This window comes from Condylostylus longicornis, unplaced genomic scaffold (assembly GCF_029603195.1).
Source record: "Condylostylus longicornis isolate FDR11 unplaced genomic scaffold, ASM2960319v2 ptg000010l, whole genome shotgun sequence".
In the NCBI taxonomy this organism is placed as follows: Eukaryota; Metazoa; Arthropoda; class Insecta; order Diptera; family Dolichopodidae; genus Condylostylus; species Condylostylus longicornis.
In genome coordinates this window covers 18873374-19017552 of record NW_026577979.1, presented here as the reverse complement: position 1 = coordinate 19017552, position 144179 = coordinate 18873374, and the positions used below count along the sequence as shown (strand labels likewise).

The 144179-nt window shown below is 23.4% G+C and overlaps 4 protein-coding genes across 18 annotated transcripts; 3 read left to right on the top strand and 1 right to left on the bottom strand.

Annotated features, from left to right (window-relative positions):
* The first annotated feature begins 24673 nt into the window (after positions 1–24673).
* LOC129618637 (neuroglian) lies at positions 24674–34350 on the top strand. 10 transcript variants are annotated; one of them, XR_008697816.1, is made up of 8 exons: positions 24674–26901; positions 26972–27548; positions 27624–27785; positions 27859–28233; positions 28387–28490; positions 29899–30293; positions 33177–33221; positions 33430–33972. XR_008697816.1 is itself a non-coding variant. In XM_055533499.1 (8 exons), exons 1-7 carry the CDS (start codon positions 24723–24725, stop codon positions 33204–33206), a joined length of 3459 nt encoding a protein of 1152 aa, XP_055389474.1. In that variant the 5' UTR covers positions 24674–24722; the 3' UTR covers positions 33207–33221; positions 34016–34350. The 10 variants fall into 10 exon arrangements, 6 of the variants coding, with proteins under 6 accessions (XP_055389474.1, XP_055389471.1, XP_055389472.1 ...); XR_008697818.1 differs by lacking the exon at positions 33430–33972 and adding an exon at positions 28677–28708 and having other exon boundaries at positions 33177–33317; XM_055533499.1 differs by lacking the exons at positions 29899–30293; positions 33430–33972 and adding exons at positions 28677–28708; positions 34016–34350.
* A 7419-nt stretch (positions 34351–41769) lies between these two features.
* On the bottom strand, positions 41770–43812 carry LOC129618987 (estradiol 17-beta-dehydrogenase 8). Its single transcript, XM_055534031.1, has 3 exons — positions 43415–43812; positions 43237–43295; positions 41770–42585 (listed from the first exon to the last, which is right to left on the bottom strand). Exons 1-3 carry the CDS (start codon positions 43449–43451, stop codon positions 41944–41946), a joined length of 738 nt encoding a protein of 245 aa, XP_055390006.1. The 5' UTR covers positions 43452–43812; the 3' UTR covers positions 41770–41943.
* A 1364-nt stretch (positions 43813–45176) lies between these two features.
* LOC129618701 (glutathione synthetase-like) lies at positions 45177–55481 on the top strand. Of its 4 annotated transcripts, XM_055533633.1 has the most exons (11): positions 45186–45549; positions 45635–45691; positions 45751–45906; positions 48053–48101; positions 50779–50860; positions 53915–53957; positions 54027–54152; positions 54347–54459; positions 54523–54834; positions 54900–54972; positions 55032–55481. In XM_055533633.1, exons 1-11 carry the CDS (start codon positions 45352–45354, stop codon positions 55308–55310), a joined length of 1488 nt encoding a protein of 495 aa, XP_055389608.1. In that variant the 5' UTR covers positions 45186–45351; the 3' UTR covers positions 55311–55481. The 4 variants fall into 4 exon arrangements, 3 of the variants coding, with proteins under 3 accessions (XP_055389608.1, XP_055389607.1, XP_055389606.1); XM_055533632.1 differs by lacking the exon at positions 50779–50860 and having other exon boundaries at positions 48053–48222; XM_055533631.1 differs by lacking the exon at positions 48053–48101 and having other exon boundaries at positions 45190–45549; positions 50724–50860.
* Positions 55482–58450: 2969 nt separating this feature from the next.
* Positions 58451–143753, top strand: LOC129619137 (solute carrier family 41 member 1). Of its 3 annotated transcripts, XM_055534230.1 has the most exons (9): positions 58451–58515; positions 108824–109016; positions 134057–134349; positions 135669–135993; positions 136086–136232; positions 136302–136449; positions 136549–136754; positions 136848–136996; positions 141065–143753. In XM_055534230.1, the coding sequence occupies exons 1-9, from the start codon at positions 58456–58458 to the stop codon at positions 141275–141277; spliced, it is 1734 nt and encodes a 577-aa protein (XP_055390205.1). In that variant the 5' UTR covers positions 58451–58455; the 3' UTR covers positions 141278–143753. The 3 variants fall into 3 exon arrangements, with proteins under 3 accessions (XP_055390205.1, XP_055390206.1, XP_055390203.1); XM_055534231.1 differs by lacking the exons at positions 58451–58515; positions 108824–109016 and adding an exon at positions 78185–78301; XM_055534228.1 differs by lacking the exons at positions 58451–58515; positions 108824–109016 and adding an exon at positions 127183–127651.
* Positions 143754–144179: the final 426 nt, after the last annotated feature.

Here is a 144179-nt window from a genome sequence, read left to right as displayed (position 1 = left end):
TGTCAAAGTTGTTACAATTTTGTTATCGCAAACGGTTTTGTAATTGAACACAAACTCGTGCAATTAAAGTACTAGAAGTAAACTATTGGTTGTAATCATACCTTTGTTTTCAAGTTTTAGATTGATTAATTTTCGCAAAAACAATTTATTTAATTTTTAAAATTTTTGTATTTTTATAATTACGTGAAATAAATAGCATGCTTCTAAGATTTAATTAAATATATTCTTAATACTAAATTGCAACATGCAAGAGCAGCATAAAATAAGAAAAGTTACTGTAGTATTTTATTCAGAATGTCGTCAAAAAGTAATAAAAATTGTCATCCTCTTCACCATTCCATATTGCAAATATAATGTACAAGCTATATAATAGAAAGAATAATGTTAAATAATGGGAAGAAAATGCGGTCATAATGTAAATATTAAGCACATATATATTAATGTATATACATACACACATTTGTATATGGAATTTAAATGCTTATAAGAAAAGATAAGTCGCCATTTTTTGTTAAAATTCGTGGCGACAAATGTCAATTATTAATTTTAAAGAGAAATGGTTAAAAAAGCATTTATTTTATAAATAGAAAGAAAATTATTTTAGAACATTTAATATTTTTAGATAATATTCACATACATACATACAAACAAACACAAAATTACAATTATTTTTTGATATCCTTTCACATCAACTTTCTTAAATATGTTCTTAAAACGGAAAGGAAATTGATAATGATTATTGTTAAAGGTAATTGGCCGCTTTAGAATAGAAATAAAGACATAAGAAAAATGGTGTCCATTATTTATTGTTGAATAAACGCAAATGGCAGCTCATTTATTTCATTTTCCTTATTATTTTGTGTTGAAAACTTAATGCAAACACTATGATATGAACATACAAAAATGAGCATTAGTAATGATGTGTAGTATGAGATGATTTATTGATTTTTATTATATTTAACATATTTACAATATAGCAAAGGCATATATGGATACATACAAATATGAAATTTCATTTAGTTTGGGGAAATTGGTAGTTAATTTGGAATTGAGTCATAAAATTGCTGCACTTCTTATTTCTATATTAGAAATTTCTTAACAAAGCTAACAATGGCCCTATCTACTATAGAATATTATGAAAAATTCTTATGCAGTGTTGTATAACTTCGGTTTAAAAAGGATTTCAGATTTTTGATTGCTAAATTGTCATAATTGCAAAAATTGATTATCTTCAAAATCAAGAGTTATAAAAATCTGAGTCGGAGTTAAATTTACACTTTTTTCATTGCTAGAGTTGAAATTTCGATCAGAATTAGGTTTTTGATTTAAAAGAAAATCCAAAATTCGAAATGAAATCGTGAAATATTCAATGTGTGTTTGAAATTTGAAGCGAGTTTAATAACTAACTTTTGGTTTGAGTTTCTCTTTTAGTTTTAATTTGGATTCGGAAAAATTTATGTATTCCGCAAGACAAAAATAAAGAGTTATTGAACCGTTTTTATAATAACTTTCATTAGTTTTCAGTTGAATACATAAATAAAATTAATTCAAATTATTGATACGCAAGTACACATAGGACAAAATTAAGGCAACAATGAATTTCGTTTTTTTGTATTTTGTAAATAAAAATCTAAGTTTTCCTTTTCAAATTTGATAAATTCTTCATGATAATTTCAAATATCTACAATAGGACGATTTGAATTGTTGTCATAACCATTGATTTGAATATTTTTTTATTTATGAATAGTTTAATTATCCTTTATTTTGCTGGCATGACAAAATAATAAAATAAACATTTTCTTATATTTATTTAACAATAATTATTCTTACTCAAAAATTTTATGACATTAAAAATACATTCTTTTGTTTTATTAGCAATATTAATTACAAAACACAATTACATAAAAAGAATACACATATATATGTTATAATGTATAAGGTTGCCATTTAGTATAAAGAATACACTGAAATTAATGTTGTTGAACTTTCATTTTATATTAAGAATTCATTCAATGATGGTAGAATATTATTAAAAAAAAAATACTTCTCAGAAGACACTTTATATTCTGGGAATTGGTGGGTACTTTTTAGTTGTGAATTCATTAATTTTGTCTTTGTTTTATGCCCATCCTTCAATTTCAAACGGATATAATTAGATTTCTGACTTCACTATATTATATTTCATTTCAATAATTTATACATATATCAAGAGTATAACAAACAAAGAAACTGAAATACAAAGAAAAAAAATTAAGTTTTTACTTTATTTTTAATTCTGAATAATCTCAGTCCCTTAAAATTTTTTAGCCTTTTCATATTATTTTTATATTTTATAATGTTTCTTTGTAAAGAAAAGTGGAAAAAATTTTATTATTTTCGATTTATTTTCATTTCCAAAACATTGTTATCGAAAAATAAAAATTTTTTATTTGTTGACACAAGATATCGCGCCCGCCCAAGTCCACTTCATATACATAGAAAGTAAATTTTTATTAAATTGCTTGAGGACAGACTGAATAAAATACATTTTGTTTAAGAATTAAGCAGGGAGCTGAAAGGATATTTTTCTCTTATTTAAAGATTATCAAGATTATCGCTTATGCGGAATTGATTTTCTTTTTTTGGTGAAATTTCTTAAAGATTTTCATTATTATTTTGGGGTTAGTTTTCTCTTATTTATCATCCTTTTAAAGTGTAATATATATTAGAGATATTTGTATGCCATACTCCTCGAATCTGATTTCTATAAAATCAAATTTTATTTGAGTTTTCAAAGTAAAAATGAATAATATCGTCTGCTGAGAAATGAAACAGTGTATGATGCGTATACACTGTTTTTCGATTTTATCACCATTGGATTCCCCGTAGTCGATTTCATAAGTACAACTATATTAAGTAACTCTTCATATTGATTGCGATAGGGTTTTTGAAGGAAAACGAAAATAGTGTATAATTCATTTGGGAAAAAAAGTTTGTAAATAAATGTGTTCACTCTGTTTTATTTCCAGACCCTAATTTTTTAGTAAAAACTGAAACAGTGTAATAAACCTATACACTATTTTATTAGAAAATTGAGCTGACAATTTTCGATTTTGCTACTAAATGAAATAGTGCATATTGCTTTTACTTCATTTTATTCGAAAATTTTCTAAAATGTTTATATGTAATATAAAACAACGTAGGCCTTTGATACACTGTTTTAATTTTTTGCAAAAAAAAATTTTTTCGTTGAATTAAAATTTACAATAGTGTATGAATATTATAAACTGTTTCATATTGCTTCGTACACTGTTTTGATTTTTAATCAGCAATTACTTTATTTTACAAACCATGCAATAAAAACAGTGTATACAAAAGATTGACATGTTCTGTTTTGCTAATGCATAAATTTATATTTAATATAATTTAAATTTCTATTATATATTTATATTTAATAAAATTATAATTAACAAAAAAATTTAACACGTGAATTTTATGCGTATAAAAACTTATTGTGTAAAATTTGTTTGAGTTGACCGGAAGGTAGTGAAAATAAATAGTGAACACAAATCGTTAAAATATTAAAAATTTAAGAAAAACAAAGTTTTTAAATAAAGAAATTGTATAACGGATAAAAAATTACGGGATGAGGAAGTGCAAAAAATTATTGAAAAGTTTTCGACGACTACGAAACGTTAGGTGACGAGAACGATTCTTTATCGTCTAATGATGAAAATTATATCAGGAATCATAATACAAAATCCGTGGAAGGTCATAGTGCTTTTGTGTCAATAGAAACAGTTGAAGAATCAACAGGAATTGCGGAAGAAAATGTAGAAGTAGGAGAAAGCACGAAAAATGTTAGAAAGCGGCAAAAGAATGAAAAATTATGGATACAAAATCATAGGAAATTGATGCGAAATTCTGGACAACAATATCTGACTAAACATGGTAAATTAAAAAATCGGGAAATTCTAGAAGAAATTTTACTTACAGTTATGAACTAAATGGTAAAGAAGCTTGCAAAAAATTTTTAGTATACAATTTAACTTTGTATGACTTGGTGACTAAAGAAGGCTATTGTAACTTTTGGATGGAAATTAATGGTGAACGAAGTTCTGATGAAGTTGGTTCAATTTTACTAAAGCATCTTCAAACACTACCTATTACAGTCGAGCACGTCATCTTGTATTCAGATTGCTGTGGTGGACAAAATCGAATCAGGTAATTAATTAACCAATTAACAAAAAACTTAAAAATAGATGCAATAGTAATAATTGAAAATAGTTTTGCTAATTAACAAAAAACATTTATTTTTATTTTTAGATACATAGCAGCTCTTCCTGTTTATTGCGGCAGAATACTTCATTTCAAAACAATTGAAATAAAATATTTAGAGTCTGGACACACAAATGGAGGTGGACGGCATGCATTCGGCAATTGAAAAAGCCAAGAAAGGAATTTCTATATATTCACCAAAAGAATGGCCTACTATTTTACGAATTGCGAGACGTAAAAATCCTTATATAGTCAATGAACTAAACTTTTCAGAATTTTATGATTTAAAATTCTTATTTAATGGATTAAATCACGATTTGTACCACAATTCCAATGGAGAAAAAATCAGTTGGCTTAAAGTTAAATGTCTTAAAGTAGAAAAATCAAATGCAAATGTTATATTTTTTTAAAAGTGATTGGAAGCAAAAAAATTATTCGATAATTGATCTCACCAATACAAAGAAAAAAAGATCAATTACTTCGTCAGTACAAAACAATTTTGAATTAAAACAAAAAGTATTTCAAAAGTTTAGATATAAGTACGTCGAAAAAGCGAGATTTGATATCACTTTGTCGCAACGGCCTTCTCCCAGCAAACACTAAGGAATTTTATGAAAATCTGCCAAAGAAATTAGCACAAAAAAATTTATTAGATGAACCAAATTATTCCGAAGATGAAAAAACATATAATTTTTTTTGTAAAGTTAAGCATTATGAAATTTTTGGAAAGCTGATATTTTGATTTTTGAATATTATGTTCTACTTTTGTAAAATATATTGTATAAAAAAGGTTTTGTTTGTCGAAATAGATAATTGAATAAACTTTATGTTAAATATAAAACAGTGTATACATAAAAATGAAATGGTGTATACCATACAAAAAAAATAAAATGAAATAGTGTATAATTTATTTCATACAATTATCTTCAAAAGTAAAACAGTGTAAGAGGTACTCTAAACTTTCAAAATCACAATTTACTATGATCCATGTGAATCTATAATTTCTTAAAAGTGGAAATGTTTTGTTAAAAGCTTTAAAAATTTGGTGTTGTCTTTCAAAATTACTTATATAAAAAGCTTTATGTACTTTTTAGGCCATAAACGTAAGTTTAAATTTTCAAAAAACTTTAAATGCAATTTACTCGAAACTATATATTTTTTTATACACTGTTTCATTTCTCAGCAGACGATATCTGATCTTTTAGTCGAATTTTTGCGGAAATATATTTTATTTTATATAAAATTGAAAATAAAAGAGTACTTTTTTGTTATACAAGCATTGCTACTGCGACGCATGAGTGTTTACTACCCAAAAATGGCTAAATTTGAAACGTAAATTAATATAAAGAATGTCAAATTTTGGATGAGAATAATTAGATCTATAATGAGAAACCTTCTTTAATAGTACAATACATTTTAAGTTTAATATTCAATTAATATCACCTCCTTGTTCCAGTTTTTGTTGATTTCGGTAGCAAGTATTAACAGTCACAAATTTATTCGACTTTCAATTATTTAAAATTTATGACTTTTAATTGCTAATGTACAGGTGTTCAATAACCGAAGTACTTATAATAAAATTCTTTTATAAAATTTTTATAGGAGATAATTGGTTAGAAAATTCTCACACCCACCAGCCTTCATTTATTTTATTCATATACTTTTAATCAATTTAATCAAACTCGCATTTAAACTCAATTTTAAAAAATTAAGTTTAAATTCCCCCGAAAAATTGTACATTAAAAAATGTGATTAAAAATTTATAATTTTCTTCTCTTACTCTCTTTCTCCTAAACTCTTAATAATTTATTGAACAATACTTTCGTTTAACCTAATTTGTTCAAGTGTTAAACAAATGATCGAATAAAATAACGAATGAGATTTTTGACTTAAAAGAATTTTTTTTTAACTTTTTTAATTTTCTCGCTTCTTTTCCTTCTTGTCCTATTTGTAAATTTTGGAATTTCATACAAATTTGTTGAACAAAAGAAAAAAAAAGTCTCTTTATTTAAGGAAGAATACAATAAAATAATACGCACCTTTAAATTTTATAAAATTTTTCATACTCCCTCTACTTTTTTAATCTAAGAAAATTAAACACCATATAGTATCATAATAAAGCAATAAAAAGAAAGTCGAAAAAAAAAGAACAGACTGGCTGAAATTAAAGAAAATTAGTAAAAATAAATTGATGTTAAAATGAGGCCCCACATCATAAAAGCCGGAACAAGAATAAAAGCACAAGAATAAAATTTCAAGAAATAGGAAAGAGTATAAGGAAGTGTAGAACTCCAAACACTTCCCCTTCCACATAACAAAAGTGATGTTTTTGAAAAATTTACAAAAACGAAAGAAAAGTTGTTCATTTCTTTTTAAATTAAATTCTTAGTGTCATTACTTATGCAGCGATGAAGAGTAAAAATGAAAAAAAATTTTATCAGGGCCGGATTCAAATTGAATTATTTTATCAGGTTTTACTAAAGGTTTTACCATCACGGTAATGATAATTAATAGTTGTTTGATTGAATTTAATGAATTTTGTCGCTCAGCTAAAAATGTCAGCGACATTTAAATTGTATTTCAGCGAAACGAAAACATTTAATTTGTATTTAATTTTTTTAACCTCGATTGTAGTAGATTTTACAAATTTTTCAATAAATTTCTTTTCTTTTTTTACCAAAATCAAATTCCTCACTTGTGTAATTCAGTTACGTTCCTGTTTTCCTATAATAACAAATAATATTTAAAATAAAAAAAATTACATTGTACTTAATTTAGGCCATACAGTATAGAGAGGTCTAGGTATATTTCTTCGATTCTACATACATCATAACGTATATGATAGAGTCATTCCCAGTAAAATATTCGTTTTTAACACAATTTTTTTTCGCGAAACTTTAAAAGGGAATATAAGAAATGAAAAAAAAAAAATAAAATTTACCCTAACATTTTTTTATACAGTATTTTTATAGGATAAGTATATCCTTTTCATTTTTTTTTTTCATTTTCACTTACAATAAGTTGAAGACGACAAGGTGGAAAAATATGTATATAAAATTATTTTTACCTGTTCCGAAATTTCATGCACAAAATTTGTATAACTATATAACGTATACGTAATAAGTACATATGTATGTATGAATATTGTTTTTTTTTAATAAAAATTCATTTCTTAAATATTTTATTATACTAAAATTTATATATACAAGAATAAGTATATACAACTGTATAGAATGTGTGCATAATATACAAAAATAATTTTCTAAAAGGATATTTTCGTATATTCCTTTATGTTATTTACAATATGGATATATTAAAGCATTCATGGCTTACCACTGCGGTATTTACTTATGTTGATACAATAAGTATACAGTATTAAAGAAAATTATAGGTATATTTTATATACATACTAAAATACACATATTGTATTTGCACATACATACACAATATGTACGTAAAATTTGAGTTTTGTTGAAATATTTTTTGATTTTTTGTTTTTATTAATTTTTTTGTACGGTTTCTTTACTTAGTCTCATTTTTAAACTATTTTCTTATTGCATATACCATATAAATTTGTATATATGTAAATATAAATATTTGTATATATATTATATATGTATATCAGAATTTAATTAATATATAAATCCATACAAATAATTTATATGTATAATATTTGCATTTTGTGTATATTTGTATAAAAATATTTATATGTGTGTATGTATATGCAAATTTTATCGAATTCATGGCGCCAGCTTTATGTATTTTTTACATTCTTGTTTTTTATGTTTTTTTTTTCTTGAATTTTTTATTATATTCCAAATATTCTTCATTTATATTATATACTTATTTATGTATATTACATAGAATAAAAATAAATGATAAAATAATAACAGTATAACAAAGAAATAAAAAAAAAAAACTACCCTTAACATGAAACTTGAAATAAAATGAACAAATAAATTAACGTAAAAATAGTGAAATTTAATAAAAATGGGGTTGAGATCAATTGCCAATTTTCGATATCCGCAAATAATATACATAGATACATACATTATATTATATAAGTAAGCATATGTGTGTTCAATAAATGTACTTTGTGCTTCTTTGTGCAAAGGAAATTAATCATTAATTAATTTTTAATATTGTGTAGGGTATTTGTAATTTTAATATTATTTTTCATTTTAACATAAGTGATTACTCGGATAATTATTTATTCATGATAATAAATACATACATATGTACACGAGTATGTGTATATTAACACGTGTATGTGTTAAAATAATTAAGTAATTTGAGTACTTCAAATTTATTTCAATTATTTCGTGTAAAATAAATTAATTAAAATTGTTAAATATTGACAACTTTAGTTGCGAATTTGAATCAAATTACTTTATTATTGAACTGATATAAAAATAAGTACACACCCAGTATACTCTGCAAACTGTTTAATGGAATTCATAATTCAGTTCTAGTGTAAAACTAAATTTGCAGCTTATTTAAATGATTAAGTAGTACTAGTATTTTTCAGTTCTGTTTTTTTAAAGTTGAACCGCAGATTGAGATTTTTATGAAATAAAAAGATAGATATAACAATATTTTCAATTTTAAACATCTTTCTCTTACCTTCTCTCTTTTTCGATCGCCGCTCTCTCTTTTAATCAACTATCAATTATAGTTCAAAACTCAGGCAACAATGAGTCATATTAACATAAAGAAAAATTTGGCCATGCAACAATTGGATGTTTGTGTATAAGTTTATGTATAAACCTTTTAAAATAAAGGTACACAATAAATGCCGTCATATACAGAAGGACGAAATTATTATAACAAAAGTTTTATTAAAAGTCATATTTTACAAAATTTAAATGTTAAATACGGCATGTTATTCTTATTTCAATCTCATCAAAAGTTTAACAGGACAAATTGTTTATCCACCGGTACTTTATATAATTTTTAAGAATCGCAATGTTGGTATTTTTTAACTTTTTACTTTGTTCTTTTCTGAAATTTTTATTCTTTATGTGCAATTTCACTCAGTTATCTTTTCTCATTTTGTACACATTAATTACTTATTTATCATGCGTAAAAGGGTACACAAATATCCCTATAAGTATGCAAATAAATTATAGTTACATACATGAAGACTCGATTTCATTTTAATTTTTCTCATTTTTTATTTCACAAAAAAAAATAAACAAATTCCTCACCAATGTTAAAGTAACAGAATAATATACTTCAATAAAACAAAATTCACAAAAAAAAATTAAAAGCATATGTATTATTGGAGCTGGCGGGGGTTAAACAGAAAGGCAGAGTGTGTATAAAAGAAAATAATTGAAATTGTTAATAACCAAATTGTTATTATCAATTCAAATTCACTCAAGGCAAATTTTTAACCTAATAAATTTTAAATTAAGAAAATAAAAAAAAAGTGAAAAGAATGAAGCATAAAATGGCGTCATTTCATATTATGATTTGTGAACCCCCAAGAACCACCTGTAATTTTTTTATCGCTTTTGTATTGACTTGGAAAATTTTTTTTTTCTTTGTTTTTAATTCTGAATAAGCATTTTTTGTTATGGTTTTTTTCTCCTTTTATTAACCATGATTTTCTCTATATAGGTTGGTACTCATAAACCGTAAAAGATAAACAGTTATCTCGCAAAAGTACACAAATAAACGCACATATAAAAGTATTGTACATCACTCCCTTCATAAACGGATGAAGAAAACTTTTATTCCTTTTGTTTTGCTTTTCTTTTTATTTAGCAATATTAGAAATTTTAAACATAAAACATTTTCACATTCTACTGCACACACAACATATTATCGTTTATAACCTGTTTTAAGCATTTTTTACGCATTTAAAATATCTTTTGGTGGTAAAGAAGGAGAAGGTATTTGAATGCTTCAATTTTTGTATAAAAATTATTGAAGTGGGGTAGAAGAAAAAAAAAAGATATGCAATAGAATTAAAATATGCTAAGAATCTGTTATATGCGTATAACAAAATATAATAATCCTTTATAAGGATATTTTATTTTATTTATTTTAGTTTTTATTTCTCTTTCATATTTTTTATTATTTAGTTTATTAAAAAAAATACATTGTAAGTGATTCGCTTTAAATGTTTAATAATCCTTTTTATGTCTACTTATTTCATATTTTATTTTTGTCGTATAATATGTGCTTAGTATAACGAGAAATCACCTGTTTTTCATACCTGTTCTTAATGTAATCTTTGATAATATTTTTTTTTTATCTTTTATAATTGTTATTAAAATTATTCATGAGTACATATTTGATTATTGTTTTTTTTAAATGAACTTAAATGAAGAATGAAAGTGGGAATAAAATTTTAATCAAATGTTTATTGCAAATTATTTCTGTTTGTCTTCAATTTAATCTCCACTTCGAAAAAGTTTTTAAAATAAAAAATAATATGCAAATATTGATTATTCAACTTAAATATTACAATTAATTACTGTTCTCCATTAAAAATTTATAATCATAAATATTAATCAAATAATATGCCAGTACACAATAAATAGAAAAAAAATTCAAAATGTATGTGTGTGTATGATTTATAAATTTATGAAATAAAGCAATTTGTATGATTAAATGAAAATAATTTATTCAAAGTCAATGCACGAATTGTAGGGCTTCTAATAAAACATTAATTGTAGTTGAGTGTGTGTAAAAAAATTTTCATGTGTAGTATACAATAAATTTATTAACCTAGTTATACGGACACGTAAGAAATATCAACTTCAATCTATTACATAGTTATAATTTTACATGTAGTTATTGTGGTTAAGGCAGCATATATAGAACTTGTAATCAAGTAAATTTGTAATTTTTTAAGTTAAAGAAAAAAAAATTAAGAACGGGAAATTATAAAATGTATTGTGTCGAGGTCGGAGATGGTAATTTATATAAGGATAACATTATTCATGTTTACTATTTGATATTCATTCTGCTTAATGTCCACTTTATTTGGATTTAAGTGAAATTGAATTGAAGGCAGAGAACTAATACTCAAACTGCTGTTCAATAGCTTCACCGAAGAGCAAGTCGTAAAGATTAAGTTTTACTAAAAATCTTTAAATATCCCAATATATGTAGGTAAATTTTCGAAACTAATTCGATAAAAGTATCTTTGTTAAAGTGAATTAAAAATTTAGTTGCAATATGGGGGTGTTATTAATTTTCATTATGCAAGCTGATCTTATGAGCTAACGCATTCTGTTTCTTGCCATATTTTTTTTGTTTTATCCTACTTTGCTTCTGGGAAGAGCATAGGGCTAGTGCATTATATTGTAGTTCCTTGAACCAGTTTCTTAGGTTATTGAGTTGGTGACGAGCCTATCGCTGTGACGTTTTTTTTCTTTATTATAAATATTTAAGGCTGTTAATATTTGTTTTATTTTGCTGGTATTTTTCAAAATTGGATATTATTGAAATATGGCAATGAGCTATTTTAATATTAATTTTTTTATTTTTATAATATGTAAAGCTACGTAATATGGAATATAATTTTTATAGTCACCTGACTTGGCTTCGACCCTTTAGTTAAAGCACTAGTGCAATAACCACTACACAATTGGTCAGGTCAGAGATACCATATGAGAAAGATTTAATGTTTTCATTTTAAAAATGTATTTCTAAAATGTAATTCTAAACTTTCAAACACAAATAACAGTGACTGTAAATCAATAAATTATTGCTTAACTTTGAATAATCTGTAAATTTGCGCTCATATTTTTAGGTCTTTAAATAATATTAATATGAATTATTAAAAAGTCATGGTCAAGGAAAATTATTTTTTATATTTAATCATAAAAAAGACAAATACAAAAGAAAAATTCATTTAAAATTTTTTTTTTTCACAAAAACCTCTGAAAATATCGATTTTTCCCTGTCTATGTGTACACAAAAGTCTATTATCTCAGTGCAAAAAGAAAAAAAAAATTGATGCTAGTGCAAAGGAATGCATTTTAAATGTAATTAATGTGAGGTTATGCTTCGACATTCTGTATTCAATTCCCCTTGTGTGCTTTATTTTTTGCATTGCGATTTCAACATTTAAAGTACCTGACTCCGTTTTTTTTTCATTTTATTTGTTATTTTTCTTTGTAGTAAAATCCTTTTGAAATATTTACGTATACTGAAAAATAAATAAAAAAAAGAGAGGTAAATAATCTAGGCATACCTCAAGTTTCTGTGTGCCCCCTTATTCAAATATTGTAGACATTTACCTACGTTTTTATGTTAATGCTTTTTTCATTCTGGTTCTTCATTCATATTTTATTTTCTATTTTATTAAAACTCCCTTGAACCTTCATCCTCTTACCAAATAATCGTTCATATGTACAGCCAATGCCTGTACTTTAAATATTATACAAACATACATACATACATAAATAAATAATGTATGGCAAAATATGACTATACAAAAACTTGAAATTATCCTTGTAAATGAATCCTAGAATAATGTTATAAAAAGATTTGCAATTAAATTCAAAAATAAAAATAAGAAACTAAGAGAGAAAAAAATTATCCTGCAATAGAAAAATGCATAAAAAGGATCTTAATATTAAATGACAAAGATTTATAATATTTACATAAATTTTCACTTTTTTTTGTATTTTTCATTTTTTTTTTTTTTGGAAAAATGCAAAATAAAAAATCCTTCAGACTTGGATTATGATATGTTGACAAATTTAAAAGGGTAATAACAAAATATTATGAGTCATTCATGCCTGTAAAATTACGTATGTTTGCATGTAATCCAAAAAATAATCGATATATTTCACGTATTTAGCAACAACAGCAACAATAATTATGATGAATAAATATGCACATACTTCCATAGTATAAAAGTGCTCTTTATATGTATGTGTGTATAAGCAACTGATATGAATGTTAACTTTTCATTATTAATGTGTTGAGATTTAATTAATTCATTCATAAAATGTATTTTGTCGTTGAATACCTTTACATTTATATATTTAAATGCATTTTCTTATGTAGATAAGATTTCATAAATTTTTTTTGAATTCGCGTAAAACGAGTGGTGAATTTATGAAATTCAGAGAGTTGTACGAATTATATTTTCCATAACGTCAATTTTATTCCATAACGATTCGACACTGGTAATTTGAATATTCAAGTCATTCAATTTGATTTGGTATGAATTACCAAATATTCTGCTTTGAAAATTCATCAAAATCGCATTATGATTCCTTGAAAGTTCTGTATATAACTGCTAAATCCGATGAAATCATAAATTATAAATTTTTATTGCTACAAGCTTTCAATACTTTTTTAAATTTTTATCACGATCGCATATGAAAATTTTCTTTCTACATACTATGAATTCTTACATTCAATTCGAATATGGTCGGAAAATATGTATAAGAAAGCTAAATCTAATGTGTTAAATTTGTTCTGAAATGTAAAAGCAAAACGTAGTTGAAAAATGAGAGTATAAATTCAATGTTCCGTTATGTTCACTATACATTTTGATAATGGCGTGATTTGTGCATATTGTAAATGTCAAACACCTACATACATCCATAGACATACATACACCTATTTACATATTATAAAAATCATTATCTCATTTTGCCTCTTGTGTATTCCTTTCTCTTATTCTTGTCAAATTTTTCGATTAAAGGCAGTGAAAAAATTTCTTACATACATACATTCTTTTAACTCCTATACTCGTTTTTCCCCATTTCTCCTCCTCTCATAAATCATGTTTCTCTAGTTGTAAATATGATGATTTTGTTGCATTTTTTCTATGTATGGAAATTAAGAAAAAAACAATTTCCTATTTTTCCATTCTACCCCTGTGTGTTTATTTGTATGTGTGCACATTTATCTATTTTACATTATTTTTTGTTTATCATTCTTGCATTCTTTACAATTTTTAAAGACTTAAGAGAATAAAATATAAAAGAAAATTTATTTTTTTTTTTATATTTTTCGATATTTGAATATGACGGCTTCAACCGAAACAAATTAGGGTAGAAGGAATTTTTTATATTAAAGAAGAAAATATGATGAGGATGTGGGGGATTCTCTAAAGAGAGATTCATTGTTCTATAGTGAATTTTTTTTTATTTTATTGCAAAAATAATTGTGTGAAATTCACGAATGAATTAATAATTTTGTATTTTGCTTTTCCGTTTCTTCAATGGAGAAACAATGTTCAAGATGGGAGAAAATATTAAAAAAATAAAAGAAAAAAAGGAATTTTTGTTTGGGGTCAAAATTCTTATAATGGAAAAACAAACAGGGTTCATAACGATGTATGTGGAATTCTTCTCTATTCATTGCTAAACCTAAAGATAAAATTTTATAAAAATAAAAAAAGAAAATTTGCATGTTTTACAAATAATCCTAGTCTATTCTTTGATCTAAGAAAAGCATTTCTTCATAATGATGTTGTAAACCAGTTTTCTTGTAGTATTTCTCAATTTTTTTTTTCATTTCTTGTAAAAGAGTGATTTTTGCGGTTGTAAGAAATATTTTTGGAACAGAATTTTTTGGAATTTTCTTAAGGGACACGTCCGTATTACGATCGTACATCTTTCCTATACGCTTTCGTGTTTCTCTAAAATTTTCTTATTTTGTGTTTCCGCAGAATTACTTATTGAACAACAAATATTTGCGTTACTCTTGCGATTTCATAAGGAATATTTGCAAAATTGTGATATATTTCTGTTATACAAATTCATAATTATATACCCCCATATATATATTCTAAGACAAATCACATTTACGTAAAATGAAATAGAATAAGATTGATGTTAAAATTTAAGATTATGTATGTATATTAAAATAACAATATTATTGAATAATGTCCCATCGCATCTTATAATTTTCACTTGTTATTAAAAAAATAATATAGTTTTTGTTTGTATCCTTTAAGAGTGGACTGGAGAGCTCATTTGTATGAAAAAATTATGACATTCATTATATAATGTAAATTTCTTAAGTTTTCCTCTTATATCCACTACTTTATACTTTTTATTTAATGTAATAAAAACTTAATTACTGTCTGTTATAAATTTCTATACAAATATTTTACTGTATAACAAAAGATGTTTTCCATTATTCCAATGGGGATTTATAATTTTATAATATCATAATTATCTTTGATAAAATAGAGATAATTCTTATAAAATTATTATGTTAACATAATCGCATTAAAAATAGTAAAGAATACTTAAGAATTATGGTGCTTTGTTTTTATATGTATATTAAAATTCAATAAGTTAGTAAATAAAAAAGTTGTTATAAAATTTAGTTTCTGCATAGTTAATATGTATATAGATATACAAGAAATCGATTTCTAGATTTAATAAATTTGACTCGAAAACAACGAAAAAATTTTTAAACTACTTTTGAATGCTATTGTGATTTCATGCCTAAATTAATATTTCTTAGAATTTTGCTATTCCGGAATTAAATATTGACCTAATTTCCATCGATTCTCTTCTTAAAGTTATCTGTAAACATGAAAAAAAAAATTTAAATTTTGTATGAAAAGACAGAATTATAGCCGTGAATTCCTTTAATATTAAGAACTTGTATTATCTGACTTAATCGTTGCATTCAGTGATTATGTTAATGCTGCTCTTAATTAATTTTCTCATCCTAAAATTATATAATAAATGGACACGCCTGATACCGAACTAGGAGCGCAAAAAGATCAATTTCGATGCAAATTTTTAATTTTAAACTTTCTAGTTCTTATTAAACAATCTTTGTTACTTATCGAGTTTTACAAAAATAATTTTCTATTTCCTATACTAATTTACATTTATTCTTTATTTTATGTTTTACTAATAAAAATTTTTTAATTGAAACCTACTTTTTCCATTTATTAGTATAATAGATTTTGCATAATTTTTTACAACATTGTCTTGTAATAATCGAAACTATTTAAGAATATCTATGCTGCATAATATTAAAATTTTTCTAATAAATCATTCAACTTGCCATGATTAAAATAATTTTATTTACATAATTCAAATCTTTCGTTTTCCTCATAAAATTTAATCAAAAAAAAAAAAAACGAAATATAGAACAAAAACAATTTTTGTTTTTCATGCAACTAAGAAATCTTGTCTATATTGCACAAGAATAATACAAGAGTATGAAGCAGTCATCGTGTAAACAATGTGCCCCCAAAACTATACTTAAGCGTGAACTATGATTTCAATTAAGTATACAAAATATACTTTCTATTACGCATACAGTAGAGACGTTATTGCACACAATACACCCGCATTAATATTAAAAAATCTCTGACTTTTAAAATAAAATTTTGTATTCAAATATGCAAAACTAAAAGACATTTTTTTTGTTACCATTGCTGTTTAGCTTGTAAATGAATCTAGGAAGTATCAATTTACTTTCATTAAAAACCTTAATTGGAAACAAATCTTTTCTTCTGAACTTATTATTTTGTGTTTTCCATATTTCGTTATTTCTTAATATAGGAAGAATTCTATCAACAAATATTTATGTAAATAAAACTAGAATGGTAAATTTTCCAATATATGAAAAAATAATTAATTTCTAGTTTATAAAAAAAACAAAATTTTAGATGCAAGCATATCGAGACAACATTTGAATTTGAAAAGTTTATCAGTCAGGAGGAAGAAATCTTTGATTTGAATGTAATATTTTAATTAAGTTCATTTCGGAATGCAACTGTAGGTTGAATATGGCAGCAAATAGGCAAAAAAAATTTTTTAAAGTATTTGAGCTTCCTATACATTTTGACTGGAAAGCCGGACTGCTGTTCATATTAAAATAAATTACATGTACCACGAAATTATCTAGAGAGGCGCCAAATCGCATTATCTCGTAATTATCGCTAGAGTCAACAAGAAAGTGAATTTAGTTATCAAGCTTATTTTTAATTAATATTTATTTGTTAAAAATTAACAGTTGAGAATTGCTGTTCGCTCATAATTTTCTAGTATGAAATAGTATAACCGAGCAGCGGCTATTTGATATCAGCAACTGTTAAGGGTTACACCATTAAAGTGTTAGAATTAAAAAAAAACAAATAATAAAAAGTTTACCCTAATTTGTGGTGTTTTACATATAGAAGCATAATATTACAACTTTTAATTTTATAAAAGAAATGCCCATAAGAAATTCACATTTCAACTACTATAGTCGAGCTTTTACGAAAAGTTAAGTGAATCGCACGATTGTTTAAATGAAGCACTATTATAAAACAAGTTAATAAAAGTGTGCGCCTTAATATATACTATAATAATGGGTATAATACATTATCATCCCTATTATGAATTTCACTCGTAGAATTAATTCTACGAATTACGAAGTTAGCTGCCACGTAGACTTTTAAATTATGAAATTCAAATTGCAGCACCATTTGTATTTTATTTTATATTTTGTGTTATTGATTTTGTTTTTTACTATTTTTATAACTAAATTCAACTATTTTTAACTTCTATGATAATATTTTTATACGTGTATGTGTGTATATACGTATATGTCCTTAGCGATTAACCTATTTTTTTTTTCAGTACACTCATTTAATGTACATTTGTACTGCACTTGTTTTAAATATTTTTCTTTTACTCGTGTATGGTTTCAAAAATCGATTTTTACCCTACCGCATTTTTTTCCCCATCTTCATTAAAAAATTGTCCTCATTTCAAATGACCATTAATTTGTTTCCAACTTATTTTCTTGATTTTTAATATTATATTATCCTTATTTTTATATACTAAACTTTATGTACTCGTATGTATATACAAGAGAGTTATAAGTGTAAGCATACTCGTTTTATATAGGTAAAATTGTATAAGTAGTTAGTATTCCTGCATATGTATATATACACGAATAGTGTATGACACATTGACTTATTAAACGTAAATATTCGTAAAAATGAAGTAAAAATTCAAGTTGTCGTAATTTGATATTTTAATTAATAAAAAATAAAAGGGAAATAAAAAAAAAACCCTTTAGCTTTAAAAGTACTTTAAGACTAAAAAGTAAAGTTTTTAATTTTCTGTTTAGTTTAGTTTTAGTTTTCACTTTTATATTGAAATTTAGATTTTAAATCTAGATTAACAATATTCCATTACGTAATTCGTAGTTACTTCATTACTTTTACGTAAGATAAAAAAAGAGTGAGTGATTACCTCCGTAGCTATTATTTTTTTTCAATGGAAGTTCAAAACGAAAAAATTTTTCTTTTTTTGTAATGGTATTGTAAAAATTATTTTACATTAATAAAAGTAATCTAACAAGGAAGGGAAAAACTGAGAATTTTTGAACTAAAAGTGGTAAATTGAGCAAGAAAGAGTTATAGCAACACTGATTCGTTATGCATAGAAATTTCACTTATGTTCGTGTACAAATGAATGCCTAAGTTTCCGAAAAGAAAGTATCATGTATATTAAGCACATATATTTTTAAGTAAATTTTTGAATTTTCGATATTGCTAATTAAAGTATGAAAAATTATAAATTTGAAAGCAAATTAAGAGCTGCTATAGTCGATCTTAATTCATTTTTACTTGTAGTCACAGAATTTAGACATTTTAAAAATCTTAAAAGTTAGATAACGTGTAAAAAGCAGATTTCTGAAAAATCTTTGTAGCAAATAAGTATTGAGAAAAAAAAGAGCTTCGAAAATGTAGTTTTTGTAATCTGCTTTTAAGAGTTTCTGAGGTTTTATAAGTAAATGTAGGAAAACACTAAGAAACTCATGATTGCTAGAAATAATACTCGTATACAACAATAATACTAAATAAAATTTCTACTGACAACTACTAAAAATGAATGCATTTTATGAAAGTGTGGCGTAGGTTTCCATTTTTGAAACTTTCTTGTATCTTATAGTTTTCCCGATAAATCATTAATTTTTCTCTTTCTTATTATTTTTTTCTTTGAAATTAAAATGTTGACCCTTTCTGGTTTAATATTTCAACTGTTTGCAATTATATAACAAAAAAATAAAAAAAAATCAAGAAAAAGTAGAAACAATTTTAAACAAAAGAATTAGTTAAATTTTATGAAAGAACAAGAAACGATTTTTTTTTTATTTTACGGTCTGGATGTTTTTTTTTTATTTTTTAATCACACAAATAGCGTATGTTTGTATTTACTATGAATGCACTGTATATATACGGAAGAAAAAAGAGAAACTGTTCCCACCCTTATACCTAAAATCCTTTAGCATTTACTTCGGACAAGAAATTATTATTGTGAAATTTATATACGTACATTAAATGTTACATGAAACAAAGAGAATATGCACAATGACTAATTTTGAAGTATGTAAATAAAAATGAATCTAGATATCGTATATAATATACTTATTATATACATATTTGCATACATAATAATTATGTAAAAGTCTATTTGAATATACAATAAATAATATGACTGATTTTCTTTTTTTCCTTTTAATAGGAAATTGAATATCGCGTAGGAGTTGAAACAAAAAAGTTATATGAAATATGACATATAAAAAAAGAAATATGTACATACGTACATACAAAGAAATACATATATTGAATTTGTAAACAATGTAACAAAGATGAAGAAAAGGAGTAAAGAGTTCGGGAAAAAAAAAGAAGACAAATAAATGAAAAAAGGGCAGTAACTGACACGCGTCACTTTCCCTTTCAATTACTCTCTTGTATTTTATTTATTTTTTTTTCTTCTTGTTTCTATTTTATACGTTCTAAATTTAAAAAATAAACTATAAACTTTTGTGTAAACAAAATATCGTATGTATTTATAGAAATAGAAAGAGAGAGGACGTTTAAAAATAGACCTTATAGTCATCAAAGTTTGCAATGAATTCAAACATACCAACTTACACATTGTCTTCTTTATTGCATATTTATGAATATATGTATATAGATATGAGTATATTTGCAAAATTGAGTAATTTATATAAGCTTGAGACTGACCTAAATCCTTCAAACGGAAATAATAAAAAAATTTTATTTTAAATTTTAAATAATTAAGCAAGATAAAATTAATTATGATTTATTGTTTAGGAATTTTGCGGATAATTTTTGCAAATAAAATTAGCATATTCATTATGATAAATCAAATTAATTTATGTATTACAGTGACTAATACAAACCTACAAGTACTTAGTGTAATAAAAAAATCATAAAGATATATTCTAATGTAAAAATTATTGAAAGAGTTCGAATAGCTAAACAAGTATAGTGTCGATAGATCGATTTTTATAATTCTATAGAGAAAACAGAAAAACATTTAAATTAAATTCGTTTAGAGCAATGCAACAGCCTTCAGTGTTTGGTCAAAACCGTGCTTCACTGCATATTGTTAAATTTTTCTCATGCAAAATGCTTGATAAAATACTAAAAAAAATGAAATTTATGAACGTTAATTTTGTAATTAATTAATAGAGAAAAAGTGAAGTAATGGTTTACATTCATAATATAATATAAAAAAAAATTAATCTTACATCAAGAAGCTGTGTGACAATAGTTTAATAGTTTGAAAGTTATTTTAATAAATTGTTGACTAAACAGAAAATTTAGTGAAACTGTTGCCCAAAATTTCATACAACTGTTTCCCAAAATTTCTAAATAGAAAGCTAAAATTTTGCCTCCCTTAAAAATTTTCATCTCCTAAATTGAGTTCTAAAAATGTAATTATTTGATAATATATTTTGCATTAAAACACAACCACCAATTTAAATACCAGCAAATATAAAAAATGGCAGAAATTTCTTCTACTGCAAAACAGCATATAAGCAAACACATTCGATAATTTTTCTGCAGGTCCGTTGTCGTATCTCACAATTAACAAAATTTTAATTTTCGACTCTTTATTTTTTACGAAACTATTAACTTTTCCTAATTTCTATGAAAACAATCTAGTACTCGTAATTGAAAATATGATTATTTCTTTTGGCTTCTTATACCTAATTAATTCGAACATTACATTACTGTTTTTTTTTTTGTAACTTTTTTTCTCATCCGAAAAGTATGCAATCAAAGTTTGCAATCTATTGCATAATATAATTTTTCAAGTATTTTCACTCAATCGCCGAGAAGAACTTACACTGCTTAACAAAGCTATTAGTTTGATTGGAATTAATTTTTACCAGGAAATCTATTACAAAATGTAATTCTAAAATTGAAAAAAGAACTCATAAAATATTCACAATTTAGTAAAGCACAAGAAAATGCAAAAACACATGTATATGATTCTATTTTTGAAAAGATTCTCTAACTACTTACTAAATTTAATAGAAATTTGAATTGTAGAAAAATTATTTATTTAAATTCCAAAATGTAAACAAATTTTTATCAACTGCAGCTTGTAAAATATTTGTATACTGCAGCTACTACTATACTGTACGAGTCTTAATTTTTGTATTATAGATTTTAATATTTAATAATTTTGATTAAATATTTCCTTTCAGTACCGAAAATTTTTTAATAATTTAAAAACAAAAACTTATAACTTCCTTATTTTAATACTCACCTGCATTTTATATGATTATTCAGTTGAAAAAAAAGTAGAGTAAGGGTTTAGAAAGGACAAAGTTTTCCATTTTTTGAAAACCATGCAAATACAAAAAGAGTTTTTCATTTTTTTTTTTTGTTTTTATTTCTATATTTTTATTAATCCTGCAAAAGGATATAAGGTAAACATAAAGTAAATAAAAAAAGAAAAATAAATTGCAATGAATACGAAAAACCTTATGGTGAAATTTTTATTTTCATAAGGTTAAAAACTTCTTTTACATTTCTCCACTTCTTCTCTACATTTCATTCTTTTCTACATTGTAAGAACATTTTATATGCATACCTATATACATACATACATGCAACGTGTATAGTACTTGTATAGAATGAGACTTGTTTTCATAAAAAATTTATGAATTTACAACATAGGTACATAAAAAGTATTAAGAATACAAAAAAAAAGGAAAAAAAAAACCTCAAGTAAATCGTAAACGCCTAGACTTCTCTTTGTAAATCCATAAAATGAGGAAGATTAAATAAAATAAACATAAACCAGCACTTGTGTATCTAAAAATGTAAAAATATAAAAAAAAACATAAAGGTATAAAAGTTTATGAAATAACTTGCACATCCTTTCATTTCTCCTAAATTAAATTCATATTCGGAGTAATAGAAGAATATGGCATTTTTTTTTAATGTGTTCGAATATAAGAAAAGAAAATTCATTCATTGATAAAATAATGGTCAGCTAAGAGACTTTCAAATTCTATAAAGTACTTTTAGAAGGTATTCAAAAGAAAATTATTTTCAACTCTAATACAGGTATCCCTCGTATAACACGGCACTTGTATAACACGTTTTCGATATTACACGGTATAAAATTTGCGACTTTTTTAACACGATTTTCGATATTACACGGAAATTTTTTTTTAAATTTTGATATTCAACACAACAAAAATGGGATTTCCCCTAAAAATAATAACAAATACTTAAACATACAAAATACATTTCGTAATATGTACTTGAATAATTTATATTCTCTGTCAAGCCACTTGTGTTTTTCACTTTGATAAAGAAAGATCGTTCAAGTTTTTTGGGGATGGGTTTGTCGATATGAATATTCAAGACATAAGAGAGCTGTTCGAAGAAAAAACCTTGGATGAGGAAGAGCTCATTGCATTATTGAATATATCCAATTTTGATCAAAACGAAAACTTTAGCTTTATCGCTCCTAAATTAAGTTTAGCTGACGTGCAAAAAGGTATAGCGTTAGCTAATGACTTAGAGAATCATTTCGTTGACAAAGATTCTTCAGCAGTTCGTTGCGGAAAATTTAAAAGAGATCTCAGAAGTTGCTTGGGTCCTTATAGAGAAGTTTTGGCCCAGTTGCAATCTGATTTTGTAGCTGCTTCATCTGATGAAGAAATAACTAGTGACGAGGATTTTCAAGCAAATATGAAAAAAATTAATACTAAGTCACGGGTCATTTTTGATGACAGCGATGATTCAAATTAATCTAATGAAATTGTTTCATTACGATTTATACATTATGAATTTATATTTTTATTTTTGTTCGTTATTACTTATGATTGAATTTATTATTTATTTATATTAAAAAAATAAAGTTAATAAGTTTTTCATTAATTTTTTTATGAAATTTCAGATTTTCTAAAATTTACCTCTCGATATAACACGGAGCATGTTTTCGATATTACACGGAAAATACATTAGTTTTACAGTCTCGTTTAACACGGTTTCGATACAACACGGTTTTTATATAACACGGTCTCGATATTACACGGACAAAAAAATTTTCTTGAATTGATGTAATTACGTTATTTATTGTACCTAACAATATTATGTACATAATTTGTTATCTTTTTAAAAACCTCGTATACCACGGTTTCGATATAACACGGAACCAATTAACCGTGTTATAGGAGTGATACCTGTATTAACTTAAATGAATTTTTTTTTATTTAAGAATGCCTTTTATTTTTATAAAAGTACTCCGATTTAATAATTGTAGAATGATATTCTTATTATGTATAGCAAATTTTTCAAGAAATTTGGAGAACGTGAGATTTCGGTATTATGTACAGCGAATTCGTCAAATTTTTTATTGAATTCGTAAAGAAATTTTGGAAACGAAAATGGGAATGTGAATATCTGACAGCGGATTTTTCAAAAGCATAAAGTATATTATTTTTCGTTGCTGCCATTGCGTAAAAAATTTAACCAGCTCAAGAGAATTCGACATGCTGGCAAGCCTTTAAATATTTATTTTTGTGTTTTATTCTATTAACAAAGAAATAGAACTTCCAGACAACGTTTTGAAAATAGACTTATTTATAAGTTAATCTAAGATCACAAAAATTACAAAAGATATTAGGTTTCAATACAAATAACTTTATAATTATTTAATATTATAATTTAGTAATTATTCATAATAATTAATTCAAGGTTTAAATTCATTTACTCTCCTTATTAATTAATACTAAAAATTAAACATTACGAAATCAATATTCGATTTGATTTATTCTAAATTTCATGGAAAATCACAACACTTGTTCTTCAATCATTAAATTTTTATAAAAAACCAAACAAAAATTTGATAAATTACGAGGATTTGATTTATAAACTAGGTATTTTTTGTTTATCCAATAATTAAGTAAAATGCATTTTCATATTTCATGACAAAAGATATTTAAATTAAATGAGGATTAAGTGTGTAATATTCGTAACGTTTATATGTTCCCTCAATCATACTTATACTCAGGTATTATTAAACTCTTACAACTTATGTTTAATTACTTACATTGTTTAAAAATTGTCTATGACAAATTTATAATAAAAAATTAAATAATTTAATTCTGTTTTAATTTTTAGATACCGGTGGATTAAAAATGGAAAACCATTTAATTGGCAAGCTTATGATAATCGTATGTTACAGCAACCGGGACGCGGTACACTTGTTATAACATCACCAAAAGATGAAGATCTTGGTCAATATCAATGTTTTGCTGAAAATGAATTTGGTGTTGCCACATCGAATTCAGTATTTGTACGTAAAGCAGAATTAAATGCATTTAAAGATGATGCACCAAAAGAAGTTCAAGCTAACGAAGGTGCACCATTTCAATTACAATGTGAGCCACCAGATGGTTGGCCAAAACCAACAGTTAATTGGTTAATTCAGGGTCTTGATGGTGGTATAAAAAGTATAAATAATTCACGTATGACATTAGATCCAGAAGGTAATCTATGGTTCTCGAATGTAACACGTGAAGATGCATCCGATGATTTTTATTATGCTTGCTCAGCAACATCAGTTTTTCGTAATGAATATAAAATTGGTAACCGTATTTTGTTAAATGTTGTATCAACTGGTATATCACCTGGTTTAAATAAACATGAACCAAAACGTCAATATGTTACAAGAAAACAAGAAACTGCTTTAAGAGGGAAAAAAATTGAATTATATTGTATTTACGGTGGAACACCATTACCTCAAATAGTTTGGAAAAAAGATGGCCGTGATCTTCATTGGAATGATAGGGTAACACAAGGAAATTACGGTAAAAGTTTAGTAATAAGACGTGTTAATTCTGATGATGCTGGTTCATACACGTGTGAAGCATCGAATGGTATTGGTAACGCTCAATCTTATAATATAAATTTGCGTGTATTGTCAATTCCGTATTTTACTGTTGAGCCCGAAATTCAGAATGCAGCTGAAGAAGAAGAGGTAACATTTAGATGCGAAGCATCTGGTGTACCAGAGCCAACAATTAAATGGATTCATAATGGTAAACCTATCGAACAAGCTCCACAAAATCCTCGTAGAATAGTTCAAAATAATCAAATTACAATTAAGAATTTAGAAAAAAGTGATACTGGCAACTATGGTTGTAACGCAACAAATTCCTTAGGCTATGTATATAAAGATGTTTATTTAAATGTTTTGGCTTTACCTCCAGAAATCACTGAACCACCACAAAGTAAATTAACTGTTGATGGTCAAAATGTTACAATGAGATGTCGTGTATTTGGTGCTCCTAAACCAATTGTGAAATGGATCCGTAACAACTTGGCTTTAACTGGTGGACGCTATCATATAATGGATACTGGTGATTTATTGATTCAAAGTGTTAGTTTTGCTGATGCTGGAAACTATGAATGTTATGCCAAAAATAAGTTAGGTGATGCCAGAGCTCATGGTAATTTAGATGTCAAAGAACATACAAGAATTACAGAAGCACCATCTGATTACGAAGTTGCTGCTGGAAATTCAGCTACATTCCGTTGTAATGCGGCCTCAGATAATAATTTAGAATTGGAAATTTTATGGCAAAAGAATGGCGAAGACATTGACTTTGAACAGGAAGTACGTTTTGTTAAAACTAATGACCACTCATTGACAATAGCTAAAACAGTTGAATTAGATTCTGGTGTATATACTTGCGTAGCAAAAACCGCATTAGATTCAGCCAGTGAGCAAGCTACTTTAATTGTTCAAGATGTTCCTAACCCACCAGAATTAATTAGCACTGATTGTTATGCTGAAGAAGCATTAATTAGATGGCAACCGCAAGGAGATAATCGTTCACCAATTTTGCACTACACCATACAATATAATACCTCATTTACGCCAGAAACATGGGAAGTTGCATTTGAAAAAGTTCCATCAACTGATTTCTCTCACAGAGTACCCATGTCTCCATGGGCTAATTATACCTTCCGTGTTATAGCACATAATAAAATTGGTCCTTCAATCCCATCACCTAATGGTGAATCATGTTCAACACAGCCAGCTGTTCCTGGAAAAAATCCGTATAATGTCATAGGTAAAGGTACAAATCCAAATAACATGGTAATTTCATGGACTCCAATGCCCGAAATTGAACATAATGGACCAGATTTTCATTATCGAGTTTTTTGGAAGCGTGACAGTCCCGGATCACAATGGGAAAATGTGGATATTTATGATTGGAAACAAAGTCATTATGAAGTTGTTAATCAACCTACATTCGTTCGCTATATAATAAAGGTTATAGCTATTAATCGACAAGGAGAATCTAATATTGCGCCTGTTGAAACTTTTGGATATTCAGGAGAAGACAGTAAGCAAAAGAAAATTTTGTAATATATTTAATGTATAAAATTTACTTACATTTTTTATTTTAAATCAAGGACCAACGCAGGCACCAACTAATTTTTCAATGATACAAGTAACAAATAGCATTTCAGCATTATTAAGTTGGAACCCAGTAGCACCAGAAACCGTTCGAGGTCATTTTAGAGGTTATAAAATTCAAACATGGACAGAAGCTGAAGGAGAGGATAATTATAGAGAAATTCAAGTTAAACCGGATTCTAATCAGGCTTTAGTAACCAAATTCAAACCCGATTCCAAGAATTTTGCGCGTGTATTAGTTTACAATGATGCGTTTGATGGTCCACCAAGTGCCACAATCGATTTTGATACTCCAGAGGGAGTTCCATCATCTGTCCAATCATTTGAAGCTCACCCAATTGGTTCATCAGCATTCAACTTATTCTGGAAGCCTCCGTTACATCCAAATGGTAAAATTACCGGCTATAAAATTTATTATGAAGTTGTAGATGGAACTGGCTTGGGTCCTAAAATGGAACGTAATCCTCAAATAAGAAATCCAAATGCGCGAGAAGCTAAGTTAGGTGGACTATTTCCAAATACTAAATATCGAATTTCTATTGTCGCGACCACAAAAATGGGCGAAGGAGCCGAGTAAGTTCACATTATCTTAATACAAAAAATCACATTATCATGAAACAAAAAATCATTATTGATATTCAATTGCAGATATTTTGTTGAAAGAAGAAGCGGAATTACACCAGAAGTTCCGGATGTTCCTAAATTTAGTATTGAAGAATTACCCTCAGATGATGGTTATGGCATTGTTAAAGTTAAATATATTCCAAATATTGATGGCAAATCAGGATCTCATTTCTACACCAAATATAGGTACATATTAAGTTTTATTTTTTTGGGTTACTGAATGGATTAATTTTGACATTTCGTTGTATAAAAATTGTAGAGAAAAAGGAACAGAAAAATTCCATGAAGTGGAAGCTGAACCAAATGAAAATGAACAAATAATTAGAGGTTTAAATGCTGATAAGCATTATGAATTCCAAGTAGTGGCAGCTGATGGTAATCTTGTAAAAGAATCAGAAATTCAAGAAAAATTTGTCGTTGGAAATGGTGTTATAGCTATACCAACAGACGACGTTGCTAATGCTGGATGGTTTATTGGAATGATGTTGGCTTTAGCATTTATAATATTACTACTTATAATTGTTTGTATAATTAGAAGAAATCGTGGTGGAAAATATGATGTACATGATCGTGAAGTAGCGAACGGAAGACGAGATTATCCAGAAGAGGGAGGTTTCCATGAGTATTCACAGCCGTAAGTTGAATGAGCTTTTAATTTTATATATTTAAAAAAGTTCTTTCAATGTTGTTTTTTGAAATTCATCATATTTAAATTACTAATTTTTTTAGTAATTTAAATATGAAGTTATAACCATTACTAATTTTGTATATTCCATTTTACTTTTAGCTTGGATACAAAGAGTACTGGTAGGCAGTCAGTTAGTTCAACAAGTAAACGAGGCCCAGAAAGTGATACAGATTCAATGGCTGAATATGGTGATGGTGATACAGGTATGTGAAGCGTAACTTCTAAAAGAGATAAAAAACAATTGTCACAAATTGTATTGCTAATAAACATTTTATTTTATTTATAAATTTTAATTTTTTTTTATAATTTTATATGCAAATTTTTTTTTATAATTATAATTTTATAATTTTTTAAAAAAATAAACTTATTTTTATTTTGATGGAAATGAGGTCGCAAAACCAAACAACGATTACATCCTCAGGTAAAGTACGATAAAATCACAAATGAAGAATCTGCCGATTAGTGACTGTTTAAATTGCAAAAATAAAAAAAAAATAACCAAGCTCATAAAATATTGGAAACATAATTATTAATCGATTGCGATGATTGCAAGTTTTAACGCAAAAATTCATGAATAACTAATAAAACTTAACCACAATATGTAATATTAAATGACAAAGTAAATAATAATTATTTATTTATTTTAAGAGAGCATTACAAAAAATGCTGTTTTTAAGGGCTTATGTGTTGTTTAGGTAAAAAAAGTGCTTAAGAACTCTGCTACCGATATTATTGCAAATTTTTTTCGTCAAAATATGAAATAAATTTTATATCATTTCATTTCTTTTATTTTGTTCCCATGGCTTTTATCATTTTTAAACTATTTTTCTTATTTTTATCTCAAATTATTTTTATGATATTCACATTCCATAATAATTTGTATAAATAAATATTATAAATCGAAACTTGAGTAAAATACTTTTTACAATATGTAAAACTTTTACATTAAAATATTTTTTTTTTTCGAGATTTAATGTTGGTACAGATTTTAAAGTAATGTTTGAACAAACAAAATGATAGAGAACCTTATTATCTTAATTAGTTAATAATCTACGATTGTTTGCTGCTATATTAAAGTATCGTTTTTATTTAGAAATCAAGAATTGTTTTAATGAATTTAAAAATCAAATTTTTGTTGTTTCTAACCAATTTTTTTTCTACTAATCCTATTTAGGCTCGCTCTCATTTCCATCAATTTAACAAAAAAAAAGAAGAAACAAATATTTTAATTAAAAATCGATTGAATTCACATTTTGTTTTTGTTGTTTGAAAGTTCATTTCATAATTTTTAAAATTTTTTGAAATATTTTAAAAATTTTTTAACTTTACCTGATCAAAATTCGATCTTCTGCTGTTCAATCTCTCTATTTTCATTTGACACCAAAATCACAAAATGTGTTCTTTTTTGCCGTTTTTTTTTTACATCAAAAAATTTAAACGACATTTTTTTTATTTTACATTAATTTTATAAAATTATTTTAGTTTTTTTTATTTTTAATTTAATTTATTTTTGTTTTGTGTTTTTATAACGTTTTTGATTTGATTTTCGTTTTTTTTTTTCTCTTTTCTTTTTTCTTTTTGAAAAATGTTGATATTCCAACTTTTTTTTAGAAGGTATGAATGAGGATGGTTCATTTATTGGACAATATGGACGTACGTGATTGGGGTCTCTTTCTATCTCATCATATGAGTTTATACACCACCGTTGATGTTGTGTTTTTATTAATTATTTTAAAGCAAAAGAAAAAGAAAATAAATTCTTTTTTGAGTATTTTTTTAAATTTATCATTTAAATTTTTTACATTCGAAGTTCAAAATAGCTACAAAATTAATGTATAAAAATTGAAACAGTAATTATTAAAATAAATAAGATTTTTTATATCATCGATTATAAAGCGAATCAAAATACTACTACTACTTATTTACTCTATAACTACAAAATTTCGATTACAACGCTATTGCAATTATTATAAAACAAATTCAATAAAGTTGTTGTTACGGCTGAGGTAGAGTTGAAAATTACAAAAAAAAACAAAATCAAATATTTATTAGTTTTCATAAAATTTATATATATATATATATATATTTAAAAGTTCAAGTATTTATTCTAATTAATATCCCCTTGCTTGTTAATATATATAAAAATAAAATAAAATTCTATATTTTACTAGTTAATAGATCTGTCGTCCTTCTTGTGTTACATATTTATTATACTTAATACTTTTTTAATACAAAGAAGCTGTAAATTCTCAAAATCCCCTTTTACATTTCTCATAAAACTTTATTTTTATTTTTCAATTTCATGTACATAAATAATTATTCAATTTTTCTATTTTTATTTTTTCTTTTTTTGTTATATTTTGAAGTCGATTAATATATTAAAAACTATAATATAAATTTTTAAATGCAAAAGTTAAAAATATTAATTAAAAAAAAATTCCTCACGGTTAATAATTTTTCCGAAATATAAATTTGTTTTTTAGGTGTATGAAGAAAATCAGCTTTGATAAAGTGCGTATGTAGCTCACGAAATATATTAGAAAAGATAATTTATTCCGAATAAAAGGGAGTTTTCTTTTCATACACCAAAAAAAAGCAAATAAATATTAATATTAAAAGTGTAACTTTTTAAATTAAAACTTTAGGCGAAAGTCTTGTTGTCAATCCAAAATTTCACAAATTTACAATAAATTCAAAAAATAAAAAATAAATAATGCAATGTCAAATTTTTTAAAAATTTACGTCTAGAAAACATTGTATTCCGATAATTCTTAATACTTTCGATTTTTACTTCCGATCCGATTATTCTTAAATCATTGTATTTTATGTTCTTATGTTTAAAATTTCCGTATCGAGAAAATTTTGAGTACACAAAATGATAACATGCGAGTATGTTACAAAAACACATTGTCAAATAAATTACGATCATAACAAAATGTAATTTTTTTGACTTACATTTAAGTTTACACGACATTGCATTCGTCACATCTCAGGGAAAATGCTCTAATAAGTGTCAATCTTTGATTCTTAAAATTTCTTGTTATTTTAAATGACTTGAAAACATTTGTTTACAATTAAATTAAACGGCAAACAAACATTTGTTTGTCTTCATAAATGTTAAACTGTCTTTAATGTTTTTAGTCTTTGAAAATTTTAAATTAATCGACTTCTTTATATACAAAAAAAAAAATTATCATTATCATCAACTTCATTCATTTTAACATTCAACTCCATTTAATAATTTCATTTTATCATACTACAAATATTTAAAAATTGGCTCTACTTCTGTCCCTATAATAATTTAATTATTGTTTTTTCTTCCTCTCTTAAATGTTTAAAACTGGTGGTGGTTAATTTATGTTTTAAACGATCAGAGAATGTTCAAAATTTATACTAATATGAAAAGGTTTAATTTTTTTTTACGTATTACATGTTTTGGTTATGGATAAAAAAAACTTGTTTTTTTTTTTCAATTGGAACTCTAATTTCAAATAAAACAATAATTTAAGCATAGAATAAAATTGAGTACAAATTTTCCCTTTCTTTTGAAACCCAATAATTTTTTGTAAGATAATTTTGGTGAATAAATTTTTTCTATTAGTTTGTATGATTTAGATTAAAAGAGGATTTGTGGAAATGTGTTCAAATTAAATTCTTCAATAATTTTCTTTTAGTCTTCAATTACGTATGATAGTTATAAAATATATTATAATATTTTCAGTATATTTTTTAAATAAATAATTTAAATTACATAATAAAAATGAATGCAGTTTAATAAAAATATTTTAATTCTTAAAAAAAAACCCATTATTTGAAATTTTTTATTTACTTGTACACTAAACACATTATAGCAGTTTCTAATGAATAAAAATTAAGTGCTCTTAAAAATAGATAAAAATTGATTTCTTAATTTACTTTTGATTGATATTAGTTCATATAATTTCAAAAATTATTTCAGCAAGTTAACAGTATACTTTACAAATTATATGAAACATTTGATTATATTTATATGTAATGTTCGTCTCAATTCTTGTTATAATGAACTAAGTATATAACAACATTGTACTTTATGAATTATTATTTGCATTGCTAATATAATTTCACTACTTTCAGAATAAACTATTTAAAACATTTATCTGGATCAAAATTCGCAGCAATTTAAATTTTGTCGAAATTTGTTATGCTTAAAGCATAAAAACAAAATCTGCTCCCTATAAAGGTTATACTGTTACACTCTTGCTTAAATAACTACATATTTTGACTTTTGTATTACAGAATTTAATCTTATACATATATTTTGCCAAATTGGTTTTGTCAAATTTAAAATTTCTTATTAAGTAACATTTCTACTTATGCACAAATCCAATTCAAAATTTGTACAACCCTTCCAAAATTCTTTTTCTTTTATATTTATCTAAATAAGGCATTAAAAACTTTTTATAAATTTGTCAAAGAATTTTACTAATCTGTGCATGTGGTTTGTTTAATTTTTTTGTCTGTTTTATTTATAAGTCAGTCTTTTTTTTCATTCAAATTTATTTTACAATTTAAGTATGTTTTGTTACTAATTTTTTAATTATTAATTTAAATTTTTTCATTATATAAATACATGAATTAAAAATATGTGTGCATTTAATTAAAACCTTATTTATCTTCAACTTTTAGTTTGAATTATAAAAAGTTCGGTATGTAAATAAAATAATTATGTACTTCATGACTTGAATAATTCTTATATTTATATATTATATTGAAAGTGTTATATAAATAAGGTTTCAATATTAATTACATACAAACATTTTATGTATTACATATAAATATAAATTATATTAAAAGTTTATTTTGTATAATTGAAGTTCTCTAAAAAAAATATTTTCATACAATTTTTTTAGGTCAATTTACCGAGGACGGCTCCTTCATAGGCCAATATATACCAGGTAATTTAAATCCGCCTGTAAGTCCTGTACCATCAGCACCCCATAATCATCAACAACCATCATCGCAAGGTTCTAATGCAGTAGCTACTTATGTTTAAGCATTCTCTTATGTTTTTTAATTTTAATATATATATATATATTTTTTGTTTTTGAATAATTTATGATTTTTTTTTTTCTTTATTTAAATTCAATCAACAATTAACAATAGGTTCATATTTTAAATAAAAACCAATAAAACACAATGAATAATATAGAAAACGATACATGTGTGTGTGTATAAAATATTATATAAAAAAAAATCAGTGAAAATATTTAAAAATAAAATCAATTTTATTTTTATAATTTTTTATAATTTATATTTTAGAAAATCATAAAAAAAATTCCTTAAATTAAAAACAAAAATAAAAATGAACTAAAAATTCAATTCAAATTTAGTTGTTAAAAAATGTAATTTGAAAATATTAAGTATATAGTGTTTTAAAAATAAAAATAAAACTTGAATGAAAATGCTAAAAAAACGAAAAGAATTTAAAAAAAATTTAAATTTATATATATTATATACAAATATATAGTTACATAGAAATAATAATTTTAATCTGTAATCTAAATTTTTATTAAAATCATGTTGTCTTCATTTTCAGAAATATTATGACGAATGTAAATTTTTATGTTTTTTTTTTAATAATAAAAAACTTCATTTTATAATGCAAAAATAAAGTACATACCTAGATAATTTTAAAATATATAACGAATATTATTATTTTTTATAAAAGAAACGAATGTGTTTTTTTTAGGATCATTTCTTTATTAATTAAGCGGAAAGAATGAATGTATAAAGAATACAAAATTGAAATTTTTTGATAACAACTCTGATACAACTCAACTTTCCAACAATTCTTTAATACTACTTATACCGTGCAGAGTGTTATAATAAAAATTAAAAATAATTTTGTAATAAGAAGGAAAAAAAAACAAAATTTAGAATTAATCCTACATCATTTTAGTTAAGTATTTTTTTAATTGAATTTTGCTCTCCACATATTACTTCCACTAAGTAAAAAATCTAAATATATCAAAAACATTAAAGCCCTTCCATTTTACACTATCTTGTACTTAGAAATTAAATTTCTTTAAATTTTAAATAGTCAATTAAACATAAAACATTTAAGATTTTAATGTAGCAAAAATAATGTGGACAAAATTTTAAATAGTTATTATAAATACATAATATCTATTTATTATATTTTAGTACATTTAATAAAATATTCTCTATACTAAGCTATTAAGGAAATAAATAATTGTTTATTTAAGTTAAAAGGTTTTAAAGATTTTGTTTTATATTTTTGTTCTTTTTCTAAATTAGTAAAGAAATGTATCCTTATTTTATTTTTACAAAAGAAAAATTTGCTTTTTGTTTGGTTTTTAAAATTATATGTGAATGCAAAATTTTATTGTTCTATCAAATTAATTTTTAGTTATTATTTAATGTACATATATATAATTATGTGTTCAGAAAGCTTTTTACGTTTTAAAATTACAAAACAAAAGGGAATTTATATCATGTTTAACTAAACTTGAAAAAAAATATATATATTTAAATAAGTTAAAAATAAAAATTAAAAGTGTTCATTAATAAAGTTCATTTGAAATGAGATTTTCATTTATAACTCTAAATAATACAAATAAATGAAAAATGTCCATATTTGTATTAAATTTTAAGGAAAATTAATTAAATAAAAGAACAATTTTAAAAACATGTAAGCGAGAAATTAATTAATAACACTAAAAATTGTTAGAACAAAATGACGACTGTACCAATTTAATTAGTTCATATAACTGTCCAAAATTAAGTAATTTCATTATTATATGAAAGTACTATTAAATTTTTAAAATAAATAAACTTAAATTCAAAGATAATTAATAATTAAAACTTTATAAATATTTATATTTAACTTAATATAAATAATGTTATATATCAGTTTTATTAAAATGTAAACGAATAATATTCAAACAAAAAAGTTTTATGGAGACTGCTTTATTATAAAACTATAAGAATTTCAATTTTAGCTAAAAAAAAGAAAATAGAAAATAAATTTCATGGCCAAATTTCAAACGGGTCAGTTTTAAAAAAATTTAATTTTTTTCGTTCTTTTTTTTTTTTTTTTATAATCCCATTAGATTAAATATAAATACCCTTTTATAAAATTACTGCCTTATAACAACATTTAACAATCACCACAAAAATTTTTAGTATTTTAGCTAAATTAGATCAAAGATCCAAAACTTATATAATATATAAAAATAAGTGAATAATTTTAAAACGTAAACTGCTTTCAAAAATTTCAAAATGTAAAAAAATTTTCTAAAATTTTGAATTTAAAAAATATACACAATCATGTGTGTAGCTTTATGTATAAAATATAAAACAAAAAAAAAAAAAACAAAAAAAAAAAACAATTAAAAAATGTCATCATTAATTTTTTAAAATGATAAAAATGTTTTCATAAATGAAATATTTCAAAAAAGAAATACATATATAAAAATTCACATTTAGTTTAAATTCAAATTTAATATTATGCGGCAATCAATAATAACTTTCTTTTATAATATGGTAGAAACATCACTCTCCTTATTTTAATAATTTTAGCGAAAATTTAAGCTTTTTTTTAATGCTTATTTTAGTTAAATGTATATTAATATTTAATTTTATCAATAAATGTAATTAATAATTAAGAGAATGTAGAAATCACTTTTGAATTTTTTTTTTTATTATTATTATTTTTATTTTATTTTCGAATAATAATTAAAGTAAACGTCCATAGAATATTTAATTAAAATGAAATGTAGAAAAACAACAATATTTTGAAATGAAACACCTAAGTAATAATATTATAAAAACAATAATTTAAAGTAATAAATAAATGTATCAACATTTTTCAAATATAAATTCAATTTTTAAAAAAAAATATTAGGGTTTGATTTTCATTTGAAAAATTATTTTGTATTATCATTAAATAAGTTTCTGATTAAAAGTTTAATTACAAAATTAATAAATTGTTTAAAATATTTTTAATGATATTTTTGTCTGTAACATTTTCACAGGATAGATTACATTTTATTATTTACCAAAATTAATTTAATAATTTTGATAATCAATCCTTATGGTTTAAAATAAAAAATAAAACATTATTGCATTAATTTATCACTTTTTTGTGCAACAAAGTTGCAATATTTTTTTAATCATGTTATAAAAGTTTTGGTTTAAATTTTGTAAATTAACTTTTATGTTAATAATTTAATTTGCTATTAAGATGTGTTTTTTTTTTTTAATTACTCGTTTAATCAAGAAATGTGAAATATTATATTTTAATTATAAATGAAAAGTGAAAATAAAATTTAATTACAACCAAAATATTAGCATACAAATTTCCTCTTACAAAATCAACATTAATTGACATTAAAACATACAAAATAAAAAAGAAACAAAACTTAATAAAGCAAAATTAAAAATTCCAAATATATTTTATAAAAAATAAAAAATAAAAAAAAAAATAATATATAAGTTATGTAATGAAAAAAAAATTAAAAAATATAAAACAATAAAATATTCTAAACCAAAATCAAAATTTATTCTATTTACGTTTAAAAAAACAAAAAAAAATATTTATATTTTTATTTGCGATATGTGAAACACTTAAATATATACACAATTATATTACCTGTTCTATCCACGCTTAAAATATAATAAATAGCCTTCTCCAATAATTTAGATGTACCAAATAAAGTCTCTTTATTTTAATAAATTTCGAATTTATCCCAATTTTATGCTTAGACTCTTGCATACTTGTAAGATTGCATTTTATATTTCACTTTATAACGCTTATAAGCTTTAATGTATATAAATTATAAATAAAATTTTAACGAAATAAACTTTCTGTCATAACCACTTTAATTTTGTTTATTCAGATTTTTAAATATTGCAACAGAAAATTTTAATCAAATCCTAATCTTAAAAAATTTTTTAAATATTTTTTATTTACATTAAACCAATTAAGATCCAACTCAACAGTAAATTAGCCATTTTATTATGAGAAAGACCCTTTCCATTTCTGAACCTTTCTGAAATTATTGTGTTTTTTTTTTTATTATTTTTTTACATTTTTCACGAAATAGAATTTTATTTTGAAGAGTTAAGATTTTTTTGTTTAAAAGTAATTTTCTTTAAAAAACGAAAGTTTCTCGAATAAGTTTTTTTTTACTGTAAAAGTTTATTTTTAAAATATAACAAAAATAAGTTAAAAAAAAACCACAAAGAAAAAAAATTTAATTTTAAGATTTAATTTTTTTTTTTTTTAATAAACATATTTTTTAATAAATAACTTTAAAAGCTGTAAAATAGGATAAAATTTAGTTTTTCTTTTTATTATAATTCAAACGAATACGAACACAAATACAAAACTAAAAAAAAAAACAACAGTCTTTCTTTAAAATATACAGAAGAAAAAGAAAAAAGAATTTAAGAAATATTATTAAAAAATATTAATGAAACAAACAAATAAAATTTAAATAATAAAATATACTATTATATTTATATTAATAAACAATATAAATGTACATATATACCTTTTAAGAATAAAAAATATTTAATTATGATTATGGAGAAAAAAATGAATCCGTATTTGATTATGTGAAAATTTTTAAATATTATGAGAAAAGGAAAATTCGAAGGAATTATATAACAAAAAATCTCTTATGTTTCTACAAAAATAAAACAAACAAAAAAATTGTATTTATTTTGTTTTTATTTTAACTATTAAATTTGCTTTTATTTTTTACAATTAGGTCAAAACAAGCGATCCAACAGCTCTATTATGAAGTTTGGATGTATAGTAGTTAAAATATTTTTTAATATAAAATGAATCTTAGACATTTGTGATTGAAATTTGCAGATTTCACTGACCATATCTTATTATTTCTCGTAATTTTTGTAATTCCCATAGCTTATCAGATTAAATTTAGAACCGAATTGAAATTTTTAAGTTTGTCTTTGAATTTTTAAGTATGATTTGCTCACCATGATAAAAACTTCCCAATGTTTAAAAATAATTTCATTGGTGCTATATTTTTTAAATAACTTATTTTTTTTTATACCCATTATAATATTTATATTAAGTTTCTTAAAGGAACTTTTTTATTTTTAAATTAAAAAATGCAAAAAATTTATGCAACTTATCTTGAGTCAATCAGTAAAAAACGAACAAGCACTGAAAAGTTCTGTAAACGATTTTTTTGATTTTAACATAAAAATTTTGATGAAATTTTAAAATAATTTTGAAATTGGGCCAAATTCATCGAAAATTAAATTAGATTTGGAAAAAAGACAAAATCTCAAATATTTTCTAATAAGCGGAAATACAAAAGAGCAAAGCTCAAACTGCCATGGGCAAGTGGGAAAAAAAAACACAGTTATTTGTTGAGAACTCAATTTCCAGATATTTTATATGAAAATTGATTCGGAAAGAGCTCATTGAAAAGTATTCAATGTAAAATCCGTAATTAAATGAAACACGTATATTTCGGACTATTTTACTTTTGAAACTTTCCTATTCTATAAAATTTTATTAAGATACTCGTATTTTATTAAGATATTTATTTTGAAGAACCCGAAAAATATGACGCTAAGTGAAAATATTATTGCAAAATCACGTTTTTCCCCAAACAAAATCCTGTCAATGAGCATAAATTTTGTGATGTTCTATTAATTTTCTTATAAAAAAAACACGAAAGATTGGATCAGTATTGAGAATCATCAACGAATATCATTACATACATATATCAATAAACAACAGTGATATATTTATATGTCTAAAACATTATTTTTTCTCTTGTCCCGATATACGTAATATTTATATACATATATGAATTCGAAAACTGTATGTAGTTGATTGGTTTGTGGTATTTGTTACTAAATATAAACAAATAAATCTAATATTTTAATTCTCAAAAAAACAAATATTTCTTAACCATTAAATAGCAGCACTTGCTATTTCAATAAAAATGTAAAATTAAATTGGCTAACAAAAAACAAATAAAAATTGAATTTCTAAAATAAAAATTTAGTTAATAAAAAATAAAAATTTAATAAATATTAAATATGTTAACTATAAAAATGGAAATGTGAACCAGCAAACGAATTATTTAAAAATTAGAAAAAAAAGGAAGAAAATATTAAGATAATAAAATTAAAGAAAATTATAAATATTAGAAAGGATATTTTTGAAGTAGGGAGAAACAATTTTTTTTTTAATAAAAAATTCAAAAATTTATAAAAAATAAACTAAAAAAAAATATTTTTGTACGAAAATATAGTTATTTTTTATTGTATATGGACGCAAAGCAAAAATTATTGCATTAAGAATAAAGCAAAAAAAATATTATAATAATATAATTATCATACATAGTATTTACATAGTATATATTTAATTACATGAATGAATATAAGTTAAATATTCAGTCTGACTCTAAATTAAAATAAAATAACTAAGCCTACATTATATATTTACTCAATTTAACAAAAATATCACTGTTTCCCACTCAATGAAATTTCACTTACAAAATTCTATAGTACATGTAATATTATATTTTATATAATATTATTTCAAAATATATAATTATGCATATTTACAAAAGACAACATAACCAAATATATATGTAGATATATCAAAAATAAAAAAATCTATTGAACAAAAAATAAATATATTTATTAGCATAATATTTACTATCAATTTAATAAATATATTTAATATAAATACTTTCGTCATGAATTTATTATAAACAATTAGGGATGGAATCCCTGACATTCAAATTCTAGTAATATTACAGATTTCTAAATTTAACGATTTTATGTTAAATTTAGTGTAGTATAATAGGGTATTAATATTGTTTGGATGCTGGGATGTTTATAGGCATGTCAATTTTGATTTTGCATTCTCATGATAATACATTTTGCCTAAATATACATATGTATGTATGTAGTTGGAAAAATATCGTATATAATTTAAGTAAGAAAATAAGTCACAAAAGAATGAATTTATTACAATAAGTTTTGAAGTCTATTATAATTTTTTAAATAGTCGTATGCAAAGAAAAAGGTTAAATTATTACTTTTAAATTTTAATATTCGTAATTTTGGCAAAGAGAACGTAATTTTCTTAAAAATAAAGAACGATATTCAAACTTTAATATAAGTATGCTTTTAATATAATTATATTGCATACTTATAGGAAAAGCTAAAAACAGAAATAAATTAGCAGTTTTATTAAAATGCAGCTTTCATGAAGAAACTATCATTAATGGATGGAAGAGAAAAGAACGAAATATTATAAATATTTAAAGGCTATAGGTTTTATCTTTCAATTGCAAAATATAAAATTTTTCTTATGTTAAAGAGTTTCCAGCATAAGCCATTGATAGAGATAATTAATGAAAACATATTATTCTGAAATTATTATAAATTTCATTTGCTTCAGAGGCTGTTAAGAAAACGAACAACTTAGAAGTACGTACATATATTATTTAATTAGTTAACCGAATTCAATGCTGAGCTCACTAATATCCAGAAATATATGTATATATATTAAAAAAAATTATAAAAAAAATATAAAGTACACTCCTTGTTTAATTTCAATCCATACATTAAATAATCGGCTTCATATCCAGAGAAGTATTATGTTTGTACATTTGCTAAGAAAAGGAAATAAAAAAACTTGATGAAAAATATTGCATTTCAATACCCTATTAAAAGCTGATTATCGAAAATTTTATTGTAGTTTTAGGAAAACATTTAATAAATTTGAATATTATTATTATAATAAATCACTATGCTTTATTCAAATAAGTAAAGATAGCTTGTGTAATCTTAATGTTGCAATAAAGTAAAAAAAAAAGTACGTAGAAAAATGTAAAATTTATTAAATAGCGAAAATAAAATCAATTTTTTTTATAATTTTAAAAGTAATTAATAATTTATAAAATATTTTGGGATAATTTTGTAAAATTAACGTAAAAAATAGTATTGTAATTATGTATGTATTATTTTTATTATTAATAATATTGTAATTTATATATTTCTAGATTTTTTTCTGTTGCAAATAAAGATTAAAACATAATATTTAAATAAAAATAGAAATGATAAAATATTATTGGTTCTTAAAATAATGTAAGTGATTGAATTGATATAAAATAATATACTTGCTTCATTTTCGAAATCTTAATTTTACCATCTTAAGAACAGAGCTAATCAAATGATTAGAATGATGTAAACCTGTAAAAAAACTTAAGGTATTACAACCTGAGACAAACGGACTACTTTCGTTACTAGTAATAATGCGTTTATTAAAAATATTTGTTATAAAAAAATAAGCTTATAAAATTTTCAAAATTTTCTTTAAGAGCAATTTGAAAAAGTGCAAATATATTATATACATTTTTAATAATTAGTCAACATATAAGTATATAATTCATCAAAAGTAATATTTTCAAAAAAAATTAGAACGTCATTGTAGAATGTATTTTTTGTTCTCAGTCAGTTAGAAATAACACTCTTATTCCATAACATGTGAATATAATTATTGTACGTATACGCTTTAACAATTAATTTTCTTGTCGGTTTTCAATTGAAATGTGTCTTCGTTTTAAATTTTTTGAATTTTGCAATATCAATTTATGATAAACAACCTGAAACATCTATTAAGGCGCCATTAATGTATGACGATTTTTCTGACGCTAAGAATGCTACTACGTCAGCAACTTCTTCTGGTCGCCCAAACCGTTTCATTGCACAACGTTCCTTTACAATTTTCTTTACATCCTCAGGTAAATTTTCTGTCATTGGAGTTTCTATATACCCAGGCAATATGGCATTTACCCTTATATTAAATTTTCCAAATTCTTTTGCGGCAACTTGAGTTAAGGAAGCAACACCAGCCTTTGATGCAGCATAATTACATTGACCGACCGTATTTAATTTTGCCACAATACTAGATATATTTATAATTGTTCCAGAAATTTTATGTTCCACCATTGATTTTGCAAAATGTTGTGTTATTAAAAAAGTCCCCTTAAGATTTATTTTGTAAACATCATCGAATTCCGTTTCAGTCATTTTTAACAGATATGCATCACGTATTATTCCAGCAGAATTAACAACTATTTGTGGCGATCTTTTGTAATTTTTAATGGCATCATTTAAACATTTGTAAACGCTCTGATCTGAAGATACATCAACTTCTAAAGCTAAAGATTCTGGCCCTAATTCCGACGCTGTTAATTTTGCAGCTTCATAATTTTTATCAGCAACAATTACCTAGAATATATACATATATATTATTCAAATATGTAATATATTGTTTGATTTTAAATTCTGGTTGACTTAGCCGAACAACATTAATGTAAATTCAAAAAATAATTTTTTTTTAAATCTCAATTTGATGCACTCAAATTATAAGTAAGCAAATATAAGTATGTATGAATCCACCTAACTACTTATCTGTTAACATATAAGAAGGTAGGTATGTATTATCTATCTACCGCTATACTAGGTAGGTGGGTAGGATCTTATATTTTTTGTGAACCGTTTTTCAAATTAATACATACAGGCATTATTACAAAACCAAGAAAAAAGTGAACTTATTAAGATTTTGCATACCACAAAATAGTTTATAATTAATGTAAATATGTTTGTATGATTATGATTAACAAAATGTTCACATATAGCTAATAGTTTCTAAATATTTACATATCTAGATAGGTAGGTACCCACATACCTACTTATCTACAAATTTTCCTTTAGTAAACCGTAAACATGCATTAATACACGATAATGCTATGAATTAAGATTCTAAATATTAATTAGAACGATTATATCGTAATTATTCAAAAATAAACATTCATATTTAAAATTTGAATAATGAAAATATCACAACAAAAACTTTCTCTTTTAAATATTTAAACTAACCTTTGCACCTTCACGAGTTAGTGCCTGGCATACTGCTTTTCCAATCCCAGATCCTCCACCTAAATTAAACAAATATTTTTATTAATTATGTGCTAATTGAAAAATGTTATCAAAAATTTTTAATGTAAATATGATTATACAAAAGTATATTGGTACATTTACACATTCAATTTCATACCAGTTACTAAAGCTAAACGTCCGAAATGTCCTCTCATTTCTTAAATTTAAAAGCTTGTAATTAAAATTATCATACAAAATAAACTAACTTTAAGGTTGAAATAATTATTAATAAAATTAAAATTAGTAATATGAATTTAGAAAACGAGCAAAACAAAAAAAATAAAATTCTTAAAGTACAACATCCAAATCCAAAACAAGTAGATATGCACTTCGCTAAATGCTAACTGAAAAGCTATCGGAAGAGAACTTCAATTCTGATTCTGTTTTTGTATAGTAACCACATACTATTCTCCGTAAACTAATACGAAAACAGTAATTTAAAGCTAAATACAATATTATTTTATAGAAAAATTTTTTTGTTCCCTTATACTATCTATAGATAAATCAAAATAAATAAGTATGTACATAATATGTAAACTTTAATGTTTTATGTCAAAAATATTTGGGCCCGCAATGCAATTGTTTCGCATCATTACGTTTGTCATTTTCTCAATGTTGTCAATTCCAAAATGTGTTGCCATATGATTTGAAAAAATCTTCGTTAATCTTTTCAAATGTATAATAATTAAATATTAAAGCCCTGATTGTCTATTTAGCTATTTTACTCGGCAAGTGAGAGAAATTTCTTATGAGTATCATATACTTGTACAATGTAATTTTTGAGTGTGCAGAATTATTTCGTCTTGCGTATTTATACAAAATTTATTCACAATGTTTTTGGAAGTGAGACGTTCAGTCGATAATTTGAGAAATACAAAAATCCAACTGACAAAAAAAAAATTTTATTGGAAAAATGAAATATCTATTAGAAAAGTAAGTAAAAAAGCAAGATACACGATCAGGCTGTAAGTATGAAGTAAATCTAGGGTCATTTATTATTTTTGACAATTTTGGCAAAATTAATTTTTTTCTGTTTAGTTTAAAATGCTTTGCCATAGTAAACCTAAATAAAAAATATCATGTCGTTCTTGATTTAGAATTGTTTTTTTCGTACTTACGAAACCAGCAAGAGCAAACAGAGTGCGATAATAGAGGCCATTGAGAAAAGAGTTATGGGTTGGCTTTTTGCGTCTTTTTAACATAATGTCAGATTAATTTTTATTTGTTTTGAGTATAATTGTATGTATGTTGTTTTAAAAGCACTGCTATTTAAATCAAAATACTCAAATTTTCGAAAAACATATTGCATAAATGAAAAAATAATATCAGTTGCAAAAATAATACTATTTAGGGAAAAAGACAGATAATTTTATGTATAATCAAAAGGAAAAACTATTTTGTTGGGCAAGAATAATACACGAGTGCGTCGGTGAATTGATGTTTAAAAGCGTCTAACAATTTAGCAAAATTTGATAAATTCGTAATAGTACGTATTTTGTTTATAAATAAATTCAATAAATCAAAAAGAAAATGTCAAAAATTAAAACAACAAAAACTTACAGCAAAAATATCACTTATTATAATTTAATATTTTGATTTGCCTTGTTTTGTGTTAAGGTTAGTCAATTAATATTTCTGACATTGGACAACATGACTAAAATTTATATTTTACATGATTAAAATTTATATTCGACATGAGGAAACATCAGTTTCCAGTAGTCACAGTCATTGCAGAAGTAATAGCTGTCAAAAAAACTGTTTATAACTGTTTAAAAGTTTTTGACAATTTTTAACGCACTGCAGCATAAACTTGTTTTATGACATACACTTGTGTAAACTTTTAAAAGTTTTCATTTGAAATTTTTCAATTGTGTTGTGTTTACGCAAAGAGTTCAAAATTTTTATAAGGAAAATTTTAGTTGTTTTTCAATGTCTGTACCTACTCGTTTGAAATTGTAAAGTAATTAAATCTGTTATAAGATACGGCATTTTAAAAAAATTGAACAGTAATTAAACAAGTTTACCACAAAATTAAGCTAAACTTAAAATAAAATAATGGCACAAAAAGCAATGCAAATTAATTCTGTGGAAGATGTTACTAAATCTGTGAAAATTCCAATACTAGAATCATGCATAGAATTACCTATTGAAGAAGAAACCCTTATCGAACTTACGCAGAAGGCAAAAGATTGGGCAATTATGCACGGTGCAGGTATGCGTTCCAAGACTAATTTCAGTTCAGATTCGTTAAATGTAAGTATATAACTATATACATATATATAGAAGTTATGAAGAAATAAGAAAATAATAATTATATTAAATCTGCTTTGTTCAATAGTTTGCACCGTTTATCTTAACACCTTGTTCATTTCCAAGAAAACAATTTGAAAAGGCCGTAAGTTTAATTATTTTAAGTTTAGTTTTTAGTTTAGTTAAACAAGTGAATGATTTTAGCTTAAAATTCAAACTGTTTTAAATGAATTAACACATTCCATTGCACATGATGAGGAATTTTTAAAGAAAACTTTAGCAGAAACAATAAAGGTGGATGAATTTACAGGGAACTTATACAAAATATATGAAAAAATTCTAAGTGAAGGCATAAGTCAGGTAAGGTTGATCAAGAGGCAAAGCCATTTTGCTGGGCAAGTATAATATTCTCATGTAGATAAAACAAAATATAAGAATAGTGGTTAAAAAAAAACATTCAATCATTATTAAAACACGGTGAATGGTTCTTAAGGTGATAATGGTTTTCAAGATTTTAAAAAACAAAATACAATGTATATATGTATGTTCACAAGCTCACGTCATTATCATTATTGTAAAAAATGCTTAAATTATTTTGTTGATTATCTTAAAAAGTTAAATTTTAATATTTAAACACAAAAATGTTTCACATACTTATTCAGCAGAAATTTTAATGGTTATCATTTAAATCAGTTTCTAAAAGCTATACATAATAGTTACATTTATTTTCTTTGTATAAAGATCTGATTAAACAATTATGTATAAGTACTATATGTGCACATGTAGATAAATATTTGTAAATATATTTCGCACATCTCATGTAAATTAATCTTAACTAGTTGATAAGATAAAATTTTATTAAAAAGTTTTTATATTTTTTTCGAATGAAATTAATAGGAAATATACTTCCCTACGGTGTCGTAATTAGCTTTTTTCCATTTAAACATTCTATGTTGAGAAGTTTTTATTTAAATTTAAGATATTCTAAGATTGGTATAACATGAATTAGATTTCATATTGATGCCGTGTTATAAAAATTTTTTCGTTTAATTGTCATTAATTGCCTGCAAGATGAATTTCGTTCTTAAAGTGTGCATTTATACATCCACGTTAATGTGGTATATTCATAAAATATGGTTCTCTATACGGATGGTGTTTATTTAAAAGACGTTTATTGTCGACAATTTTTTTTCTTTGCAAATTAAGGAGTTCGATTGATGCTACAAATAAATGTGAAAATATAAAGAATTTAATTTTTTAAATTATTATCTAACATAAACATACACATACATAAATATTCACGTTTTTGAAAAAGAGTTCTTCTAAGCAAAGTTTAAATTTCTGTTAATCATCGGTCGTCAAGTTAACTATTATCTGGAAATATTTAAATAACACACAATTGCCTATTTTTTAAATAATGAGCTAAGGGTACATATATTAAAAATTTATAAATTTTACATGAAATTATATTATTATTTAGGTATATACCTATGTATATCTGTTCGAAATTTGAAAATGAATATTATTTTTGTTAGCCGACAAGATCAACATGCCATATTTTTATTAAATAACCTGCATTACTTAATATGAAAATCAAATAATATGTATTGTAAAAAAATCTAGTTCTCAATAGTTCCACATAAAAATAAACTAACGTTGAGTCCTGCTTTTATCATTCACCGTAAAAATATTTTTATTCTTACGTACATACATATATAATAAAAGGATTTTTCATAATGTTGCGAATTAAAATACTTTGAAAACTTCATTTTTGAATTATTAAATAATTAGTGTAGTAGATAATTAATGAAAATTTGCACATAAAGTTAACCAATAGCACAAATTGTCTTCATGTTTTATATTTTTACTTTTTAATTGATATTTTTTCGGTTTATGCGTTACTAAATCTTTCTTATTTTTTTAACATTTTGAAAATGAAAATGACGAAAGTATTTTGCCTTATATTTTCAAATAATTTGCTACTATAATGAATAACATTTCAAACTAAAATATGTAAGCAAATGTTACATTCTTATATACATGTACGCACATACATAATGTATATTAAGTGTTATATGTATATAATTATATAATATGAATATGCATTTATTCGTTTCGCAGAATTAATTTGTTCTTATTAAAATACTATAAAATAAGCTATTTGTGAAGTCAAAAATTATTGTCTGCATATTAAATTTTATACTTGCTACAGCATACAACATTCATTTTTATATATTTGTATGTAAATATCAGTTCAAGATCATAATACGGTTCAATGATTTCTTTAATTTTAATAATTATACTTTTAATTTACTATAATCATTATTCTCAAATTATTAATGTGCTTGTCAAATTTCATAAATAAAAATTTTATTTGCACAAAATGATAAAATTATTAAAATTATCAAATTTGAAATTTTATTTTAAATTTGATTCTGTGGTTAAACAAAGTACTAAAAAAAACCAAAACAGAAAAAAAAATTGTTTGTCTAAATTATTAATTTAGCCAATATCATTGGGATTACTCCGTTCCGATCTGATGCTGGAATCAAGATGTCATGGTAGCATTGAAAATGCAAATAAATCATTATGTGATTATGACTGGAAGCAAGTTGAATTAAATACAATAGCGTCTGGCTTTGGCCATTTAGGACCAATCAGTAAAAGTATACAGAGGTGCACATAACATTTTTATGATTATATATTTTTTATTAATAATTGTTAGTTCACTTTTTTTTATTTTAATTTTAAATTATATTATTTAATTAAATTTTATTTTAATTGTATTATTTTGAAAATTAATATTATTAGGCATACAAATTTGGAAATTACAAAATTAGCTACTGTTGAGTATTGGTAATATTTATCCTCTTATGTTTTTTATATCTTAATTTCCAGCGAATTAAAAAATCGCTTTTTTATAATCAATTTGGAATTTTTTTAATTTTCTGATTTCCATTACATGATTCTAATTTCATACATACTTCAAAGTAATATAAAAAAATTTGTTATAATTTAGAAAATTCAAGAAATACTAATGGGCTTTTTAACATCAAAATTTACTTTTGTTTTGCATTTTGATGAGCAAAAAATCACAATCCCTACAAATGTCAATATTTTTAAAAAATAAGGCAAGGTAACATAAATCTTCTTACTTTTTTTGTAAGAATAACGTAGTTTTACTCCTTCAAACTTAGCGCATAATAAAAATTTATTTTTTTAAATTTTATCGTGTTGTCTGTGATTTGATTTCACTTTGAAATTTTGATAAACACTACTAAAATCAATCATACTTTCTGCAAAATGCACTAACACTCAAAAAAAAAAACAAGTTGACTTCAAATCTTTAATTTGGTAGATGTTCTTATGATTTCATTGCATAATGCTATTTTATCGTCTTTCAGTTCCTTATTTTGCGAACCATGTCTCAAACAATTTGTTAAGATTTTATTATATTTTGTATTTTCCAAATTTCTTACAATATGAATTTATTTAATTTGAAATAACAACAAAATCATTATTGCATAATGTTCATGAAATTTGGTTTGAAAAATTCAGGCTAACATTAATTTATATTGAAGTACATATTATTTAAGCATGGATTTTTTCTTATTGCTTTAACAATTAAATTTTTACCATTTACATTTTTTTCATAGTCATTCTTAGTTTTATTTTAATTTCAGTTTTTTTATGTGTGTAATAATCATTAATTTTCATAAGCATCTCAATATGTTTTGTAATAAAAAATTGTTTTGTAAAAAATATTGTTTTTTTTTTATAATCTAGTGATTATGGTTGTTAAATGAATGTATAATTTTGAATGCTCTTAAATTTTCAAAATGTGATTTATTCAACAATTTACTATTGGTTAATAAAATATGCTAAAAGGCGTTATTAAAATAAAATAAAATAAAATATAAAGACAATGAGTTCGCAATTTTTCAATTTATTACTTGGTAATTTAATATTTATGAAATTTCATATAATACTTTTTTAATTTTTGTGACAAAAATTTCAAAATAATTATGTACTTTATTTTACAACTTTTAAAGTGGTTTAATCCTTGTTAAAAAGATTGTAATAGAATATAAATGTGAATTATATTTATGGGGAACAAATTCGAATTATTGAAATTGCATCAATTTTATGTTGAAAAATACTAAAATCCGCACTAACTTGCTATAATATAACTGACTATAGTTGAACAAAAAAATTTTTTAATGATTTTTGTTCAATTAGAGGACAAAATTATAAAGAGCATTATTAAAATTATTAATTTTGAAAAAATTGTTTAGTTTTTAGTTAGCAACGTAAATCACTAGAATTACATATGACATTCAATTGGTTTAACAAAAAATTCAAAATTAAATTAAATAATACAAAAAGAATTAGGAATAAAATCATAAAAATTAAATTGGAAAATAGAAAGCAAAAATCGCCAAGTCAAAAAATAAACATTATTTTTTTTTTGTTTTTTTTTTTAAACGAAGTTCATTGTAAATTTATCATCTTAAGAGCCATTTTATTTTCTTTATCATTGTTACTTTTTATTTTTCTAATATTTATAACATAATAATAATTAATTTAATATTTTATATTTTGATTTTTTTCATATATTATATAACAACATCCATAAAACTCGAATCGAATTCTCTATATATGTTTTATATTTAAATAAAATTTCATTGAATTAAAATAAAAGAATTGTATGTATATTCCGATCAGGAAAATTTTTTAAATTAACTTTAAAAAACAAATGTAATACGACGCGTATATATGTATATATATATATATGGATTATGTATAAATTTAAAATTATGCTAAATACGTTACCCAATGTATTCATAGATGCTTATTTGTAGTGATTGGGTATTTTCCGAATAAAATATAAATTTTAAACAAAATTGGAAATTTTATACTGAAAACCACAACACTTTCGAATAATATTCTATTACTTTCAAGTGTAGAGTCTAATAAAATATCGGCGTATTTCTAATACTTATACATATACATATATATATATATATACATATTACGCACTTATTTGTAGATTACTTTTGTTTTAAGTGACAAAATTATTTAAATAAAATTAAATTAATTAAAGTAGTGACAATCAACTCATTCATCAAGAAGAAAAAAAAACAAAAAAAAAACAAACCATCCTTATTGTTTTGCAGGATACTATTTCTGTTGGCATCTTAAGATCAGACTACTTGGCACAAAGTTTTGAAGATAATAATATTAAGCAGGTGGAAATTAATACTGTTGCATCTAGTTTTGGTGGGATATCCACCTATATGAAACCTCTACAGAGGTACAATAAAAGAATTTTTACGTGTTTTTTTTTCTTACAAAATATATTTAAGAATTTTTTTTTTTATTTTTTTTTTCCTTTACTCTAGATTTTACTTCCTTAGCAAAATTTATAATTAAATTATTTTATTTGATACATTTTTAAAAAAAAATATTATCTTTTTTTTAATAGTTTTAATTTGAAATCCTTTAAAAGAAGAGTTTTTTAACTTAAATTACATTACAAACAAATTTTAAAACTTACATTTGTGTACATAACTTACTTAATGAATTTGAATGTTAATTAGATTCATGATTGTTTTTTTAAGATATTTGTATGTATATATATATATCGCTTGTTTGCTGCAAGAATGGCATTCCTCGAAATGAAATTTTCAGATATTTGAGAGAAAAACTAGTTTTAAAGTTTTAGGCTTCAATTTATTTTCTCGCCCAAATATTATTTTATAATTTATTGAAAAACGACAATTTTTAAGCTATAGAAATGGCATATTTGTACAAAAGAGGCTTTGTTTTAAGGGCTTATTTCTGTATAAATAACGTACAAATTGTATTTTTTGAGTTATGTTTGTCAACATACAGGCAAACAAGCAATATATGTAAATTTTTATAAAACTATTACACGTTTTACTATTTTATATCTTTACCATGAAATTTACAATTATTTTAAAATAATATTAATGATTAATTTTTGTTAACGAGTTAAAAGAGAAATAGACATGAAAATCAACGTTCTTAGCTAATACTTGATTTATTTTAATAATTAATTTAATTCTAATATTATGTAAATTAATTAGTTTTATTTTAATAAATCATTCAAGATAACTCTGATTGCCTTCATTTATAACTTTCATATTACAATGCTAGTTTCATTCTATATAACTAGCTATACTTGAAAATATTTTTTTTTCTTTAAATAAATTAAAATAAATAAATTATCCAAAATGAATTATATAATTTAATAATATTATTAAAAATGTATCTAAAATTTTTTTTTATAAAATTTAAATAGGTATAGTTTTTTTTTATTTATTATTTACATAGTTTTTTCCTCAAAAAATATATAAATAAATCAAAATGAAAATATATTTAGAACTTACAGTAAAAAACAAAACGAGTTTTTTTAAATTGTTTTTAATAATCTGAGAAATTTAATTTATAATTTAATTTTGAATTTTATGTTTATACCTTTAAAATGTGTTTTTTGATCAGTGTGCAAAAAATTTTGAAATATTTTTAATTTTTCTTTTTTTATTTTATTTTGTTTTAGTAGAAAATAACAATTGTAAAATTGTGAAAACATTCATTTAATTAAATAAAATAACAAATATTCTTGTAATTTTTTTTGCTTTAATTTTTATTAAGAACATGAACAAAATATTAATAATTATTTGTATTTTAATTAGATAGATATTAAATTCTAACATATTGCGTGCTTATGCATTAAAAAATTAAAAGTTATTTGCTGAAACTGATTTTAATTTATTTTAATAAATAATCATTTTTGATTTTAAAATTATTTAAGAAAAGCGTTTCAGAATCATGCAAAATGTTAGTTTTATTTATGTTTATTAATGTAATATTATTATATTTAATAGTTAATATGGTATTCAATAATTTATATAGTTTCGAACTATATTTGCTTTATTAAACATACTTCTTTATTTTATCTAATAATTAACAAGTTGAACATTATAAAAATATTTAAAATGATTGAGTATATTAGAACTTTGGTGTATATGAGAAATAAATTACAATAGAATAAAATTAATTTTTAAATAATATAAAATTAAATAGAATGCGAAAAATTAAGTACATATTTGTTAATTATATTTAAAAAATTATTTTGAATTGCTCATTCATAATGAATATTAGAATTTCAAACGTGTCATGTAAAATTTGTATGTAAACAAAAAGATTTATTTTATAAACATACACGGCATAAATCAATGTTAAAGTAAAAAAAAAGTATAATTAGTAAGTGGAAGGGTCCTTTTTATTGTAAGATGTATATTAAAATACTTTTAGCTTCAATAAAATTATATTTAAATTTCATATTTTACAAAATAAATTATATTTTATATTTAAAATTCAATGTACATCGTAGGGGTAATAATTCTATATAAATGATATGTTTATTTTAAAACTTATTTCTTCCCCGCTCCTTTCTATTTGTATTCAGGAATAGGCGAGATCAAGTTAGATTTTTTTTATTTTTTGTATTAACGTTTTTCATATACACCAAAGCACTTTTTCAAGAATTATTTCAAGAAAGTCTATGTAAATATTTTTTGCAATCCGCCTTACCATACAATAAGTCTAAATTAATCTTATTGACTATATTTAGAAAAAGTTTTTTATAAACATAGAAATATTTTATAATATTTCTAAATCGAATTTTTACATTCGAGTGATTTTGGAAAATGTAAAAAATTTTTTTGCATAAATTTTAAGAAGTTAAGAATGCAACACTGGACAATTTTAAATTAAATTAAGCTTTTGTTGTAAATCTCTGTACAACGCGAAGCAAGATCAAATGTGAAAATATATTTTAATTGGATGTAATATTATTATTAATGTAAATAATGTGTAAAAATTAAAATTAGAATATAAATTTTGTATTCGACTTCAACTTTTTCTAATTTGATCGCTATCAAATAATATTTGATTGACTTTTTCTAGTCATAAATTATTTTTAAAGAAAAAATTCAAAAGTTTATTTTAACAAATAATTAAAATTTAGTAATTTATTAAAACAAAGGTTTTTATTTGTTGGTTCGGTACCTCAAATATAAAATAAGAATTAGTAGTTCCCTATTTTTTTGATGAAATATTCAAGAAATACTTTTTGAAGAAAATAATTATTTTTATTAAACTCATTTAGAAAACTGCTTTTAACTTTATTCTTTATTTTAAAATTTTTATAATTTTATTATTTAATTATATTTGAATATTTTTCTAATTATTCTAATCTGCTTTATATATGAATAGAATATTGTATTACATTCCAGATTGCGATAATTAAAAAATATTAATTAATTTTATAATATTTCAGTTATGTTCTGGCAGAGTTGGGCGCATATGACAAACTTGTTAATGTAAGAAATACATAATTCATTTGTTAAAAGCATTTTATGTAAATTTTTAAAAATTATTTTGTATTTTAGTTACCTGAAAATAATGCATTATTTGGAATATGTAATGCCATGATTAAAGCATGGGAAATATATGGAAATGATGAAGCCGTAATATTATTTATTATTGAAGACATTTCATACAACATTTGTGATCAAGTATGTAAAATCAATTTTATTTTATCTAGGAAATGCTATTCATGCTGTTATATTAGAAAATTATATTATTAGCATATTGGAAATAATTCGTTATAAAAATAAAGAATTCTCTTTAATAATTCTCTTTTCTCATTCTCTTCATTCTTCCAAAAAATAAATGGTCAATTATTTAATTTTCAATTTTATTCTTACAGCGTTTTCATGAATTCGAAATAAGACAAATGAATCCTAAAATTAAGGTTATACGCAAAACTTTAACGCAAATTTATAACCAGTCAAAACTTGGTCCAAATAAAGAATTAATAGTGTAAGTATAATTTTTTATGGATAAAAATTCCGAAAAGTAATAAAATGATTAAAAATTTTTTAGAGGAGGACATCATATAAGTGTAGTTTATTTTCGAGCTGGTTATGAACCAGGACATTATCCATCACAAAATGAATGGGATGCTCGCCTTTTAATAGAACGTTCAAAAGCAATAAAATGTCCCACAATTTACTACCATTTAGCTGGAACAAAAAAAGTACAACAGGCATTGTCAGAGCCAGGGATGGTTGAACGTTTTATTAAAGATCCAGCAACAGTAGCGGAAGTAAGAAATATTTTTACTGGTCTTTACCCATTGGATGATACAAATGAAGGCAATGCTGCTTATGTATTAGCAATGCAAGATCCTGAAAGGTAAATGTAAAGATAAATGTTGTTTAAAGTTTTATTATAATAAATTTTTAATTTTACATATTTAGATTCGTTTTGAAACCACAGAGAGAGGGAGGCGGTAACAATGTTTACGGTTTGGATATTCCTGACGCGCTTAAGGTATTTCGCTTATTATCTTTTGCAACTTTGATATATATATATATATATTTTGTTTCTAGAAAATGAGTAAAACGGAACGTAAAGCATGGATATTAATGGATCGCATTTTGCCACCAATTTCAAAAGGTTATATGATTAGGCCTGGTGGTCCAATACCTCCACCAATTGTTGACTTAGTTTCAGAATTAGGAATTTTCGGTGCTATTATTGGTGATGCAAAAAGTATCAAAATCAATTATATGGCAGGTCATATGTTCCGAACAAAAATTTCAACTGCTAATGAAGGTGGTGTCGCAGCTGGCTTGGGTGCTTTAGATAGTCCATATATGGTTGATTAAAAATAAAAAAAAAAAATTATTGTATATATTTGTATAAAGTGCTCTTAAAAATTTTCATTTTTACAATATTGTTGCTTTTATACTTTTTTTTATAATACTTTTGAATCTAGAAAAAAATCCATTTGGATATTACTTTCAAATAAAAATGCATTCAGTGTACATATTTCTAAATCAAGTGTATATAATAGAATAAATATGCAAAATTAATAGAAAGTGAATTTTTGTTTGAAGTAATACATTTTGATGTACGCAATTCGGTTTTTATTTTGATAAATTAAAAAATAGTCTTTTAACTAGAACTTTGAAATTTTAAAATATTTGTTTAAGTATTTCTAATGGAATAGATATTCTACATATTTAAAGTTGATTTCCCAGAATTGCATCAAATGTATCGCAGCAAGAATCTATGAACAGCAAATCAATTTATACAAAACTTTTTACTCTACCATTTTAATTGAATGAAAAACACATAAAAATAAAATTTTGTACCACAATCAATATATTTCAGGATGTGTTAAAAATCAAATGGAAACAGAGTGTATGACATTGGCCATATTCCGTAATACAAAAAAAAATACATATGTTAGGTCGTTTTAAAAACAAACTTTCATAAAAATTTTTAATTAGAATTGAAATATTCTATAATTTACGAAATTTAATTCTTTTGGTATTTTACAATTAATTTTTAAGTATCTTTTTCGTTATTTCAGATTCATTTCCAAATATGCTACAACAGAAGCTTCCCTATGCAAATAAAGGAATCGTTATTTTCTTGCAATAACACTACTGCTTAACTTAATAGAGACTTAGAATTTTTATATCTACTTTCAAAATTCTACAACGTACATCCTAAATATATGCAATTTAATTTAAACGCGTAAATTTAAAATAATTTCCTTTGTGGAACAAATCCACAAAGCAATTTACTTTGAAGATCAGTGATTAATAATAATAAAAGATCAGTGATTAATAATAATAAAAGATCAGTGATTAATAATAATTAACGAATAGTTCCATTATATTCTTTGTCATATCTACATTGTTTTATTTTGTTTGAAAAAATATGCACTCTGTTTGAAAAAATAAACTGCATTTGTTTGTAATTTTAATCAATTGCCAATGAAATCATTCTCTTTAGTTGTAATTGAAAATATCTTTTACGCAGGTGTGTTCAATATTATGGTACATAACGTCTGTTAATGGAAAATAAAATAAACACGTGGTTGAAATAATATGTCCATGATATTTGTATAGGTTGATAATTTTAATATTATACAAACAAACTAAGGTAGTTTAATCGTTTTACATTTTTGGTTTTCCATTGTCTAATGCGTTCTTGTATTTTTCTTATCACGTTAACAAGCATTTGTCAATGTAATGTTAATGAATTTTTATATATATGTATACATTCTGCTATAAAAACGTACTAAGACGGCGGCTTGTATGTATTTTTTTTTAATATTTTAAAAGGATAACAAATTTTTGAAGGAATGCATGCGCACAACCTTTTAAGAGATTTTTCGAATTTCGAATTTTTGCTGAATTTTGCACCCTGCCTACATACTTACTTACTAAAATAATTAGAGACAGCAATATTAAAATCACATGGTATGATTTAAAATTCATTGTTATTTGAAATGAGTACATTTTCATCACTTTGTCCATTTCTCATGCCGATTTCTAAGTATATGCATACATATATACATACAGATATTAGATAAATTTAAAACGGGAGCAGAACGCAAAATATGTACATAAGTAATTTTACACCCTAAATAAAAGTAGGTAGGTATACATACACATAATACTTTTTTCTGAAGGTTTTACTTTGAATATTGAAAGACTGTATTTGCTTAATTTCAAGGACATTGACTTATTGAAATTAAGTTTTAAAGCTCAATTTTCGTTTGTCATATTTTTTGTAACAAATTTGTGTGAAAATTCGTATTAATAAATAGATTAAGTTAAAATGTTCAATTAAAGAGTATGTGTACTAGCGTTTATATAACTTTGCTCTCAGAAAAATTTATCATAAAAGCAATTTTTTTGAGGATAACATTCGTCATGAAGGCAGGATGTTCAGGATTACATTGGTCTGTTCAGACAAAAGGGTATTACGGTAAGGTTCTCAAACATATTTGTTTCATTGTTCTTTTAAAGATAAAAACCAGATAAAGAAGTAAAAATTTTAAACTAAACAAAGGGTAACAAATATTAATAATAAAAGTCTGATGAAAACATAATGAGTAAGTTAAAAAAATTAAGATTGATGAATTAATTAAAACGGTTTCGGAAATTTTTAAAAATTTGAATCGTTCGAATTACATAAGTGATTATATTAACACATACCACACAGCATTTGTAAATAGCAAATTAAGACATATAATTTTAGTAAATCTTTTTGTCGTAATTTAAGCATTCGAAAAACACATTGAAGAAGCTTTATGCGAATAAACAGCTAATTGCGTAGTTTTTAAGTATTACTGAAATTTACAGGGATTTTACAGTAACAAAATAAAAAATTTATTGATAAGACTAAAAAATTTTTTAAAAAATAAATAAATTATTTTGGGAAAATTTTTAAAAATTCCATTTCAAATTTAAAAATTAAATTAAATTTTTCCACTAGCTCACTTACTTGAGCATAAAATGACCTCCTTGAAACGTTTGCATACTCTTTAGTTCTCCTTTTTCTTTATTAAATTCCATTTATAATTATAATAACCATGTGATGTTGAACTCTGAATTCAGACATTTATAATATTGTATAAATTTTATAACTAATATCAATAACAAAACATGATATGAGAGTGGTACGTATTATTTTCTATCTACACTACATAATATAAATAAATATAAAAACAGGTAATTTATATACATACATATAATAATCATTATGTGTAATGTTTCTCTTACTCTTCTTATACTCTATTGTGAAATGAATTTCGAAATTCTATTTAATATTTTGTTATAATCAAGGTAATGGTATGATATCAATGATGGTGTGATGAATTATTGTCTGAATATGTACCCCCTTATAGTATACGTTCGTTTGTATTATACAGGCATATTTCGAAGAAATTGTAATAGAGAATAATGTGAATAAGAACTGCAGTATTAATTTGCTGTGCAAAAAGTGAAGTCGATGAAGACCAGAAACGACAAAATCGCGCTGTTACCGCGGCTTAAGTTGTCTGGAAAAAATGTGAGTGAAAAATAATGAAAAAAAAAAAGAAAAAATAATAAAATAAATACATTTTATGTAATTTTTATTAATTAATTTTAAAACAAAAACAATTTTGTAAAATATTTACATACATACATAAATTTTTTAATTAAAATATCAGCGAAAATTTTTGAATAATAGTTGATTATGAAAAAAAAAATAGTTGAATTCAATTTTTGAAACTTTTGAAAAATAAGAGAAAAAAAGTTAAAAATCAATTTTTTTTTGTGTTTGTCTCGATTTTTTTGGTTTTAATAAAAATATTTTGATTTTTTAATGAAAATTTTTGCTAAGAGAAAAAAACTTTTATCTATTTTGCAAAAAAAAAAATATTTCTTACTCAATTGTTGTGTTGAATTTTTGTTTGACTTTTTGTTTTTGTTAAAATTTTTTTAATTAATTTTTTTTTTGGTTCAAAATTTACGATTTAAAATTGTTTTGCACAATATTTATTATTAAGAAAAGAAACTTAAATCATAAATACAGCGAATTAAAATATTATATTTAAAAATTTGTAATTAATTCATAATTTAGCAATTAAAATTCAAATAAAATGAAAAATGTCAAATGACAAAAAATGTTCTCTTGAAAGGAAAGCATAAATGTTAATATAGAAGACACTATTACTCAATAATTATTCTAAAGCATAGAATTTTTGTTATTTTTTTTGTATGATTGCTGTATAAAGTATAGTTTACACTTCATACTTTTCAAATTTCGCGAGAGTAAATGTAAAAATTAAGAAATTGCAAATTGATATTTAATTTAAAATAATAATTGAATTTTTTTGGACTCTCTTTAATTGAATTAATTACAAATTAAAAAAATTAATGATTTTATGAAAGAAAAGTTTATTAAAATTTTTCTCTGAAAATTCACAATATTTTATGTAACAATTTGTAAATTGAAATTTGTGTAAAATATCAATATATGTATATGGTTTTTATGATAATTATATTATGGACACTACATGTAAATGTGAATGAATAGACGAACAAGTAGAAAGTAAATAAAATTAAATGCTATTAACAATTTATTCACTTCACGCTTTTAATGATATTTTAAAAAAGTTTTTAATAATTTTACATAACAAATTTTATATAACAATAATAATTATTGTTGTTCCACGTATTACATTATTATAGGGCTAACACTGTAAGCTTTTGTAACACTTGATTTAAGAATCAATATGTTTCTCTCTGATTCGTTCTTAAAATTTTTATGTGAGTTAATTATAAAATGTCTAAATTTGGCTTAAATTTCAATTTTCTAGTTGGTATTTTGTGTTCATTATGTACATACATTATAAGAATGCACATACATACATTATTAAATAATGGTGTAGTTGATTTTAACAAAAGACAGATTCTTTTCAATTTATATATTAAACTATGAATGTCATCCATATTATGACATGAAAAAAAATTATGATTATGTAATTATGTATGTATTTTATGTGATAATTCTCGAATCGAAAATTCAACATTATATATTAATATCTAGGAAAATCAAAATCTTGAATTACAACATCATTCTTAGTTAAATAAAGAAGTTTATGTTATATATACATATATATATAAAATAATTTATATATAATATATTGTATGTATATATATATTCGAGAATTTTCATATACAATATAATTTTCATTTCACTTAAAATATGTAAACTGCACCTTAATAAAAGATAGTTTTCTATGAAATGTCAGAACAGCAACAGAAAATCTTTATATCTCTGTATACATATAAAAATTATAATATTGTACATATGTACACACATACTTAATATATTTTAGTACTATAAATGTATCTTTAAAAAAAAATCGATAAAACATTGAAATATAATAAAATTCTTCATTATTAAGAAATATTATGAAATATTAGTTAAATTCTCTTTAAATTTGGAAAATTTTGGAGGTTATGCAAGAAATTTATAAGAAAAAACTATTTAAAAAATCTTTTATGTGGGAAAATAGGGGAAAAATTGTGAGCAAAAACTAATACATTAAAATTTATTATGAAATATGCAATTTTGGCAGTACTTTTATCAGTACTTTGTAATTTTCAATGTAGCCAATAATATTAAATTTATTGACTGCTTTACGATGCATAGAATCTGGAAATTTTTTGTTTAAGAATTTAGAATTATTTTCTTGAACTAGCTATGCAAAGACGAAGATTTATATTAATAACTTTTTTCTATATACAAAGGTTAAAAAAATTATTTTTATAATCATATGCTTTCTTGTCTGCTAATTTCATAGTGTAGGTTCCATTTTTTTTTATCACAAGGCTTATGGTACTTTGTCTTCATTTTTATCATTTTAATAGTTTTATATTTGAATTAAATATATTTTTAACTTTTATACTAAGCCTCACACAATTATATATTAAAAATGGACATTCGTTTCTTTCTTTTTAAACTTGATACAAGGTGATTTTAAAGATTAAAATAAATCCCTTATATTTTAATATAACATTATAATATATATATATTGTGTATTTAAATGTGTGTGGTTAAATTCATTGAAATTCGTCCTTGAGACTGAAAACGATGTACATAATAATGTACCCGTACCTACAAGAAAAATTTGAAAAAAAAAAAACAAAAATTAAATGCAAAATTTCATATACATTATATACGTATGTATATAAGTATGTATGTTTGAATTTAGTTATGAATGTGTTGGTGTACGTGTGTATATAACATGAGGGTCTTAATAATTTCACAACTCATAATATACAATATTGTTATAATTCAGGAGTGTGCTTATATTTTGTAGTTCTCTTATACACATGTAAATAGAAAAAATACAGCAACAAAAAAAGCAAAAACAAAAAAAAAAAAATAGAATAGAAACAAAAAGGATAATAAAATTTTGCAATTATTTCTTCTTGTTTTCTTTTTGTTTTTGATTGGTTACGTAGAGAAAAAGTAAAATGTTTCAATTTTTTTATGCTAAGGGTGAATTTTTTTTTTCCTTTATTCCTTGGTTATCTAGAAACTTTCATATTATGTAGGTATAAGAGACAAAAGATTATTGTGTAATTTTATAAAAAAGAATTTTCAATAGAATTCAAATAAAATTATTCGAATTTTACATTTTATTTAACGCTATTGAAAACGAAAAGAACTTTTCTTTGTTTTTGATCCCTTATATTACATTTGGCGTGTCTGTAAAAATACTTGTTTAATTTCCAACCAGACAAATTGGGTTTTTTCTTTTAAGTGGTCTGTAAATTTGTATAATGTACGTAATATAATGTTTTCATCAAAAGACAAATAAATTTAATTATTTGGTCTTATAACAATTGAAATAAATTTGCAAAAGCAAATATTTTTCGATAATTTTTAAGATTTTAAATTCCTGATCAAAGTTATATATTTTCGGTTAGGACCACGTGGGAAATAATAGTCATTGTGTATGTATTCAAATACGTTTGTATGTGTGTAAGTTTAGGAATGACTTAGTTTTCTCATTTACATCACACATTAAGTAGACATAGCTATCGATAAGTTAATCACATTTTTTGGTTAAGCACCGATTTGAAATTTTCAATGGCTATGGTGAGTTTACGAAAGAATATTTGCGTCAATTTGCATTATGTCATAGAATTTAAAATCAGGAAACAAGAAACTAATAAAAATAGTTCTCTTCCTATTATATTCAAGTTTTATTTAATAAAAAAAAAGTTTTTGTATAATAATAAATTGTGTTTGACATTTTATTAAATGTTGAAACTTTCTTAAAAGTTCATAAGGCACAACAAGACTTGTTAAACAAATTTTCATCACACCTACTGTTCAATGCATACAGAGAACATAAAATAAATTGGAAAAGTGGAACAAAAACGTAAATTGTTGCACACACGAACTAATAGTTTAAAAAAAAATATATAATTTGATATACTGTATAAAACTTTGAAACTGGTATATTTTTCGAAATGCGAAAAACTCAAAAATTCTTTTAATCTATTCCATTTTTTTTCACATTCACATTTTTGCACTTAAAACAGAGTGAAAAAGAAAATTAAAAAAGGATAAAAAAAGTCAAACAAAAAAAGTGAAATTTGAGAGAGAGAAGTGAAATGGATAAGAGGATTGTAGGTGTAGGTTATTCAAAACATAATTATATATTCAAAAAATATAATATTATACAAAATCACATTTACATACTTACATAAATATTTTAACTTGACCTATATAACTATTTTCCAAATATGGTAAAAATTAAAAAAAATTTTGTATTGCACTTATATATGTGCTTTCATACGCCTTGGTTTTTTCCATCTAACAAATGTGTGCATAATAACGTACATATGTATATACATACACTTGAGAATTTTGAAGATATATTAATATTTGTGTATATAAATAGTTAATTTGTTGAATCCTCAACTTGATTTAAATTCGTTAAGTATAAAAGTACCGGCATTTAAAAAAATTAAACCTACGTGAAATGCCCTAGCGTTACGAACAGTAAACAGTTCAACTATTGTTTACAACTTTAGGAGTCTTATATATTGTAAGATTGCAGCATTTATTTCATTTACATCTAGTGTATCAAAGAAATAGTAGTGACTTGCCATTAATTTTAATTAAATTATTGGTGTTAAGACAACAAGCTGACTGTTCGATTTTACATTTTTTGGCTTGCATTGTACTATGTCTATTCAAACTATTAACATATGTCAAACGACATTATGTTAATAAAAAAGTGGCAGCGCGCACTGAAGAAAAATCTAATTAATTAGCAGGCGTGATTTTTTATAATTTTCAATTTTAAAATTTCAATGTTAAATAGTTCCGCCAGTTTCAATTTAAATCTTTTTTGCTTAAGTTGAGTTAGGAGCTATTCAAAGATCATTCTTGTTCTTGTGTTTCTTACAGTTGCTTATTTTTACAAAATTTTTAGAAAAAAGTTCTCTATACCTTAAAATATGAAAAAATTCTAGTTCTCATTTTAAAATATGACGTACACAATGTATGAAATCACAAAAACTTAAAAAAACTGAAAACTTATCGCTCGGATATTTGTTTTACAAAAACAAATAAAATACTTTCCTTCAGTTTTACGGAAAATTATTCTATACGTTCAGAAAAGAAGAATTTCGTCCTTGTACAACGAAAATAACAAAGAACGAAAGAATTTTTTTGTATTTCTTTTTTTTTTTTAACCCACGTTTTGCTAATCAAATTGATGACGTCTTCACTTACGAGTACATATATCCTTTTAAAAAAAAAAACCAAAAGGATGTGAAAATTTAATTGTATTTGTATAAAAAGGATATTAAATAAGCGAAATGCTTAAGTTTTAAAATGTGTTGTAAGGAGATTAAAGAAGGAGTATCTTCTACATATAGCAGGAATATCTTCTATAATGAAAATTCATACCATAGGGTTATAGAGAAAATTGAATTATTGATGACTAATTGATTTGTTTTTCATAATGAATTCAACAATTATATAGATTATAAAACAAAATATAGTACCAGAAATTTAAGGACGCATGTTACAAACTATAAAATTATAGAATATTGATTATTAATTGCATATACGAAGTTTATTTTGTATGATTTAATGTGGTTATCTTGAGATATTTTACAATATATTTAATTATAATTTGTAGCACAATTTTGTTGAACTCGAACAAATTGTGAACTCATTAGCCGTTCAACTATTTTGTTCACTCCATGTGATATTTTACAAAATCGTTTACTTTCTTTCATTTTCTATGTGTCTATCAGTTATTAATAAACGAAGAGTGTATGCTCTAATACACTCTAAGCTAATTATATTAAAAGATGTATGATATTTCCTCCGATTGTTTGTTAAATAGAATACATATTTCACCTTCAACAATTTAAGTTTAGAAGAACCGGCGTTTTGGCTAATGGAAAGGTTTTGTTCAAACAATTCTTTGGTTGTCATATAATTTTGCATAAATTTAGGAGCAATCTTACAAAAATATTTCAAAATAATTTTAGATTTACATAAGTTTGATCTGTTTTAATGATTATCAATTAAGTTAAAGCGCATACATAGGTATACTCAAGTCCAGAAAAATTGATATCTTGAAAGTTTTATGAGGTAATAATTTAGGATGAAGGAAAAGTTAAACGAAACTGTGTTCCACTAAAATAATACTTGTGAGGTATTAACATATAAGAATTCATACTTGAGACATACTGAAGTTACCGTTTGGAAGAAAAATGGTTTAGAAAACTAATGAAAAATGCAATTTAAGATAGCGCGGTTCATCTAAAGGCTCAATTAGGTAGCATGATATTTATTTATAGTTTTTATGATAGGAGAAGTTATTCGTGACATTTCTACATTTTTAGAAAATTAGCTTTTGATTTGAGCGCTGTAATTTTCCAATAAACCGAATCATCACCGCAAGGAATTTGAATAGAGCAAAATACGAAAGGATTTCATTCTGGCGAAATAATATGTTAACTTAAATCTATTTATGAACAAATTGTTATTTTTTAATTTGGAACCATGTAGAAGTTTTGTTAACAGAAATAAACAAGCATATAGAGCGAAATTAATAGGACGAAGCACCATGTCGTTTTGCATTACATTGTTTGCCTCAAATATATCAAACCAAGACAGTTGAGTATTCCGGAAATCTTTTTCGGGACTTACGAAAATGGAATGAAAACCGAAACAATGCTGGTCTCTTATAAATAGTTAGTAATTAATTTTAATAAAAATTTTATTCTTTATTTATACTTTAAATATGTAAGTACAATAACGGCATAATTTTATATTAATTTGTTGGTCGATTTTTAACATCAATCGTATTTCGTTGCTCTAATGGTCTATTATATAAGACACAATTTCAAAATTTCCGGCACATTCTAAAAATAGATCGAAATTAAAACATAGCGAAACAACAATTTTATTTTTTTGCGGATGAATTGCGATTTCGCGATTTCGCGATTGTTTGAATTAAAAAACAAAAATGAAAATTCATGTTCCAAAATTTTCATTCTCTTCTTTGCACGTTTTTCTTTTTAATATTAAAGAACTTTTTTTTCTTTTTTTATTTTTATTTTATAAATGAAATAAGTGAAATAAAGAAGGTAAAAATTTGTTATATAAGACACTCAAATGACCTTCAACAAAACAACAAAATCAACAAAGGTTTCTTTTAGGCTTTTTTGATTCTAACCTTAAGGCTTTCATGTCAGTATTAATTTAACATTCAATATTATTGTTACTAAATTAAATTTGATACAAATGACGCGGCTTATTTAAAAATTTTATAAAGTTTTTGTTTGTTACGTGATTTAAATTACAATTTAAAATTTTAAATTACAAATATTTAAAAAAAAAATGAATTATCAACTAATAAAACTTGTATAATATAAAAAATATGTTTGAATATTTGAAATTCAATTTGTAAAAAGACACTCATTCACTCTGTGTACAATCTGTGATTTTTTTTTATTTAAAATATTGTTAAAAACTTTTAATTCACAATTATCATAAAAATTAACAAGCGTGTCGTGATATTTGTTTTTTGTATTTTAATAAAATGTCGTGTTTAGCTTAGATTGAAACATAAAAACAAAAATATTGAAAAGGTGAAAGGTAAAATTTAAATAATTTTATATTTTAATAAAACTATAATATTTAATATTTAAGTTAGAAAGCAGTAGGTAGCTGTTGTGACAATTATTATGTGAACTTGCTGATTATTTTTCATTATAAAATATTAAAAAAATGCTAGAAATGTTATTAGCAATTTGTTGAGTAGAAATTAATATTGTGAATGAAAAATATTCATATTTTGTTTCTAAAATTTGTGTTTTACTTTCTGTTAAGAATTCTGGTTCAATATACTACCTATATCAGTTTTATTGAAACCTGTTGACTTGTTCTGTTTTATTAATGTAAAAATCATTTTAACAATTTTGTGAATAGAAATAAATTTTCTTCTTCTTAATTCAGTTGAACTAAATCTCAATTTATGGTTTTTAATTTTAGAAATTCAAAGTTTTTTTGCATCACATTTTAGTTTTTCTTTGAATTCCTGTTTGTTAAAAAAATTTAATTGATTAGATTTAAGAAAAAACCATCTTTTAAAAATTGCCTGACCTGGACAATTATAGGTACTATACCCCAAAAATATGAGTCTGAAACTACAGTAACTCTTAAAATAGTTCAATAATAAACTTATTAAAAAATTTGTTTTTTAGCTTCAATTATTAAAAATATTAATAATTTTGTATTTACTCTTAAGCAAAGTAATTTGTTGTGCAGTATGTTGCGAAAAGCGAATAATTATTATAAAAAAAAATGTGAATTTTTTACAAAACAAAATTACAACAATAAGAGCGTTCATATTGCACAGTCGACCACGCTTTAATTCACATGCTCTTGCTGCATGAAAGTTTATGTTTTATACATTTAAGGTAACCCTCACTAAGCGGTCAAAACAATTGAAAAACCTTTAAGGAAAAAAATTATTTAATTATTTGTAATGTTACGGAATAAAAAGCAATGGCAAATATTATTAATAATATGCAATTAGCAATTATGTTGGTCATATGTTGAGGTTTCATCATTGTGTTTTGTAGTATAAACAAAAAATCGGCATTTTCGATTTAAAATTTATAATTGTTTTTTAAAAATTATATTTTTTTGGAAAAATTTGTGCATAGTAGTAAAATTTATTTAAGCCTGAAAATTACAGAATATTATTAGGTCTAGAAATGAAGTTCCCGGTTTACCATTGTAAAAGAGAAAAATTTTTTAAATTTTTAATACAAATTCTTTGAGGGTTCGCACATGGTATATACGATCATTTAAATATTATTTTAAATCTTAGAATTTAAAAGTTAAATATATTTTACAGTCTGACCTGGATTACAGCCTCTGTAATAATCTGTGTGTCGCATATAATCTTTATGAAATTCTTGCAATAATGCAGTGAATCATTTACATTTTAACCTACAAAAAATTAAGTTTAAAATTAAAAATTGTTCTACAAATTTGAAATTTGTTATTTTAAATATAAGTTCCAATCATTGTTCTTTGGTCTTACTTTCTATTTTGTAATACAAGAGCAAGAAACCAAAGTCTTTTTCAAATCAATCAATATGAAAATCAATTTATTCTATTTTAAATTTCTACGTTAGTATGTAAAGACAAAAATCGGAAATACATTTTGATTTTAATGACGTGCATTTTACATGACAACACAATTAATATTTCGGGAAACTACAGAAAAATAATCAAGCAAAAATCTGAAATCTTTATACTTTTATATTTTATAGAAAACATTGAAATGTTCAAGTTGAAATGCAATTAATTTTAGCGCTTTCTGTGGAAATTGTGGTTAATTTGTAAATGCTTTTTGTAAATAAAATTTAATTTTCCATTTTTATAGTTTTAATTCCGCGGATTGCATTTGCTTTGTTATATTTTTTTTCTTTTATTTTTAAGTTTGACGCAATTTCACCTTGAATTTTTTATTTCTTACCTTCTTTTATTTTCAGTTTCTTTAAATTTCTGTTTACGATTTGAAGAATTTTCATTATTGATTGAATTTTTAAGTTTTGTTATTGTGATTGCTTTGGATTTTTATTAATTAATATTACATACTTACAAGCACATACATATATATGAATGTGTTCAAATATTAGATTAAATGTAAAATAAATATTTTGGATAAACAAAATATTTTGAGTAATGTAAGTACATTTTTCTAAATAGTATTGAATGTAGCCTCACTAAATCTATAAACTGTTCATAGTTAGTCTAAGTATATTTAATAAATAGTGATTTCGATTAAGATTTTATAAATTTAAATTTTAAAAGTTATTTTTTTTTTAAACGAAATTATATTAAGAGTAATTAAAATTGATTTAAAGAACTTATGTATATATATTACGTATAGTGGCATAACAAATTTATAGTATACGCTCATATTCTTGTTGTAAAATATATTTTATTTTTGCCCATATAGATACGTATGCATTTGATTCCTTGAAGATATAAATGTCCTGATAAAAAAAGTACCTAAATTATGTTTGGATCAACCCAATGGGCTGCAATGCGTTGAAAAATCTAAAACACTTTTAGAAAGCCGTCTTCTACTTGGATTTTCCTCTTTATATAATAAATCTAAAATTACTTTTAGGGTGGTAAGAAAAATTAAAAAAAAATCCTTGCCATAATAGATGGTAGCCCTTACTAAGTTAAATGGGTTAAAAGAAAAAATTATATTGTTAGAGGATAAGGTTTTTATCGTTAGTACTTTGTTTTTATAAGAATTTGGAAAATCTTGCAATTTTGGAAAAAAGAGAAACCATAAATTAAATATTTGTTTATTTTGAAAAGGCAGGAGATGGAATTTTGTTTTTCTCCGACATAATTTATTACTATTTTTTTTAACGTTTAAAATGTTAGTCTCTAAGGGACAATTGCTTAAAAAAATTCGCAAAAAATAATAGTTGCATTTGTGATGCGATGTATGGAAGGACTATAAACGTCAGGTCGGCAAAAATTTTCGACTAATAAAATACGTTTGAACTAAAAATTCACTTGTTTAGAAAGTTCCGGCTTTCCAACTTTCAGAATGTATGGAAGCTTTATAAATAACATAGGTGAACAAATTGACAGTGTTAAAATAACAAACCCATTTTTAAAGTTTTGCTCGAAATATGCTTAAAAACAAGTATATTGAACAATATTTACCGTCAATGCAGATAATTTGACAGCAGTTGTAATCATAAATCGTGTACGTTATATATGAATCCACATCTAATTTCAAGCTTTACTTTTTTTCAGACATAAAAGAGATTTTTTCATTAAATTTTCTTCCACTTTCAATAAAGGGACTGTTGAAAGAGCTATAATAATTTTTCCTTTTCCTCGTATTGTTGTATAAATATTGGATTCTCCACCTGCTATTAAAGTTCTAATGTGTTCAAAACTGTTATTGTATATTGAAATTTGAATTATACTATGACACAAATAATTTTAAATATAAAAGTACAGAATTAATATCGATGAAATATGATTTATTAATGATAATTAATATCGATTATTCATTTAAGCTCGATAATATAAAAAAAAATTTCTAGGTGAAATTGAAAACTAATTAAAATATTGTAAAGCAAATACAAATTATAAATGATTAATGTTTACACTAATTGAACTACATTAGTCTAGCATAAATAGCAATAGTATTAAAATAAAATTATCGTTACGTTAATGAAACGGTAATTGTGTCAATACTACCATTGTAATTAATATTTGATGGGCATTAGCTATAAATATTTTTTGTTATTTAATTAATTTATTAAACAAATTTTATTATAAAATGTTTAATGTTAAAAAACTAACGAAAATTTAGACAATCCCGACCATTCCAATCAGTGTCACAGTTCCAATCACATAATAATTAACTCTATTTTAAATCATTTATGTCCTTCTCTGCTGAAAAAATTAAATGTTTTCTGTTTTTGAGTAAAACTATTTTCTGTTATATAAATAGTTTATATAAATTATTTCTGGATTATTTTAAAGAAAATGGTAACAAAGTTTTAATACAATGAAAATTAATATTAAATATACGAAAAATAGTCTTTCGATTAAAGTTACTTTAATTTTATTTTAAAATTTCTGAACCATACATATAATCTGTATATTAATGTTAGTTTAGATGCATATGTTAACGATTCAATGGCATGAACAGCTGTGTACATATTTCGATTTCTTAATTTCTTACATTGGTTCTTTTAAGCAAGCACGTAGTGATGCCATAAGAGCTAATTTTGTATTTGTATCGAAATGAATACATTTTGCCTTAACTTGTAAAGGATACCTAACACAATTTTTAAAAATTTGTAAATCAAAACTTTCAATGCAGAAAGTATCAAAAGTTTTATTAAAAAATTTTAAAAATTACAGTATATCCAAAAGAGCATTGCTTATTATTTGATTTGATTATTTTGTAACTTCTTTTTATAAAATTTTAATTCTTGCAATTTAAATTAGTAGCCAATTGAAATGTGATTTAATTTTTAAAAAAATAATTTGAATGAAACATTAGTGAAAAAAAATAATAATTATTAATGAATATAGGCACTGAAAATAATATTAAATGTATAAAAAAAGTAATGCAAATAATAATTAACGTACTTTTATAAAAAGTACTGAAAATTGTGGTAAATTATATATGAATGAAATTAGTTTTTAAGAATAGAAACTTAATCTGCATTGAAACTTTTTAAATACTCATATTATTATATGCTATGAGTTTTGATACATTTTTTAATGAAAAATTCAATAAATATTTGTAGGCAAACGCGAACACTGCCCTTATTACATTTTAATCTGCGAGCTACTTAAGAACTGTTATGTTATTGAACTCTTATAAAAAAAAATTTGATTTTATAAAAAATAATTGATTTTTGTTTAGCAATCAACAATTCTAATCCACCAATTTGAAATATATACTTACCTCTCAAATTATTCATACGATAATTTTTATCTTAGCAATATTTAGATATAATATTAATCAATCTCGAATCTAGTTAAATGTGCTGAATGGGTTGCGTTTTGTCTGTTAATTTTGTTACTATTTTTACATATGTAAATACACAAAACACCCCCTCCCTGTTCCATATTAAAATGTGCACAAAATAAAAAAAAATAGAAATTTTCTATATTTCTGAAGGGTTTATTAAAAAAATTAAAAAAATTTAATTAAATCAAAATAAATCCTTCTAACATATTGATAAATTTTAATATTATCAAAATTTTGCTTATCTTTAAGAATAAATACAGAACTTATCTTTACAAAAAAAAAAAAATTGAAATTCTCGCGAACACTATTTTGATTTTCGTCTTAACACAATATTATGCATAGAATTGTATGTTGGTATATGTACAAAAACCTACGGTATTTGTATTCCTATGGCATATGTACAAAATTTTTTGGTATGTTTTTGTTTTTTTATTCGAATTAGCGTCGGAACATCAGTAATGGAAATACAATAAATTTTTGTGTACCGCATTAATACTATATTAGTTTAATGAATAGGAGCAATGGAGGAAATAAGTGTTTAATCACTCAAATTTCAAAATTAATTATAAAAGCTAAAACAAATTATTTTAACAGTGTTTAAAAATTACATTCCTATACTTTTACACAAGTACAGGTATTAACAGTACATTTCACATGTGAAGTTTTTAGTTTAATAGAAACGTACAATCATATTATTCTTAATACGTTTCACTTGGTTTAAATATAACCTTTATTGCTTTAAAAATAAAATCAACTTTAAAATTAAAGATTCTGTGCTGTAAAAGCTAAAACCATTGAATAGTGTCATATCGTTTTAGGATTCGTTTTGGCGAAGAAATGGATCAGAGGAAAAAGAAAATTGTACCATATAATACAATTGTACTGCAACATATTTTTTAATCGCTGGTTTAGTACAAATTCTCTCTTTTTCTTTATAGTATTACTTCTCTTCATTGCTCTCTCAAATTGTTGTAGTCATCAACAAAATATAAACACGTAATCATTAACTTTTTCTTAAAGAACTGTGAAATAAAAATATTAAGATTTTTTTCTTTCTTTTATCAATTATTTAATTATATATATAAATTATTATAGACTTACGTATAAATTTCAAATTAATTTTAATGAAAATAAAAGTAAAATAAAAGAAAAATTTGAAGAAGCTTTTGTACCCTGATTTTTTCTTAACATATTTTATGTACAATTGAATAAAGAGCATATTGTCATTGTGAACATTCTAAGATATTTTTAAACATATTGTGTTGTGTGTACTTTTATGATCAGTGATTTTACGGATGATAGTAAAAATATAATAAAGGCTTTCTTTGTGTCAGTAGAGTAAAAACAAAAAAATCGAAATTGCATCGGCGACAGTGCGGTTACTGTTATAGTTATTACACTAAAAACCTATTTTATTTTAATCAGAAAAAAAAAAGAAAAAAAAACAATAATAAAAATAAATAAAAAATTTGTATTTTATCGTTTCGTTTGGTGCGGTTTCTTGCGATTGTATTCGGTTTCTACGCAAACCACAAACATTTCAATTTTTATTTATAAAGTAAACAAAATATTGTACTTTAAATTAAATTTTTTTTTTCATAATTTTTTCGTATTTTTTAAATTTCATTTTTGCATTCTTTGTTTTTATTAGTTTTATTCACTTGTAATTTAATTAAAAAGAAAAATTTCATAATCGTTTAGAAATTTTTGGCGTGCTTCACATGAAGCACCTATACACGTAATTTTATTTATATAAAAAATTTGTAGATCACATACCTTAATTGTTGCATTAATTATTTTGGTAAAATAAGTGATTTTAGCAATATTTTAATTTAGAATTGTGATATTATTAAAATTAATTTTAATAAATTTGAATTGTAGTTTGTGTTTATAATTTGCAAAATTTTTTATTTTATTTAACGTGAATGCTCATTAGAAATGCATTTTAAATTATAATATATTTTTATAAATCCGATTACAAATTAAATATTTAAATTAAATTATAATACAAGAAATTTGAAATTAAGTGATTTGAGATTAAATTAGAAATTTTTTTATATTCTAATAACATTATAAACATATTGTAATTTCTAATTGAAAAAGTGTTACCGTTTTGAAAATTTTTTTATGCAAAATTCTTAAAATATTAAAAGTGTCTTTTTTTAATAATATTCATATTTTTATTTATTTAATATATCGACGCACCTTATATACACGTGTACATATATATAAAAACTGCTATTATTTTTAATTTTTTTTTTTAAATAAATTGTGCATAAATAAAAATTTGTTGCTATACTCAATAAAATTCATATAGTATATTGCTTAATTGTTATAAACTGTAATGCAATTAATAAGTCAGTTTTGTTTTACGATTTTAAGACTGCGTTTGATAAGAATTTCGATTTAAAAAAAAAAAAAAACAAAAAAAAAAACAAGTTTCTTGTTATCATTATATTGTATATATGATTTTTATTTAACTAATTTATGCTCTTTGTTTATATCTAATTTATTACAGTTAATGTATACATAATAATAATTCAAGTTATATACATGCATACATACATACATACATGTTTAATATTTTATTAGTAATCATAATTTTATCTACATACATACATATAGATATATAATTATATATTTATTTTAGTTATTCTAGTTTTAATTAGATAATTTTTTTTAATGATAAGAAAAATTATTCCATTTATAATCGCATTGATCAAGGAAATGAATTAATCCGATATTATATATAGGCATTTGATTTCTCTGTTAACACAATTTGATATTTAAAATAATTTAATTTCATAATTTAAAGTGTATAGTAACAAAATATGAAAGTTCATTATCATATTTGAGTATATTAATATTAATTATGTAAAATAATAAATAAAATTAAATGATTTTTAAATTGAATTCTTGTCATATTGGATATTAAATAATTTAGTCACATCAAGACATTTGAATGCGTTGAAGTTTCATGATTTTTCTTCTTTTTTGAAGTGTTTGAATTCTGGTAATACTTTCTAAGTACTCATATATTCTGTAAATACTGTAAATGCTAATAAAATTGTGTACATTAGGTACCAATAATTTTTTACTAAGAAATGCAGAAAATTTATTATATTGCCCTTAACTGTGACGGTGACTATAAAGTGATTTTAGGTATTTTCAATATAAGTTTTAAAATTCTCATTTCAACAATTCTTAAATATAAAATAGATAATAATATAAAATTTTCTAAAACGTATTTACCTACATAATAAAACACATTTTTTTATGTAATAAAATCTTATATTAATATCTAATTCAATTGTTATGTATTTTTAATTTTACACATATACATTAAATTTTAATGTATTTAGAAGTGATTACGAAGCCTTCCTAATATCTAATAAAATTTAATGCACATGACAATTCTATATACAGCTGAAAACGCACATTTTCAACATCAAGAAATTTTTTAAATTTCTGAAGTGTTATAAATAATTTTATAACACTTCATGAGATTGAATTAATTAAGTATACGATAAATCTAAAATAAAAGAAATTGTATTACAGATTTTTCATGTTATTAATTTGTAATTATCGATATAATTCAATTTCAATATAAATATCTAAAGGAAATCTTGCCTATGTATGTTAAGTGATGCGCAATGCAGCAAAAGTTTGATAAAGTTGGAATGTACTTCACTAAAATTTTCTATAATTTTTTTCAAATTTCGATTGGGTTGAGACAAAAATTATCATTTCAATTAAATGAGTACTTTTACTTTGTATTTATTTTAATAAAAATAAGGCTGTATATTTTTTATTTAGGTAAAAATTGTGCCGAAATAACAAAATAGCTAAAAATGTTTGTAACTAACAGAATAGTTGTATGCAACAATAGTCACCAAAAGATTTTCTTGTATTTGAAAAGATTTTTCTTGTATTTTCAATTCAGTGATCACTGTCCATACAATTACCACTAATTTTAAGAAAGGTTTGTGCTATTTTGCACATAAATTAATATAGTAAAATAGCCTTTAATATAGTAAAATGAATATATCGTAATCTATTAGTTTTTCTTACGAACAAAATCTCTTACAATATTCAAAAAATCTTGATATTTTAGTAGGTTATAGAATTTTCTTTAATGTTTTTTTCCTGAGAGTTTCTTTAATTTTTTTGATTTCAACCCCATTCTGGTGACACAAGAGAAAGCTTTTTTTTCTAGTTTATTTTTTTTCCTATATTTCTTTTTTAAATGCTTTTATTTTTGCATGAAATTTTGTGCAACTAAAAATAGACTTGATTTCTTTGCATATACATAAATATGTACACACTTTTATTCACATAACCTTGACATTGTCATGTCATAAAAAATTATACAGTGTTGGAGAATTATAATTAAGAGTCAAAAAAATTTTTTTTAAATCGTGTGTTATTACTTCGAGTTTCTGATAAAATAGAGGGAACATTAAAATTTTTTTTGTTGAGAAAAAAAGATTGAAGTTTTTATAAATAATAACGAGCTTAATATACAAAATTTTCAAAGTTGTTGGCTTGATAATATGCAAGATGGAATAGTAAGTTAATAGAATTGATATTCACAATTTATATCTTTTAATATCCCGTTTTTCAACAAAAATTTGAATTTGAAAGCTAGCTCAATTTAATTTTACATAAAACGATTTGTAAAACCACTAATAAAAAAAATCCGATTAAACCAATGGTTTACCAAATAGCACATTTTCTTTAGAAAAGTAATACTTTTATGTCAAAAATATTGCATACGTTTAGGACTAAATTTATTGGAATTACACGGTTAATTAGGCTAGTCAGTTAATATGTCTATGAAATTATATATTTTTATATGAAATCGCATTTTGAGAAACAACAACTCAAAAGAGGAAGCTGTAGCGGGTGATAGGTAAAAACTGTTTTCAGGAAAATATATTTCTGGTAAGGTTTGCATAATTAATGAAAACTTTCATTTTAAAACGGGTAAGACTGCTTCAAATAAAAAAACAAAGACGAACGGATTAAACGAAATCAAATAAATAAGCGCATTTTTAAAAGAATTTAGTCGAAAACGTCATAAAAATTATATTTCAGTTGGAGGAAAAAAAATTTTACCACCACTGATTTCATGCTGAGGTGCTAGAAATGAATTTTTTTTATTACAATTTAATTTCACAGTGCAGTGATTTTATTTTTATGTTCACATTTCAAAGCAGTCTCTGTTATCTAAACTAAAATATTATATGTATGTATGTATGTTCTTTGTGAATTTATATGCATTTTGTTTAAGTATATACAAACATACATTATATAAATAGTTGTATACTTGATTGTGTACTAATGAAATGATGCATTAGCATTATACGCAAAAGTATAATTTTTTTATTGACAGGGTTAGCGCAAACAACAATATAGTGATTCTTAAATTTAAAATATGATAACTAAATTAAATGAATTTTTAAGAAAATCCATTTGAAATTTCAAATATTTTTGATTTACTTTAGTGCATCATTGAAAGGGAACATTTGTAGTAGCATAAAATACCAATTCCATAGAAATAATTATAATTATAATATTGAACTAGAACTAGATCTGTTTCGATTTTTCGCTTGATCAATCTATTCCTTCAGCAATAAATATGAATGTAGTTTTTGTCAGAGGTTTTCAAAACTTCATAAAGCCAATTTCTGCTCACACTTTCATATTCTTTCATTGGCAGAGAAGGTAGACAATCAAAGTAAAGATCTAAAACTTCATATTATCTACCTATTTAAATGGATGAACAGAAGCAATTCAAGAAAAATGAAATACTTGAACTTATTGCGATTTTATTCTGCAGACTGCGTTATTTAAAATAAGAATAAAAAGATTACCAGAAAAATTCTTCACCATTTCTTTTGTTGTTTGCTTGCTATTTTTTTGCTTGCTTTAGAGCTCATTTTGAGAACATTGTGTTAATGCGCACAGCTTTACATGAAAATGTTTTTAAAAAGAATTTCTTTTTATTCATTTATGTGAATAATAGTTTGTACGTATATGAATATGTATTATATATTCTAATTTATAAATTTTTTTAATGCAGTTGTGACGACATTAGGGCTCATATTATTGACATGCATAGCTATGCACTACATATGTACATACGAATGCATACATACATATAATATGTGTCTCTAGATGAACATTTTTCTAGGTTAGTGTTATAAAAACCTATATATAGTAAGGAATTAGAGACAAATAAATCTTGATTTTTTTTTTAATTTTAGAAAAGAAAATTCTTGCAATTAAACCTATATGTACAATAACCTTTTACAAAGACGCTATGCAATTGTGAACTTATATTTTGTTTAAGCTTTAAGGCGTCGATAAAATATTCTGTATCAATTAAATTTTGTTTTACAGTTTTTGTGTATTATTTACGACGTTTAGTTTAAGTTAAGGAGAATAAGTTTTACATTTTAGTTTTCCTCTGCAACATATTTCTGCAATATCTTGAATTCACATTGAATTTTAATAAAATGTTAAAAATATGATCTTTGAATTATAGGTTAAAAATTTTAAAGAAAAGCTTTGATTAATTGTTGCTATTTTTAAAGAGTTTTATATTACGCGAATTGTGCTGCACTGTTGGTCGAAGTACCCCCAGGATTCTCGAATTTTTCAAATTTTTTAATTTACTCCTGACTGAATAAAGTTATGTGGGGCTTTCTTATAGCTTATTAGTTATGGCAGAAATTTATACTATTCCAATTTTATAATAAAAATTGCTGAACTGGACTTTGTTTTATTAAATTAACAGAGAAAAAGATGCTATTGACAAAAATGCTATTAAAAAAGTAAATTTTTAAAAAGTTTATTGTAAATTGCATTGATTTTAGCCTTTGCTAATGTAATTGTAGTTTAATATGAAAAAATCAAATTCTTATTAAAATTAAAAAATCAGAATAAGTAAAAGTAAAACAAAGCTGACGAAAACTCATCAAAATAAAAACAAAACTAGCGTAAATAAAATCTAGCAATTAAGAAAAAAATTTTATATGAAAATATTTATTTTCGTGCCCAACAGTTTCTAAAATTTTTAGATAATATTTGACTTTACAGGAATTTCTTGTTTATTGATTTAAATTTAGCTTTCAAAATTTTAAAATAAAAATATTTTAATTGAAACGATCATTGGATAAATTGGCAGAATGCGTCGCAGACAAGCATCGTGTAAGGAATTTTTTGTTCATTTTTCTTAATTATTTTAGTTTTAATTTTGCTTTTAAGTTACTTTTTTAGTTGTACAGCAGTTAAGTATTTTTTGCATGTTTATCAATTTATTTAAATTTCTTATATAAAATAATATAAATTTTTAATTTGCTATTTGCTTTGCTTTTGTAGCTTTTTATTTTTAATAGTTTTAAGAAGTTTAAAATTAACAAGAAAGGGGTTCGTTTTCGAACCACAAAATAATCATTCAGTCTTACTGTTGATAAACTTTATTAATAAAGCATTAATGCTTCGATGTGCTCATTTCAATCACTTTATATTTTGCTTTATTTAGTTTAAATTTAAAATAAGAATTTTATTTTTTATATTTATTTTTTACCTATATTTACATTTACTTACTATATTAGTTTGGTTCTTGGAGATTTTGAAAATCTGTTAAATAAGGTCCATGTTCCTAAAAAGGAATTAAAAAAAAATTGAAATTTTTTGTGAACTAAAAATCATTACAAGTTGTTGGGCTAGATTTGGAAAATCTTTGTCTCTCACATGGATAAATTGTATGTGACCATAGCTCGCATATAGTTTTTTTTAAAACTGAAATTTTTCAAATTTCAAGGAATCATAATTTGGAAGACAAAGCCTTCGATGAAGAAAAAATATTGTTATTGTTAATAATATTGAATAAATATTGAATATTGTTATAATAAAGGAGCTGCAGTATATATGTAGATATTTTAATCAAAAGAATTAGCTACAAAACTAAACATTGCAGTCAACAGATTCATCAAGATCTATTGGTGTGTAAAATTTTAGATTTTTATATTTACGGGGCCAAAAGTTTTGTGTACACAGACATCAGAATAGAGAGATCTAACAGTTATCAAATAGAGTAACATTAAAAAAAAAATTAAGTAATTTTTCGAATTATTAGAAATATGCAACTTCTTATCACATTCCTGCCTTCTAATCAGGTACTTATTCTAATAGAATATTGCAAAATGATATATTGCAATCTTAAATAAACGATTTTCCTATTGATTGAATTCATCTATTGTTGGTTCCGTGTTTTGGAACCAAACTTTTAAAGTGGAATGGTAATAAATTGATTTAGCTTCTAAAATCAACATAAGAAGGAATAAAATTGTTGAATTTATAAATACATATCTTTTGACAAATTATCGTAAAAAAATAGTGCTTTCAAAAATATTTTGAGATAGCTATTAATTAGCTATTAACTATAAAAGCAAAAAACTATTCTGACCTTCACATTATTTTTCTAATGAATTAAAAAAAAGTGAATTTCTTTTGACGTCATCATTAATTTTTGGGTGCATGTCATGACTAATTTGAATTTTAGATATTCTATAGTGCAGTTTTATTACACTGTCAGGATAAATTTTTAAAATAATTTGTGGTTTTTTCGAATAAATTTTATAATTTCTTAGAAATTTCAATTAAATATGCAATTGAAACTTTAATTGATGTATACACAATGTTCATAGTATCGGATTCCCCATATTAGCAGTTAATTATTATTCGTGAACAAAAAAGAAGAAAAGCTAAATTTTGAACGTGAATTGAATTTTTTATTGCTTCTCGTTTTTTCTGTTATACGTGATTGTGCTAGTGTGCCTATATATAAAATTGCTTTTTCTGATTACCTGGGAATACCAAACTAACGTTCTTATAAGTATAACTGTCATTCACATTCAAATAGTTTGAATTATTTTTCTTATATAAAACATTTTTTAGTATAAAAGTTTTTTCCCTTTTCATAAGTGATCTCGTCTCGTTTTGTATGTATTTTAAGAACAGTTTAATAAGAAATTTCGAAAAATGAATTAATCATTATGAAAGTATGAGTTTTCTTATTGATTTATTACAGATAATTTTCAAGTGAAATTGTATTTACTTTACGGAAATAGTTACAATAAAAATAAATGAAGAAAGAAAAAACATCAAAAATTGCACGAGCACATACGCTTGCTTAAGTAAAGATTGATTGTTTAGTTTTGGGAAATATTGAAATTTAAATGAGATTTCTGTTTTTCCCCCCTTAAAAGCAGAATTCTTTTGGTTTCATTTATTTAAACATTCATTGAATTCAAATTCTTTAGACAAAATTTGAAAATTTTTAATTCCCCTTGTTTTCGTTTAAATCCACTTTGTCTTAACATAATATTCAACAACATCCATTGTCATTGCTATTGTCATAAAATGTGTACAGTAGCTAAAACATTTGGAAATTTTTATTTTATACAAAAAAAAAAATCCCCAAAATAAGCTGAGTTCTTTTTATTAAAGCCTCGTAAAAAATATGTGTGTAGAATAATAATTTTTGTTAAAATAAAGTTTAAAAAAGCAATTTTTAAAAAACATTTGTACACATGCATACATTCTTATGTAAACCTGTGGCATATGTACATAAATATCAGAGATCAGAGGGTAGCTTTTGAATAAAATAAGAGATAACTAACTTTTATTTGCTATTATCCTGTTCAGTGCTAAATAATACAGTAAAATTTAACTTACTCAAGCAAGTCATTCACCAACCATACCAACTGAGTGAACATTTGGTACAATGTTTCGTTTATTAATCCTATACTTGTGTCTTCTACTGAGAGTAAATGTGTATACAATTTATGAAAGGTCTTTACATCTCGGCTTGTAATAAATTTAATTTTGAATGAATTTATCTTACCTTTTACCTGTTTTACCTGTGAAATTTCAGAATATTAGCTACTGTTACAAAATAAAAATATTTTTTTTTTAAATTTCAGTAAATTTCTTATACAGATACTAATATGTTTAAACAAATTGGTAAAATGCTAATAAACATATCTAAAAAGCTAAAAAGATTGATAAACATACATACTTGCATTATGTTCCACAATTTATTTTTCACTTTCATTGTAGTGTAAGCTTTTGCTCCTATCAACGCCTATTACTCTGTAATATATGTCATTATAAACTTGAGAAACTGCAACTGTATGTTGCATAAAAATTGTATAAATAGGCATTGAAATTTACTTACCCATATAATGTCATATTTTTAATGACATTAAAAACTCATTTATGGCAACTTTAAAATTTGTGTAAACTAATTCAATTTATTTCCACCTCTCAGATACTCAGACTCTCAGACAGTATTAATTTTTTAATCTTTTGTATGGTGTTGAGTAAATGTCAATGATGATTTTTTATAGAAAAATATTTTTATTTAATTATAACTGAAATTATTTATAGAGGGCGCATTTGAAAATTTAATTCTGTCAGAACTTTCTAAATATTCAATTAATTTATATTTAAAATTTTTATTTACATATGCTAAAATAGCATAAATTGAATGCATACAAAAATTAATTATATAATTGTTTTATGATGAATGTTGGAATTTTTTAATGGGATTATCAGAAAAGCTTGAAAAATTTATTCAAATCACTTCAATCACAGTTAAAGTTAAGATGGAAATATGCACATACAATGTAATGTTTCTGAATACTTATATCACGATTTTCCACAATTTAATATTATATTTAAAAATTAAGTTATTATGGCAATTATGCATGACAAATATTAAAGCAATGATTCGATTTGGAAAAACTTTGTCATTCCCTTTAATGAATAATTATTTTATTTAATAAAGTGAGATGACAATTGTCTTATTGTCTTATATTAAAATCCCTGGTTTTAAAATCACAATAATGCGGTGTAAATACCATAATCAATATTTGATTATATTATATACATGTACCTAGAACTATCGTTAGGTAACCAATATGATAATTAAAGACATATGAAAAAGTATACAAAATTTTTAGATGCAATATTCAAATACAAAAATGTATTTACTGTTTTAATTTGATAAAAAATATTTTTAAAAAATCATATAAATTTTAAGATATCTAACAAAACATAACCACTTAATTCCAAATTTATTGGTATATAGCAATGTTGGTATTTTTAGTCAAATTTCTTGAAATTTTAAGAATATTGCATAATTACTCATCGTCCTAACATTGCCCATAAATTTTATGTCATTTTCGAAACCGTAATGCCTTATATAACCGTATTTGTAATACATATATAATTAGTCAATCGAATTAAGGATTTAAGGAATCAAACCCGAATCTGTTTCCGAACCTATTCGACTGGCACTTAAATCCAGCATGGTCCAATTACACTTTTCAAATTGTCACACTATTTTATACATTTTGGAATTTTCCAAACTACAAACTCATTACATTAAAAAAATTTTAGGAGCTAAAGAATTATTATCATAATTAATGCATATTTTAATACCATTTTTATGTCAAACATACTGTGGCAGCCCAAAAAAATATTTTGTTAGCATTATTATTTTATTTTAGCATTATTCGGTTGTATTTTATGCTATGACAATATTTTACTGCGAATTTCAAAAAATAAAGGGAAATTTTAATATCAAAGACAACACTAAATTTTTTAAAATGAAGTTTTTCTATTGAAGTTTACAATACCATTTTGTTTCATCAATTCATTCATACAATGACTGGGAAACAAATTAATTAATTCAACTTTCGCTTTTCAAACTAATTTTATTGTAAATGAAAATTTTAATTACTCTCAACATTAAATTAAAGTTCAAACATAAAAATTAACTTTTGTTTCATAAGTAATTGTTTGAGTTCTACTTTTGTATACTAAAAGTAATGCGCACTTGATTATAATGCGATTAAAAATCAAATAATCATAAAAGATCCATAAAATATTAAACTTTTATCATAAATTTATTAATTCCTAAAACTAATCACCATAATAATATTGAAAAGATTAGAAATCATTGAGGAAAATTTAAAAAAAATCAATCAATTTTATTATAAGTAACATGTGCATAAATTTTTAATTAAATAAAAGTTCAAATTAGTATGTATACAGGGTATACGAGCTCCAAACGTCGAACAAAAATTAATTATAATGTCGCAACAAAATAATTATAATCCGAGTTGACCACTATGCCCTCATTTCTACAACTATTTTTTACGAAGTTGTCTTTAACTGCCTCTGGATTATCAATAAAAACGTAAAAATTAGACGGTTTTCAAAAATTCCAATTTTAAGACTTTATTACCAGAGAAGGAGAGCCCACAAAGCCAGTTCTTACTAGGTGTTTTTTGTTTGCTTCACGGCATTCTATCATCATGCTACTTAAGTACTCTGCCGAATCTCAGACACTGTGTAGACTTTATAGTACAGAAATATCAAAACCCAATTAAAAATATTTAATTTATTAACGTCTAGCTATATAATATTGTTGTTATTATTCTTTTTCGGAATGTCAATTTTTCATTACTCTAATTTGTTATTTATTTACAGACACAATTTCAATTTATTTATTTTGCCTCTTCATACAATACTAAAATAATAACTAAAATATCTAATTACTCTATTTACACTCATTCACCAATGTTATAAAATAATCAAAGATTAAAAAAAATTTTACAATTAACTATTTTGTAATAAATTAATAAAATAATTATGAAAATATTTTATGTATTGTTAAAAATTAAATGTAAATTTGAAAATTTTTTATTATTATTTTTTAATTGTTAATTTGTTAGGAGTGTGAATGAACTTCAATATTTTTAATAATTAAAATTAACTTAATTACCATTAAAGAATGTAAAATCAATAAAAATAGAATTTTAATTAACTTCAAGATTAGAAAAAATAAATTTATTTTTAGTCGCGTCATTCTTTCCCAGATTTAAGTACCGTTTTCTACTAAAATTGTACTTGACTTACATATTTTATATGCAATATATTCAAACAAATTAATATTTAATTATTAACAATTTGAATTAATTAATTAATATAACAATAGAATTGAAAATAATAGATTATATGAGAATAAAATGAATCACCGAATTAAAATCTGATAATATTGTTGAATTCTTAATAAAAATATTTGTACAATATCTGAATTCAATGTTGTGTTTACAAAGAAATTTCAATAGCAAAGTTAACATAGAGAAAAAGGTTTAAGTAAATTAATTTTTGAACTAAACTGCATAATTGTATTATGATTAAACCTTGCACAGTTTTCAAATTTTTAATACATTTCCAAAAGTATTGCAGTCAATATTTTTATATTCCCAAATTGTTGTTTACAAAATTCTTAAAATTTGAATTTTACTAAGCTCCATTATAAGTTTAGTATTTAAGCAAATGAAGAAGAAAATGGTTTAATTTAGCTAGACCTGTATTTCAACTGGCTTATAAATGATAAAGTATATTTTATGATACTTTTTTTATTACTCTCGTACTTCACCAAACGCAAAAGGGTTAAAATGTTCATGCATGCTTGTATGTATGTGCTTTAATATTTTCATATCAACTGTTTTCAAAATTGAATTATAGTATCATTTTATCGACGATAATATTATTTGTTTAAACCGTTAAGTATTTACGCACATGTCTTGATTTTTTTTTTTCAATTTTTACCTTGCATTTCCTTTTCCTTTATTGATTAAATTTTCTTGTTTGACGTATTTGCTTTCCTATGCACATTCAGCAATACTGAATGATTGTAAATTGTACTTGTGTATGAAGTATTTTGTAAAAATAAAAACAGATTTAATCTGGGAGATCGTATGGTATATATAGACTGTGTAGATAGATTCATAGAAAATAAATTTCAAATATCCAATGAAGCAAATCCATTTCAGACGTCATCGAATTTCCCATTTTATTTACATAATTACATAGGTACATAAAATTTTTTTTAATAAATTAAATATAAATTGACACTCGACAAATACTAACAGTTCATTCAATGAAGTAGTTTTATTCAATCAGTTTTCAATTTGGTTGGACAATAATGTGCTGCAACTATTTTGGTATAAAATTGCCATTCAATTGTTGGAACACATGTTTGATATTTTCACATTTTCTAATAGAAATTCTAATATTTAATTTAGAATATAATTATAAAATAGTGTATTATAATAACTCTGGGAGCTAAAGGGAGCGATCAGTTCAAATATTTTTAGAGTCATGAAGAAATTATTTCCAAAAGAAATTGATTACCAAATTAAACGATTTTGCATACTTTTATATTTTTTATCTGGAGTGTACACTTTCTAAAAAATTTTATCATAATCTAAAAATAAAATTAAATAAGAACCAATAAGCACTAAATAGATAATTGTTAATTTTTCTGACCTTAAGAAATATCTTTTAATCTCGTATTGTTTTCAAATGTCAGTTGAATTATTCCAGCTATCAAAAAATTCAATAGATTTTTTTTCAAATATTTTGTTATAAAATCAATTATGCATAAATAAAACATACAAACACACTTTATTGCAATTCGTTTTAATGAAAAAACATTTCAACTGTCGTTCAATGACCTTACAGAAAATAAGATTAAGAATTATAATTTTTAATAGCCGTATATAACAATAAAATAAAAAGGCCTATATGTTTTGGTTAATTAATTAAAATAAAAATTTTGCGGTACTTGAGTAGAAGAACGCTTTTATCAAAATAATCTGAAATCAATTTTTCATTATTATTTTTTATATAGGCAATTATTTCTTATGTTAATAAGTGAAGGACCGATAGCCATACTAATTGAAGTAACTTTATTTCATTCTACATATTCGAGAGCTCAACATACTCGAGAGCTCAACTAATCAAATTTTAAATGTGACTTTCTCCGATTGATTTGTGAGTTTGTTTTTTTTCAAGCAGAAGATAATTCGAAAAAAGGAAGAAATTTCGGCTAAATATTTGTGTATTCAGAAATAATTGTTGTATAAAAAATTAAATTTGATTTGAAATTAAATTTGATTTGATGAAAAATGAAACCACGGCTCTACGAAAAAAGGCTTTCCATTGTTAGTACTAGTTAACGCATTTCTCTTTATCAATTTAAATAATTTTATTTAGGCATATATTGCTTTGGGTCTAAACAATGAAAACGATGTTGAAATGAAATAATTCTCTTGTAATAAAATAAGACCCTAGAGATATGCAATGTATAATTAGAGTTAAAAGTTAATCTTAGTTTAAGTATTATAGCATGTTTTTCACCACCATATTTGTAATTCCAAACGAGTTCAATAAGTTTCCAGTTTCAAAGAAATATGTTGTCATCTTTAACTGGAGTTAAATATTTATGAGAGATATAGACGAAATCATCGGCACATTTTTTCAAAAATTTTTGGAGGTAAAGCAAAAAAACATTTAAAAATTTTGAACAAACTGCAACATTTTAAAATAAATGCAAATGTTTGTATAAAAGAAAATTTAGAATTAAAACACATTTTACTCGGATGTTAACAGTGACGTTTATTAAAGCGTCTAATAAGACAACATTTGCAATGCATTGAAATCAGTATAATAAAGATTACAGCAATTTGTACAGAAGCAGTGCTTTTTGCGATAAATAATGCGCATTAACTGATATAAAGAATGCCGTAACAGTTTTAAAGAATCAAAAAAAAATTTGCAACACAATTTCAAAATATTCCAAAAACAGATGGTTCCTGCCCCTTTTTTGGAAAATATAAAAATTTATTCGTTTTCTGCACTCCTTTTTGGCACAATTGTTTATCGCTCTCTTATAACTGTTGTCTTTTTTTTTGTATGTCAATGTAAAATTAAATTTGAACTGAAGAATCAATTTTCCTTCATTGCGACAATAGAGTTAATTTAAATTTATGGGAAATCTTATAGATTTAAAACTTGATTATCATCTAATTTGATAATTTCAACGAAAGTATCTACTTTATAGGTTTTTGCTCCTGGCTACAAAATAGTTAAATAAAGTTAAAATCGAATACGAAAGAAAACCGTTTTCAATTAAGCGGTTTCTTCAGTACTAAGTTCAAATTTTTCCTTTTTCAAGTTTACCGGCTTTTTAATATAATAAATTTCAAGTGTTTGCTTTATTATCTTGAGTGCGTCCAATATTTAACAGAAACATTCTAATTCCAATGAAATAAAAAATAGTTATTGTGTCAAGATATACAAAATTTAAAATTTATAATTGTAAAAAATATTTTGTATATTAAAATTAATATAAAATTGATGACTAACAATTCATTTACTATAGAGTACTACAAACCTTCTCTTAATTTTCAGTAGCTATTATCTCTATCGAAAATGTAATGATTTTGTACTAATTTTGATTACCCAAGTAGTAACCATATCAAAACAATATCGATTAATTATTTTGTTTCGTTAGGGAATCCGGAAGATTATAAAGAGTTTTTTTTTGTACGGATAAGTTTATTTACTTCAGAAATTCTTTAAATGTTACGATTAATTTATACCGTGACGTTAATTGGTTTTCATTCTAGTTGTAATTTCAAAAAGTGAGTAACACAATAAAAATTTGTTTTGCAGATAAAGTATATAATAAACTTACCTTAAACCCATAATTTACAAAGTAGCACATTTCCCTTCAGTAAGAGATAAATTTTTTTTTTCATATGTAATAAACTCGCTACATATTTTAAACAAAAAATTATTGGTGCATACTTTTCGGGTGAAAGTGAGATTTTCCTAACTTTGATCAATATAGCAAGGAGATAGCCAAAAAATTTTTTTCTATAAGATTAATTTCACGCCATAAGATTTGTTTGCATAGCAAATTTCAGTGTTATATCGTAAAAAATGTAGAAGTTTTGCAAACAGAACAGACGAACGAATGCAAAAATGAATGAAAAACAAATTACTAGAATAAAATCAATTAGCTAGCACACTTTTCTCTAACTTTTTCGGAAACGGGCTAGCAATTAAATATAAGCACTTTAAATAATTTGGATTTTTAGCAATAACAACAAATTCTTTGAGTTCAATGTAATAAATAATAAATTTTAATTTTCTCTTTAAAAACTATCGAAAATTAATAATAATTTTTCAAGTAGGTTTATTATGTATGTAAGAATAATATAGTATTGTACACAGTATTGTATATAAATGAATAATGAATTTGTAACTAAGTATCTATTCGTTAATTAAATGATAAATGACGGGACTTTTACCTTAATTAATATCTATATGAAAAACAATGAGAGTTATTGAAAATCACAGAATAAGAGAGTGAAGGGTTTTTTTTATTAGTTAAAGTTCAAGAATTATATTTAAAGAATTATTATTTAAATAATAAAATTGTAATTTTTGAATTGCAAAATTTTAATGTTGTCAAGTGATTTTCTTCCATTTAAAGACAAAATTTTATAGCATAGTTTTTAATAGAAATTTAAATTAAAAAAAATATAATACTTAAAAATTATACTTAAAATTCTTTATCAAATATAAAATATCAAAATAGACTATGGGCTATAACAAGTGATTAATTCAGATTTGCAAAATTCCAATTTTAGATTTTATATTAAAATATTTTTAAAGAACTGTACAGGAATGTCGCCTATAATAAACAATTGAAATAATTATTTTGATCGTGATTAAAAATATTTTTTTATGTCAATTTATGTGTTCACAATATCTATATAATAAAATGCGCAAATATTAATTAATCGCATTTAATAATCAACAATTATTTCACAAACACGTACATAAATCGCAATTGTTGCTCCTTTTATCATCAATTATTTATTTTGTGTCTCTGATTGGAATCTAAGTTATTAAAAACTTTCAAATTTAAGTAATTGTGTACTCAATTGTAGTTTATCTAATTTTTTTTTTAATTTTTTTACTTTTACAACAGTCTTAAGGGAATCTCCGGTCTATTATCAATTGTTTGTGTGGCTTTTTTGTTCTTTCCTTGTCTATAATTATTTTTTAGATATTTTGTTTGAACTTCTTGTTGTAGTTTTGCGATCATATTTTGTGTATTTCAATAAAAATTCCATAAATTTCTCTGGTGTTGTTGCATTCAAATCCTTTTGCGTTCTTGTTTATCGCTCCCGCAAAAAGCATGGTATATTAAAAGAAAAGTAGCAAAAATTCTTAAAAAATTCAATATTGCACTCAGTAAAAAAATTTCTTAATCTTTTGTAATTAATACTAAAATGCTAAAACGAAAATTTTAAACGTTTTTCATTCGAAACAGAATAATTTTCATGAGAAAACATATTTTAATGTTTAAATAACTTCAATGCGATAAACATTTTACTCAAAAATTAACTCATTTTAGAAATATTTCGCTTGTTTACTTTCCATAGACATTAATAATGTACATACATACACTATCACATTGCGCTGTTTACAAAAATCCTACTCAAATTCTCATAGTAGCAAAAACACTCAAAACATCTTTCTATTGTAATTATTATTCACTCTCACTTCTCAATTTTTTACTCATTCTTAATGTCACATATCTATAAACATACATAAATATACATACTTATATTAAATTATAAAAATTACAACGATCGTGTTGTGAAACAACAAGAATTTTAAAAAGAAAAAAGCTTTAACAAGTACCGTTATTTTTTCAATTTAGATTCGAAGTTAATATGTATGAATGTGTATATGTGTGAATTATAAAAATGGAATTTAAGCTTCTATATATCAATTGTTACAGAAATATTGTTATACTGTGTGTTATTATTAAGATAAACAATTTATTTAAAAAGTTGGTGAAGACAGAATGTAATAAAATGAAAGTAATAATATGAAAGCGAAATTTTTGAGCCAAGCAAAAATTTGGTACGGGATGGGAAAATTTGATACAACTTGACATCCTATTTTTTTTTTTTTAAATAACAAAAGAAAACTATCGTCTTTTTTTAAATTATTACCAAGCAACTTTTTCCCCCTATCAAAAACAAAAATATTAAAAAACCAATTGAGATTCAAGTAGGTAACAACAAAAGGAAAAAATATTAAAATTATTTGTTTTAGCACTTTTGGGTTCAAAATATGTAAATTAAAACGTTGAAGGAATAATTCTGGAAACTACTACGACATACATACATACTCGTAGTAGTTTATTTTGAAAATTTTAATTTTATTAATTTTCCTTACATGATACAAGGGATGAGTTGCGAGACAATGGAAATATTTAGGTTTAAAATACATTTTTTTAATTTCTTACATTCTTAGATTAATTATTTTTACAGGTCCTATATATACGAGTATATATACATACATATATAATATTAATGGATACTGTATGATAGCAATAGTAAGGATTTTAGCTCCCGCATGCTTAAATTCACAAACATAAATTTACATAAAAACTGTACAATATACTTACAATTCTTTTTTCTACAATATTATTAAATTGAAATTCATAATCGTTTCATACATATATGTATATGTAAGTACATACATATAATACGTAACAATGAACTGACATACTCTACAATAGCTTAATTAGTTTTGATCTGTTATCATGTTGATCGCGATATAGGTAATCCACCTTACAGTGAGCGCTTTTTATTTTATATTATATGTGAAACAGCAAAAATAAAAAAGTAAAACAAAAAGGAAAAAAAAAAATCAAAATAAAAAATATGAAAAAAGCTCAGCTAACCGATTAAGTTATCGCGTTTTTTTATTATTTTAGCGGCACACTGTATTTTTATTTAATAAAACATATACCTACATTCATACATTTATACATATATATGGAATATACAACTTATATTTTATAACATTTATTTTTTTTTTCAAAAATTAAAAAAAAGGGTATATTAGTTAAATATATAACTTTTGATCGTTTAGTTTTTTACAAATAGTCGAGCGGCTAACAGCATAAATTAATATTGAAAATTAAATATTGCATAAAAAAGCAAAAAAAAAATTTATACCGGGGAATTTTTTAATTAAAAATTTAAAAAATTTTTTAAAAGAAATGCTTTGTAAAAGTTCAATTAAAATAAGAATAATTTTTAAAGGAAAAATTACAAATTAAAAAGTAAATTATTATTATTAAATTGAAAATTGAAATTTTGCACAATTTTATGAAAATTTTAGTGTTTAAATTTACTTAAAGTTTTTTTTTCGCTAATAATTAACAAGTTTAAATATAAATAAATTAAATTTAATATTTGAAAGTGAAATAAAATAAATTTTTACAAATACTTAAGTGAAAATATTTTAAAAGTGTTGGAAAAAATCACTTTTCGACAATTCAGAACTGCATTTTTTGTAATGTTAAAAGTTTTTGTATGGTTAAGATTTTTTAAGGTTTTCATTGGACTGTTTGAAAAAATAATTCTAAAAAATTTCCAGCTATATTATAAAAATCAGGTTTCATGAAACTTTAAAATAAAAGAAAGGTTTCATAAACTCTAATTGAATCTCTCAATTATTACTGTTAAGATAATTGAACTGTCATCTCGAATACCATTTATGCTCAATTAATTTTGATATTCTTAATTAATTAAATATTCTTAATATTTAAATTTGCCAACATTTAGTTACACAATTAATATTTTTAATGTCAATAATTACATTGTTTATTCAATTTAACTGACTGAAATTCTATATACACATATATAAGCATATATTTCTTTTTTTGTAACTTTTTGGAAATATGATAATAAAAATGAAAGCTTCCTTAGAGAGAGATTATTGAACTGAATTAAAAAAAAAAATTAATTAATTTATAACCAGGTTATGAAAATAATAATTCATAAATATGATATTAAAGCTGATGCAGTTTTAATAAACAAATACTCGTACAAATTGCGAATATAGCACAATTCTTTAATTTTTGGAGCAATATTAAATATTAGGTTGATACAAGTTTAATCACAACACAAATATTTGTTATTTTAGGGTTTATATGAATACTAAATAAATTGAAAATCGATTCAATTTTGAATTTGTGTTTCGATTTTTATAGATCGTAGATCGATTTTTAAAGATTATAGAAAGATTTATGAAATATTACTAAACAGTTATTATAATAGTTTGTTATTATATGTGAAAAAAATTGCATTGAGGGTATTAGGCTTAAAGCAGTCTTCGCATGAAGATGTGCTTATAAATTTGCTTTGGTTGGAGCCTCGTAGTGTGGTTATTCGTGTATCATTTATTCATTAGCTAGTATCTCGAATGGGGAATCGGGATTTCTCCTTCGTTGCTTGATGAAACAACTGATGAGATGCTTGTAATCACGAATGTTAGCTCTTACTTTTACTTATTTATTTATCGATTTCAAAATGAACTACAATATTGTTTTCTAATTATAATCGGAGAAAAAATTTTTTTAAAACAAATCTTAAAAGAAAATAATTTACTTTAAATAAACACATAAAAATTAATTAAGTAGTTGTTCTAATTAATTTTATAATAAATAAAATTTTGAAACCTTAATTTATTCAAAAGTGCGCTTGATGTTAAACCTGACTAAAGAATAATTATATTATATTTTTAGGTACATTTTAAATACATACACACACTATTCATATTTACATATATACAAATTATATCGTGTTATGTTAATGAGAATTTTTCAATTTAATTCTAAACCAAATTTTTTTTTATTAAAATAATTAATTTTATAACAACGACCTTCAACATTTTTGTTTTTCTTCGAAAATATACAATATTATTTAGTTATTCTTGTTTTACATTTTTAATTGTATTCTAATATTAAAAATATCTATATTAAAATTTATAATTAAAAATATCCTAAATATAATCGCAGAAACATTGAAATTACCAACAGGTTCAAGTTCAATACATCAATGTGTATACTTATATATTAAAAAATATGTAGGTAACTTTACATCATAGCTATCACATTACTAGTTTTATTTTCTATTAATAAAACATTACATGCTTTTACGTTATGGTAGGTTATGATAAGCATTTCCATTTAAATTGCTATTTTTGTAAAATTGAATATTGTTAGTGTTATATACGAGCATATATAGAGAATATCCGTGTTAGAGAGAGTAACCGAGACTTCAAACTTGCAATAAAACGATTTATAAATCTGATTTGATTTACAAATATATTGTATTCAGCAATTATCAGTTTAATCATTAATTCCGAAATTCGGAATAAAATTATTCGGAAGGAAGAAATTATCATTAAATTAAGGACCCATCGTTGTTCAACTCAAATTTAGGATACTTTTTCTTAAAATTTTGCCGTAAAAATTTTATCCCGATTTTTGCAATATGGTGAAGATTGTACTATTAAAGTATATGGTTATGTATTTTTAAATTAAATAATATTTAAAAACTGTACAAGCTTTGTGTTTTGAAAAAAAAATACAAGCCGCAAATATAGATTTCCGAAACTAAGTTCAAAGGAGATCGTACTCAAATCATTTTCGTACTCAAATATTAATAGAATTAATTTCTAAAAAAGAATTCATAATAGCAATTTCCGAAACACGGATATATTAATTTTGATATCATTATTGTCAAAAATAGTACCAAAATTTCGTTGTCATTGCTATTAATATTATATACATCATTTTTTTATTTTAATACTAACTTTAAAATATGAGATTTATAAGGAAATATATGTATAAATAATATGAACAAATATATATAAAATGTTACGTATATATACATGAATAATTTTACGATAATTCGAAATTTTATTTTCTTAATTTTTAAACTATAACTTAAAAAATTTTAGTCGCGTGGATGAAGACGTAATATAGAAAAATCAAAAAACCCTGTCAACAATCACACAATATTCAAATATACGCGGTCATATTGCTAAGCAAGCGTCTTTAGAAATTTTGTCCAATTCACCGATAAAAACAATATTTAAAGAGAAAAAAAAAATAAACAATAAAATTTTAATTAACCACACAAAACAAGGGTTACCATTCATAATTAGTTGTAAAAAAAGTACAAGCTTTATATTAAGAATGCAACATCGATTTTGTAAAACAAAAAAAATAGTAAGTATAATTAAATAACTTGGAAAAATTAAAGTGAATTTTACGGTCAAAAAAATGCAATATAATGAAATATTTAAAATAATTACAAAATCAACAACAGTACAAACATAAGTAAATGCCGTAATATGTACAGTATTTAAGTATGTTTACATAAACAGTAATGAAGTACGTCACGAAATATTGTGTTTTAAGGAAAAATTTATTTGTTTTTAAGATTTTATCATTTTAATTTTCTTTAAAAATAGGAATAATTCGATTGTTTTTTAAAGATTAGAGAATATACTTTCAATTTGAAATTCCTATACATTTATAAGTTAATTTTCAAAGTTAAATTAATACAGTATACTTAATTAAACAACAATTTTTAACTTAGGGAATTTGTATAAATATAGCTACTATTAAATTAGATGATATGAAAAAATTTTGAAAATAAATTTTAAAAAGTTGGGAGTACTTAAAAGATGATCATTATGTTGATGCGGATAATTAACTGTTATGATTATTAACAAAATACAGTGATTATCATTGTATGATAGGACTGTATGTAGCAAAATACAAATTAAAAGGAACGGTTTTAGTGTTTTTCTACAATGACAGTACTGTTCTTTATAAAATTCCGTATTATAATATTATAAGATTTTCATTTAAAATCTTAATGAAATTATTGAAACGTTTCAATTTTTTTAATGAATTTCATATTTATTTCAATTAAACATAATTTTCATTTGATTTCAATTAAATATTGTGGAAATTTTCAGAATTTGAAAAACCCAAATTTTGCAGTTTAATGGAAATTTCCACTATATGTACATACAATTAAATAAATAAAATAATAAATTTTTAATGTGCAAAACCCGATGAATCTTATAGCTTGTAAATTTTTATATTGTTAAAGAAAAGTGAAAATGGTATGCTATTCGAAATCAAGACTTCTCTTCAAAACCAATGCAATTTTCAAGATTTTAGCTAGTTCTTGTAAATATTGTGAATTTTTGTAAAATTTGTTTTGATAAACATTATAATTTCTTATTATTTAAATGGCAACTCTATTATTCGTAAATAACAGACAAAACAAAAAAACAAACAAATAAGCTTGTTTAAATTAGAAAGGAAAAAAATATTTTATAACAGTTTTTTATATATATGTATATATATATATATATATACATACATTTACCAACCCAAAATTAAAGTGGTAAAATTCCAAACACTTAAAATATATTTATTTTATAATATGGTAACAAAAGTTAAAAATTCAAAATAGTCATCTTCTCTGCTCCAAAAAAAAAAATTTATTTATATTAAAATATTCTTAGACAAAATTTAATTAATTAATTAATTATTTAAATATTATTTAAAATATTATTTTGCATGAATTACATGAACCGGTATTTTCATTAACAAAAATGTCTAATTTTTTTGTTTTGTTTCGGAGTTTCGGCAAACAATATAAAACAATAGACTTACCGACGGCGGCGGTGAAATGCGCCATACCCTACCGTTTTTGTTTTTTTTTTATTCTTCTTTTTTAATTGTAAATATTTGAACGAGTTTTTAATATTATGCTACAGAATCTAAATGAATCATTCATTTTATTTAATAATGCTATTTAAATTTTTTTATTTTGATTTTTTAAATTTTTAAAATTTTGGACGCAAAACCAAAAGAAAATAATTTTAGATACTAACTTTGTTATATAGGAGGAAAAGAAAAAAATCTAAATTTACTTAAGTAGATGAACTTTTATTTTTAAATACAAATATTTTTTTAATATCAAACGAACATTTGTTATTTTTTAAAATAGTTGGGTCTGAGGTACCTGCATAAATTGTAGTCGCGTGACTTTAAATTTCTTAATTTTTATTTATAAACACATAAATGGTATGTAATGTATATACGTAAAAAGCGAAATATAAAATTTCAAAGCCTTTGTTTAATAAAAAAGAAATATTGTAAATATAAAAAAAATTATACATAAAAATTATCATGGAAATTTTATAATTTGGCCTTCAAGGAATGGAATAGCATTTAATTTTATTTTTTATAATAGGTGTAATATACCTATGAACACACACACATGTATATAGCTACATAATTTGTTATGGATTCGATTAAAATTCGATTAAAATTATAAAAATATGATTTTTAAAAATTTTCTTTGAAATCATTAAATAAAAAATATTTTTGTATTTAAATTTAAAAATTAAAGGTAAAACAATACGAAAATAATATTTTTGATTGTTAAGGTCTTAAAAATGTTGAAAATTTTAATTTATTTGTGGTCTTCATTTCATTGGTCTTTTGACATTATTGTCGTATGTTATTTAGGTTGGCAAGTATATATATTTATGTATATGTACTATTAGTTTTTCTTTATGATTCGAATATAAAATGTTTTGTATAATAACGACTGGATTTCTAATAATATAAAAATCATATACCACATAATGTTTTTAAAATTTTCTGTGTATTTGTTAATATTGTACATCTTACATCAAATTCTAATCCGACTTTTTTAAAAATTTTGAAAATTCGAAATGAAAAAACATAATATTGCAATATTACATGGTCTACAGTCGGCTTGAACTGCAAATACGGTCACTCCGAATTTATATAGTTGTGCATAAGGTGTATCTATTATACCTTATTTACAGCTAAATAATATACGTACGTATATATTTCAGTTGCTGCTCATATATATCTACATATTAGCTCTTATATTTTGAATATATACCATAAAGAATTGCAAGGAATTAAATATGCAATTCGAAAATTTATCATTCAGAAAATTCAGAAATTCATGTATATATATATGCTGAATTAAATTTAAAAATCCGTATTATTCCACTGTGAACACTAAATTTAATAAAATCAAATTTCTTTAATAACCAACAATTAAAAGTTATAAAAATAAAAGGTTAGTATTACACAACCTGACATTTTTTGATTCAATTCCAGCAAGTACTTGTAATTTTGAAACCAATTTATTACTAAAATTGTAAAATTTATCAAAATTTATCAAATTTTCCTTTGAACTCATCAATGACGTTCATTGAAATTTCATTTAAATTTTACTTTTATCGATTTAACCAATATTAAGAAATTTCACATAAAAAAGTCAAGGTTAGTTTTATTGTTTATTTTATATATATATATATATGTATATGTTTGTATGAATGTATAGGTTTACGTGTATTTCAAAATTATCTGCAAAAAATTAACTATGAAATTTATTAAATATTTTATAGTAAAATTTTTATTCAAGTCTGTAATACAATATTATCTTTGTAAGTATATTTGTATGTATATAAGATATTAATGAAAGATATTTAATATCTTTTACTGTTATATGAATGTACATACCTACCTACATACATATACTATGTCAGAAACATACTAAGCAATATTATCTAAAACTTTTTAAAGTACATGGTCGAATATTATTTGAAATAAAATTAAAAGTGTGTTATCTTTGAAAAATAAATTTTTTCTTTTATGTTATCCACTATTTATATTTATATTTTAAATGTCTTGAAAGAAGACTGAATTAGGAGCGATTATCTATAACAGCTTTGTTCAAATATGTCCCAAATTAAATTCTACATATACTGGCAAGGAAGGGTTATGCAAACATTGTAAAACTCCTCCCTTATTATTTTCTTAAGTGTTATTACTCAAAACTTTAAAATTTATAGCACTCCTTCGAACTTTTTTCAACTATTTCTTTGAAAATTATCCCAAAGGGAAGTAGAAATTACAACTTTTTTTCAATATATTTGTCACTTTTAAAAACCACTTCTTTCGTAAATTGAATTGTTTTTTATAATGTGTTTTTGACTGTAATTAGTAAGAACTTTTATATAATTTCCTCTAAATTATAGAATTTAATTTATAATACAAAGCAAGCGGAATTTTAATAAGCGTTTTATTATTTATCGAACTGCAGCTGTAAGGATTAATTGCGATTAGGTTTAAATTAAATGAGCATAGATCAGAAATAATTATTACTATCCATTCTTATAGAAGAATTTCATAAACTTTTTTCGTTTTAGATTTGAGTCTTAATTTCAATTTCGAATTTTCAATAATATAAAAAAAATTAATAATATAAACGCTAGAAGCGAAACGGACAAGTTTCATCACTTTTGTTATTTTTAAATTTTAAATTTCAAAAATGATTTTACACCCTCAAATTTGATTTACAACTAATTTTGACTTAAGCAGTTTTACTTGATTACCACTTCTGAGATACTTTGAGATTTATTTTTTGACTGTTAACATTTTGAATAATCAATTCATATTTTTATGTGGACACGGAAATTTCTTATGAAAATATTTATTTTTTAATATTTTCCGTCGTCTTCGTCTTCTGAGTAAAATACAAAGAACATATGAACTTTAGACTAATGGTATACAATATAATTTGGCTTTGTATCCAAAATAATTTAAGTTGTAGAACAAACATTAAATAATTATCATGCTTTGTAACATGCTGTTGAAGTTTTTATAGCGTACACTTAAATTTTTATAATATTCCTACTTTCTTAGTTTTTAACTGGCATTTAGAAAAGCGCGACATTATCTTATCAATTCGTGTTTTCCTTCTTTTTCTGTTTTTCTGTTTTTTTTTTCACATCATCCACATTTGTTTTAAGTAATTAAACAAATTGCAATTTTTCGTTTCTTATTTTTGTTTTTAATATTTTTGCTTATTAATATGACCGGCCACGTGAGTTTAAGACAAAAAAAAAAACATTTTATAATCATTCGTCTACATTCTGTTCATTTTTTATAAAGAATTTTATATTTAAATAAGATTATATTTATATTTATAAGTACATTCATAATATTTATATGTTTGTAGACGGAACTGATATATGTGAGTATAATGTAAAAGTAATATAAACAAAATTTAATATATCTGCATACATACAAACGTATACATTAAACGGGCGCGCTTCAAATAAATATCTAAATTATTTACTCGTAGAGAATTCATAAGAGAAAAAAAATTACGAAATATAGAAACATCTTGTTTATATATTTTTTTAGTCACACCATTTATAATAATAAGCACATATTTTCAAATCAGTTGAAATCTTATTCTGTATAGTGTAGACCAGATTTAGCTAGTCAACAAATCAACCCCATTTTAGTACTCGTACATATAACAAGCTTTGTAATAAAGTAAATTTGTCGTTAAAGAGAAGAAAGTGTTTACTTAATCTTTAATAATTATCTAGCATAGAAAAATTAATTGTAAATCTAAAATGAATGTATTTAAATTAATTTACATTGTACTACTTACCATACACATACTTGATATAAATATTTATGTATATTTGTATGGAAAGCAAAACAGAAAATATACTTGATATTTTGTTACAAAATAAAAAATATCTAAATTCGGACCAAAATAACTGTGTTTGTAAAGTAGCACATTTCCCTCAAATAATTGAAAAAAATGTTTTATTTCAGTTATGTTCGTTAACATACCAAAATATATCATAAAAATTGCATACCTGCGGGATGATTATTTTTGATTATAGAACATTTCCCGTAATTTTTTTGCCTTTTTAAAATTTTCAATGACAGTAACTTAGAAGGGGGAAGGGGCGACACGAGATATGCAAATTTAGTTTTTAGTAAATAAACAATGTTAAAAATTTTAAATGAAAACTGGTTTAAGATAAACTTTGCCAACGGTGCTTATCAGTAGAAAAGTCGACATTTTTGTACGTTTTCGAAATTTAATCAATGTTTGAGGTTTTAACGTAGTAAACTGCAAAAAAATAGTATGGCAGTTTAATGGTCTTGAACTTTAGGGAGTTAAGGAGTTAAGTAAAAATTTTCTTCAAAAGAAATAAATTCCTTTCGCAAAATTCATTTGTGTATGAAAGTGTCTACAAATATGTTGGCAAACGGAGAGACGAACGAAGTAAAATTAATAACCGCATTTTTACCAATTTTATTAAAAATGTGCTTAAAATATAAGGAATAGCAATGTTCTAAATGAAAAAAGAGTTTTTTTTTTTATTTTTCTCCATTTTTAGTTTATAAAAAGGTGAAAATTCTATTCTGTCATATTTATTTACTCTGAATATTATTACACTCTACATATTCTTCAAAAATTGCATACTCATATACATATATACGAGTATGTATAGATATGTATATATTCAGAAATATATACATTTCATTTGAAAGGTTGCACTTTGTAATTTTCAATTGACGTCACACGCTCTTGTTTTATATTTTGTTTTAATATTTAAAAATTATTAAATTACCAAAGTATGTAAGTTTCATTTTTTAGATTAAATACATAATTTTTAAAAATTCAAAGCATAAATATATTTTGAGTTTATTTGAGTTTGAGTTTATATTGAATTTGTAATAACAGGTGATTTAAAAAAAGCAAAAAATTTATAAATTTTAAAACTTAAATAACCTAATTAGTATGTAAAAAATTAACTATCGAATTATTTTTGATAGTATCTTATTGGGAATGATTAAACAAAATTAAAACAACGTGACTTTCGAATGTCATTTATTTAATTTTTATTCGCCTAACAAAAATAATTGATACTCAAAAGCTGGATGATTCATCTTATTTATTGTAATTGTTTTATCAGGGAAAAATTCCCCTTTAATTCTAAATTACTTTGTAGCTATTATTGAAAACGAATAAAATTGATATTGAAAATTATTAACATACCCTCGTATAAAATACTTATTTTATTTTTTAAATAAAATTCAGCAACTGCTAAAATGAGCTGACAGGTCAATCGCCATTTTTCAAAAGTTTTACCATCTCTGTACATAGAGTTTTGTACAATCGTACATGGTGCCAGGGAAATGTGATTATGTTTCATATTCATGAGTGAATTGATTGAATCGAGGAAGAGCACCGAGATTTATTCAATTTATTAATGATTTCGCAACACTACACTTATTAATTTGAATTTCACATTTCACAAGCATAATCTAGACACTTTCATTTTCTTTTACTTTCATAATTTACAATATATTTTTTTTATGAATAACGTTATGAATATTGTAATTGCATTTCGATATTAAAATATTTTGTGAATTATAAAGATTTTCACAAATTTTTCTCATTATTATGGGATTTTAAGGATTAACGAGAAAAAAAATAGAGTTGACCATGTCAACTCTGTGATACCCGTACGAATTTGTTATCCTATGTGCGAATAACTAATGTGCCATAACTAACTATGGGGCAGACTATGACTTTAAGTTGCCGTATTAACATATTAATTTATGCAAAATTTCAGTACTATGTGTTATTCAAAATACTGGTTGTGCCAAACTACTATTGATGTTGTATGGCAGCTACCAGAAAGAGCCAAGAAATTTTAGCGAATTTTATCAAGCACATCGGCCCTACTAATATACTCACTTGTGTGAAATCTCAATATCACAGCTTTTATAGTTTCTGAGATATAGTCAAATAACTTTTGAAGTTGTATGGCAGGTACCAGAAGGAGCCAAGTAATTTCAACGACTTTTACCAGACACATCGGCCCTACTAATATATTCGTTTGTGTGAAATTTCAATACCATAGCTTTAATAGTTTCTGAAATATAGTCAAATAACTTTTGAAGTTGTATGGCAGGTACCAGAAGGAGCCAAGTAATTTCAACGACTTTTATGAGACACATTGGCCCTACTAATATATTCGTTTGTGTGAAATTTCAATACCATAGCTTTAATAGTTTCTGAAATATAGTCAAATAACTTTTGAAGTTGTATGGCAGGTACCAGAAGGAGCCAAGTAATTTCAACGACTTTTATCAGACACATCGGCCCTACTTATATATTCACTTGTGTGAAATCTCAATACCATAACTTTTATAGCTTCTGAGATATAGCCAAATAAATTTTGAAGTTGTATGGCAGCTACCCGAACCGGTACCCCGATTATGTCCAATTTAAATAGGGTTCTGGCACTTACTACAATAAATCATTTGTGAAAATTTGGTGAACTTAGCTCAATTAGTTTTTGAGTTATCGTTCGGACGGACGGACGGACGGACGGACGGACGGACGGACGGACAGACAAAGCTAAATCAACTCAGAATTTGACGCTGATCAAAAACATACACTTGAGTCTATATCTAACACCGTTATTTCTTAGCGTTACAAACGGTAAGGCAAATTTAGTATACCCTTCGAACATACGTTCGTACGGGTATAAAAATTGTGCAAATATCAGTAGAAAATAAAAATATCTGACGAAAAAAGAGAAACGAAAGCATTCTTGAAAAAATTATTTGAATTGAAAACTTTCTTTTCAATTTTATAAATGAAAAATACCTAATTAATACTTTTGAAAGAAATAGTGATAATATGGTTATTGACGAGCTCGGATTAAATTTTTAAAAATATTGTCGAAAATTAGGTTTGTCAATTATTATGCATCCACCTTTAAAATTAAGCATGACTGAGCAATTCAAAATTTAGATTATATAAGAATTTAGAAATTAGCAATAATTATTCTAAACTATAATATAAAAGCTCTGGGCTCTTGCTTTCTTGCTGAAATAAAAGTTTATCTATAAAACATGAAAACATACAATTTATTTAACTGTTCAAAAAAAAAAACAATAAGAGTTCCAATGAACTTGAGAAATAAAATAAGAAAAAAACAAAATTCCCACATTTGTTGTAAAAAATTGCTGAAATAAACAAAAAAAAAACAGTTATTTTAATTTCGGTCAGAATATTTTATTAACTTTCATCTGCTCATAAATGCTAATTTTTTATTTTATTAAAAAATTTAATTTATTTAAAAAATTATGCCTATTTAATCGGTAAATATGTTTTTTGTATTAATTAATAAATGAAATTAATAAAGGTGTCAATTATATGCAAAACCTTAATTATATTTACATACTCTTGTTTTATATTTAGCTGGCAAAAGAAAAAAAACTTGAATATAAATGTGTTCATGTGTTTATGAGCTTATCGGCCGATTTTTATTTGTATATAAAATAAATTCATTACTTTATTTTTGCACAATGCATTTTTTTTTAATATATAAAGGGATGAGCAGAATAAAATTTTCTTCATATTTCATTATTGAAATTTTTATGAAATTAATTCCAATTGTTTAACTCTAACACTATTTGCAAAAATGATGTTTTTTTGCCGAATTATAGCTTAATGTGAAATTAATTTGAATTCTACCCTGTTTTTGAAGCTACAGATTGCGAATAACTGTCGTTTGTAAAGCAATACATCTGCAAATATTTAATATAAAAATAAATTCTCTTGAATATAAATTTAGAATTTCCATATAAAAAGAATATTGAATAATAATCTATAATAAATAATATGAAACTAATTTGGCCTCTTCACGATGAAAGTCTTAAACCAATAACAAATTATCCTTCAAGGTCTGTGAAATTAATATACGATATGTGTTAATGTTCTACAACCTACGCGATATCCTTACTTTTTCACAAATTTTATCCATTCCTCATAAAGCATTAACATTGAATTTGCTATATTGCTTCAAATTGAAAGTACCGAAGGCAGGGCTATTCGAAAAATATTATATTTTTCCAAAGTTTCACTAAAAGTAAAAGAAATTCTAAAATTTGTACTGTGATTAACGATATTTTAAAGTATAATCCTGATTTGTTTCTATACATTTCTGCTATACGAACAGTTTTCTAGATATATTGCACTTGCATAGAAATATTTTTATTGCACAAGTCATTTTGAGCCGAGTACCAATAAAATCTATAAGAATTTCGAGAAAAAATTACAAAAAATTTACCTATTTTCTTAATAAAAATTTTATCAAAATCACAAATTTTCTCTTAATTTAAATTTATTTGCAATATTAAGTACAATGTATACAATCTATCTTAAAAAATTTTAATAAAATTTGAATTACATCTAAATAAACTACCCAAATAGTAATTATAGCAGCTTACGTTGTTGATATAAGATGTACTTATACTAAGAATATTAATTATGCTCATTATTTTCGCGAAAAAATTGCAACCTTCTAAGAAGCTATAAAATACATAAACATACAAATAAAATTTTAATTTCTAAATTTAAATAAATATGATGAAAATTTTTTGATTGTAGTGATAAAGCAGAAGTTTTCATCTTTTTATTATTGACAACTACCTCAGGAAACCTTAATAAAGTATAACAAGTATATAATGTGATGATAAGGAAATATTTTATTTATTTTGTTTGTTTTAAGTAGTATAAAATAATTTCATTTCACCTGATCAGGGAGTTCACATGAACTTTTGTTATCGTTTACGATATTATGTTTAATATAGAAGGTGCTTGCATGGCATAATAAATATTAAGATATAAAAGAACTTTTACAGTATTTTAAGCAAAATATGTACTTGAATTTTAGGAAATGTTTGCTTAAACATTTTTATTTGAATAAAATTATTTAAAGTTCAAATCTTTTATTATTGTGAATTTTAATTTTTTGCTCGTACTTTTTTTTCTCAAAGACATTTTTTATTGAATGTTTTTATATTTAGTTTAATTACGTAATTATAGTAAAAATATTATAAAATTTTAATTAGTTTATTGTTATATTTTTTTGTTATTGTTATGCTTAATCCGAAAATTTTATAATCAACAAAATAAAAAAAAAAATTTATGATTTTCGATATTGCTCACTTATTTTTGTATAGTTGACTTTTTTTTTGACTATTGTTTGTTTTCATTTATCAAAAGGTTGTAAATAAAAAAATTTTGAAATATTTTATTATTTTATATTTGATTTTTTAAATTTTATAATTTTTTGATGAGATTGAAAACATTTGTGATGACTTGAATTTTTAATTTACTCTTATAATTTGTTTTAATTTTACTTTATTTAAAAAAGACTTATATGAATAAATTTACAAATGATATTTTGTTCTGGCAATTTTTAGTAGTCATAAACGAAAAACACTTCAACGTTTGCATGTCAATGATTTATAAGTTTACTAAATATATTGATAATAGAGATGGCGTCTACAATGTGTTCCATATTAAAAAAATAACATAACACTTCAAATTAATCCACGATTAATTTTGTGGTCTCTATCTTAATTTCAATTATCAAAATACAGAAACGCTATTTTGTATTACTGCAATATTAAAAATGAAAATAAATTTTAATAGCGTTTCAAATAAAATGAAATCAAATGAATTAGTGCTGGAATACATGAGTTTTTGTTATAAATAGAACGCTATTTGTACTTATATGCATTAGGGCTTATTCTGAGAGTCGAAAAGTTTCAAAAACTTTATTGTAGACACGAATCTTTTATATATGAATTGGCTTGTCTTTATTTATATATTTCCTGCTATAACTTAGTGATTTGTTACTCAGAATGATATTATACACATAAGCATTTACATATATCAAGTTATATACAAGTCAAAATTATCGTATAAATTTAAATTTCGTAGAAAAGTCTACTATCAGAATATGTAAAAGTGCACAACTTTTAGTGCTGCTCTTACGCACTGACATATATTTAAAAGTGCTATACGCTTGAAATCCTATACATTTGAAGAGCAGTAGCTAGTTAAATCTTCTTAATGAAAACAGAAGCAATGAATGTTAATTAACCACGGAATTTTTATTTATAAAAAAAGTCTATTTAATTTAATAAACTAAAATAATTGCAAGGTTTAATGTTACCTAAAATATTAACAATGTTATGAAGAACATTTTTTCATAAATTAAGAATTCAAAATTGGATTTTTTTTCTCTGAAATTTTTCTTTTATCGTTAATTGTTAATTCACACTATACTCGTATATTTTTAATTTCTTTGGAAAATTTCAATAAAATTATAATGAAATCAAATGACTTCGATTTAAACAAAATTAGAACAACATTTATTTTGAGATTATTTTCTATTCGGTATTGTTATCATTATCAGAAAATTTCGACGTTCAGACTATTTAGTTAGATTGTAACAAGATAACATGTGGAGTAGATATGTATATACTTATATATATATATTTGTTAGTTAACTTTATTGATAATATTATTCATACATTTTTTTTGCGATGAATTTAAGCTTCTTCTTCTAAAATTGAAAATATTGTACAATTTTTTTATATCCAACTGAAATTCATATTGAGAATGTTGAATTGTTTACTTTAATAAAATTTATTCAATTACATTTCATCTTTATAAAGAGTTATAAATTTTGACATATTTTTAATATTCTTACATACACAGATGCTCTTTGCAAGAATTTACTTACACACATACTCATCAACATACATATATAAAATTGATCAAATGTGTTAATTGGAATTGGACAAAAAATTTCCTAAATTCTTAAAATAATTTCAATCTGCAAAATTGAATATTCGTTACTCACTTAAAATAAATATGATTGTTTGCACAATAAATCATTATTAATCAGTTGCTAATTTAATATTATTAATTTGTCATTTTCTATTTATTTTTTGTTGTAAAATAATTTAAACTGTTTACGTCAATCTTTTACAAATTTTTTCAGAACAAAAAAAAAATAGAAAGAAACTAAATGTAAACTAAATAAACGGGTTCGTTATTACGGTACATTGAACACAAACCGCCAATTTATTTATATTTCAACGCATGTATGTACACATGTATACGGAATAATAATTATGTGTTTTGTAGGCGTTTGATATAGCGTTAAGCTATTTAACACAAAATTGAGTGTGACCTGAAATGTATAATACAAAAAATTTATCACTTTAAAATTTGAAGACTTTATACTATAAAAGTCATACAAAATTGAAAATAAAATTTATATGCTATTTGTGCATACATACACTTATTTTCTATTTGAATTTTTTGACATGAAATATTCTATGATTTAAATCTTTTTACCAAATTTAAAAATATTTTCCCAATATTCCAAAACAAAATAAAAGAAATTATAAAAATAAAATTTTACAAGAGCAAACTGCTACTGCATTTGTTGTAATAGTATTGCGGCAATTCTAATTAATTTGCCTGACATTTCATGTAATGCATGTGTGAAATGCATGTTTTGTCATTATTTTTGTGGCATGAAATTTATGACATTGTGACTCGACTGGCGTTATCCGTTTTAGTTTTGTTTTACCAATTTTTGTCAATATATTGTTTGTTTAAAATTTTGATCATATGCTTGTATACTGTCATTTTACATATGCATACATACATAAATATAATGTATAAAATGGAACAAAAATTAAATCTCTATAAATTAAAAGTTAAATGTTAGATACATATTTGATGAAAAGAAGTGGTACAGTTTATTAATCGAAATAATTACCTTATTTTCACAACGAAATAAATTCGCAAACAGTCTGAAAATTTTTATTTAATTTCGGAACTTGAGCTTCATATGTACATACTTGCACTATTCTCAAATAAGACGCTTTAATTTCTTGTATCAAACTTCATTCTCAAATTTTACGTGATTTATTTTAAGAGACTAATATTTTTCCAACAAAATAATCAATTTCCATAATTACTTTGCAAATATAATATATGTATATATATATATATATATATATATATATATATATATATATGTTTTTTATTTATTTTATATTGTAATTGCAAATTGCAACATTGACATAACGCAATTAATAACTTGTAATTATACAACTTACCGTTGCCGATTATTTTATTGGCTTCCTTATTATTCTTAATTGAAACTTATTTGTAATATTACTTTGAAGTTTGAAAAAACGTGAACTAAAATTTAAAAATATTGAATATAGTTATTTTTTTAATTTTTATAAATTAATTTACTATTATTGTATACTTATTTGTAATATTTTGTTTATAAAATATTGTTGCTTCGATTATTTCAAATAAAGCTCAATTATTTTCAAACATACAGTATTGAACTTCAATTTGTTAGTTATTTTATTTTGAATTTATATGTGTGTAAGGAGGGTGTACAAAATGCGCAAATTTATAATTATGATGTTACAAGTTATAATATATAAAAAAAAGTAATTTGTGACAAACGAAAGGATAAGAATTATGAAAATTGTAAATATTTGCATATATAAAAATTAAAATTATAATATTAAATATCATTGAAGGTACTCTTCTTTAGAACATAAGATTTAATTGTTCTCTACATACTTTTCTGATTTGGGGAATTTTCAACTTTAGAAATTAAATAATTATTTTTGCATAATACAAATTAAACCCTTACGATTATATTGGTACTGTGCATACTTTGTTCAAACAATTTTCTTTACACAAAGTTCAAACCATCTTGTACTCATTATTCTAAAAGAAATCATTTTTACTGTTAACAGTCTTGCGATATTAGATAACAATTGACGACCTTAAAAATGAAGGCTTTTGTTATCAAAAATTCTCAAAAGCTAACAATATTTTCAAGTGTATAATCAGTTTTAAAATATGCGGCTTACTTTAGACTACAACTGAATTTACTTTCTTTGTCTCATATAAGTTTGAAGTTTATTTCATGTTAATTTAAGTAATCTGATCACTAATTTGCAGTCGAGAGTGAATAATTAATATGAGTTCTTTAATAATATGATTTAATATTTATATTTATATTTTATATTTGTAAATTAGATTATTATTTTTTTTTTGATAAATAATTAAAATAAATTGTTATTACAATATTATTTTTATTATGTTTAAGAATAAACTAAATGTTTATTATCATGCATCATCGTCATCATTATCATCATCTTCTTCTTCTTGTTCGTCTTCATCATCACATCTTCATGAATTTGAGTCTAGTTTCTGTAATTGTTATGGAACATTTTCTGAAATACCGTCACATATAAAATCATCAAAATTCAAAAAATTAAAATTATCACAGCAGGATAAAAGTGAGTAAAAGAAAAATTTAAAAAAAGTTACAAAAAAAAAAATTTAATGATTTTTTTGGTCAATGTTTTTTTTTTTTTTTGAAAAATTTAAAGAATATTTAAATTAATTTTTTAACACTTTTTACAAAGTAGATAATTATAATAAAGCTAGAAAATATTTTAATTAATAAAAGAATTTAATAAAATCCAAAAAATGCAAACTACCGTTATTGCTAACTTTCGGGTTGTAAATCTTGTCAGGGTATTTTTCAGATTAATGATTACTTTATTATTATTGAATAGAACATGTACACTTAATGTATCTAATGTAATCAATTGCAAATTATTTAATTTATTATATACGTTATAAGTTAGTGGAAGTGTAAAGATGGTTTCCAAATCATGTAAACTGACCACACTAATTCATTATACAAAAATTATAATAGGATTAAGTAGTAAAAAATAATTTATAATTATAACACTGATCTATTCACAGTATATGACGAGAAACTAATTTAAGATTTCTAACTTTTAAATGAATCTTTCACATTTATGAATAAGTACTGCATTTTTATGTTAATATTTTGGTTAATCAAAAAAAAAACAAATTAAGTATAGCACTGTGTATAATTATTGACCAAATAATTACAATTTTACTTTGTATTCATCAATATTTTATTTATAGTTAGAAAACTACTTATTCATTGTCATCGCTTTCAATTGTTTTACAAATTAATATTTAATAATTTTTCAATTAATTGTTAAATAAATACTAAAAAAACAATAAATAATATACCCTTCATAATTATGTCAATAAAATTCATTCCTACCTATTGTTCTGGCACTTCATATTTCTCAGTCCCTTTTGAACAGTGCATTAACTGGAAACTATGAAGAAATTCGAAAAAAATGCATTATTAAAAAAAACAAGGTTATTGAGTTTTTTTCTTTATTTGATTTACAGTAATTGAAATGTTATTGTTTTCTTACATATTTTTTGGTTTTTTACAATAATTAAAAAATTATTTGAGTTTTTTTCAGAAATGAGTTTTTATCATTTAATTTATTAGAATTGTTTAGGTTGAATTATTATCTTTGATTACTTTAATGGAAAGTTAAAGGGAGTGCGTCACCATGAAGAATTTTTTCATGTTATATTTTTGTTTTTCATTTGTTAAGACTTTTTTTAATTAAACTTGAACATTTTTAAGTAAATTTATTAAAAAAAAAAAATAAAAATCTGCTTATGACAGAATCTACATATTCTACTTGTATTTGATCTACATATTCTGATTGATTATTCAAATTTATAATTGCATATATTTGGGATGAGAAAAAAATTCAAAGAGTCAACATAACGGTCGAATTCGCGGGTAATTGGGTGGAGTTAAGATAAAGTATCTTAAGTTAAGAAAAATATCTTTTATAATTAAGAAAATATTAATCGCCTGTACTTTCTCTGCTTTTTTGCAAAACAATATGACCTGTTGGTATTAAATTGAATTGATTTGAACAATGATTTTAGCTTTCTATTATTTCCCTAAAAGTATGCAATAAGAGAATATTTTATATAAGAGATTATTTTCATCGTATTATTGTTTTTACAATATTTTTACCCCTCTTTAAAAAAATATTTCTATAAAATTTTTGAAACAAAAAATTAGATAACACGATAAAAAATGTAACAGTTTATCGATACTCAAGTATCGAGTGTATTTTTTTTAACCTTTAGCGTATCGATCATGTACTTTAAACCTTTAATTGCGATAGGCTTTTTAAAAAGATGAGGAGAATTTGTGTATTTAAGAAAGGCTTTTCAAGACGACGCAAAGGACTTTTCTTCCGCTTCCCAATACCTTATTACCTACGTCAATATTATTGAATTCCCTATTCTGTATATTTACTTTCTGTCCAAATTCTGTTATTACTTTTATTACTAAAAACGGTTATTAATCAAACCATGCTTATTAGTGACTTTTTTAAAATAAATATTTTTAACAACGCATATTTCATTCACAATTACTCAATAATTATTATATTATATTGACTATAAGTAAAATATGTACAAATATTTGTTAACGATTAAAAAGTAAAAAAAAAACGTAAAAAAAAATTATAAAAAATAATTTTATTTTATTGTTGAAAACTTCTCAGTGTCATTCAATTATCACGTTTTTTAATAATACAGGATTGACAGGCGTCAAGTACTGAGTATCACATTACAGCATGTAAACAAAAAGTTCAAAAGAACTGTACACACTTATTTATTTATTGCAATAAATGCAATTTTCTTTTTAACTCTTATTAAATGATATTTAAACACTTAACACATTCATCCATTAACCAACACACTCAAATATGAATATTATATTTGTATTTTGTATATGGGTACGTACGAGTATTTGATTTGTTACCTTTTTACTTTTTCGATTTTCGTATACAATAATCTAATTGAACTTGACCTTTTCGGTTTTTCATGTTTCGCGTTCACACCCAAATGTTTAAAGCCGTATACTATAGAATAAGAAAAGAAAAAAATAATTATAAATTTCAACAGGTAAAAATATTGCGTAAAAAATTTTCTCAAACCAATTCACGTATTAACATGCATACTAAATATGTGTGTGTTCATGTATGCATTTATGTAAAATTTTTTTCCTACTTTATTTTATTTGTATAAGTTCAATTACAATCTTTATGTGAATTAGGCTATTAAAATAAATATGAGAGTAATAGCACACTGCAGTACTGGCACACATTCAAATACAAAATATTTAACTGCGGTCAATGTTAGTCTTGTTTTATTTTAAGACTTTTTAATCACGGTATATTACATTATATGGTCAATTTGTATATGGTATTTTTAATTATATTAAAAAAGTGCATGTATCGATTAAATTAAGTAGCTTATAAATTGTTAATTTTCAATTCCTACATAACACCTTCATAAAATGTTTTTGTAATTAAAAGTAAGTCTTAAATTTAAAAATTGATGGTAATCAAATTTTTTTTAAACTAGTCACAATATTTTTTTTACACATAAGAAAAAACACGTGCGTTATTTAATTCCATCTAAGGTTCTTTCCGATAAAAGCTTATCCAACATATTCAATTTAAAATTGATTTAGGGATTTTTCAGGTGATGAAAGCAAATAGTTTTTGAAATCCATTTAAATATGTTGATCTATTAATCGCCTCAAATCACTTCAATTTGTTGTATTAGATGACTTTAATTCTCCATTATTTTGTACCTGACTCATAAATTATCCTTATATAGATGCTTACATAATGTTTAATTGACGAAATTTTTAACTCGACAATTTATGAAAAAATTAAAGAAAATTTTTGTATTTCTTTTATACATTAAAATTTCTTGAATATCATACTGATTACAAAATTTCTTATTTATTTTTGAAATATTCTTGAAAATTTTCTTGAAAATCATAATTATTCAAATTGTTTTAAAATAATATTTCAACGCTTGATAGATTTGTTAACTCGACCGATTATTAAATTGTTTAAGTACATGGCAATCATGTTAAAAGAACATTAAAAATTACCTTTAACCACAAGGAAATAAATATTCTATCAATAAAATTTTGTTAATTTAAATTTTAGAACGGAATTATAATTGAAATGGCAACATTTCAAATACTTTATTAGAATATGCAATTGCACATGCAATTCAATTATACAGGGTGCGGGTGTTTAAAATTTTAACATAGTGTCGTTCTTGTGCATTATTGACCTTTATCAGAGTTTTAAACATTGAGTTCATATAATAGGGTAAAATATAACAGGCTGTTCTATGTAAAAAGGTCGAATTCAGCTCTGGTCTCCAGACATATTATAAACATGTTAACATAACACAATATATTAATTGTTATATGTTGTACACCTTATAGTAGCGTAATAATTACTGACGTGTATATAAATGAATATAAGCCTTAAATACTAAATTTTCCATAACGTATTTTTAAACATTAAAAAAATTTAAAGTTGATTTTAATTTTTATTTACTAAATTTATTATTAATAATTAATTCACACATAAAAATTAATATTTGCTCACAAAGAAGAAAATATTGCAAATATTTTGTTTTTTCTTTGTTTCAAAAATGAAGTTTGAATTTATGACATTGTATTTTCTTCGCTGGAATGAGTTACATAAGTTTTGTTTTATAGTTTACAAAGCGTTAAATGACATTTTCACGGTAAATAAGCAATCCTTAATTATTTATTTTTTTATTTTGTTAAAAATTTTAAATTTCTTTAATAATTTATTTGGGAATGTGAATTTTATTATGGAAAATTATAAAAATTTTTATGATCTGACCCAATTTTTTAATTTTCTTTATTAAAATTTATTAATTGTACTATAAAGTAAAGTGGCACAATCAGATTCAAATAAAATAATTAAAAGAAATCTTTTTTTATGAGAGACAAGTCGTCAATTATTAATTTAATGAGTTTGCAATGACTGCTTGCTTCTAATAAAAAACAATTAATCAAAAGTATTTTGCATAATTTTCTGTAAAACATACTTAAATTTTCAAGGAAATCTTTAATAAATTATTCCTGGGTTCTTTTTTTTAAATCTATTAACGGCAATCTTTTAATTTTTTAACTGTTTATTCCAACTTAGCAACGTATTTGAATGGCTATATCAATTGAAGATTTTGCTGTAAAAGTTGGATAGTATAATTGGGTATCGTACGTTTTTCTAAGAACTTGTTTTATAACTCTTAAGAGTAATAAAAATAATTATTTTTATTGTCAAAGATGAAAACTGTAAACTTCACATTGAATATTTGACAATCAAAGTTCTTTGGTGATAAAAAAGTTCTCTACTCTATTCAAAAATAATTTGAATCCGTAAATTACTTTAATAAATTGAAATTTCTTGAGAATTCATGGATAGACACGAGTTTGCAAGTGGTATATCAATATGTGTAATTGCAAATTGCTAATATGTTCACATATTGTACAAATATTTCCAGCCAATTGAAATATTTCAATAACAACGTGATAAATAAAAATTAACTTGATTTTTCTTCGAATACAACATATTCATTTCTCCTTATCCTCTCAATGATTCATTAAATTTTCTTCTGTGAAAAATCTTGACATTGAAATTTTTATTTTTAGTTTAATAAAATTTATTTTCTCAAAAACAAGAACACACAAAAATTATTTTGAAAATTTTTTTATTTGTACTGTGACTTTGTAAAGTAACCTGCTATTTCAAGGGAAATATATTTTACGTAAATAGTAAACAATTTTTCATATGTCAATCTCAAGCATAATTAATTATTAAAAATGTTGAATTAAGGATCTTATTTAATTGGTTTTTACGATTTTAATATTTGTTAAACTATAAATTAGCCCCAGAAAAATTAAATGAAGTAATATTCAATTTTTTTATGGAACTAAAAACAAGCCAATGGAAAAGTTCATAAATTCATATATGTGTGTGTGTTGTCCTACTCAAGATTTCTCCTCTTCTACCGTTTAAATATTGGATTTAAGCAATTAAATATTATTACACATTTTTTTTTATTCAAAATTAAAAAGGTATAGCATTATGCTTATCTTAGTATGCTATTAAATTTTGGCCATAAAATAATAAAACCAATAAAAATGACAAAATAAGGTAAAATATAAAGTTATACTTGTTTAAATATTTATGATAAAAAGTGTCATACTGAATAGTTTATTGACATGTTTTTTTAATGGAATTGTTTCCAAGGATATTTTAAGAATTTTTTTTTTCGTAAAAATATTTGATTTATAGGTACAAAAGTTTAAAAATTAAAATGAAATAGAAAATTCAATACTCATTTGTCATATACAGCTATTGGAAAATAGACCTTAAAATGCCGAAAATTTTCAATATTTGAGGTTACGGTGTTATTCTATATGGACATTTTGTAAAAACCTTAATAAATCATTTTTCAAATTAGAACTTTTACCTTTGGAATGACATGCTTCAAATTAACTTTCTCATTTTCTTCAAACTAACTTGTCAGAGTGTTTAAATTTTTCGTATTATATGTACATTACCTCAAATTTTTCGAAAAAATTATGCAGTATACATTCATACATAAAAAATAAAAATTAATTTGCATGAGCGTCTAATTTTAGCAAAAATACATGATCTTCCCTGACGTTTTTCACTTTCTTTGAACTTGAAATTGTCCAAAAGTTATGCCCTACGTACTATGCTATTTACAACAAAGGTTATTTAAAATTCTTTCATTCAAGACTGCATACATACATACGTATGCATAAACATTCCAAAATAATTTTAATTGTAAAAAAAATCTTATTGAAAGTTCTTTTCCCATTCTTAACACATTTTAATTTAAATTAAAGCGATTAGTGAAAGATAGACTAATTTACGTCATTTACTTTCTTATTTAAAATTTAATACATTTACATATACAATTATACATGTTTGCATATATACATATATACATACGTTAGTCTGAAAACCTGAATTAATGTTCATTTAAAAAAAAAGAAGTAAAATAAAAAAGTTCCAAACAATCAATCTACTCAGTATTCTGAGTATGCACGTGTGTGTATGACTGCTATCTATATATGAGAGTATATAAAATAATTCTATAACAGTAAATTTAAAATGGTCAATTTGTCTATTATCGAATCGCGCAATTCAATTATTTATTTACTTTTATTGATGTCAATTTTATTATACTATTGTCCATTTTAAATACTTGTATAATATCATTAAGTTAGGAATAATAATGTATAAAAAATTATAATACATTCGCATACATACACATATGCATATGTATGTACAAGTTTTTTTCTCTAAATTAGAGCAGAACATTTAATCGATAATACAAAATATTAAAAAATTAAAAAAAATTAAATTGCGCCTAGACTTTAAATCTCAAATATTTATGTAATTTTAAAATGAACCGAGCGATGGCTATTAATTTTTTAATAAAAAAATTGGTTTGTTGACTAAATTTGCCGAATTTTCGTTAAAATTTCCAATATAAAATTTGTATTGTTTTCTGCCAACTTTGCCAAAAATTGCATAATAATTATTTTTACAATTCGAACGTTTGCTTTCTGTGTTCTCATATAAAAAGTTTTCATTATGGGAAGGCTGTTATCAAATCGTTAAAAGCGATAAGGTGGCTATTAATTTGCTCACTTTAACAAATTTTTTTTAAAAACAAAGTATTAATTCGATAATAACAATATTGTCGGTAAATTACAAAATTTCCTGCAACGAAATTTCTTGAAACTTGATTTCTTTACTTATAGTAGTACTCAAATTGTTATACGAACAATATTGTGTAACAGTTCACAATAGTATTCATAAAATTTAATTTAAATAAATATAATTATGTGGAAATATAATTTAGCGGTAAAATTGTACATACAAATTATTTAATACATACAAATTATTTAATTTTAAATTAAAAACGTCGTTACTTATTTGTAAAAATAAATAGAAAATTACAAAAACGTAATATTTTTGTAAGAATTTCAAAATGTTTTCTTACTATCACGTGTAGATTATAATTGATAAATAGATTGCAATCGAGTGAATTTTTTAAAATTAATTTATTCTTTACAAATTTATTCGGTTCCGATTCCTTTCGTATTGGCAATTTAATCGATTCCCGCTTTTTAAAAAACGAAATTTTTTCTATTATCTGCATGTTGCGTAAACATCAAACATAAAATATTTTTCGTCATTTCGACCTGAATTGCTTTGTAACAATAAGAAATGCATTTTATTTGTAAAATTTAAAATTACTTTTAGCCATACAATCAAAGAAATTTTTTGTTTTTCCTTATTTTTCAATTATTTCCGATTTTGGATTTTTTTATTTATTCAACAAAGCATTTTCATTTCTCTATTTCTGTCAATAAATATAGGAAGATCGCTATATAATGTAAACTTTTCATATTTTGCATATAAAAAATAAAAAATAAATAATAAAATAAAATAAAATTGTAATTCATAATAAAGATTAGTAATTAGAAAAAAAATTTATTACAAAATAAATGTTTAAATTGATTTTATTACAATGCTCATTCTAAATACAAAAACATATTATGTGTACATATGTATGTATCTAGGTAGGGGTATAAGTGCACATAAGTAGAGATATTGACATAGTAATAGAAAAAAAACCAGAAATACTTACAATTACAGTGTTGATCTCATGTGCCGTGTTTTTGTTATTTGTTATTCACATGCGATTCACGGTCAAGGTTTTCAAACGCATAATTTTTTAATTTCATATAATTAAGAACTTAAAGAAGTTAAATTTTCAATATTTCATAAAAATTCTTATTGGCTGAATCATTCATTTAATAACAGACATAATTACATATGTACATATGTTTTAAATCCGCTATTATAAATATAATGAAAAATATTTCCGCATTAAAACAAAAAAGCACAAATGTGATTTTTTTGTTGAAGTCCATTTGCGATTCGTATATTGACTATTGGTATAATAATGTTAAAATCCACCTGTGAACTTATGGAAAAATTTTAAAACTTTTGACAAGAAAAATAATTGTATACGTGTATGTAAAGTGTATAAAATTGATTCAAAATATTGCAATACACAGCAATAAACATGGCAATGTACAAGAAAACATATTATGTAAGTATAAATAACGGAAAATATGTACGTACTCCACGGGCACTCTTCTCATTACTTAATTAATTACATTGTCGGTATAGTTGAAATTAACCTTGAAATTCAAATATTAGAGGATTAGACTTTTGTTTTTCATTTGAAAATTTCAAGTCGTCTGCCGGAATAAATGTACGCAACTATATTCCACTCAATTACTCGTTTTAATAATTACTCGTCGCATATTTGGGAGTATACTCACGAGCATTTAGAATGTTATATGCCTTGCAATTGAACTCTATAAATATTTCATACAAAATATCGTTACAAACTACCCGAAACTTCTACGGTCATAGAAAATATCGTTTTAAAAAGTATTCAAAACTTCCACAGTTAGACCAGTTTAGAGTGTAAAATGTTCCCTTACATTAAATTTAAGACTGGCAGGTATTTACTTTATACTAGGCCGTAAAAAATTATTGTTACATAAATGTTTGCTTAACTTGATAGCAAATATTATTGAAAAGTAGATGTACTAACTTTTAAAGTAGGTGCAAAATAATAAAATTAAATAAATTAAAATTTTTTTCAAATTCTTGTTTAGTTATACAATAAATAATTTTCTTATAACAATTGTTCTACCATTAAAATAAACATACATATGTATATGATACACGTAACATAAAATGTCTTATAATTTTCACTTAATAATCAAAAATTTTAGAAATTACTAGAAAGCTTTTTTAAATTGTATGTAACAAAATATGCATTAAAAATTCATGTTAAAAATAACCTTGCAAAATTAGTTATCTTCAACTGTAGTATACTTCGTCCATACAGCAGGCATTAAGGAAAAACTTAAATGCATGTTGTTTATTTTATCATTTAATAAATCGTTTCAATCATCTGAATACATCTATTTAATAAAAAGTGCACGTACATCTTTTTATAACAATCTATAAATCTATTATACAAAATCTATATTTGTATAGGATTTTATTAGAATCTAATTATGTATGCCTAGTAGCTTCCACATATTTCTTTTTTCTTTTGAATTAATTACAAATGAATAAATCATAATAATTTATGCTTATAAAACAGTTCATTAGTTGTACATTTGAAATTTTTAACATGTGTATATTAACTTTGACATATGGAAACAGTTGGATATCTGTATAATCGAAAATTGAATTATCAAACACGTGTACACGGGCACACATTTACATAATACATATTATTTTCATTTTATATTTATGTATACTCATATGTACACACAAATATTATAATTCAAATTAATTATATAAATATTGTGAACTGTGTATTGACAAATAAAAAGAAATTTATAAAACATATTGTGAATTCAAATCAATACATAATTTATAAATAAATTAGATTCATCAGAAATTATTACAATTATTCTAAAAAAAAATTACATTCTATTCCAGATAACTGTTTAAATATTTCATTTTTAATTTATTGCATACATACGTACATTAGCACGTTTAGTTTTATATGCGCAAATTGAATTTATTCAATCAAAACTCAGAAAACGAAAAATTAATATTTTTAAGTATTTTCACTTTTCCGTTATCAATAATCAAATATGCAGCAACAAAGCTGTATGCATATATACATTTGCGGTAGCACCATTTAATTCTAACAAAATAAATATTCTAACAGAATGACGTTTTTAGACTTTTGTCATACTATTTATATGATTTGAGCATTAAAGACAACGTCAGTTTGACCTGGAAAATATTGAGCATATTTGTCTGTATACCAACTACGGCGCATGTACACTAACGAAAATTTAAAAAAATTAAATCGAAATTGACAATTGTTACGTTTTATATTGAAATTGGCATTCTTTAATATTTTGCTTCTCGAAAAATTAATTCAATTTTATTTCTGAAACTTTTCAATAATACGTAATAATGTGTACATAAAACCCAAAAGTTAAGCTTCGTATAAAAAGATTTTCGGCGAAGCGTTAGGCCGGTCCTAAAAAATCAGTTCGCTAAAACAACTCAAATACGCAAGATGCGAACACTTACGAAGTATATACTGACATACATATATGTGTATGTATCCTATTATGTGTATGTAAATTTCAATCAAAAAACTAAAATCAAAATTTTGAATTTTATACTCGTATCTTTATTTTAACTGATCCTAATTTTTGACACCGTTAGATCCATTATTCATAGTATATTTTCGATGTCATGGACACTTTCAAACAAATTAAAAATTAATGAAAATATATAAAAAAATCTATACTTGAGCAAAATGTGTTAAAAGTTAAAATACCAGAGGATATGAAAAGTATAATACTTAATTTTGCTTCATAACACTCACCTAGTTATAGTCATTATTTCATTAATCATTATTGGATTAAAAAAAATATATGTCAACAGTTTTGAATAAGACAAAAATTTATTTTTAGTGACAAAAGCTATTGTGAATGAATTTGTTTTTTACTTTCTTTTACATAAAAATTCATTATGGGTCATTGATTTGTGCCGATCAGTTGATTTAATCTCTGATTTATTATTTTTTGATTTGAAAATCAAATATAAATTGTCAGATTTTCTAACAATGAATTCAAACAAATTGATGTGATCTATGGAGTATAGAAATCACTAGACAAAAGCGAAAAAAATGGCGATTTTTACAAATTATAATAAATTCCGTTTTTTGAATATTTTCAATAAAATAAAATAAGTAATAAAATTGCATCAAACCAATGATTTCTAATGTAGCACTTTTCACTTCAGCAAGTAAAAAAAAATTCTTGTAAAAACAATCTAGCTATGTACTAAATGTAGTTATTAAAAATACAAATTTTTTTCAATGATTGCATACATTTAAGGTGGGGAAATGTATGAAATCTTTGATATACAAAAAAATTTCAAGAGGAGCACATAACGAAAAATTCAAGAATAACATAACCAAAAACTTAATAATATAAACAAAAACTCAATAACATAAACAAAAACTCAAATTCAACAAATTTCGTGAGACGATAACTTGAGACGACGTGAAAGTGAACGATAATAAATAGTTAATAATTTAATGATAATAAATAGTTAATTCTAACGAAATAAACTATTTATTAATTTCCAAAGGTGCTAAAGTTTCAGACTCCCAGAGAAAAATTTCTGCAGATATGCAGAAAAATTTCTTCTACGTATATAAGTTTCTAGTAAAGATCTATGTACATATACCATTTCAGCTTTCTATCTTCAAGGATATAGAAGTTTTTTAAACATATGCACGGACAGACGGGCAGAGTGAAACTAATAAGCACATTTTTTCAAAAAATCTTTTGAAAAATGCTGAAAACGAAGTATTGCTTAAACTGTAACATTTTTAATAAAAAATAACAACAAACAGATGAACTTGAACTTAAAACTACATTTTTTTTTTCGTTCTATTTTTTCTTCTTTTTTTTCGAATAGATGCAGATACACTTTTATATTTTTAATGAAGAAAAAAAGTAAAAGTATAAAAATTATAAATTGCATGTCAACAAAAGCAAAAACAGAAAATATTAAACCACTCATTTTCATATTTTATTTTTGTAAAGTCAAAATGTATAAAAATAGATTTCAGTCCAGTTCAACACCATGTACTCAGTTATATAATATTATGCATCCGTCATAATAAAAATGCATTACATCACAGAATTTGAGTGCTGCAAATGTATCCATAATAAAATTGTAGATTGAATTAATTTTTGCGGAAGATATGACACAATTTAATAATTAAATTCTTCGGGAACTTTAATAATATTTACATGTAAGCATGCCACACTACTACTAGGGGAATACATGCGATATCTTAATGAGCAAAAACAACTTAGTATTCCTATATAACTCGTTTATATACATACATACGCTTTTATTTGTTGTAAAGTAAATTGTAGTGCTCTTATTTAACAGTTTGTTCATATTAATAGAAATACAGTGTACCCTTTTAGGAATATATAAAACTCGTAAAATTGAAAACTTTTTACTATATAGATCACTATGTAGATTGCAGTTAGACTTTACACTACTTAAATTATTATTGATGCAAACCTCCACTGAGCCGTACACTGAAATAAACTATTGGATGAACAATTATCTTGTCTAAATTTTGAAGCGTTTTAGAAAGAAAACTTTTTTATGATAAATCTTTTAAAGCAATTCAGTAAATTTAAGCGCCTTATTAACGTCTAAAATAAATTTAAAAAGCCTTATTTAACCGAAATCAATTTGTTTATATTCAAAGTCTGTTTATATTTCGCGTAGGGAAAAAAACGTATGGCGATAATAAACCCTTAGGCCCTTAGGCCTTCTAATTGACCCGTAGAATTTTTTATGATACATATCCCCATTTATATTAGCACTTTATCTAACAGCCTTATTATTAAGATTAACTTTTGCATAATTGTTTCGTTCATTGTTTGTGCAAAAACTCTTTTGAAATCGATTTTAGAAATCTCGTTCATAATTTATTTTTATTTAAAAGCACTTATATGTATCAGCTTACTTATTCACATGATTATATGCAGTTAGACTAGAAGGGATTACCCTATTATTGTTTATAAAATTTGTTCTGTCCAATCAATCACCTGCTGAGTGAAATTATACTTTTAATATCAACGCTTATTAATGTAAAAAGAAAAACTACACAAAATGAGTTCGTGATGTAAAATTACTTTTTTTTATATTTTCACCATAAAATTATAAATAATAAAAATATATAGAGCAATTTAAGTTGCCGGCAATATGCGCAATCAGATATTGTAAAAGCTATTTTTTTGAAAAACAAATGTTCTTTTTGAATTTTATGCATCTCAGATTTAAAATAATATTTTATTAAATAATATTTTCAGTTCAAAAGCAGATTTGAATTTTTTTTAACATATTGGTATAGATTAGTTTTATTTATTTACAAAGGGGTTAACCAACATTTTGACGAAAATCGAGCTTTTCGGATAGAACATCATTAAATTTCATATATTTTCAACTGTGATTACTCTTATAACTAGAAACTTAATAAAAGACGAAATTGACAGTGCACATAGTAGATAAGTAACAAAAAATTAATAGTTTTACAATTTGTTAAAGAAAAAATATGTCACAATGCAAATGTAAGTTGACCCCTCTGACCACTTACCGCTTCAATTGTTACGTTGAAATTCAAAAAATTTAACAAAAAATATGTCCAAAAATTAAAGTCAATAGTATAAAGTATATAGCAAACACACTATAGAAATAGTAAAACTGGGCATACTAATTTTTTACAATACAAACACATTATTTTTCAAAAATCTTCACCAATTTTAGAATATAAGTAGTCTTTGTTAAAAGTAAGATGATAATAAGTTAATATGAGAATTTAACTTTAATATTGCGACAACATAAGCATTCTTATGTGTGGACGTTATGTAAGGCATCTAAACAACATTAATTTTTTATAATGTTGAGTAAATTTAACACGTTTAACTACATTTTTTAAAACCAAAAGGAATTAAATTTTACTACAAATTTTTTGAAATAATTGCTAATACATACACAACTTTTATATTTAAATTAATTTAAAACTTCTGTTTTTGTCACGTTCTGTGATATTTAAACAGGTCCTTAATATTATCACACATTTTATGATAAAATTCTATTCAAAATACTTTGTTTCTATACACTAATCAGACAAACAACGAAATGTATACTTAGTTTTTGTAGAATAGAACTTAATAAATAGAAGAAATCATTTATTTATACATTAATTTGTAACTTAATCTCAAAAACTTAGAATTTATGTAATCTCGTACACATAAATATATATTAAGATAATATTTTATTATTTTTTATTAAAGTATCATTTCATTTAATAATAATATATTTTCTTTATATGAAAAAATTTTTTGGTTGAATAAATACTAAATAAAAATTAATTTATCAAATATTTGTAATAGAAATTTTAATGGAATTTCAGCATAATTAACTCTTTTAATCTTATATGATTTTTAAAATAAACAAAATACATAATTATAAATCTTATACTTACATTGTATAATTTGATCCATACACAAAAACAAAGTGTAAATTTTATATATGATTCTGACGGACAGAACTGAAACGAAATTGAAATTTTATCTAATAGAAATATAGATAAAATATTTTACAATAATTTTGCTATATGGGCTGAAACTTTATTTGAATAATGTAAGAGCTTAACACTACAAAGCAGAAGAAAACTAAGATAAGACAATAACAGAAGAGAGATAAATAAATAAATAAATAAAATACGATCATAAAACTAACAAAGAAGTTAGACACGCGCCTTTATATACTTATTGACATAGGTTTGTTATACGAGTATATGTTGTTGCTTTATACGTACGTTTTTATGCAACTTAGCATAATTTTTTGTTTTTTCAAAATTGAAGCATATTTTATAACGTAGACGTCTACTTACTATTTTCAGTCTAGCAAAAATTAAATAATCAACAAAATATAATTATGAATCGTATACATACGTATGATAATACGTATGTATAATACATATGATAAATTGTAATTACAACTCTTATACTACTACTCGAATTTCATAAGCTTAGCGTCTACACATTAAATTACAAAGCAAATTAAATGAAAACAAAAATATTAAATGTTTGGGCTATTTTTTTTTTTTTTGTACTTATAAAAATTTTTAGGCAAGTAAAATAAATTTTGAATTAAAATTAAGAAAAAAGCTAAGTCAACTTTTTTTTAAAAACGTGCTCGTTTGACATCAAATAGCACCTGGTAAGTTTCGTTTTTAAGTGAAGTAGCAGGCTTTTTTGTTTGTGCGAAATTAAATTAAAAAAAAAAAACACTTATAATTTATGGATTTAGATACAAGATTAGCTTTATTATTCATTATAGCGTTTTTTTATTATATAAAATAACATGCCCCTGTAATTTACTTTCACATTTGAATTCTTAAAGAAAATTAAACACGTTCTAAACTTGCATTGTTTTTGAAAATTAGTTGCAGAAATTTGTTATCTAAACTAAACTCATAAGTTGAATTGTGTATTGATACCATGCGGCAGTTTTAAAGTCAGACAATTATAATTTGTTTGAAATATATTTATTGCAGCTTTAGAATCGTTTAAGAAATATTTAATTTTGCAATAATAAATGGTGAATTGTTTCGAAGTCACATATAATTTTGTGCAAAATTATATTCGTGAATAAGATGAATAAAAATACCATATTTTTCTTTGATCTATTCAATATTGTTTGGCTCTTCTTCATTCAAATACTTCATTAAGTAAAATATTACAAATTAGTTATAAATATATGGAATAAAAATGCATCTTCATATAATTAATCCCTTTTCGAAATACCAAAAATAATCGAAAATAAAACAGAATCTAATCAAATGCAAATGAAGCGTCAACTGCAGTTATTTAGCAATTCGAAACTACTTAATTGTTGAATTCTCAAATTGACGTTAAGACCTGCATATAGATACTGTTTAACAGTACTAATGTGACAACACTTTTGACTGTAAAAATCTACTTAGTTACTTTTAATTATTTAGGTACTGGCAATATTTCAAATAAGTCTGAATAACATGTGAAAAATTTAAATTTATTTTATATTATCGCAAATATTTTTAAGAAATTGTCATATAAAAATTTATAAAACCATACAAAACTTTTAATGTTTAAAAAAATATTACATAACAAAAATGTATCAACCCTTTTAGGGTTAATTAGATACTGAAAATATTTTGTTCTTGTAAAAATTAAAATCGAAAAATTGAAAAAATAAAATTGTGCAAAATGAATTAAAAAAAATGAATTTTTTTTTTTGTTCCAACTAAAATTTGTTTTTTTTTTTTTTAAACTGAAATAAAATAAAAAAGGAAAATAATTTTTTTTTCGTTTGCAGCCATATCAACGGTCGGGTGACTGAATCACAAATAGATAAAATTAATATAAGTAAAAATACAAAAAGAATTTATAAATCTGTTATATTGCAAATTTTATGACAGATTTTTGTACATGCAAAGCAAAAATATCTTTATTAAATTATATATTTATGTTTATATATATAATATAGAGGTATAAAAGAGCTTTATATCTATATTTTCAAAAGAAAAAAAGTATAAAAAAACAAAAGAAATTAACAAGGGATCGCCAAATTTTTCGTTTAATCAACAAAGCAAAGATGTGAACTACTCGCTTGAAAGTCACTCTATATATATAAATCCTTCCCAAAAAAATATCAAAAACAAAAGAAAAACAATATAAAACATTTAAAGCTTTTTATATAGGGATAAAAAAAATCCAATTTTACTTCTATACACACACAATTAGTGCATAACAGCGCATAAATACATACGTAATTTAATTGTACAAAAATTACGGGATATCAACAATAAGAGCGGAACGCCCCGTTATTAAACTTAAAAAGATAAACAGCCCATGCAACGGCAATTATATTTACATATAAATAAAAATATTGAAATATTTTTTTTTTTATTTTTTTAATTGAAAAGTAATTTACGGTAACGTTAAATTTACGTTATATAAATTTTCGTACAAATACTCGGTATTTAGTTTTTTTTTTTATAAAAACTATAAAAATTAAATTATCGTTTAATTATCGTATTGTATAACAGTAATAGTATAATAATAAAAACGTTATATAAAAGTAATTTTTTACATTTTTTTTACTTCGGCAAGATACTTTAATATTATATACATTCGTAAATATATTTATATATTGTGTATATAACAGATTATTTTAAATATTTATTTTTTTCTTTCTATGTTCGATAAATCATTATCAATTTTTTTATTAATAAAAATATATAGAAGCATATATATATATATATATCTTATTAATTTAATTATAGTTATAATAAATTAATGTGTGAATAATCAACACATTATACATATGTATATATATTTATATAATTAATTTTGACAATATAACACAAAAAAAATATTCATTGTAAATAAATTAAATTCAATTCCAATAAAAAAATAAAACAAGTACCAAAAATTTGTATTTAATATTAATTTAAGTGCATATATATACAAAAACAAAAATTAGAAATAAAACATTTATGTACATATAATAATTAAAAATATAAAAAAAATTTATAAGAATTAATTTTAATTATTGTTATTATTTAAATAAAATAATAATTAAATTAAATAAAATTATATGTACATAAAAAATACATGTATATATAAATATATACATAGAACCAACAGTATTCCAAATATTCAATATTAAAATACAATAAATATTCATAATTAGTATACATTTATTTATTAATTTTCAATTATAATTAAATTAAATGTAAAAAGGCTTTAAGATATTCCAAAAAATATATTATATAGCAGTATATATATATATATATATATATATATATATATTATTTACATATTTCAATTGATAGGATTAAACGACATTTTGATTGTTCTTTAAATCCACACTAATAATACAAATAAATAAATAAACGTACATTATACATTTATTTTTTTTCAATCTGATAATTTACAAACTTATTTTTGTAAATAATTAAACGCGCACTTTATTTTATATAACAATTTTATGATATTATTATACTCTAATTAAAAAAGAGATTAAAAATTAAATTTGTACATTTTTTTTTTTTAAATTATTACTGAAAAAAAAACTTTTTCGTTTTTTTGAAATTTCGTTAAAATTATAAAATAAAAATTAAATAAAATAAAAAATGCCTCTAATTCCAAACGGTAGTAAAGACGGTAGTAAGAATGGTGGGGAAAGTGGTAGAAGTGGTGGGGAAATTGACGGTGGTGGCGGTGGCGGAGGTAGTACCGAAAGAAATAATAATATATTTAAAAATAATTATGATAATAACAGTAGCGAAATTCCAACAATAATAACGGGTGATAAAAATTTCAAAAACAGCAGTAATAATGGAATACCGGGATATTATACACCAACAGATGATAAATATAAATTATTTACAATATATGGAAATGGTGAGTTTAATTTGTTCTCTCTCTTTCTATTAATCACTATATACAACTTTTACACTTTTCTTTTTTTTTTCTCTCTTTTTTTTAAGTATAAAATTTTTATCAATTCTGAACTTTTTATATTTTATTTATTATTTTTTATATTAGTACATACAAAAATAATGTTATATTTTTATTTTAAATCAAAAATACTCTTTTTTTTTCTTTTTTTATTTATTATTATCTTTATTATTCAGATATTTAATTTGTTATAATAAAATTATTCAGTGTTATTAGAATTGATTTTACTGCTTCAGTATAAGTCGGCTACTGCTTCAATCTAAATTAAAGATTTTCGGAAAAAACCAAAAATTTATGCCGAAATTTATATTCTATCCGGCTCAAGAAACTGGAATTTAGGGAAAAAAGGAAGAAATAAATATTTTAAAGCAAGATTGTGAATTATGTAATAAAATTCTCTTTACTCATCATTGAAAGTGAAAGGAGTTCCATATGCCTCGACAGTGTACGAGGTTTCCTTGTTTCTTTTTCAATTGTAATTCTCTTTAAGTTTTGACTTTTAACTTTTAAATATCTACTAACATTTATAAATAACCATATAAAAACATGTATTTTTGAAAAATTTCTGCCTAGCTTTCAATTATTCAAAAGTCAAACTTTTAAAACTAAACATCTGTTAATTAAAATCAAATATTGATTAATACTTTTTTTCAACATCTTGTTTAGGCAAACTTATGTAAATTTGGCTACAGCCAAACGCAGTTAAACACGCCAAATTTTTTGGAATCTTCGATTTCGAATAAAACATTTATTACAAACGAAATATTTGAGGATCTTCGAAATAACTAAGATTAACTACTTTATGTAATCTGCTTCAAACACAATCAATATATGATTACATAAGACTTGAAACTGCTCATAAGTATATATATTTTAAAATTTGTTTATAAATTCAAGATTTTGTCAAACTCAATTATCATTTCTGAATCAATTGTAAGGGTTTATACTTCTATGTCGAAAATATCAAAAGTAAAAAGAGTTACATATAGATGATTGTAATTGTGTTAAACTAGTAACACTGATAATAGTCATATTTTTAAACTTTTTAATATTATTATTTTTTTTACTTGAATTTAATTGGAAAAACAAATTATATTATATAAAACCATAATTACACTAAGCATCACACTTTATTACACAAAACTGTTATACTACAATATAAGGCTTTTATATTTTGATAGAAACACACTATAAAACTAGATTGTAAATATTATTTAAAAATACATTTAAAAAACTTATAAACTTACATACATTCACATATATTGTACATAAATAATGCATGCTTACATTAATTTTGTTCTTTTTAAGGGTGTTTAACACTCCTATTCAATTTAATAATAAATTTATTAAACGTAAAAGTGAAATTTCTAATAAATTTATTCAGAAATTTCACATTTACGTTCCGAGCTACATATATGCTATGCTACATAACATTTGAAACTTTTTAGAAATACACTTTTCGGGTAAATTAGAACGCAAACGTAGTACCAAAACTCTTTTAAATTTCAAATGGTTTTTAAACTAACTTAATTATTTAATTCGATAAATAAATATTAACTTGTAAATTAAATATTCAAGTAATAGAAAAAAGACCAAAAAATTTGCGTTTTTAGACAGATTAAGAAGCTAATTTTGCCTTTTCATGCAAGGAATGACTATAACCAGTGACAAAATGGGTAGCAAAACACGTTAAAAGAATTCTATTCAAATATAAATTATGCTGACGTTTATATTGTTATACCAAAAATCAGTAAAAGAAAATAACAAAATACTTTTGAAAATTCAAAAATAAATTTACATAATGTTATTAATTTTAAATAATTTATTTTGGATTGTATAAAAAAATTTGCTTTTTAATAATTTCTTCGACAAAATGCAATGTTTATTGTTTTGTACATATTATGTAATTATGTAAATAATTTTGCATTGCGTACTGAAGTATGTACACCTACATAATGTATAGACGACTCTTTACTTACATTACTTATGTTGTTAAAGCATAAAAATTTCGATATTTTATTTAATAAAATTTACACCCATGCCCATACACACAGTAATGAAATATCCACACAAATACACATATATACAATACTGGTACAAACAACATTTTACTACTTTAAGATTTTTATATAAAATTGCACCTTTATTTAAATTCTAAAGAGCACATGAATCTTTTTCTTTTTTATTAATTTTACATAATTAATTTTTACAATACTCAAAATAATTTATTTATTTGTAAACTATTTTTTATTCTATTAATTTTACTGTACTTTGTTTGTCCGTTCTTCCTCTTATGAATAAATGAGAATATTATAATTTTTTTTTTCGTAAGAAACCATTGAATCGTCTTGATGCATATCCCCTTCATCCCTCATGTTGTTTCCCATAATTTTAATTAATCTATCAATTATTACTTTAAATAATTCATAATTTACAGAATTTACTGTTTACACATATTGTACAAATTTTTTAAGGAGGTTTAAAAAGATATGAGGACTTAAAAACTTTTATTTAATGGTTCTAAATTAATATGATGTACGTGTTTTTAATTTTGAGAACGAAATCTACACCTATTAAGTAATTACAATGTAAAGAAATTTCGGATTAAATCATTATTGGTAAAGAAGCGTGTTGCACTTAAACAAATGAACACTTTTTTAAAAAAAAAAACAATCTTTTGTACACACACACATAAATTATTGTGATTACATAATATACCAAAATTTAGCCAAATTGCCATAAATAATTATTGCCTGATTTTAGGATGAGCACATATAAAAAACCGCTAAGGTAATGATCCAATCCGGCTAATAACTGCGCAATTTAAAATAGTATATAATGTTTTTTTATTTATTAAATAAGTAACGCCATGGATCGAATGGAAATTTGAAAAAGATTAATTACAAAAGCTTGGAATTTGTCGGAAATTGTCAAAAAATCTGACATTTTTAGAAAAGGACTTTGATGTCAACTTTATACGAGTATCTTAAACGATGTACAAGCTTTGTAAACACATGTAGGAATTGGCGAACTTGCGGTTCTTAGTGTCATTAGTTTTAGAATCAAGCTTCAGTTTCACAAAGCAATGAAATAACTACGTGGTGACCAATCGACCGTAGTTTTTTTCCCTTATACTCGTATTAAATGTTAAAGGTTTTTGTTTAAAAGAATGTTATAAATTTATGGAAAGTAATTTTGACACTAATTTTTTATTTTATAATATTGTACGTTGAGCTATATTAAGTATAATTTTAAAAGTACCTTAACCAGGGATTGAACCTGAGACTCTTCAGTTAAAAAAACGATGCCATAAGCAATGCATCATTGCTCAGATTAGAGATCATATCATCTTAATAATCAATTTATTGAAAATTGAATATTAAATGTTTTTTTCGGGAACATTTTTGTGCAAGGGTTTCACATTTGTTAACACATATTTAAAAATAAAATCATGTTGGATATTTTTTAAATAATTTACTGAAAATGTACCTAATAAAAAACTGTAATATACTTTTTATAATAAAATAAAAATTTAATTTATTTCGGTAACCGTGTTTTAAAAGCAATCATTTACGTAATTAGTTACACCCGGTCACATCTTATTAACAGTATGGTTTTTAAATTTAAGTTTATTAATAACATAAACTTAAATTTAAAAACCATACCAAAAACAGAAAATCTACAATTACCCAAAAACATTATCCAATATTTTTAAATTTTGTCAAAGAGCAAAAACTGAACAAATTGTATAATAATTGTCATTCTGAAAATAGACAATTAATTATTTGAAATTTTGTTTTGAAAATAATTTAATTTTAATTCATGTACATTCTAACAATGTGTGAAAGTATAAAATTGCTAAATAAAAAAAAATAATTATTTCAAATGATAACTTGAAATACATGCTAAATTTTTTGTTCTATTACAAAAAACTATTAAAAATAATTATGTAATTTAAAAATTATAAATTAATATTTTTAGGCTCTTGTCAAAACAGTTGTGCTTCAACTATTGTGATGTGTTGTATAACTACTTAATTATTGTTCAATTTCTCAATAACATTTAAATTGAACTTGTACATTTACTTAAAAGTATTTTAAAAATTAATTCATGACAAATAAGACAAATTTTTCTTATTAGTAAAAAAATAATTAAAAATATTAATTTCGATTTTAAAAAATTTTAGACATAATTTAATAAATTGTAAATTAAAAGGTTCCGCTACAAGTACCATTTGGATTATTAAATTGTAAACAAAAATTGAAATTTATTTTTAATTTAAAGTTCGGCAAATGTAGTGCATTTTAGTAATTATATAGTGTTTAGTGGTAATTATACAGTACTGCAATTTATATTTTACATTTAGCTTCTAAGCAGTTATCGTATACTGAGTTCATTTCTCAGTATGTCAAATTCTTTTAATTGTCATTAATAATGAATTTTCAAGGCACCATTAATCCTATTACACGTTGCTAACGCAATCGGCGATAAATTTTGGTTTTATTTTAAATTTTTTTAAAAGTTAAATCACAAGTGACAAAAAAATGCTTTATACAATATCAACTGTGAAAAATGGTTTTACTGTTTGCTATTGATTGCGTCTATGACATTATGGCAAAATTAAGCGAATATTGACATATACATATGTATGATTTTATGATCTATAGTATTCCTATACTATAGAGAACTATTTAATTCTAAATAATTAAGTACCTATAAAATAAATAAGTTACAAATAAAATTTGTTAGATTTAATATCATGTGAAAATTTAGTTTGTTTATTCAAAAAGTAGATGAAATAGACACGATTTTTTTTTAATTTTTCAAATCCCCCGAAATCTTTTTGTTGTTTTATAATAATCACAATAGGTAAGCAACCACAATATTAATTTTGCACATCAAGTATTACAAATTATTGGAACCTTTTAAGTAGAAGTCTTGAATTTTTTTCCATCATTTTTAATTTTTTTGAAAAAACTTTCGTGAACACCAGAATAAACTCACTAATAATTTATTTTTGAAATAAAATATACAAATATATTTTTGTTTGAACAATAAAGCTTTATGTATGTATATAATGTGTTATAATTCATATTACAAAAAAAAAACTGCAATATTAGATAGCAAAGAAACTTCAATAAGCCTATACAATGTAGAGTACCTAATAGCAATGCTTAAACCGCTTGTGCTTAAAATAAAATTGTTTTGTCACTTGTTTTTTTCAGGAATAATATTGTACTCTTTGCTACTAATATTTTTATTTACTGAAGGTTTTAAGAAAATAAAAATACATAATTAAATAATAATGACAATTCACTGTTTCTTCGAAAAACTGAAGTTACGGGAAAGTGATCTAACAATACAAACGTATTTGAAGTAATAGTTTCAATATTTAATTTTCAAATAGTTTCATTTTTCGAAGTAATAGTGCTCCGTATTTTGCAGCTGTAGTGAATTCTTATCTCCAGACTGGTCTTATTCTTGATACTTCGTTTTAACATCTTGTTTTTCGTTCCTCTTTCTAACAAAATAAATTTGTAGCTAATTGTAGTTTCTCGCCTTTTTGGAAATCGCAAATATTTTTGTCAATTATTCATTGAATTTTGAACTTTTCAGTTCGTTTTAGGATGCATAAATTATATTCGCCTCACTTTAAAATTTAATTTATAATATACAAAAATAAATAAAAAGGACCTAAAGAAAAAAACATAAAGAAGAAGAAGACTAGTCTAGATTTACAGAAATTTCTGAATGTAATAGGATCTTGTTGAACTTATAGTTTACTTGTTTAGACGCAATAATTGCAACTACACTCGTACATTAATAAGAAAATGTGAATAAAAAGTCAAGTAAAAGCTTAAAAATTATTTTAAAAATTTTTATATATAAACTCTTGCTTTTCTTTTACTATTCCTTAATATTTTTATTTTAATTATTGTTTTTTAATTATAATTTTTAAAATAATTTTAATTTTGTTTTTTAAAAAACTTTAAGAAATTGTCCCCGAAACTAAACTTATTCACTATAATTAATTTTTGTAATCCCCAATTGCATGTTTTTCACTTACTTTAAGATAAAAAAAATAATAAAAGAAAAAAGCATGATTATAAGAATAACCCTTTGTTTTAAGTGACTTTTGCCGTAATTTTATATTTTTAATATTATTTTTATTTAATTAATATTATAAAAAAAATGTGGTGGGTATTTATGTAACAACAGTTAATTTGATAATCATATTAAAACTAAATAAAATAAAAAAATTTACAAATTAATTTTGTTTCAGTGAATTTCTTTTTCTTTTTATGATAATTAAAATTAAAAAAAAAATTTAATTTAATACCATTACAGACATTGACAATGACAAACTGTCAGGTTTACCACAATCAACAACTGGTTCATTAAGCTCAATCATTACGACGTCCATAGCATCATCAGAGCCTGATCCAGGATCAGATAAGGCTGGTTTGAGGGGGACTGGGGGTGGAAGTGGAGGTGATGATAGTAATGATGAAAAAATAGCATTAAATAGACCTGGTATTGCGCATGAAGAATGGTGGCATACAACATTACAAGTAGCTGTACCATTCTTTTTAGCTGGTATTGGTACAATTGGTGCTGGTATTATATTAGGAAGAGTAGATGTAAGTTGAATTTTACAATTTTTATATAATAAAAAAAACCATTGCACAATTTAAGTAACCTTTTGAAATTATCGTAATATTTCCAAATAGAGTTCAATTTAAGTTCATGTTAATTAAATTCCTAAATTAGAATTTTTAAAGTCGCAGAAAATCGTCTTAGAATTTTTAAATGTTATTTCGTCATTATTACAAAATATACGTTTTATTTAGAAGTATTTTTAATAACAAAATATGTAACCTGCTTTGTGTAACCGAAGACAATATGTTAGATTTTTAACTAAGACTTTTGTTTTAGCATAAGCAGAATTAATTATTGGATAATTTTAACTGTGACAGAGCCTATATTTTAATCAGCAGCAAAAATAATACATAGTAAAGTCTAAAGAATGGAAAAAATCAGTTTTGCTCAAAATTGGGCTCTGTAGCTCAGTTGGTAGAGCGTCCGCATAGAAGGCGGTAGGCCGCTGGTAGGAATTTCAATTCGAGGAGAAAAATTTTTTTATTTTTCTGCCTTTAGTCGGTTCTTTGGCTATACAGTTGATCTGTTATACAATTTTATGAGGAGATTTTCATTGTTTATTTTCATTTTCATGTTATCAATTATAAAAATAAAAATTATATAATAAAAATTGTAAAAATAACATAAAATACACAAAATGTATGCCTGTCACATTAAAAGATAACAAATGCAAGTGGTTTGATATTTTCTATCAAAATACAACAATCAATTGACCCAATTTGCTAAAAATTTATATAAATAAATAATGAAATTAAAAAAAAATCACTTAATCAAATATTCTTCGTTCAATTTTTTTTAAAATATGCTAGAATATCGCTAAGAATAACTAAAATATATTTTTACGCGAAAAATTTCAATTTAATTTTTTAACAATTAAAAACATTAGTGAGCTATAAATTCATATATGCATTCAATAATTTATAATTCAATAATTTAACAATGCACTGAACCTACCTGTTGTTTCAAATTTACACATTTGCATCTTTTTTAATATTTCTGCTTCAATATAAGCTTAACAAAAAATTTAAGGCTCTATGATTTTATCACCAAAATATTTCCGTATTAAACTTTTGTAAACATTGAATCAGTTCTGCAAATTATTTTTAATGTGATAAACAATGAAATTTATTTAATTGTTCAGAGCAATTAAGTAGACAAATTTTAATTAATTACAAAACACGGTACACAAACAGAGTTTTCATATAAGTAATAAAATATGAGTTTGTGATCAAGTCTTTAAATATCAACATATTTTAATAAAATATTATTTGTATTAAATTATTTTATATTTCTATTGCAGAGTTGGGAGGTATTTGAGCATGTTTCTGAATTATTTATATTAGTGCCCTCATTACTTGGTTTAAAAGGAAATTTAGATATGTGTTTAGCATCACGTTTATCAACTCAAGCAAATTTAGGTTTAATGTCTTCAAAAAAAGAAGTATTTCATATGATTGTTGGTAATATATCATTAGTTCAAGTGCAGGCAATAGTGGCATCATTTATTGTATCAATATTTGCTGTATGTGTTGGTGCTGCATTACATAATAAATTTGAATTTGATCATGTGGTATTAATGATGGCTTCAGCAATGTTTACAGCAACATCGTCCTGTTTTGTTTTAGGTACCAATATACAAAATTCAAATTAATTTTTTTATAAAACAGTGAGTGTACCTATAATTTATATTTATTCTCAATTTGTTTTCTATTTAAAGATTTTGTATTAGTGGCTGTGATAATAATATCGAAAAGATATCGCTTGAATCCCGATAATTTGGCAACTCCATTGGCTGCTTCAATCGGTGATGTCGTTTCAATTAGTTTACTTTCTTTTATAGCATCTCGACTATATATGCATATAAGTAAGTTAAAATTATTTTCCGATTAAAATTTTTGGAATTTTATATTAAATTTTTATTTATTTTATTTAGATACACATTTGTGGATTTGTTATGTTGTTATTGGAGTGTATTTTTGTTTATTACCAATATGGACAATAATAGTATTTCGTAATAAGTACACACGACCAGTTTTAACAACAGGTTGGACGCCAGTATTGTCGGCATTATTAATTAGCGGGTAAGTCTACGCAAAGTTATAATATATACAATATTCTATTATTTATTTTAAACAAATAAAATAACAATAATTTCTTTAAATTTATTAAAAAACTTTTAGTTTGGGTGGTCTTGTTTTGGATGCTGTTGTTCGTGTATACAAAGGTTATGTTGTATTTCAGCCAATTATTAATGGTATTGGCGGTAATTTAGTATCAGTACAGGCTAGTAGAATATCAACGATGTTACATCAAAGTTCAATTATTGGTATTATACCACCATATACTAAAATATTTGAATATCCGTGGAGAGCTTTATTCAAAGGAGGTACATATATAATTAAAACAAATTTTGATATTTCATTTCTCATTATAAACTTATACAAATGAAGAATTAAAATTATATTTAAATATTTTCTAGTACCTTATGCAAAAACTGCTAGAATTTTAATACTTATGTCAATTCCGGGTCAAGTTGTATTCATATTTGCTGCTGATTGGATTCATCAAGGCGAATCAACAGTTCAATATCCATTTATATTATCATATCTATCAATGAGTTTAATACAAGTAAGATTTTATTTTATTTTTTATTAATTATAATTTTTATGCCAATATTTAAGAATATTTTCGTAATTATATGTTTATGTTTTGAGTTTATAACATAAATGAATTAAAAACTAACTTAAATGTTCTGCTGAAATGAAAAAGTTATCTAACATAACTGCTAAACTGTTGAACGAATGTTGGGTCCGCACTTCGAACCGTTTGTTCCCAAGCGGTTCAAGATAAAATAAAAATTCTTTTATAAGCAAATGGGTTTTTCCGTTCAAAAAATTTGCATTAAAAAAATTTTGGTGTTTCTCGGGAACCTTCAGCTATCGAGCTCTTAATAACGTTTAGCTCTATAAATTTTGCAAGTATGTTGAGTATAAGAGCAGAAAACTTCAATGGCCGGTAGGGAAAAAAGGAAAAATTAGATCAATTTGTCAAGAATAAATATTTTTGATAGTTGACAAAGGTCTGAAAGAAAATATTTAGAAATTCACTATATTCAATTAATTTCACTTGCATATTCTTTCTTCCCCTTAACTACAAATTTCTTTATACATAATTGATAACGATTTACTTTAATTAAATAGATTACAATTAATTCTTTTGTTTTTACTATTATCAAATCTCAAAATTCCTATAAACATGCGTTAAAACCTACTATAAAACATGGCAATAGAAAAATAAGAAAATCTTATCAGTGGTTAATAAACACGTAAATAAGATATCATTTTAATTGGAAATTTGATAATAAATTTTTTTTTTTATCTGGAGAACAAAATCAATGGAAACCTTTTTTTTTTCAAAATGAGTAAGAAAAACAGACACTTTAACCTTGTTTCGAACAAAGTTCACATGCCTCAATATTTTGATTACCATAAAAGATTTATTTTCAATAATTTAATTTTTTCATAAGAATTTAAAAAATCAATCTGATTAAAATTAAAATTACTTTAATCAAAATTTAAGATCATTTAGGCTCACCTTTCTTTTCAAAAATATTTAATTTAATTAAAATAATTTTGTTTGCCTTTATACACATAGACACATACCATTAAGATAAGAAAATTAATTTTTAATTTAAAATTAATAATTTTATTAAAAATTTCCATTGAAATTTTAATTTGTTACTGTGTCTATATAAAATATTTTTTAATATATACATACATATGTATATAGGTTAGTTTAATATAAAATATTAATTATTATTGGAATGTAATAAAAATATTTGTAAAAATTTACGGATTATTGTAATAGTGTTGACAAAAGATTAGACAAAAATAGTAAAAATTCTTCCTATATAATAAAATTGCACGTTTTTGTAATTAACTGTTTTGTTTTTAATAAAAAAAACCTAAGCAATTCTGTAATTTGTTATCGTAATTTAGTATTACGGGCAATAAATAATTTTTTAATAATTTTTAAATTATTTTATTACAACTGAATTCATTGATTCCGAACATAGAATGAAATTGACTTAATCAAATTTTTTTGGAGAGCTTAATTTCAACGTGTGATTAAAAAAATTTCCTTAAATTTAAACTTTTGATAAGACTATCAAAAGTTAATATTAAGTTAAGACGCAAACCATTTTCTTTTTGAGCCACTCTTGGTTTTAAGCAAAAATTTATGATTTGTTAAGACGCACTAAATTATGTGCTATTATGATGAATAAGATGGAAATTTCTCCTTAATATAATAAAAAAATAGTAGTTGTTGCTCTCAATGTAAAATTCAATTTAGTTACACCGTCCTTACATTAAATGAAATTAAAAAAAACTTCTTATCCATTTTTAAGAGATTTTTTGAGCCTTTTGACAACTGATTTTATATAATGTAAAGTTGATCCTTTTTAACACTTTTCCAAAAAAATTTGAAGGAAAGTTTTTATTAGTTTCAGTCTGCCCGGCCATTCGTTCAGCCGTCCGTTCCTCTGTCCTCGTGTCTGTTTACAAAAATTCTACTCCTTTTATGATAAAAAGCTGAAATTATTGTGGTACATGAGCAAGAGTAATTTAAATAATGTCACATGTTTTTAACAGTAGTATTTTCGCTTGTTCAAGGAAAAATTGCTTTAAATGACAAGAACAGAAAATAAATAACAGTAAATATGTACAACATGTACAAACGTCTATCTTATAACTTATGAATTGAGTGTACATTTAAATAAAATTCAGCTCATAAATACCAAAAATAAATACATACCGGCTTAAAAAGCTTATTTACATATGTACATACTCGTACTTATATAACTATGTATATTAAGATCATTTTAAACAATCGAACAAAATACACATTATCACATTTTTTTTTTTATTTACATCTGTATGTGACCACTTTCCCGTTAAAATGATTAATCACAAATACACAATGAATATTATTTTCAAGTTCATGTAAGGATTAACCAAATGACTAATTTTGAAATAATTTCATGTTTTATTGAACAATATAAACGTGCATACATACATAACACTATGCATTATATCTGCTATTAATCAAAGTTCGACAATATAATACGAAATTAATGTTAATAGTATCAATACAGACAATTGCTGAATTGAAGTGTTCAGCTTAAAAACAATTATAAAATGTGGAAATTTATTAATAATTTTATTAATTAATAAAAAATTACAATATTAATTCCAATTAAAAAAAAAACAATATTATAATAATTTATAATCAATAGCAAAAGATAACGCTAAATTAACTAAAAATTAAAATTTTTAATAAAATAACAAAAGTACACCTATGCATATCTACTTCCAAATAATTTCAAAGAATTAAGTGTAATATTTCATAGTTTTTTTTAGTAATTTCAATTATATCCACTTTATACTTCTGGATAAGATTTTCGGATAAAACATGTTTTTAAGTTTTCCGTTTTTCTATTTACGGTTTATTTTCATAAGCAAATCATTTTAAAGAAAACTTTATCGATATAGGCCCATTTAAATTTGATAATTTCAATGCTCTTGTATATATGGAAATATCATTGTTTATATCGAATTCTATAAGATTTTCATTTTGAGAACTGACCACTCAACAGTTTTATAATTATAAATGCCTTTAATATATTGGATTTGATTCTTCTTTTAACCATTACATATATAATAAAATGTACGAGTATATCAATTAAAATTTTCAGTTAACTGTTAAAAATATCTCATGGCAAAATCTGCACAAAAAGTTCTCTGTCAGCCTCAAATTGTTTATATAAATGTTGCTCAAAGTGTAAAAATTAACCTACGAAAAATAGGAAATTTTTCCTCGGGATAAAATAAAAATTAAAGTCTTGCCTATCTCATCACTAGCTCACCATTCTAATACTCCTGCTGTGGTCTTATTACATATTTTCATTTTTCATGTTTACATGTCTTATTACATTACGCAAGCCTAATAAACCGCCTCAATCTTTGTAAGGATATTAATTTTCTAATAGATGCCACAATGCGTAGAATAGTCAACAATATAATGACTTTATTTTTCCTACCAAGTTCTATCAGTGCCTACCAATACTTGTTTACCAAATTGAAACGAATGTAATATATGACAAAAACCTAAATTTCCCACTGACTGCTTGAAAATATGCTGATGGTTTTATTAACGTTCTTTAAAGATTATGGCATTTTATACACACAAATCAGCTTAAAAAACTTTTCGAATGGTCTTAAAGCTTCCAACAAGTCCCATAAATGTATCTCAAAGATACTGTGAAAATTGGCTTGTTTTGATCGTTGTTCATCAAAACATTTGACTAATTAAATTTCTTTCACACAAAAATTCTAAAATTTTTATTTAATAATTTCTTCTTTATTTAGGAAACTTAAATTGCGTTGATTTTAATAATTTTCCGAATCATTAAATTGATAAAAAATTTAATTTTGTAGTTTATTTTTTGAAAAAAAATTTAAGCTATTTTAATAACTCAAGTTTTTGTTATTCAAAACTCATATACGAGTACAATTTTAATTAATCTTGATAAAACTTTCAACAATTGAAAGTAAAAATTTCTCAATTAATTAAATTTTTTTTTTTTCTATTTAATGCGCCATAAATTTAAACACTAAATTTTACTTTTATTTTTAGATTATGCTACTATTGTATATCGCTCATATTATTACACATTCAATGTGGAAATGGAAAATTGATCCAGACAATTCATCGATACCATATTTAACAGCATTAGGTGATCTATTTGGATCCAGTTTATTAGCAGTTGCATTTTGGTTCTTGCATGAAATTGGCGAAGATTACGATGATAAAGAAGATAGCCTAACCAACAATATATTAACAAATTAAGATGTTTATAATAAAATTATGTAATAAAATAATGTATATTAAAAGAAGAAAAATAGAAAACAGCAATTATGTAATTCACACACACACAAACACATACACATTTCAGGACTGCTTAATTTTATTTTTATCTATATATATAAATATATATGTATTTACTAATTAATTATTATTGTAATTTAAGAATATACATGTAACTTCAAACAAAAAAAAATTAAACAATAATGAATTTAATATTTATTAATAAAATTATTTAAATGTATAAAATGTATATTAAAAATACCTATATATATTATATAAAATGTGTATGTATTTAAATAATACATACTTAATTTCAAATAAATGTATATTTTATAATGCTTACATGCACATTAATTTACAAAGGATTAAGAGAAAAAAATTTCACTTCGAGAAATAAAAAAGTTTTATTAATATTTAAATAAAATATATACCCTATATATACATAATGTAAATATAATAAAATTTTTTTTCATTGTGGCGAAAAGCATGTCTTAATGTTAAAAAATCTGCAATAGATTTATTTGATTGTATCTAGCTACTCAAAAATTAATTAAAATTCAAAGATAACAAGGTTTCAATGTTAATTTAAAATAAAAAATAATTAAAACATTAAATTCAGTTTTGCTTTTAAATTTATTTTTTAAGTTTAATACCAAAATGTATAATAAACAAAACTTGTTAACTCACAAGAATGACTCAAAGGGATACAATCCTGTTGCATTACTTATAATTGTGGTCTAAAAAATAAATAATTTTTAAATTGTAAATTATGTACAGGTCAATAAAAATTGTTAGAAATTAAGACATCAATGATTTATTGGAGTACAGTAATAAAAATCGCAATTAAAAAAGATTTTTTTTTTATTTTTGACAAAATCTCCTGTTTTAAAACGGATTAAACTAACAAAATGTAATTAAATATTCATTTACCTCATTATTTAATTTCTATATTAAAATTTACATTTACAGTATGTATAAATGGGAATATATTATATAAGAAAGACACTATATTTTCAACTGTAATAAAATGTTAACCATCACCTCTCAATATATCTTAAAGTATATATACAAAAATAACGTATATATTATGATAATAAATTAAAAAGAATAAATGTAAAGAAAATAATTAAAATAAATTACAAAAATAATAATAGAAATGTAGAGAAAACAAGTAGAGATTAAAATGCATCAAAACGATAGCAAATAAAAATAAAAATTATATATTTTGTGTATAAAAAAAATTTAAAAAAAAATACTTATTCAAAACAAAAAAAAACAATATATATATACAAAAAAAAAATAAAAAATTAAAATTGAAAATTATAAAAATTATATTGAATTCTATCGAAACAAAAAAAGAGAAAACTAAAAAAACTCAAATGTTTATGTTGTTGTAATTAAAATATAAAAGAAATTTATCAATTAAATTTCTAATTAATCATTTTAAAATTTTACTAATTTATTTAACATTTTCCATCTTATATCTACATACATACATATATGTATATAGAATTTTCTTTATGTATTCTTGTAATATTGAATATTGTAATTATTTATAGCTAGCACACAATATTTTTTATTTTTATTTTTTAAAATTTAATTAATTAATTTTCTTGTATTATACTATGAAAAAATCGATATGAAAATAAAAACTTGAATTTTGAAATTATTTAGAATAATTAAATAAAATTTACTAATACAATAATGTAAATTAATTTTATTAAAATTTAATTAATGCTTATTTTTTATAAAATAAAAGTACATAATCATTATTTATACATTTATATTTATTACAATCAATACTTAATAAGTATACTGTGTAATATGTTATTATTGAAGTATTATTTTCGAAAACAACTACATTAATTGAATACATTTGAATTGAAATTCAATATTTCTTCACCTTTATAAATTTAATAGAAAAATATTGTTTAACATTTCAGAATATTGAATTCTTATTTTATTATTTCATTTATTCTCACATGTACATAATATAATTAAGTACATAAGATTATATCAATTTAATTTCGTTCAATTAGAATTTTTCCAAAATTAATATAATCGCTTATTTAAAATTTTTCAAAATTTAAATTCAAAATATGTGTTCCCATATTGTGGTTAAATACCTCATTTGTGGAATAATTCAGTATTTTCACAAATTTTTTTTTTTATTTTCAGAATAAAATCAATTTCTAAATTTGAAATTTTAAACTGAAAATCTCAATAATTTTGAATAAGATTCGATCACTTCGGGTGATGAATCTGAGAGAATATGGATGTTTAAAATCCGTATATAGAAAAGAATCTCTCTGGTATAAATATAAGTATTCAATATGAAATTAACACAATTCTATACCATTTTTGTTTTAATTGACGTTGTTTTTTTTTTAATTATGTGTAAATATTTAATTATTCTATTCAATTTTGGAATTGGAATTATTAAACTCAGTAAATTCAATTTAGAAGAAAAAATAAATCAAATTTCTAATAAAATATATCAATTAAATATATTATAAATATATTATATATTTCTAATAAATAATATAAATATTTTATAATATTTCTAATGTAATATAATATTGACTTATATTGGATACATTCTTTAAAAAAAATGTAGAAGAATCAATTAAAATATATTTTTTAAAAAAATTGTGTGCTAATTTACATAAATAAATTATCAAATTAACAATGCAAAAAAATGTACTACTATTTTTAAATTTTTTTCCTTATATTTACAATAATTTCAAAATTGTTTAATAATTTTCTTTAAATTATTTATTGTAAAATTCTTAATTATTTATAACTATAAGAATTTTACATTAAATATTTAAACATTTGTTAATTAACAGAAATTTTGATTATGATTTTAAATTTATTTCTGTAA

Bases quoted from the DNA above. Each gene is read 5' to 3' on its own strand.
- LOC129618637 (XM_055533494.1), top strand. From the start codon at position 24,723: ATGTTACAGCAACCGGGACGCGGTACACTTGTTATAACATCACCAAAA. The intron at 26,902-26,971 runs GTAAGCAAAAGA...TTTTAAATCAAG, and splicing joins TGGATATTCAGGAGAAGACA to GACCAACGCAGGCACCAACT. The intron at 27,786-27,858 runs GTACATATTAAG...TAAAAATTGTAG, and splicing joins CATTTCTACACCAAATATAG to AGAAAAAGGAACAGAAAAAT.
- LOC129618987 (XM_055534031.1), bottom strand. From the start codon at position 43,451: ATGAGAGGACATTTCGGACGTTTAGCTTTAGTAACTG. The intron at 43,296-43,414 runs GTATGAAATTGA...TGTTTAATTTAG, and splicing joins ACGTTTAGCTTTAGTAACTG to GTGGAGGATCTGGGATTGGA. The intron at 42,586-43,236 runs GTTAGTTTAAAT...TATATATTCTAG, and splicing joins TAACTCGTGAAGGTGCAAAG to GTAATTGTTGCTGATAAAAA.
- LOC129618701 (XM_055533632.1), top strand. From the start codon at position 45,352: ATGGCACAAAAAGCAATGCAAATTAATTCTGTGGAAGATGTTACTAAA. The intron at 45,692-45,750 runs GTAAGTTTAATT...GAATGATTTTAG, and splicing joins GAAAACAATTTGAAAAGGCC to CTTAAAATTCAAACTGTTTT. The intron at 45,907-48,052 runs GTAAGGTTGATC...TTATTAATTTAG, and splicing joins TAAGTGAAGGCATAAGTCAG to CCAATATCATTGGGATTACT.
- LOC129619137 (XM_055534228.1), top strand. From the start codon at position 127,381: ATGCCTCTAATTCCAAACGGTAGTAAAGACGGTAGTAAGAATGGTGGG. The intron at 135,994-136,085 runs GTACCAATATAC...TTCTATTTAAAG, and splicing joins ATCGTCCTGTTTTGTTTTAG to ATTTTGTATTAGTGGCTGTG. The intron at 136,450-136,548 runs GTAAGTCTACGC...AAAAACTTTTAG, and splicing joins TCGGCATTATTAATTAGCGG to TTTGGGTGGTCTTGTTTTGG.